The sequence below is a fragment of the Helianthus annuus genome, chromosome 6, assembly GCF_002127325.2.
Source record: "Helianthus annuus cultivar XRQ/B chromosome 6, HanXRQr2.0-SUNRISE, whole genome shotgun sequence".
Classification (NCBI taxonomy): domain Eukaryota; kingdom Viridiplantae; phylum Streptophyta; class Magnoliopsida; order Asterales; family Asteraceae; genus Helianthus; species Helianthus annuus.
In genome coordinates, this window is record NC_035438.2 from 65,708,349 (window position 1) to 65,852,527 (window position 144,179).

At 38.1% G+C, this 144,179-nt stretch overlaps 8 protein-coding genes and 1 long non-coding RNA gene across 13 annotated transcripts; 4 read left to right on the top strand and 5 right to left on the bottom strand.

The window, feature by feature from the left end:
• The first annotated feature begins 5,587 nt into the window (after window positions 1-5,587).
• LOC110884027 (mediator of RNA polymerase II transcription subunit 19a) lies at window positions 5,588-9,456 on the top strand. Of its 4 annotated transcripts, none has more exons than XR_002560843.2 (7): window positions 5,588-5,829; window positions 7,196-7,262; window positions 7,374-7,663; window positions 7,741-7,932; window positions 8,765-8,824; window positions 8,952-9,088; window positions 9,251-9,456. XR_002560843.2 is itself a non-coding variant. In XM_022131704.2 (7 exons), exons 2-7 carry the CDS (start codon window positions 7,232-7,234, stop codon window positions 9,269-9,271), a joined length of 633 nt encoding a protein of 210 aa, XP_021987396.1. In that variant the 5' UTR covers window positions 5,589-5,829; window positions 7,196-7,231; the 3' UTR covers window positions 9,272-9,456. The 4 variants fall into 4 exon arrangements, 2 of the variants coding, with proteins under 2 accessions (XP_021987396.1, XP_021987397.1); XR_002560844.2 differs by having other exon boundaries at window positions 5,589-5,829; window positions 8,765-8,819; XM_022131704.2 differs by having other exon boundaries at window positions 5,589-5,829; window positions 8,952-8,990.
• Window positions 9,457-18,040: 8,584 nt separating this feature from the next.
• LOC118479574 (L10-interacting MYB domain-containing protein-like) lies at window positions 18,041-18,823 on the bottom strand. The gene is made up of 2 exons (XM_035974165.1): window positions 18,509-18,823; window positions 18,041-18,431 (listed from the first exon to the last, which is right to left on the bottom strand). The coding sequence occupies exons 1-2, from the start codon at window positions 18,821-18,823 to the stop codon at window positions 18,225-18,227; spliced, it is 522 nt and encodes a 173-aa protein (XP_035830058.1). The 3' UTR covers window positions 18,041-18,224.
• Window positions 18,824-19,972: 1,149 nt separating this feature from the next.
• Window positions 19,973-24,816, top strand: LOC110884028 (FRIGIDA-like protein 3). 2 transcript variants are annotated; one of them, XM_022131706.2, is made up of 4 exons: window positions 19,973-20,151; window positions 22,176-23,141; window positions 23,980-24,152; window positions 24,230-24,816. In XM_022131706.2, exons 2-4 carry the CDS (start codon window positions 22,190-22,192, stop codon window positions 24,632-24,634), a joined length of 1,530 nt encoding a protein of 509 aa, XP_021987398.1. In that variant the 5' UTR covers window positions 19,973-20,151; window positions 22,176-22,189; the 3' UTR covers window positions 24,635-24,816. The 2 variants fall into 2 exon arrangements, with proteins under 2 accessions (XP_021987398.1, XP_021987399.1); XM_022131707.2 differs by having other exon boundaries at window positions 19,983-20,147.
• Window positions 24,817-25,687: 871 nt separating this feature from the next.
• LOC110880757 (glutamate receptor 1.4-like) lies at window positions 25,688-70,301 on the bottom strand. Its single transcript, XM_022129214.2, has 5 exons — window positions 69,988-70,301; window positions 27,470-28,671; window positions 27,079-27,379; window positions 26,293-26,681; window positions 25,688-26,208 (listed from the first exon to the last, which is right to left on the bottom strand). Exons 1-5 carry the CDS (start codon window positions 70,235-70,237, stop codon window positions 25,870-25,872), a joined length of 2,481 nt encoding a protein of 826 aa, XP_021984906.2. The 5' UTR covers window positions 70,238-70,301; the 3' UTR covers window positions 25,688-25,869.
• A 19,552-nt stretch (window positions 70,302-89,853) lies between these two features.
• LOC110880587 (WD repeat-containing protein 87-like) lies at window positions 89,854-95,104 on the bottom strand. Its single transcript, XM_022129084.1, has 2 exons — window positions 94,568-95,104; window positions 89,854-90,210 (listed from the first exon to the last, which is right to left on the bottom strand). The coding sequence occupies exons 1-2, from the start codon at window positions 95,102-95,104 to the stop codon at window positions 89,854-89,856; spliced, it is 894 nt and encodes a 297-aa protein (XP_021984776.1).
• A 10,696-nt stretch (window positions 95,105-105,800) lies between these two features.
• On the bottom strand, window positions 105,801-112,338 carry LOC118479910. Its single transcript, XR_004861485.1, has 2 exons — window positions 111,061-112,338; window positions 105,801-106,521 (listed from the first exon to the last, which is right to left on the bottom strand). It is a non-coding gene; the product is annotated as an uncharacterized LOC118479910 (long non-coding RNA).
• Window positions 112,339-131,197: 18,859 nt separating this feature from the next.
• On the top strand, window positions 131,198-131,719 carry LOC110880589. The gene has a single exon (XM_022129086.1). The coding sequence runs from the start codon at window positions 131,198-131,200 to the stop codon at window positions 131,717-131,719; it is 522 nt and encodes a 173-aa protein (XP_021984778.1).
• A 2,555-nt stretch (window positions 131,720-134,274) lies between these two features.
• On the top strand, window positions 134,275-135,285 carry LOC110880590 (uncharacterized mitochondrial protein AtMg00810-like). Its single transcript, XM_022129088.1, has one exon. It carries the CDS (start codon window positions 134,275-134,277, stop codon window positions 135,283-135,285), a length of 1,011 nt encoding a protein of 336 aa, XP_021984780.1.
• A 5,219-nt stretch (window positions 135,286-140,504) lies between these two features.
• On the bottom strand, window positions 140,505-141,611 carry LOC110932722. Its single transcript, XM_022175994.1, has one exon. The coding sequence runs from the start codon at window positions 141,609-141,611 to the stop codon at window positions 140,505-140,507; it is 1,107 nt and encodes a 368-aa protein (XP_022031686.1).
• Between the last annotated feature and the right edge of the window lie 2,568 nt (window positions 141,612-144,179).

Genomic DNA, 144,179 nt, shown 5'->3' on the forward strand with positions numbered 1-144,179 from the left:
GAATCTGACCGTTGGATCATCTTGATTTTTGTATACAATTCTTATAACATATGTATGATCACTTTGAACGGTGGAAATGTAAAATAGAGCTGTTAAACTCGAGATTTAAACTCGTTCTCATAGTAGCTCGTATTTGCATTTAAAAAAAAAGACAGCCCCTTAGAATCGATTTTCCCGGAGATCCGACCGTTGGATTGAGCTGAATGTTTGACTGTAGCTTTCTGGCATATGGGTCTTTAATACCTCCAAAGGAAATTCCGATTAGAGGTCGGGAACTATAGTTTTGAAACTGAACTGTTTATAATGAAATTCTTGTACGAAATAAGGAAGTTGAGGGTGTTGTATGGATGGTCTAATGGTATTGCATGTGCAATCCGTGAGTAGAGAAATGTTCATAGTTCTTAATGTTATGAACTAGGAAGGTAGGCAAAAGTTACTTGTACAATGTTCTTAGAGAATAGTATGCACATCAAGTGTTCGAGGAAATGTCTAAGTGAAGTTAGAAGGTGAATTTGTATGAAAGAACTTGGTGAATAGGTATAAAATGTGATAATGATATAATTGTTATTAAACTTATATAGGGAAGGTGTAATTGATTGAACTCATGTGGGTAATCTTGTTTATTTCATGATTGTGTAGAAACGTGCATTAGTAGTTGTACTATATGCTTTGAAGGTGTGATGCACACCATACATGGGATTATTTGCTTAATTATGATTAGTAAATGACCAAGTACTAATTATGAAATGTATGGACTAACTAGCAAGTAAAGATGGTAGAATTATGTTAAATTGGATAACTTTCAATGTAGACGTTGATTGTAGGATCATGAAGGTATTAGTATGTGTAGAATCGACTATGTGTTTATATGTGCATATAACTAGGCGATCGTGTAGTCGTATGTACTATACAGCATGATTATGAAATGTGCATGACGTTGTTATTATGGTCTACCATATCGATATGAGTGTGTGCTCATAAGTTGGAAGTCATATGCTAAGAAGGTTGACTTTCTAAAAGTCGACAATGTATACATAGCATGGTTAGGAATTTTGACACAAATGTATGATTTGGGGGATCATACGACATGTGTTAGTCAGATTATGTCTTATGTATGATGACGTATTGGCATTCATTGATGATGAATAATGTGATTATCGGTTCATGTCTTATGCATATTAATGATTGACTAATAAACGTCAATGTAACTAAGGATTCAATATGAAAGTATTATGATTGAATATGCATGCTAACTATGTTGTGCATATGATAGAATGAAAGGATAGGAATCACATTAGCATGGACTCAAGCGCGGAAGGCTACGGGTCAAGAAGATGCAAGGAAACAAACACGAATACAGACGCTTGAGGTAAGTGATTACCGAACTCACTTATTAATTTACTTAAATGAAGTTAGATATGCTTATTATTGGGAATCATAAAAGGATGAGAATGTAGTAGTCGTATGAAGGTAAGAATGACGGAATTTGATCACATGTAGTTAATTATGTTTGAAATCATATTGAATAAGCAAACGGGTCACAAATACGAAAGTGATTAACCAAGTTGTGAAAATTGGATGTTGGGAAATGAGAATTAGAATAGGAATGATTTGGGGACTTAGGAAAATGTCTATTCATGTTTTTCTCGTTTTTCTTTGTTTCCAAGGCCCCGTTAAACTTCCTAAAGGTACCCCAATCCTAAGATAGAGTTTTGCGGGGTAGAATTAAGGACGGAACCCGTACGGGAGCTTGCGCGAATATGTAGCATGTATGTTGGTGTGTGTAAATGTGGATTTCATTATGTGTGTGAGTGATTCTCGTAGGAATGATTATACTTGGATATAACACACGTGTGAATGGACGGAACTAGTACATAAGCATGTTTATATATGGAAAATGGTATGCCTAACAAGTATGGCGCTTGAAAGAAATTAAATGGATGTGATTGTATGTGTGTATATAAATAAGAATTCATAGTAAGTGTATGTAGTACGAACTTATAGGTGTATACGTGTGTATGGGAAACGTAAGTATGTGCTCGGATATATGTACGTGTACGTATGTGATATAATCCAATGAATATAGATTAATAGAATGTGTTTATGTGAAGTTGTGGGTTTGCAATATGTTTAAAGGTACACGTTGCTAATCATGTTATCGTTGAGAATGAAATGAAAAGTGCAGGTATGATAACGTTGGGTCCAAGTGAGTTGATGTCGGGAACTAGTGGATGAGTTTGGAAGGATGATCGAACAAGATATCTTGCGTCGTTAGAATGCAATATGGTCATTTAGCTATGTGTTTATTATATAAGTATAATGTCACCATTTACTAATGTGTCGGTTGTTTATGGTGACTGCAGGTTACACGGATCATTACCATTTATCACGAAGGACAAGGGGGCAAAGATCGAGTTATAGAACATGGATTGTACGAAAAGGTGGTCACTTAGTTTGTATTCGCATGTTATATTTGGTACATTAATTAAAGATGAATGATGTAATTCTTTTAAAGGAATCGTTTTAAATGGTTTTCAAGTATGTTAGAATATTTAAAAAGAAAGAAATTTTGAGGTCCGTATTTTCCGCTGCAACTTTTGGTTAAAACGTATTAGGGTCTAACACCTACTGCTAGAGGAAGTTATCAAGCTAGCTAAAGAGCATCACATGCTAGACCTTCTACAAAGAATCTAGTATAAGCTAAACCTATGAGGCCAAGGTCAACCAATGAAGCTTGCTCAATCACCAAAGCAACTTGCTAGAACATAATTGCACCTCGCCAAATCTTCAAAGTAAAGCACCTAACTCACATGTTAAAGGTCTTTAATCAAAACGCATTGCTAAAGGACCTCCATGGCAAGGAAGCTAATGACTTTCGAAAGGCAAGATTAAAAGATAAAAACCCCTAGACTTAGAGTCATAAGCACCGATATTTATAACATCGATACTCATGATTGGGGGGCTGATAACGTGGGTACTTGGAGTTCCCAGTCAGCAAAACCAAGGTTAATAACAATCGCAAGAAAACAACAAAGAATGACAAACATAAAGTAAATAGCTGGAAGCCGGAAGCTAAGGGCTCCCGACTAGAAACGGCTGGTGACAGGGAGCTAAGGTTATTGTACAACCTTGGAACTTGAACCTAACAAGTCAAACTGATTAGACTTCTCCGTAAAGCACATAAAGGTGTCCTTGAGACACACAAACCTGAAACTTACCTAAAGAAGCAAGGCTAACCCTACAAGCAACGTCAATGGAGGGTAAGCTTACCAATACTAGAAGGTACCAGCTGGCACAAGGCTCCCTTGGGCAGAGCAATCTACCTATAAAAAGCGATTCTTGTTCAGCCCAAAAATCCAACCAAGGAGCTACATTTTGGAGTTGATCCTGGACCTTCCCCCTGCCATACTCTTGTTGCTATTAACACCTACATTAATCAAGTGTATAATCTTGGGAAGACAATTAAAACCCACAAAGCTTATAAGGCATAAAAGCACAATAACAATCCACAAGAAACAATTTTTTTTTTTTGGGGGGGGGGAGAAACAAGTAGCTCACGAAAATAAACAAGGAAACTTCAAGCTATGGTTAGAATATCATGACAACCGACTAACTAAAGAAGCATACAAGCAAAATGCCAAGACACTAATACAACTTCGTAACACCAAAGACTATAACCAACTTCTTTGTAAGTACAATCCATAGATGCATGTAAGCACCCTACGGAGACGAGAAACAACCTGCCACAGTAGCTTGTGGATACATAGAAGCAGCTTCCTCAAATAGTTTCCTGAAGCATTGAAATTGCCTAAGGAATCAACGGAGCAGCCCGCCATGTCATTAAAACACGTTAATTAGGAGATTTTTTCGCAACATTGGAGTACGGGTATAGGAGTCCCAAAAACCTCAATGGTCGAAGTCTTAAAAAATCATCGTTCTAAGTGGTAAGTGGACTTCAACCCTTGAACTTTTACTTATTAACTCTCCTCAAATTAAACACCACGCTGATGAACTATGGCACTAACAAGTCATACCTCCATTTCATCTAATCTAAAGTGCCTAATGATAAAAAGGGCTTCCCCAATCTTAAGAAAGCTTCTTTTTATTAATATCCCCACAAGTTTGCCTTATATAATGATTGATGCAAAGTAATCGTATACTATATTAATGGGGATAAGACAACCTTATAGGAATATCAATGCTTGTCACCAAGCAGCAACAAATAAATCTTCACACCTAGCATTATTTAGCATTGTTACGAGGTACTTTTATCTTATCCAAGCGCCAAATGCAAAGCTTTTTGAACTTACAAGAAGCTATCGAAGCTTCTACTAGAAACAAAAAAGCTACCCAACACTGATAAAAACAAATATCGTCATACTGGAGAAGTTGACCGATACCAGCAGAGAAGGTAACCTTCTAACATGAAAAGTTGTTCTTACTAAGAAACTGACCATTCAGCATGAACAGTTGGCATTCTTGCACAAAAGGCCCTACTCAAATAGAGAAAAAGCTCCCTTTTTCTTCTTCCTAGTATCCTTGTTGTTTCAACATAATTTGAAGCTGATAATACGATGTGAAGCCTCTTAATGAGAAATCCCGATAATTGATTCGCACAATACCTGATTTCTTCGGCCATTAAAGACACTAATTGTGAATCATGGATCATTATGAATCTTTAATTTTCCAGGGGATTACACACCGACGATGAGTTCCGGCGTCTTAAATCCGATTGCTTTTCTGACGTCTTAATTTGACATGGTGAAATTCCTTTTTCCCACATGAAATATATTATAAAGTAGTATAGATAAACACACAGATCATTTTGTTCGTGATTGCTGATTTGAGGTCGCCGGAGATTGAGTTTGGAAAACACAGAGGGAGGAGAATGGCGGTTCAACTCATTTGTTCAAATCGTTTCATTTTTTACTTTACAGCACAGTCCCTGTAGTTTAAGAAATGTTGAAAATTAGATCCAACTCTTTAATAATTATAAGTCTTTTGTTAATGTCAAAAATACTCCTGGTTATAACCAGGTTTTTAGGTTTTTGGACTGAGTTAGACAATGTGATCAAAATGGCAAAAAATGGGAAAATTCAGGGACTCAGAGGAGAAAAAAAACTATTTGGACTAAAGTGATAATTTGAACCAAACCTCAGAGACTAAAATGTCAATTTACTCATTTATGAATAATAAATAACTATATCTACTAAAGTTTATATAAATGAAAGATTAAATTTAAATTAATATACTTCTCGGATATTATTCAGGTAAACAAGCCGGGTATCAGACGGGTATCACTAAATTTCATACCCATACCCGGATTTTTTTTTATTTTTAATCTCATACCCAGCCTATATGTTTCAAGTATACCCGTCGGACTCGTATTTTTTTCTATCCTAAATGTGTGAGTTAATAATAATCCCCGGTTTTTCAAACTATTACTTTAGTTGAATTTTGTATTATGTTGTACACATACAAAATTACCTAAAGGTCCCTCTCAAAGTCAAGTCCCTCTAAAAGAAATCCCCAAGAATCAAGGGCAATACCGTCCAACAAAAATAATAAGTCGCTGTAATAACACACACAGGTCCATTTTCGTTAGTAGATGCGTTAAGACAACAATAAGTTTTCAACACTCTCTCTTCAACATACGCTAGGGTTTATTTCCGTTAAAAGGGGGAAACGACGACGAACACAAATACGGATTCGAAGCTATAAATTCTGCTAATTCGCTAGTTAATCAATCGATTTTGCATAATTGTTAGGAGGATTTGTATGCGAATTGGTTGAATTTGAGCTGTACGGATCTCTTATGCATCAAGCAAGGTAACCTCTTTGCATTATTAGATTGTGTAACAATTTGAGAAGATATTGTTGCTGTGTGTGGATATGTTTGATGTTATTGTGGTTGTCGAAGAGATCAAGTTCAGTTATGTGGTGAATTAAGGAAAGGTTAGCTGGATAGTTAGTAATTTAGGGTTTGTTTAGTTGAAGTATTAGTTTAAGTGGACTTATAGGTTTTTGATGGCATTTGAAAGTTTAGTAAATTTGTGTGCTATAAGGTTTGATATGATTGGAGTTGGATTTATAGAGAGTTGATTCTAAGGAGGCTCAAATGCATTTAGGAAGTATTAAGATTTAAACATTTGAGCTATGGGGATTATGTGTTACTGACGCGGATGCGGAGGAGAGAGGAGGGGTGTCTGTGGCAGGCACCGGCTTTTTCGGTGGGAGGGGGAGGAGAGAGAATATGTGTGGTGCGTGGGAGAGGAGAGAGGGAGTGAAGTTTGTGGGCAAGGCCTGGCCAGTTCGACATGAGGTTAAAGGTTTATAGACGCCTCTTGACTGCAGATGGTTCTAAAGATCATACTCCTTAGCATACCATTTTTACTGGCTTAGATGTTTATTTATATTGTTTTACAATGCATAGAGGTTTACTAAAAATGATAAATTTATTGTTGTGATTTCAAGTTTTTAGTTTTTTAATCTTTTCTTTGTGCATACCTGGTGTCTATTTGGTCCATTCGCTCCTACTAATTCTACACTATGGAGTTTTGTGGTTATGATAATACATACATCAGTGTGTAGGGGGTTTCCATTTTTATCTTGAAACTTTTTGGCATACCCCAAAGTTGCTTTGGCTGATTTGTACTGAGTTGTGTGTCTTTGTACATGATCTTGGTTGAATTGGCGCATTTGAAATAAAGCTACTTGCGCAAAGGTGTGGCGCGCTTGGTCCTAGATAAGATATGGAAATGTTGCTCAGTACCATTTAATAAAAGTTGATCCATTTTGATGAGTTTACTATTGTAACTGTGCCTAATATCTGTAACTGGATGGACAACCAAACTTTTCCAATTTGCTTGTGTGAAACTGCTTACACCGATACCATGTGCAAAAGATTATGTTCAATAATTATTGTTCAGCATATCTTGTATGTACCTCTTACAGCTTATATAATTACAGAAGTAGGTACTTTATTGTCACCTGACTTTACCTGATCCATTAACCAACCAGTGACATTGTGATATTTTCAACATTAGTAAGGTATCGTAGTTACGGATCCAAGATTCCAAGCTAATAATGCTGAAAATAATACCAATAAGTCAATAACACAATCTTTGAGTCTTTACTTGTTTAGAATGTAAGTTCAGAGTCTCTGATTTAAGAAAAAAATGTTTCTCTCTTCTAGCTGATGACGGTGTATACTCATACAAGATACTAACGGATGGATCCTGAAAGCAAGACGTTTGGAAAAGGTGAGTTTTAAAGCAAGTCTTTCATAAGTCGTGACGTTTCTCAGATATTGTATCCTTTTGATCGTTCTGTTTCAGCAAGTAACTATCTGCTTTATGCGTTTTCTGATACAGGGCCAAGAGAACTTACGGGTGCTGTGGATCTTATAAGCTACTATAAATTATTGCCTCACCATGAATTCTTCTGCAAGAAATCACTTCCGTTGTCAATTTCAGATACACATTACCTGCATAACGTTGTTGGAGACTCAGAAATTAGAAAAGGCGAAGGGATGCAGTTGGATCAGCTTATCCAGAATACATCCTACTCAAGGGACACAAATACGCGCATACAACCATTTGACCTCGACATCCTCAGGGAAGCCTTTCAGTTAAGGGAATCTGCTCCTGTTGACCTTCCATCTGTAAGTAGTTGATCATTTGACCTATGGCATATGTGTACATACCTACATATGTATTTATGCATTGTGGACTTTTCTAGTCAGAGAAGGGAATTCCTACTGTAGCCGGAAAATCTAAAAGTGAATCGAAGGACAAAGAGAAAAAGCACAAAAAGCACAAGGACAAGGATAAGGATAGAGAGCATAAAAAACATAAGCATCGTCATAAAGATAAAGATCGAAGTAAAGATAAGGATAAGGAAAAGAAGAAGGATAAAAGCAGTCATGACAAGGTTAGCTTTACGCCTTTACTGCTTTGTTTTCAATTACCATTGGTCTCAAGAATGATACGTTCTTAGTAATTTGTTAGCCTCTACTGTGCATCTGTAATTCGTGCTGTTAAAAATGTTTATTCTTATGCATGTAGACTTGTAGGCTGTATCTTGATTATTTAGCTTTTTGAAAGGAGTAAAATGTCATTTTCGTCCCTGAGGTTTGGCCTGTTTTGTGATTTTGTCCAAAGGTTTTTTTTGCATCTGGATCCAAAAGGTTTGAAATCTTGCCATTTTCATCCGGCTTGTTAACTCCATCCATTTTCTTCGTTGGGTCAGGGGTATTTCCGTCTTTTTTGTGAACTTAAAGGGCAATTCGGCCTTTTTCAGGGGTATTCGGTCTTTTTACATAAAGTGAAAAAGACTGAATTGCCCTTAAAAGACGGAAATACCACCGACTTAACGGAGAAAAAATGGATGGAGTTAACGAGCCGGATGAAAATGGCAAGAGATTCAAACCTTTTGGATCCTGATGAGAAAAAACAAACCTTTGGATGGAAGTCGCAAAACTGGCCAAACCTCAGGGACGAAAATGGAATTTTACTCTTCCTGAAAGTATTCTGTTCAGTTAGTTGATGCTGATGTGAAAGGGAAAAAATGACAGTTATGGCGCACATATGATATTTTCTTAGTTAAATGGCAATTATGATATTTTTTTTTAATCAGCAATAAAAATAATATCTGGATCTCATCACTGTCTGTAATACACTGATACCTCAATTCTCACATCCCAAATCCCAATATAAAAATGGTGGTTGAGATAATTAATGGTGCCATTTTGAAACTGTTTCAGAAAAGGAAGCATGATGGAGACGAAGATCTCAATGACATTCACAGGCACAAGAAAAGTAAGGTAACTCTGCTGCGCTTCAATGTTTTGAATGGATCACAGTTGTGTGGTTATGTTTTTTTGTTCTCTTTTCGTGATCGTTTTTAGTTCTATCTTATTGCCCATCAAAGTTATGATGTTAATTTTTCAGCACAAGGGCTCAAAATTGGATGAAATGGGTGCAATAAAGGTAGCAGCATGAAAGTGGCATGTAGTCTGTATTATTGTTTGTCCTCGATGTTGCAAATTAAAACCCGAGAGGTCCTTAGTGTGGTTAAAACAATCGAGGTACCCTACAATTCAATTTTCATGATAAACAAAAGTTCAAAATAAATATACTTTTTTTGTTAAAATATTTTGTCATGGTCTTATAAACTGAAACATATAATGTTATCGCAATATTATTGGATTATAATAATTTAATAAAGTTATAACTTTTGTTTCGTGCAGAACGCTACCTGGACTAACTAAAGATTACCAAGATGGTGAATTCACCTGTTGAATTAGATTTATTTGAAGGTACAAATTGAGGGAAAACAGACTTTTTTGTATCATAGATGACCTTTAATCCAAAACTTCAATCTTTTATTTCAGTTTTAGTGGAGCCGCATAAACAAAATGTTGTGTATCAATATCAGTTTTGTCACGTTTTGGAAGTTTCTTTTAGTTTTTTTAATGAATAGGCAAGCTGGTAGGAAGCTCTGTAAATAACAAAATAGTAAATACTAGTGAAGTGAGAGGATAAATTAATATAGCAGTCGTTCCTGGTGCGAAAATGATGTCATTTTAGCCCGATGTATCATATATGATGTCCTTCCGGGTCATTGTATGTAACCTATTGCACTTATGGGCTTGTTTCCCAACCATTGTAAAGCCGATAAGCCGCCCATGTCTTTAGTGATTGTTTTTATAAACACAATATATTGATGTTGAATCGCGTTGGTGACTGATACTGCTTGGTCAGATACTCAGATTGATTATATTTGCCTGCGGTACCCTGGTCTTCCACGGGATTAACCTGACAAAACTGGACAATGCAAAAGTGTGACACTTTGACCCATTTATTCTGGCGACGTCATCTGTTCTTACGTGGTGTCTTAAATAACCTACGGGCTTTATTCCACACCACCCAACCTTATATTCTCCGGCTTTGATTTTTGTTTTCATGGGAGGCTTTGATGGTGTGCGGGGAGGACCTCCGCACAAGGCCCACAATTTCAAGGGGCATGCGATTTAAAAAAAATTCGATATGTATATGTTATTTTTTTAAAATAGTAAACACATACCACTTTCAATATAGGCCAATATACAAATCATTTTTTATGGTTTAGAATTTAGTCCGCTTGGAATTAGGTTTATTAAGCTCGATACTGATTTGATCTTTTTTAAATAATAACAAAACATACCAGAAGGGCACATTTTTTTAGTCTCGAACATGGTACATGAATTCTCAAAGACGCCTCTGTTTGTTTTAACCGATCCATCTTTGCATGATTTATATAAGGTTTAAAAATGTGTCAACCGTGTGCCTCTATAAAGTTTCTTTAATTGATTTGCTTAGCCTGATCAATCTTTTAGACCTTTTTGTTAATAATTTAAGAATACACAGTATGGATGTTTAATGTTTATGTCACATGTTTATATTTTTTATGTTATGAATATGATAGTTACATTTTACATTATATGAACATATATGGACCAAAATAGACCGAAATTTTTGCATTAATCAGGTAGTTTCAAGATATTATTTATGTTTAATGATACATATCTAGTTAAAATGGTATCATTCATACCAATCAATTTTGTTTGTTTGGCATACAAAAAACTCAACAAGGAATATGGTTCACGGCTTGATGATTATTGGTTGTTGGAGAATTTGGAAGGCTCGTAATGATCGTATTTTCAACGACAAAAAGACAAAGATTGACGAGGTTATTTCGGATGTTAAAACATATGGTTACTTGTGGTATAATAATAGGAATAGAAATACAAAATGTACTTGGGAAGAATGGTGTAGTTGTGACGTGATGTAATTTTTGTTCGTCTTGGGTTGCTAAGGTGGAGGCTTTACATGATGTAACCCATGTCTTTATTATGAGAAGGAGTAATTCTCGATGATCATTATTGAAATGTCAAAGCTGTTAATATAGTACATGGAGTGGAGAAATATTAGGAAAACCTAACCAACTATTAAATACAAAATAATACATACTATTTACAATATATGCATAATAATCAAACCAATAATATATTTGATATTATCGGTTTAACATCCCCCCTCAGTGTGAGCCGTAGTTGATTGAAGGCACAGACTGGATCGAAATCTTGTGAACAAGTGCTTCGGAAGGCCTTTAGTAAAAATATCCGCATATTGGTAGTCGGCGGGGATATGTAGTACTCGAACATCGCCAATTTTAACTTTATCTCGCACAAAATGGATGTCTAATTCAACATGCTTGGTCCTTTGGTGTTGGACAGGGTTCTCAGTTAAGTATACGGCCGATATGTTATCACAATAAACGACAGTGGCACTTGTGACAGGAGCATGGAGTTCGAGTAAGAGATTTCTAACCCAACTTGTTTCGGCTACGGTGTTGGCTACTCCTCTATATTCCGCCTCGGCGCTCGACCGAGATATGGTAGGTTGACGCTTTGAAGACCAAGAGATTAAGTTGTTGCCTAGAAACACACAGTAGCCCGAAGTCGACCGACGCGAGTCGGGACAACCACCCCAGTCCGCATCAGAGAGGCGGTAAGTTTCATGGACTTGGATGGCGAGATGTAAAGGCCAAGATGTAACGTACCTTTGATGTACCGGAGAATACGTTTCAGTAACTGAAGGTGTGGCTCTCTCGGATCATGCATAAAAAGACAAATTTGCTGAACCGCATAGGATATATCGGGTCTAGTAAAAGTCAAATATTGTAAAGCTCCGGCAAGACTCCGATACATAGACCCGTCAGCAACCGGCGGACCCGTAGTGGCACTTAGTTATGAACCAATTTCAACTGGAGTACTAACAGGATTGCATTTTGTCATGTTGGCTCTTTCTAGGATGTCCATGGCATATGAGGATTGAGACAAGAATAAACCATTATTTTTCCTTTCAACTGTAATGCCAAGGAAATGATGTAGTGCACCAAGATCGGTCATTTTGAACTCTGTTGATAAAGACTTGATGATCCGGTTTAATAAAATATCATTTGACGCGGTTAAAATAATGTCATCTACGTAAAGTAAGAGATACGCCATTTGATTGCCTTGCTTGTAGATGAACAAAGATGTGTCGCAAATGCTACTCTTGAAGCCACATTTAGTAATGAAACCTGTAAAACGGTGGTACCAAGCGCGAGGGGCTTGTTTCAAGCCATATAAAGATTTGTTTAGTTTGCAAACATAACTTGGATTAGTGGCATTTACGAAACCCGGTGGCTGGAACATATAAACCGTTTCCTTTAAATTTCCATGGAGAAACGCGTTTTTCACATCTAGTTGATGAATAGGCCACGAACGGGAGACGGCTAAACTAAGTACCGTCCGAATAGTTGTGGGTTTTACAACCGGACTAAATGTATCTTCACAATCGATACCCACTGTTTGGCTTTTACCATTCACGACAAGACGTGCTTTATATCGCTCCAATGTGCCATCAGATTTGTATTTATGTTTAAAAAGCCACATACATCGGATAATCGGGGCGTTCATTGGTCTCGGAACTAGTTCCCAAGTATTGTTTTCCAATAACGCATCATATTCATTGGTCATGGCACTTTTCCAGTTCGGATCGGTTAACGCGGTTAAATGAGAATTTTTTTGAAAATTCTTTAGCCACAGATCTGATTCACCAGCCATGGGTGACAAATCTGAACCTAAACTTCAAGCCCTACACCCTGTTTACACCGTCACTAACATCCAAAACAAAGTCCGCATTCTTGACGGAGTGAAGGTATCTTACTCGTCTTGGGTAAAACTCTTCCAACTCCATGCCAGAGGGTACGATGTCCTTGATCACATCGATGGTTCGCCAGCCCCTGAGAAGACTCATGCCGACTATCCCACTTGGATGAAGATTGATGCGGTGGTCCTTCAATGGATCTACGGTACTCTGTCCGATGATCTCCTTGTTCGCGTCCTTGACAATGAATCCACTGCCTACGCGGCCTGGGAACGTGTTAAAGGTCTTTTCCTTAACAATAAGGGGTCACGGGCAGCCGCTTTAGAGCACGAGTTCACGAACTTGACTCTCAAAGCAATGCCCTCGCTTGAAGCTTATTGTCAACGTATCAAAGAATTAGCCGACCAGCTTGCTGATGTCGACTCCCCGGTCAGTGAACAACGACGGGTCCTCCAATTGGTTCGAGGTCTTCCACCGGAGTATGACAGTGTGGCGTCGTATCTCAATCAAACTCTCCCGTCTTGGGAGAATGCTTGTAGCATGGTTCAGTTGGAAATGCAACGTCAACACGCTCGTGAAACTCAGGCTCCAACCCCACTAGTCGCCGCTGCTGTCACAGATCCACCTACTCCTGCTCAGTTTCCACGTGATGCTAATTCTCGTGGATCCCAGCCTTCTCATCGTCGGCCCAACAACAAACGAGACCAGTCCCGTAACACCAGGCCATCTCCGAACCGTGGAACTGGATCTGGATCTGGGCCTTACGGATCTGGAAATGGACCTTACGGATCCTACACTCACCCACCGGCCCATCCGCCACCAAATCAAGCCCATCACCAGCCTCCTTATCCCTACTGGCCCGCACCTCAGTACTGGGCTCCGCCACCCTGCCCCTACCCGACCCAGGGATGGGCCCAACCCTGGCCATCCAGACCACCACAATCACGTAGCAATGGGCCACCCCGAAACGGACAGACTTCGGCCCATGCAAACTTGGCTGATGTAGATCCGATGGAACCTACACAACTGGCAGATGCTTTTCAGGCGCTTTCAATGGAGCAAGGCGATGACCCGTGGTATTTTGACTCTGGTGCTTCCTCTCACATAACCAATGACCAAGGTAAACTCGATAACTTTTCCAATCGTTCTCCAATATCGCAAATTTTTGTAGGTAATGGTAACAAAATTTCAGTGCTTGGATCGGGTAACGCAAACCTTCAAGGACCCTCGAAACCATACAAACTGAATTCTGTACTGTTTAATCCAAATGTTATTAAGAATCTAATTTCTGTCCGCAAATTCAATATTGATAATTATACTTCTATTGAATTTGACCCGTTTGGATTTTCTGTGAAGGATTTCAAGGATGGTACGATCCTGAGCCGCCACAATAGCTCAAGTCATCTTTACCCGTTCACCAATAATGATCTCACCACTACCGCATGTTTTGCTTCCGCTCAAGAATCTCACCATTACCTACACCTACCAGCACTCTACCTAGCCCGACACACCCAGATACACCACCCCCACCTCCACAACCAACGGTTGTTGGCATGATACCATATGAGAAGGAGTAATTCTCGATGATCATTATTGAAATGTCAAAGCTGTTAATATAGTACATGGAGTGGAGAAATATTAGGAAAACCTAACCAACTATTAAATACAAAATAATACATACTATTTACAATATATGCATAATAATCAAACCAATAATATATTTGATATTATCGGTTTAACATTTATTACCCCAATCTGAGCACACATAATTGTGGAGCTCTCTCACCCACAATCAATACGTCCAAAATACATTGGTAATTCTTGAGGGGAAACATTCCTTGTGCTATATCTCATTGGTTAGAACATAAGTTCAACATGATGTGAGACTCGTCTAAGGTGTTACAAACACGTTCATTGCTATTTATCATTCTTAGTGAGGTTTATCCTACCATCTTAAATAGAATAGAAAGTAAGTGGCTCTAATACTATTTGCAACACCCGACTTCATAGCAATCAATTTCTTTTGCTTAATCATGGAGTTCTCCTCTCATCCACGACCATCAAAATGTGTTAGTGTTATTTTAAGAAGGGGCATTCCTCGGTATCTCTCATGTGGACTAAACAGAATAATATAAAATTTGCCTAAAGTGTCACAAAATATATAGGTCAACATACAGAATAACTTCACAGTTTCACAAATGTTCAAATATGATACATGTACACATATTAAAAAGAACGATGATACATAAAAGTTTTTATTATTAACATAGACATTTGTTACGTAATAACTTTTACATGTGATTCGGTGGTCTCCACGTGACGCCTATATGGTTTTACTTTGTTAACGTAACACTTTCAAAGATTAAAATCATAACGTGTTATCGTTGCTTGAGAACCATTGTAACACCACCACAACCCTCCCTACAACCCCCCAACTCCGATCTCTACCTCACCACCAACTAATCGTCGTCTCTCTTCAAATCGAACAATATAACATCCATTGGATATTAAAATTCAAATCGCGACCTGCATTGGGAATGGGGGCGTTTGTCGACTAAAGGTGGCCACGATGGTAATGATGGAGTGAGAAAGGTCAATTTTTTGTGAGGTTCAATTTATTGTGGTGGACTGTCCATAGAAATTATGGAAAAAAAGGTAGACAAGTAAACAAAAGCTAAGTAATTTATTTTTAAGTAAATACATTATAATCACTTTTATCGGCTCTTGGCTAGTCATCTTATCTATTATGATGAAATAAAATCCTTAAATTATATATCATGCTCAAATTGTACTATATACACATGTACTGTGTATTTAAAAAAGTTGTACAACTATAACCAATTTTATGAACATCAATTATTTCTTATTGGCAAATGGCAATAGTAGAAGATGAGGGCATAAGCAAAAACAACACCTACTTAAAAGAAGGATGAAAGAGAGTAGTATTTTTAGTTAGTCTACTGTTTTAAAAGAGCCGAGTCGGCTTGGCTTGCTTTGGTTTGTAAACAAGCTGAGTCGAAGTTTGATCTGGTTCGGATTGTGAGTTAGTTCAAATTATTTTAGGCTCAAACTATCCACGCACCCTATTTGCCTATTTGCACACCCTCTACCTCGTATAGGCCTATACGGGACGTATATGGTTACATTAAACTCAGTGCCTGACTCATGTCAGTTCTGGTTTGGCTGCTCCTATACGTCGCGTACAGGCCTACACGTGGCGTCTAGGACCCCTCGTATAGGTCTCATATATGACTTATGCCCCATATATGTCACGTATAGGCCAATATGGGGCGTATATAAGGTTTTTTTTTTACAAACATTTTATACAATATTAATCGTATTGTATCGTATAGTGTAGTATAAGTCTCGTATAGACATCGTATAATTAATATTAGTGTTATTATAATTAATTTGAGTTTTTTTTATAATTAATATTAGTGTTATTGATATTAATATGAGTTTTTTTATAATTAATATTAGTGTTATCGATATTAAAAAGAGAAAACAAAAAAAATATACGCCGGATACAGGGCTAGACTGGACGTCTAGTGTGGTCCAAAAGACCATTATAGCCCTGTTTTGCCCCCAGTCTAGCCCTAACTCAAGGGTAAAATGGTCTTTTTTTTGTCTATACTCCTCGTATAGGCCTATACTGGGCGTCTAGTGTGGTCCAATAGACCATGATAGCCTATTTTGCCCCCAGTTTAGCCCTACCTCAGGGGTCAAATGGTCTTTTTTGTCTATACGCCCCGTATAGGCCTATATGAGGCATATACAAGAGATTCTCTTGGAAATTGAAAAATGTTATACGCGACGTATAGATCTACACGAGGCGTATATGACGGTGTATGACGGTGTATGAATAGACACTTGGATGTGTGAATATGTAGACCCATATTTTATTTTATATACTAACTTTATTTTATATGCATTTGCTCTCAAATCTCTTGTATCCATAACATAGTTTCGACAGTTACAAACTATACAAACATCAAGAAAAATAACTTTCCATCCACCCTTTATAGTATTCTAACACATGTTTATTCGATATTAGTTTCATGAATATCTTCGTAATGGTTTGTGTATTGTATAACTGTTTCCGTCATTTTTTATTACAATAAAACCTAACTAATAAAATATAATTCCAAATTTATAAACATAATTCTAAACGTAAATTCGTATAACAACTGCATCGACTTATCCACGTATATAGTTTATTCAAATAAGTTAGTTAAGCAATTGAATTAATTAAAAATAAGCATACTGTTTTTTAATAAAAGAAAATCGTTGTAAACTTTTGTTTTTGTTTTTTTTAATAAAAGAAAATCGTTGTAAACTTTAAATTCTTTCCAATAGTTTTCACTTTAAGTACAATCATCAAACCATTTTCAAAACCCAAATATCCTCTAGTTGATTCTAATTATTTATCCAACGATATGTAATATACCATAAGTGGTGTTCGATCCTTACCTGAATGGGTTGTGTTTTGTGTTATAAAATAACCCATTAGCATAGTTAATTAAAGGGTTCCCACCAATAAGTTATATTACAATATGTTCATTGTTAACTGGATGAGTTGTAGCTTGTGACACCTGCTGATTGTATAAAGAATAAGTTTTGAAGATGGTGGTTTTGAAGAAAGAAATGAGATATGTTGGTTGACTATAATTTAATAACCCCATGAATTTAGCCTTATTAGTTGGTCTTTTGGTCTAAAAGACGTATTTAAATTAAAGGTGTTGGCCAAAGTTAAAATTTCAATTATTGTTTCAAAATCGAATCCATCCAATGTTCATAACTGATTAATCAAAACCCAAATAATTGAAACCTATCGGTTTTTGAAATATCAAAAAAATTAATTTTTGTTATAGTTATGGCTCCAACCCAACCGAATTGCTACATGCACATTTCTAAAATCTCCGACCTAAATGTTAGTCCGTCCGTAATGGGCGGTATATGCCGCCTTTCTTGGTCATCACGCCTCATAGCGTCGGCCACACCGCAACGGCCGACACTATGGGTTGGTTTTTTGCTGCTCGCGCTATACACATAACGACGTGAAGGTTGTTGAAAGTTTTTGGTTTATACATATTTGGTCCCTGCAAATCGAAGAAGAAGACAGAGGAGGCGGTATTGGTTTGTTTTTTGCCGGAAAGTCGGCCGGAAAATCGGAGAATAAGACAGGAGGCGGTATTTGATTTTGAAAGTTTTTGGCTTATACACATTTGGTCCCTGCATTTTCTCAAATATCTAAGGGGCTGTTTGGCAAGTGTTAAACCAGTAAGTGCTGAACCAGTAAGAAGTCTGAATGGGTAAGAGGCTCTGAACTAGTAAGTGTTGAACCATTAAGAGCTGTTTGGTTGTATCTCTGAATGACTGTGTAGAATGACTATTTTACCCCTCTGAACTATTATGTGCTGAATGAAATGTATCTGTTTGGCAAGAGCTCTGAATAGTGTACAGATTGATGAAAAATTGTAAAAGAAAAATACAAAACGCCATAGAAAATCCAAATTACACATCAATCCTTTAAATTCCATGGAAACATATGAAAATCCAAATACAAAATAACACAACATACGAAATCCAAATACAAATATCCCCAGAAGGATGAGGAAGCGTAGAACTTGGCCCCCAACTATCAAACCCATTTGAAGTAGACCGCTCATACAATTGACAACAAAGCTCGGGGAAAGCAAGTGGCGCACTTCTCAAAGCTTCTACATACTTGTTAGACTGTGTGAAGAAATATTTTAAAATACTATAAAATTAATGAAATATACCACTACTAATTGTTAGTATAAAACAGATACCTTCATCTCAATTTGCCACTCTTCTTCTGACAAGTTAAAACTGTTTGTAACTGGATCATAGACATTCCCGGTTTTGTTTTTAAGCTTTAACCAAGCTGCAAATTTTCCTTTTAGAAAATCATAGTGATTCTTCATTTGACGTTGTTCCACTATGAAATTATGTTGTGTTTTCAAATTTTCAGCTACAGTTTTCCATGACGCTTGTTTAAAACTGCTTCCTTCACGTCCATTAACGGTTATTTCATGAACACATGCTTCAAGAAAGGTTTTTTCAACTCCTTCTTGCTTCCAATTAATCCTAATCCTTTTTGTCATTTCTTTGGATATTGGTTCCTAAAGATTAGGGATTTAAACCACCTCAATCATACCAATTAACATACAACATAAAGAAAACATGTATCTTTTTTCAACATACAACATAACCAACCACATCAATCATACCAATTAGCCAATATTTCTAATGTAACAACTAATAATAATCAACATACAACATAGCGAAAACATCTATGAATTTTCAACATACAACATAGCAAAAACATCTATGAATTTTCAACATACAACATAACCATTCTACATATAACATCAATCAACATAATAATGAGTAAATATTGGAAAAAAAATCTGAAAAAACTAATAGAGGGAAAGGGAAAGGGTGGAAGAGAGGTAGGAGGAGGGCGGCAACCTGCGGTCGGTGGTGAGGAGAGGGAGGAGGAGGGCGGCGACCGGCGGAAGGTGGTGAGGAGAGGGGTGGGGGCGGAGGTAATGGTGATGAGAGGTGAAAGGGGGAAAGTGGTGGACCCTAGGTTTTGATACAGAGAAGAGAAGGGAAAGGGTAGCAAGGGTCTTTTTTTTCATTCAGCATCTTCTTATTTCTGTATGGTACAGCACTGAATGGTACCATTAAGAGGCTGCTATTTTGCCAACCAAACAACTAACCTCTGTCCGAATAAAAGGGGAACCTCTTAATGATTCATTAAGAGGGTTACCAAACAGCCCCTAAAATTGTTTTTTAAAACTTGTTTTTCTCTTATTTATAAGTTTAAAAACATGACAGTTTTAGTACTTGTAAAATAACTTTAAAAGACTTAATGTTTTTTTATTTAATGTAATGGTTTTTAATTTAAAAAAGTTAGAAATTAATTAAAAAATTGAAAATTAATTAATTGAGTAATGATGAGGTAGGGGCTTTATGACTACGGGCTCTACGGATATAACGTCCCATAAAACCCATGTATAACGTGACACGACACATATCTTATAACACCCCTAAATTGGCTTTATTATGTATCTGGCGGATCCCAGACACTCTCCAGTCTCCACTACTATATTATGATGAAATAAAATCCTTAATTTAATATCATCCTCAATATTGTATTATTATACACACCACATGCACTATATTTATTTTTAGTTATACAAGTATAACCAGTTTTATGAATATGAATAATAATTTGTTATTGGGAATAGCAGAAGATGAGTCTGGCAGAAGCAAAAAGAACACCTACTTAAAAAGGGAAGAAAGACACTGTTTCTCCTGCTCCATTTCACTTTCCCCTTTCTCCATTACTCTCTGTAACCCTAACCCTCCCTCTCAATCAAACACCCAAAATGCCTTGATTCCACTCTCCGATTCGCCGCCGTAAGTAAGTATCACTCATTGTTTTTCTTTTACACAACACCACTCATACTTCAATTGAGTGACAGATCAACTACTTTTTTCCACCAACTCTCTTCCAGTTGATTATGAAATTAGGGCTCAAATTTATGAAATTTGGTTCGAATTTAGCTTGGTTCTGTTCCACTTGATTATGATTTGTTTATATGTTTTGTTGTACGTGATTGTAAGCTTGGTGTGTCGGCTGATCTAGCTGTCACGTTGTTCATGAACTTAATAACTCGTTTATCTGTTTCAGGATGTTTAATAACATTTTTAATCGCGTCATTGTCTCGTTGATGACGTGGTTGAGTAAGTTACATGATTGATTAGCCTCATTATGATTTAGTGTTGGTGTTAGGGTTAGGGTTTTAATATCATACATACATTGTAGATTTATGGCCAGAAGACTGATTGTGTTTGGTAATATTATTAGAATATTCGTAGAAAGTTCCTTGGTGTTGATTTCTGATGCCTAAGTTAGGGCTTATTTTGGAGGGGATCAAGCATTAGGGATGTTCGAATGCATGTGTTATTTTTCTTGATATGTAGTGTACATGTTGGTTGATCTCTTACTGTTTTAAACAATTTAGGGAATATTGTATATATGGTATCGGTAACTCCTTGCTAGACTATGCTTCCAGCTTTCATGCTCATTTTGTTGAAAGAGGTGCGGTCGATGAGATTTTAGATTCTCTTATGGATGGCTTTCTTTTCTTTTTTGTTAATAGATTTCACTTGTTTATAAGAATCTATGAAGAGATGTGTTCCATAGGTTATTCGTTGATTAGGACCTGTTCATTTTGTTTTTTTGATTGTCGGCTTCCCATGATAAGTTTTAAAAGAAGGAAAATTGGATTTCAATAACCCAACTTTGACATATTGGCCGGCAACAGTCCCAACTAAGGAATTGTTTTGTGACCGTCCCAACTTTTAAACTATTTTCCCTTAGCGATCCCATACTAACTAAAAGTTAACCAAGTTAGTTTTTGCTGATGTGGACCGCTTATGTGGCAAATAAGTCAACGTTTTGATGACGTGGACTGCTTACATGGCAAACTTTTGATGACATGGACTGCTTTCATGGCAAACTTTTGGTGACATGGACTGTTTATGTGGCAATCCATGTCAGCAAAAACTAACTGGATTAACTTTTAGTTTGTATGAGATTGCTAAGGGAAAATAAGTTAAAACTTGGGGTTGTTGTCACAAAACATTTCCGTAGTTGAGACTACTGCGGATTGCCGGGCAATATTTCAAAGTTGGGATTATTAAAATCCAATTTTCCTTAAACGAATTACATATATATTCAGGCCTTGTTATTGACCCTGAAGCCTCTTCTCTTGGTTATTAGACATCATCTTTTACCATTGATAACTAGTAACGGTTTAATGTTACAATGGCCTTTATTTTTTTCTCCTCGTGATGAGACATGGTTTCTTTGTTATACACAAACTGATCATTGCTTTTCATAACTGGGGTTGATCCATCGGACTATCATGGTGCTCTTTTCTATCGGTTGTCAAGATCAACCAATGTTACAACTGGTAAAAGATGCTTGGTAAACTTAGTTACCTGTGGATATGACCAAAATCACCAAATACAATTTTTAATGTCCCAACCGCTTGTGTTGTATCCATTATACCTGTTGTCTGATTGGGATCTGTTGTCTCCATGAGTGGGTTAAATAGTGTTCTCGCTGAACTAGAATCCTCAAATTGGCCGTAAACTGTCATCCATACTTCAGGGCTGTCAAAATATATATCTTATTCACATAAAAGTTTTACAATTGAAAATCAGTAAGAAAGAAACTAGTAATATAATCAAATTAAGTTGCACTGTCTATTTCTATTTGAAAATGCAATTACCTTAGTTTCTTTTCATGTATTTGCTTGAAACATGAATGCAGTTAGTTGAGAATTAGAAGATCCATCTGCTAATATATTTGATATCCACTAAATATTTATTATATTTATTGTCGTATCATTAATCAGATTTTTGGTATATTTGAAGGTTCCTAGTCCGTCATGGAAGATGTCAAATCTGTTGCTACACTCTTAGAGTCGACAACCTCTAAGATGCAACAACTTCAGAGAGCATTTGCTGAGCTGGAAAGTCATCGAGCAGTGACCCTTGGCCTGAAATGGAAACAAATTGAGGATCATTTTCATGGTCTTGAGAAGTCATTGAAGAGGCGTTTTACCGTACTGGAAGACCAAGAAAAAGAGTTTGAAACAAAAACAACACAATCCCAACAAATTCTAGAGAGACGTCAAGCAGCCGTGATGGCCAAAGAAGCAGCCTCATTGGAGAGACTTCAAGAGAAGCGAGATGCCGCTGTTGTCACAATCGCCGATGCCCTCGCAAAACGCACAAATGGGATCACACAACCCGATGATGTGAAAAAGTTATCTGATAGTGATGTGAAAGCACTAACAAATCCCCAGCTTGCCAAACTATGCGAGGAGAACGACGCACAGGGACTCCACAAATTCATATCGGATAACCGAAAGAATCTTGCTTCTATTAAGGAGGAGATTCCGATTGCATTGAAGGCTGCAGCGGATCCCGGTGGTCTGGTTTTGGATTCACTAAACGGTTTCTACGTATCATCAGAGGATGGAAAAAAAGATTCAAATCTTTTAGGTCAACGGCGAACATGTATCATGTTGATGGAGTGTCTTAGCATCTTGTTAACAAATCTAGGTGACGAGTCTGTTTCAAAGGTTATCTCTAAAGCTGTGAAGGACCGCGCGAAGGTTATTGCTGAAGAGTGGAAACCAAAGTTAGATGGTCTTGATGTGGATGCCAGTAATGGGAACTCTTTGGAAGCTCATGCTTTCTTGCAACTTGTTGCCACTTTTGGTATTGATTCTGGTTTTGTTCGAGAAGATTTATCCAAGTTGATACCAATGGTTTCTCGCCGCCGCCAGACTGCTGATCTCTGCCGCTTTCTTGGGTTGTCAGAGAAGATTCCAAGTTGGTTTTCCTTTTCCGATTTCTTATTTTCCGCATGGAAAATTTGGGTGGGTTGGGTGACGGCAAAACATGTAGTTTTTAAGTCCCGGTCTATAGGCCTGTAAATGAACCGAACGAACGTGAACGCGAACAGAGGCATGTTCGTGTTCGTTCATTTAACGTTAACCGAATGTTTACTAGGAAAAAGGGCATGTTCGTGTTCGTTTATGTTCGTTCGTTTAAAACCTAAATGAACAGATCACGAACGTAAACGGCATAAATGAACATAATTGACTAAATATAAACGAACATAAACTATTTTTTATATAAAATAGTGATTAGTTACAATAAATTCCATTGGAAAACCCAATTACCAATTAGTTATATTTATATAAGTAGTTAGAAAGTTCCTCCTATGTTTAATATTTATATAAATATAACTGCTTATGTATTTAAATTGAAATGAACAAACATAGGCGAACGGACATAAACAAATGTAAATAAACGAACATAAATGGACGTTCATGAACATAAATGAACGAATAGAAGGTCTGCTCATGTTTGCTCGTTTAATTAAATGAACAAAAAATTGTGTTCATGTTCGTTCGTTTATCAAATAAACGAACTTCTCGCCGAACAAGTTCACGGGCAGTATATGAACGTTTGGTTCGTTTACTGGCCTAACGGTCTAATTGGTTTGAGCCAGGTTAGGCCGACCTGCAAGCAAATTTTTTGTTCATTTTTTTTGATCTTCATTAATAAGAACTATATTATCCAGGGTGTCACTACCACTTATAGTGTGAGATGGAGAAAAGAAGATGGTTCACGCTATTTATACTCTTTTTGCTTTTTTTGTCAGGTGTAATTGACGTGTTACTGAATAATGGAAGGCATATCGATGCTGTTAACTTAGCATTTTCGTTTGAGCTTACACAACGGTTTTCTCCAGTTTTATTACTGAAATCATACTTGACCGAGTCAAGGAGAGTCCCGTCAGTCATCAAATCACCAAATTTGTCTCCTAATGCACAGGTTCGTTGCTCAGTCTCATTCTGTGCATCACATGATAGTGTTTTAAAGGTTTATATGTTGAATTTTTCAATTTGTAGAATGATGTCAGTGAGAGAGAGCTCTTTGCACTAAAAGCAGTTATCAAGTGTATTGAAGATCACAAGCTTGAAGACGAATACCCACCGGGCCCGCTTCAAAAACGAATTCTTCATCTAGAGAAAGCAAAGGCTGACAAAAAGCAAGCCACAGAAGTTTCAAAGCCTCAACCCAAAAGACCCCGAGCCAACGGCATTAGCATAGCACCCCGACACACTAACATTGCTGCTGCTGACAAGAGCTTCTATGGTAGGATGACAGATAACCGGTATGCGCCGCCAACTCAGTACATGTATGAAAACAGACCGTATGCTTATAACATGGCCACTGCACCTTATAACATGCCTCCTAACCGCGCCCACTATTTCCCGACTGCGTACCAGTACCAGGCTCCTTATCTTCACTAAGGTTCTAGGCAATGGTAAGAAAGTTATTTTAACTTGTAGGAGTTAACCCTGTTGGATTAACCAGATGTTTACTGTATTAGTATGAAAAAAAATGTTAAGGGTCTGTTTAGCTCTAAACTTGGTTGTATTAGCTGACACTAGAAATGTAATCCTCTAATATATGCACTTATGTTATTTGTGTCTGTGTTTGCTGTAAATGTACTCCTCTCTTCTCTAAGAGATGCAAAGGTTTGACCTTTTGAGGTCAAATGTCACTGTCAAATCAATTTATCAAGATATTTTGTTCAAACAAGAGTTATAAGGGCGAACGTGTGCTTGCCTTACCTCCTGCATTCGCACAGGGTCCTGGGAGGGGCAGGATCGGTTGTTCGCAGCTTTAACCTACACTTTGCGTAGGCTGTTTCCCACAGCTAGAACTTATGACCTCAAGGTCACAACGTATGTTTCAAAATAAGCAAAGTATTTTACCACGCATGATTTAGATCCTAGCGTATACTTACACAATGAGACTGAATTGATATTTTTTATCGGCCAACGAATCCTCCAAACGGGCTACTGGCGAAATTCATCACATCGGGATATACTCGTCTCCGAACCAGGGAAAACCCTCACCTAGAGCCAAAGCCCGTGAACATTCACCCAAAGGACAAGGCGGCGGCACACAGCACTGTCTATGGTTAAACCATGAGTCTTTTATCAGTTTTCAGCGTTTTCAAATACATGATTTATGCTTCCAAAAATGTTCAGTTCACTTTTATATGTGCAAGTAGATAGCTTTAGCCTTTAAGCCTGTAGAATGTAGACACATAATTTACATACTTCCAATAATCACTTTATATTCATAATATTCTAAGGGCATGTTTGGCTAAGCTTTTTGAAACAATTTATTGACTTATTGGCTTTTTGAAAAGTCATAAGCTTCAAAAAGTCTGTTTGGATTGAGGGTGTATGTGAGAGGAAAAGTGACTTTTCCAAAAAGTCACTCCATCCTGACTTTTCAAAAAGTCATAAGTCACTCCTGAAAAGCTAAGCCAAACATGGCCAAGACTCTTGTTTAGCGCTTAACCACTTTTCATTTTTTTTCGCAAATTAACATATCATCAAGATGATACCACATTACATAACGCCGAGTCTCTCACTACATGAATCTTAGCAGCTGATACTCTAAGCTAATGAAGTGTTATTTACAACAAATGTGTTGGGTTGGTAGTATCAATATTACACCCCTAGCTATCTTAAATCACCTTTCTATGCAAGAGATGCTTTACGGTATCCATTATACCTCGTCCCGCTAAAAGTGAAATAATACTATGGATCTCCAGTTTAGCACGGATTATATAAATTACAGAGATTATAAGGGCTAAACACGAAGAGACACCACTAATAATAAACAAACCACCGAATCTTTCGAGGCTCAAATTTTTAGCTGGCTTTGTAGAAGAATCTTCTTGGGGTAGTACAGAAAATTCATTATCAAACCACTTCTTCTCCAAAAGTTTTAGAGTTCCATTTTCTCTTATTTTAGCTATTTCCCTTGATATATCTTTTACCAGTGGAGAACCTTTTGTAAATATCTGAATGATAAAGATCTTAGTGATAAGTGTATACGCAAAAAAAATAAAATATAAATGTAAATGAGTAAATTATATGATACTTACAAAGGCAAATCCAGAAGTAACTGGTTCAGAAGAGACCATGGCATAATCGCCATTCGAGTACTTGCCAAGAAACATCTTGATATATGGAACCTCATCAACAATGGCATCTGCACCACCATGTTTTCCACCTTTCGTCAACGCATCAGCATACGTCTCATATGAGTAATATGGCCTTTGCTTAGAATCTGTAAAATTCGTATTGCTGACCGTCACTCCACCAAAGAAAGAGCCACCATGAAAACCCACAGTCCCCCCTTTCGAAGCAATTTCAAATTGTTCAACTGTCAGCAGTGAAGTCAATGTTGCTGTGTAACTTGAAATTAGGACAAGCACCACAATTAACCAAACAAACATCACACATCTTGACAGGTTGCTTGCCAACTTCTCTTCTACAATGTGAAACACAACACAAATAATGAGATCCTGGAATAATTTATGTGTTTCAAGATATATATTTTTATTTTCATTATTAGGTGTTTTAGAAAAATCAAAAGGGTTTGTAGCAGTTTTTTTTTTTCTAAGAAGTGCGCTAGTCAAAGGAGCGGACTGATCCTCTTTTTTTTTTCTTCATTTTAGTGTATTCGAGGAGTTTGCTTATCACTTGAATATCTAGTGTTTTATTTTTTAGAATCCAATAGCAAGCTCCCTAGAAAGCAAAACACTTACAAAAACCTCTCAGAAAAACTTATCATTTTGCTAAAACACCCAGAAATAAATAAAATTTCATTTTAAGATGGTAATATTATACATTTATACTACATATATTTAAGAAAAAAGGAAAACAACTTTGTGCAGAAAATATGGTCAATATGATGAGCCAAGAGATCGTTGCAATTCTTTCAGATGACGAGCTTTTCGATTCTTGGTCCATAGCTTCAATAGCCCAAATAACCAAGCCATTGAAGATAAGGAAAGCAGTAAAAGTTAGCCATAGATTTGCATTCAGTGGCTTCAAGAAGATCCACATATCTTTTCTATTGGTTTTAGCTAGTGTTCCTAGACCAAGGTCAGTGTAAGTGGAGGTGAAATCTACAAATTCATATCTTTTAGCCAAGATTGTTGAATCTCCCAGGATCCCATCAATTTCCTGTTTGGCATTGGCATATACAAAAACTAGTTATGTTTTTGAGTTACTGATGCATATTACATATGAATTGGAATGTTATTCTGTGAGTACCTTATTAACGACCTTTTCTATAAGTTTGTCGTAACTTCCATTCGCATATGGAACAAACTCGTATGTCACTTCATACGGTAACGCTTCAAGGCAAGCATTGAAAACATCAACACAAAACCCAGTGGCGTTTGTGACATCATTCTTATCATCATAAACCGCATGTACGAAGTGGGTAAATCTTAGTCCAGTCCGGACCCCAATTCTTAACTTTTTACCATGACTCGTTGGAACGGCAGTAGACCCTCCAGGCCAGATAACATCTTCCATACCAATACCAGAACGTAGAGCATCATCGTTAAATGTACGGAGTGTTCTTGTAATGCCTTTCGACAATGTCCAATATCCCACTTTCCTTTCTTCAAGATCGACCGCATTCACAATCTCATATCCATTAGAGATCAGATTTCTTTCAGTAAGCCTAAACTCACCACCCATGCCTTTAAACTTGGATTTCAAAATCTCATTTAGAAGCAACGTGCCATTTTGTGGGACTCCAACTCTCTCAATGGACTCTGCAAGTGCCCAAATTATGTCATACGCCCATATTGCAAGCACATGCACCTTTCTAGTAAACTTCTTGTTCCATCTATTTGTGAAGTAATGCAGTCTCCTTGATGCTGGTATATAAGATCTAAAACCGAGTGCTCCTTGAAATGATTCAATAACTTCAAATTTTGTTGATCGAAAGATGTCAGTGGTCTTTTGACTTAAAATCCATGCATATTCTTTGCTCATCATTCCTAGCCTCTTCGCGTTTGGAAACAATCTAGATGCTAGTGAAGGTGACATATCGACAATGATTACTGATGTATGTATACTCATTAGCTTACGCAACTCCTCGACGATTAGATCATCTTTTGCCGAGGCGGAAATGGCAACTCTGTAAGTAATTCGTATGTTATTTTCTTGGAACAATTCAAACAGATTTTGTAATAACTCTGACCCATAATCAGTGTCCTCATACACATAGATAACATCCCTCCATTTATAAGATTCGACAAGAGCACATATGCTTTTGGCCATACAAAAATCGTCTTCTTTAACATGGAGCAGGTAAGGATATTCCATTAGGGATTTACCACCAGCAAAAGAAATTATAGGTAACTTGGCCCTATCAGCAATTGATCCCAGTAGTTCTGATCCAATGTATGTTTCTGGTCCTATGATTGTATTCACCTTGATGGTATTAAGAAGATCAAATACTGTTCAAGCAAGTGAAAGAAATACACAGTTTGAGACAAAAACCGAGCATGTGAATATTTAAGGGTGATATTACACAACACCAAATTTGCACACCAGTTTGCATGTCACATCATTTTATTAGAATATAAGCTATATATATATATATATATATATATATATATATATATATATATATATATATATATATATATATATATATATATATATATTGGGTAAAGTTCTTGTACAAATAATCTTAACATACTAAACATACAAATTGAAGGAAAACTCAAAAAGACAAGGTGACATTTTTGTAATTATCAATAACTATCAAAGTTACTCTACAAATATACCTAAAAAAACCTAACCACTCCCCCCACCCCCAAAAAAAACCTAAACCCCCCCCCCACCCCCCAAAAACCTAAAAAAAACCTAACCCACCCCCACCCCCAAAAACCTAAAAAAACCTAAACACCCCCCCTGTCACACCCCAACCGATGGCGGAATCATCGGGGCGCGGCACTAGGCGAATCAGATTGCTCAAGAGAATCCATAACAACTATATTGCGATAATATTTATTACATTTGTCATCCCATACTAACAAACAATACAATCACGTAAGTTATTACGGATTTCTTGTCCTCTCGAACAATTCAAATCCGACAACCTAGATTTTAGATGCGTTTCTAGACTTCCTAGCTTGATTTGATGTAAACTTCGGCTAAACCTGCAACATACGTTAAAACTTTGTCAATACAAAAGTATTGGCGAGTATACAGGTTTGATATGTGTAGTATGATAGATTAAAAGTGCTGCGAATTTCCACATGCATAAACGTAATACACAACATATATACTCACAAAACTGATACTACCAGCTAAGTCCTCGATGCTCGACTCTTGATGGCATAACTAGACCCCGTCGGGCGAAATAGTACTATACTAGTCTTGGTGGGACGTCACGAGTATAAGTCCTAGCATACATGTACTAGCATCACGTGTATCTATGCAAACAGTTATTCGCAAGTGATAAATAGTCCAATTAAATCATTCGTTTGATAAGTTTGGTTTTTATGGAACGTATGTTACACCCAAAATTCGATAAAAGGGGTCAAGTATACTCACAGCGCGTTTTCGGTTAGGTTTGCGGAACCGGTGCCGGAGAATATCCTGATTTCAGATAATTTATGTGAGTGATAGGTTACTATGCGTTAAACGGTATCGATTTGCGTGAAATCGGCAAAAATTGGGTTGAAATCGGACAAAATGGTGAAATTGGGCTGAAAATTGTAATTGGGCTGGCCCAGTCGAACAGGCCACTCGATCGAGTGGGCCTGGTCGATCGGACAGACTGGGTCCTGATCGATCGGACAGCCTGATCGATCGAATGGCTGTTCGATCGACTAGCTGTTCGATCGACCAGCTGTTCGATCGACCAGCTGTTCGATCGACTAGCTGTTCGATCGACCAGCTGTTCGATCGACCAGCTGTTCGATCGACCAGCTGTTCGATCGACCAGCTGTTCGATCGACCAGCTGTTCGATCGACCAGCTGTTCGATCGACCAGCTGTTCGATCGACTAGCTGTTCGATCGACTAGCTGTTCGATCGACTAGCTGTTCGATCGACTAGCTGTTCGATTGGCCATCCTGTTCGGCTGTTTTCGATGATTTTTCGAGCGTTTTTCGGAGTTTTGGGTCGAGACGTTACTATGAGGTGTTAAGCAACTGAAATCCCGTCAATTCCGACCTGTTTTAACGGCCGGGAATCACCCCGTTCGTCAGAACTGGTCGTTTTTGTCGGTTTTTCCGTGTTTAACTCGAAATCGATCATTTTATCACTAGATCTGATGTAAAAACCTTGATTGTACTTAGGAAATGCCCTGGATCTGAGTTGTTCTTGATGATATGAGGTCAACACTTGAAGTTCATAAGAACTTTGTGATGAAATCTATCCGAACATCCCAAATCCGTGGCCTTTTGATTAGAAAAACATTGATTTGGGTGAGATTCATGAAGAATCGTATGGAAATCATTCGGATCTAAGTTGTTCTTCATGGGATGACATCACCTTTGAAGAACTTTATGGTGACATCACCTTAGAACACCCAAAATCCGTTGATTTCACGGTTAAAAACTGAGATTTGAAAGGTAGAAAGATGAAGGATTGCATTTTGATCAAGGAAGTACAAGATTCGGGTTGAAAACTTACAAGAATCGGAAGAAATCGAGAGATTTGAGGGCTGGAACGTCTTGGTCGGTTAGGAGCAGCAACACAAGTGTTTGGGAGTGAATGGAGGGGTATTTATAGGCAAGGAAGGAGAAAGGAAGGCAAAACTGCAGTCGATCGGCTGGCCCAGTCGATCGGCTGGCCCAGTCGATCGGTTGGCCCAGTCGATCGGCTGGCCCAGTCGATCGGCTGGTCCATCCGATCGGCTGGTCCATCCGATCGGACTGACCCATCCGATCGGACTGGCCTATCTGATTGGGCCGGTCTGACCAATTGGACTAGTCTGATCGAATTGATCCGTTCGGAAGCCTTTTGATCCCGTTTTTGGTGCGATTTCGACGGTTTAAGCCATATTTTTATATATTTATATAATTATTAATTTATTTATTATAATTAATCACAAAAGGGCCGTATATACGTATTTATGTATCCAATTCTCAGTGCGGTGATCGAGTTACGCGTGCCTTCGAGTGCGTTCTTCGATGTGATGTGCCACAATGATTATCGAGGCACCACTTACTCATATTGCCATCATCGTCATGACGGTTAGAGTCATAGTACTCACCCGATAACCCTCGTTAGCGTTGATTACTCACATTTTGACACCTCACGCTCATCGAGAAGGGTAGTTTAGGCCCTTATTCGACATCATCGTGAGTGTTATGCAAAATAGGTTTGTAATAGCGATAGAATATGCGTAATTATTCGATTATACTTCGATTTAGCGATAAAATTGGTATAGTTACATTATGATCCGAATCTCCGGTGCTAGGCGTAACGAGTGTATCAAGTAGTAACAACGCACGAAGGTGCGGGTTGTTACAGTATCCCCTCCTTTAGGAAATTTCGTCCCGAAATTAATCCAATAGTAGGGTCGTAAGAGTTGATGCGATTGAGAGTAGAGATTATTAGCGTCTAGCTAACGAGCGATCGATTACGATTTGGCGAGTGAAAATAGAGAGAGCATACGATTCGATTACTTAGAAGTGATAACACATACAAAAAGCAATTTTATAGCGTTTTAAACTTACCAATACTCGATTAATTTCCGAAGTTAATTAAGAAAAATCTCCTCATGGCGCGGTGTCGACCGTTTTGATGTCCACACCAGCGCTATGTGGAGGGTTTTGTTATTTGATAACAGGTTTTGAGTTTTACATTTTAAAAGAATCAGGTGGCAAAATAAGTTTTAAGAAAACTTTCCTACAACGTGGGTTCGAGCAGAACTCGACGGCCGAACCCTTGTTCTCGGGAAGATTCCTGTCGGTCATTGCAAAGGTTTTTAAGAAAGGAATTGGACTTATGAAATTTTCATTGGGCACGGAGCCAAACTGATTCAATGTTTTCTCCATGTTGTAAGGAATTTCATTTGTCCAACGATTTTAGTAAAAATTTTATAAAAATAGGTTTTCCTTAATACTATGGAAAAATAACTTACATCGGGCCCCACGTGGCACCTTCCCACAAAAGTTCGTTAATATGGTTAAAACACTTATATATAGGAAGTACCAGCGGCGTATCCACCATGCTTTACCCATATTAACTCTGTTTCATGAGGCAGTGTCATGCGTGCCGATAAGACACAGATAGAATTTCGATTCCCTTGATCCTAGCGATGAGGTGCTAGACTGAGTTTTAAATAGAAATAAGTTGGATGCAAACCAAGCGTAGACAGCGGGTGCGAGTAGTCCGGTCGCACAACGCTGATATGGTATGCTTGGTTGGGCAACGTATGACACGATTTTGATTCGGGTAAATGAGATTTCGATTTGATTCCACACGAAGTTCGCATGGCACGTTTCCACAAGACTTGCTAATATGACAAACACCATGTTTCCATATTAGTTTTATCTTGTGAAGCAATGTCATGCACCCTAACATTACACCACCTGCGATGACTTCCAAGTAACATTCGAACATCGATAGACAATAGATTCCAACAGATTGAATAGAGACGATTGTTGCGTTGCGAGTGATAGACGATTGATTGAACTGATTACACCACGAATAGTACTAAGGCTAGCCCACACGGCCTTTTTCCACAAAGTCAACTAATATGGTCAAAACATCACCATGTTTCAACCTTGTTAGTTTCGTCTCGTGAAGCGAGGTCTTGTGCGCTAACATGACACGTAGAATGCGTGCATTGATAAGTAATAGCGAACCATGATAAGAGTATCGAGTTGGTGGATTAGGTGCGAGGCGCGTTAAGAGTGGAAGGCGGCGAGTGATTCTCGATACTCGTCTAGCGAATCCACAATAGACGATCCACACCAGCTGATAGAAGTTCACACAATTGACAACAACTAGCGTTAGAGATTTCTAGACAAACACATGATGCGATTGCGATTTCGAGCCACTTATCGAATGATTTGATTGCGAGATTGATCCGGCAAAACTGCGATTAAGTTGCGTTCTAGACTTTACGACCAGTCTCGCGTTGCTCCAATTGCTCTTCGGGGTGAACTTACCTAAGTTCATCGATGTGGCAATTTGTGTACGCGGACTTACGAGAAGCCTCGCAGTGATGCGGTTTAGTTTTGTTACGCCTTGTAATTGATGGTAGAGTGTCAAATTAACCATAATAGTATAATAGGTCTAATAACGTCCAACTCCACATGGCACTTTCTTCACGAAGTTTCGGTAGTATGGTAAAGCGTACCCCCGCGTCACCCCTACTACTTATGCCCCGTGCTTTGGTGTCACACTTTGTTGACACGGCCTTGACCGTGCTTTTAAACGTTATGGCACCATTAGAACTTCGCTACGATCTCCGTGCACTGACCAAAATAATCCCGTGTGCACCCGTGATTAGTTGTCCCTTGCACGTATACCGTACCTCGTTCTAAGAGTGTTATAGGGATAAAATACATAATATAGTACATAGTGCTAGCGTCTAGATAGTGCTCGATTGTAAGAGGAATAGAATCCACACACGATGATATATGAAATAAGTTCCAGAAATGATAGCGTTAAGTCGCATTATTACAACAACATTAGGATCAAAATAACGTTGTTGTGGATACTTGCGGAGACGGCGGTTGCTGATGACTTCCTTCCAGGTTACGGTTTTGTACGGCACTGCGACGTATAATGCCCATACCAGTTGCAATTTGCGCAATAGCGACATTTTGCTTCTAGTGGGTGATGATACGTGCATGTGAAACACAGAGGATGTGATCCATTGTAAGCGCGTTGTGACTGAACTGGGACTGATCGGAGAGGTTCGGGTTGCGGCAGTCCAGTTGTTGAAGAGTCTGGGCTCACGGTCTTTCGTTTGCGGCTCGGTTGGGCTTCCTGAGTTGATGCGGCGTCGTCTTCGGATTCGCCTGACGATTTAGCGGAGGCATTGTCGGAGTAATTCTTAGAAGAATCCTCCGAGGAGCTGTCAGATGATCCATCGACCGATTCTCCAGAGGAATCGTCGGACGAGTTGATGATGATTGCTTGATGAGCTCGTTTGACAGGCTTCTTGGAGAAGAATCCGTTTACGACTCGTTTGCTGTTGAGCTCTGCGGCTAGACGGTAGGCTTCTTCGATGGTAGTAGGTTTTGCAGCTTCGACAAAATCACCCACACACCCTGGTAAGCCACGAATATACTTCGCGATAGCTTTCTTCGGAGTGTCGACTTGACTTGGGCAGATTATGCTGAGCTGTTTGAACCTTGCTGTATAGCTCGCATTGTCACCTTCGGTTTGCTTGATTTCCCAGAATTCGTTCTCTAGCTTCTGGACTTCGTGAGGGGGACAATATTCTTCCTTCATGAGTTCCTTCAGCTCACCCCATGAGAGGGCGTAAGCTGCGGAGATCCCACGTTTGTTGCGTTCGGCGGTCCACCAATCGAGTGCTCGTGATTGAAATACTCCGGTGGCGCAAGTAGTTTGAAGGTCCTCGGGGCACCCACTCTGACGAAGGGTAACCTCGATGGCATCGAACCACTGGAGTAATTGAGAAACATCTCCTTCACCCGTGAAAGGCATCGGATCACAGGCTTTGAAGTGTTTGTAGAGGAATGCAGATTCCGTCTTGACGTCTTCCGGGGCTCGAGAGTGGCTCTGAGAGTGCACTTGCGCGACAATTTGAGGAATGAGCTTGACCACTTCCTTGGTCACAATTGAGGCAATCCTCTTATCGGCGCGTCGTTGGGCTCTTCTCCTAGCTACTCGTCTCGAGATCGAGTTGTTGAAAGGCATCTAGACAGAAGGATTCGGAATGAGATTCGATCATAATGATTTCTGAACTTTTGATGCGATTTGATTCGATCAAAACTTGGTATAGAATTTAATTAAACACATAGGAGCCACATAGGAAAATTCTAGGTTCCTAAACTCTCACATAATTGATTCGTTTTGTATTTAATACATATAGATATAGTTGTAGGTTACACATAGATATTGATTCAGAATTTGCGAGGACGTGACAAGAGAAATAGCGTAAGCGAATTCGAGTACTTAGACGTTGGTTTTGTTGCGATCATTCGGTCTTTGTTTTAGATTGCGATGGCTGTGCAAGTTGTGCGCTTTGTAAATCGAGGTTCGTAAATTCGATAAATCGAGAAATCGGTAAATCGTAAAGCTTAAATTTGAAAACTCATAGACGTAAACCATACACGTAAAATTTAGATGGAATGCCTTGGGTGTTTAGGCGTTGACTACCCAAGTAACCCGACTATACCCAACAAGTTCGGGCATACGCGTTGACCTAGGGGACTCATGCTTCCACTGGGATGCAGCTCCTGACATTCGTCTCTCTAGTCTTCGCGTAGCCTGAGTAGTTGTTATGGTCGTGTCCTTGGTGAGAGCTTTTGTAAACCATTTTATGGAGTGGAACAGTTGATTAAGGTATGGGTTTCACCCCTGGCTTAACAACTTCGTTCCCATTTGTGGTTGTGCTCATCGAATAAATCCGAGAGTTCCACCAGAATTTCGAAATGGAGACCTTTTGTCGAGATGTGGATGTCACTCCTAGCTCAACAAAGAGTTCTCGTGCTAGAAAAATACGCTGAGTGAGTGATCCTATCGAGAGTTATTGGTTTTCACACCTGGTCTCGACTAGATCACTCGGTTTTGTTGTACGAGTAGTTTTGAAAACATGTGTATTGTATCGGCCTTAGGGAAGGCTAAGTAATATTCTAGCCTTAGGAAAGGTTCTTTGTGTGAAGCTATAGTATGCGGTGTTCACACAATAGTTGTAACTTTCAATAAATTCGATCGAGAGTAGCAAGTTGGCCCAGACAAACCCTAACGAGTTCGTAAGAGTCGGCCTATGGGTACTTAGACTATAGACTAGGTCAATTTTCTAAGACATCGACCCGGACTAGGTCGAGCCTCAAACTTTGCCTAATTCCCTATAGTTATGGCTCTGATACCAATCTGTCACACCCCAACCGATGGCGGAATCATCGGGGCGCGGCACTAGGCGAATCAGATTGCTCAAGAGAATCCATAACAACTATATTGCGATAATATTTATTACATTTGTCATCCCATACTAACAAACAATACAATCACGTAAGTTATTACGGATTTCTTGTCCTCTCGAACAATTCAAATCCGACAACCTAGATTTTAGATGCGTTTCTAGACTTCCTAGCTTGATTTGATGTAAACTTCGGCTAAACCTGCAACATACGTTAAAACTTTGTCAATACAAAAGTATTGGCGAGTATACAGGTTTGATATGTGTAGTATGATAGATTAAAAGTGCTGCGAATTTCCACATGCATAAACGTAATACACAACATATATACTCACAAAACTGATACTACCAGCTAAGTCCTCGATGCTCGACTCTTGATGGCATAACTAGACCCCGTCGGGCGAAATAGTACTATACTAGTCTTGGTGGGACGTCACGAGTATAAGTCCTAGCATACATGTACTAGCATCACGTGTATCTATGCAAACAGTTATTCGCAAGTGATAAATAGTCCAATTAAATCATTCGTTTGATAAGTTTGGTTTTTATGGAACGTATGTTACACCCAAAATTCGATAAAAGGGGTCAAGTATACTCACAGCGCGTTTTCGGTTAGGTTTGCGGAACCGGTGCCGGAGAATATCCTGATTTCAGATAATTTATGTGAGTGATAGGTTACTATGCGTTAAACGGTATCGATTTGCGTGAAATCGGCAAAAATTGGGTTGAAATCGGACAAAATGGTGAAATTGGGCTGAAAATTGTAATTGGGCTGGCCCAGTCGAACAGGCCACTCGATCGAGTGGGCCTGGTCGATCGGACAGACTGGGTCCTGATCGATCGGACAGCCTGATCGATCGAATGGCTGTTCGATCGACTAGCTGTTCGATCGACCAGCTGTTCGATCGACCAGCTGTTCGATCGACCAGCTGTTCGATCGACCAGCTGTTCGATCGACCAGCTGTTCGATCGACCAGCTGTTCGATCGACCAGCTGTTCGATCGACCAGCTGTTCGATCGACCAGCTGTTCGATCGACCAGCTGTTCGATCGACTAGCTGTTCGATCGACTAGCTGTTCGATTGGCCATCCTGTTCGGCTGTTTTCGATGATTTTTCGAGCGTTTTTCGGAGTTTTGGGTCGAGACGTTACTATGAGGTGTTAAGCAACTGAAATCCCGTCAATTCCGACCTGTTTTAACGGCCGGGAATCACCCCGTTCGTCAGAACTGGTCGTTTTTATCGGTTTTTCCGTGTTTAACTCGAAATCGATCATTTTATCACTAGATCTGATGTAAAAACCTTGATTGTACTTAGGAAATGCCCTGGATCTGAGTTGTTCTTGATGATATGAGGTCAACACTTGAAGTTCATAAGAACTTTGTGATGAAATCTATCCGAACATCCCAAATCCGTGGCCTTTTGATTAGAAAAACATTGATTTGGGTGAGATTCATGAAGAATCGTATGGAAATCATTCGGATCTAAGTTGTTCTTCATGGGATGACATCACCTTTGAAGAACTTTATGGTGACATCACCTTAGAACACCCAAAATCCGTTGATTTCACGGTTAAAAACTGAGATTTGAAAGGTAGAAAGATGAAGGATTGCATTTTGATCAAGGAAGTACAAGATTCGGGTTGAAAACTTACAAGAATCGGAAGAAATCGAGAGATTTGAGGGCTGGAACGTCTTGGTCGGTTAGGAGCAGCAACACAAGTGTTTGGGAGTGAATGGAGGGGTATTTATAGGCAAGGAAGGAGAAAGGAAGGCAAAACTGCAGTCGATCGGCTGGCCCAGTCGATCGGTTGGCCCAGTCGATCGGCTGGCCCAGTCGATCGGCTGGTCCATCCGATCGGCTGGTCCATCCGATCGGACTGACCCATCCGATCGGACTGGCCTATCTGATTGGGCCGGTCTGACCAATTGGACTAGTCTGATCGAATTGATCCGTTCGGAAGCCTTTTGATCCCGTTTTTGGTGCGATTTCGACGGTTTAAGCCATATTTTTATATATTTATATAATTATTAATTTATTTATTATAATTAATCACAAAAGGGCCGTATATACGTATTTATGTATCCAATTCTCAGTGCGGTGATCGAGTTACGCGTGCCTTCGAGTGCGTTCTTCGATGTGATGTGCCACAATGATTATCGGGGCACCACTTACTCATATTGCCATCATCGTCATGACGGTTAGAGTCATAGTACTCACCCGATAACCCTCGTTAGCGTTGATTACTCACATTTTGACACCTCACGCTCATCGAGAAGGGTAGTTTAGGCCCTTATTCGACATCATCGTGAGTGTTATGCAAAATAGGTTTGTAATAGCGATAGAATATGCGTAATTATTCGATTATACTTCGATTTAGCGATAAAATTGGTATAGTTACATTATGATCCGAATCTCCGGTGCTAGGCGTAACGAGTGTATCAAGTAGTAACAACGCACGAAGGTGCGGGTTGTTACACCCCCCCCCCCCCAAGCTAAAATGCTAAAAACTAAACCCCATTTTTTTAACATTTTTTATTAAAAAATCGCTACTTTTAATAGCAGCCAAAAAAAAAATAATATTTTTTTTTTTTTTTTGCTAACGAAATGTAGCGATTTTTTAATAAAAAATGTTAAAAAAAAATTGTGTTTTTTTAGGTATTTTTGGTTGTAACTTTGATAGTTGGTGGTAATTACAAAAATGCCACCTTGTCTTTTTGGGTTTTCCTTCAATTTGTATGTTTAGTATGTTAAGATTATTTGTATTTGATCTTTTGCCTATATATATTACATAGTATAGATTTATTATTTCGGTATCATTATTATGTTATTATTATTATTATTCCTAAGTTTCGGCGGTTATTCTTCCAACCTGCCGTGTATATATGTGATCTATGTATCAACATTGTAGTTTACCAATTTCGAATAAGAACACATTTATCTCTAAACTTTCGAATGAAATTCCAAAATTGCTCGGGCAAAACTATTATCACTGGCACATACAAATGAAAGTTTTACTGGAATCACAGGATCTTGTTAGAAATAGGTAAACTTAGTTATGTTTATTATCTATTATTATTTATCTCAAACTTATAAGTAGTTAACGTATGATAAGTGAATGATTATTAGATGATATGTATTGTAATAAGCGGTTGATAAGCGGGAAAACATTTTCAAATAACTGTCTGGACAGTTACCCGCCAAAAGTAACCGCCAAACTCATATGTATTTAATCTTGTTGCCGGCAATATGATCGGACATCAAGACAGTTTCTGTTATTCCGAAATTGTCCACTTTCATTCTCTTGTTCTCTCTTGTATATTCTGCATCATATTGATCTGAATATATATATATACAAACATGTCTGCAAGTTTCGTAAATACTTCCGCTGCATCTGCATGTTCTTATGCACGAGACAAGAATGATCTGGATGTTCAACATAGTGGTATCAGAGCCACTCCAAGGTTAAATGAAGGAATTAAGCCCACTGCAACATGTATGCCTTGTCAACACTGTACTGATGAAAAAAATGAGAAAAAACGTCGAGTTCCGCGTTATGTTACTACTATCACATGCCTGGACATCAGATTTATATGTGTAAGGCCAAAGAAAACGATGAAGAGATGCAACTGATTAAACAAGCAATTAACGCTGGAATCAGATCGCAGAATGATGATGTACATTGCCGAGAAGAGATGATTGTCACCGGAACTGACGGTGGACAATGGAATGAAATCTGGTATGTTAATCCAACTTTCAATCATCATTTTGTGGGGAATATTGATGTTTTCAAAAGGGTAAAACACATTATGGGTGTCGAGACAAGATCAGGGATGAGTAATTTTCTTTTTATTCGTGGAGTGGGTCAAGTGGAGATGAAAACAGGGAATGAAAAACTGCAAATTCCCAGTGTATTTTATTCACCGGATATTGATCGAAACATTTTAAGTCTTGAACAATTAACACTTCAAGGTTTTACGGTTCGTCGATCCGGTGATTCATGCAAAATCTTCCCTATGTTCTCATCTCCAGTGGTGAATTCAATAAGTGATATAACCGGGCTAACGAAAGAGGAGGAACTAGGAATGAAAGAGAAAGAAAGGCTGCAAAACATGTGTGGCATAGATGATGAATTCAAAAACGATTACTTGAATTCGTATTTCGAAACACTAAATGTTTCGGATGAAACAGAAGTTGATTGGAATCTAATGATCTTAAAAGCATTAGAATTTCACGAGTTTGGTGATTGTAAAGCGCTGATCAATATGCTTGATGATCGTGAATACGTGTTCAAGTATAGAATTGATATAAAAAAGAAATTCGAAGAGATGGTTCAATGGTTTCTAAATGAATATTTAGGGATCACTCATAGACCAATTCCACCCTACTCTATGGATCAACGAAAGATAGATCTACTGAGTCTATATATGTTGGTTGAAAAGGATGGGGGATATCGAAATGTTACTACAGAAAACATATGGCCGATCATTGCAAAGGATTTGGGGCTTGAATATAAAGATGGTGACTACATAAGGATCGTATATGCAATGTACCTAGACGTTCTAGAATACTACTACAAATACAAAACGGTCCAAGAGAAGGTGCAAGTTAAGGAAGTAATAAATGATGGTGCTGACTCCTCTCAACGAAGCCATAGGAAGACAAGGAGTGAAGATATAGGTTGCAACGGTACTGCAGGAGGGGAGCACCAGGAAGTTGAGCCAACACAAGCTGCGTTCTTTGTAGGAATAAGAGACAATGACTGGCATCAAATGAAAAGACGGAAAAGATTCAACTTCAACCAAGCAAGATGGGCCGTTGAGGAAGCCAACCGAAGCGTCATGAATCAGGCTCATAAACATAACCAAGTTTAGAGGGGTTATGTTAGAAATAGTTAAACTTAGTTATGTTTATTATCTATTATTATTTATCTCAAACTTATAAGTAGTTAACGTATGATAAGTGAATGATTATTAGATGATATGTATTGTAATAAGCGGTTGATAAGCGGGAAAACGTTTTCAAATAACTGTCTGGACAGTTACCCGCCAAAAGTAACCGCCAAACTCATATGTATTTAATCTTGTTGCCGGCAATATGATCGGACATCAAGACAGTTTCTGTTATTCCGAAATTGTCCACTTTCATTCTCTTGTTCTCTCTTGTATATTCTGCATCATATTGATCTGAATATATATATATACAAACATGTCTGCAAGTTTCGTAAATACTTCCGCTGCATCTGCATGTTCTTATGCACGAGACAAGAATGATCTGGATGTTCAACATAGTGGTATCAGAGCCACTCCAAGGTTAAATGAAGGAATTAAACCCACTGCAACATGTATGCCTTGTCAACACTGTGCTGATGAAAAAAATGAGAAAAAACGTCGAGTTCCGCGTTATGTTACTACTGTCACATGCCTGGACATCAGATTTATATGTGTAAGGCCAAAGAAAACGATGAAGAGATGCAACTGATTAAACAAGCAATTAACGCTGGAATCAGATCGCAGAATGATGATGTACATTGCTGAGAAGAGATGATTGTCACCGGAACTGACGGTGGACAATGGAATGAAATCTGGTATGTTAATCCAACTTTCAATCATCATTTGGAGATGAAAACAGGGAATGAAAAACTGCAAATTCCCAGTGCATTTTATTCACCGGGTATTGATCGAAACGTTTTAAGTCTTGAACAATTAACACTTCAAGGTTTTACGGTTCGTCGATCCGGTGATTCATGCAAAATCTTCCCTATGTTCTCATCTCCAGTGGTGAATTCAATAAGTGATATAACCGGGCTAACGAAAGAGGAGGAACTGGGAATGAAAGAGAAAGAAAGGCTGCAAAACATGTGTGGCATAGATGATGAATTCAAAAACGATTACTTGAATTCGTATTTCGAAACACTAAATGTTTCGGATGAAACAGAAGTTGATTGGAATCTAATGATCTTAAAAGCATTAGAATTTCACGAGTTTGGTGATTGTAAAGCGCTGATCAATATGCTTGATGATCGTGAATACGTGTTCAAGTATAGAATTGATATACAAAAGAAATTCGAAGAGATGGTTCAATGGTTTTTAAATGAATATTTAGGGATCACTCATAGACCAATTCCACCCTACTCTATGGATCAACGAAAGATAGATCTACTGAGTCTATATATGTTGGTTGAAAAGGATGGGGGATATCGAAATGTTACTACAGAAAACATATGGCCGATCATTGCAAAGGATTTGGGGCTTGAATATAAAGATGGTGACTACATAAGGATCGTATATGCAATGTACCTAGACGTTCTAGAATACTACTACAAATACAAAACGGTCCAAGAGAAGGTGCAAGTTAAGGAAGTAATAAATGATGGTGCTGACTCCTCTCAACGAAGCCATAGGAAGACAAGGAGTGAAGATATAGGTTGCAACGGTACTGCAGGAGGGGAGCACCAGGAAGTTGAGCCAACACAAGCTGCGTTCTTTGCAGGAATAAGAGACAATGACTGGCATCAAATGAAAAGACGGAAAAGATTCAACTTCAACCAAGCAAGATGGGCCGTTGAGGAAGCCAACCGAAGCGTCATGAATCAGGCTCATAAACATAACCAAGTTTAGAGGGGTTATGTTAGAAATAGTTAAACTTAGTTATGTTTATTATCTATTATTATTTATCTCAAACTTATAAGTAGTTAACGTAAGATAAGTGAATGATTATTAGATGATATGTATTGTAATAAGCGGTTGATAAGCGGGAAAACGTTTTCAAATAACTGTCTGGACAGTTACCCGCCAAAAGTAACCGCCAAACTCATATGTATTTAATCTTGTTGCCGGCAATATGATCGGACATCAAGACAGTTTCTGTTATTCCGAAATTGTCCACTTTCATTCTCTTGTTCTCTCTTGTATATTCTGCATCATATTGATCTGAATATATATATATACAAACATGTCTGCAAGTTTCGTAAATACTTCCGCTGCATCTGCATGTTCTTATGCACGAGGCAAGAATGATCTGGATGTTCAACATAGTGGTATCAGAGCCACTCCAAGGTTAAATGAAGGAATTAAGCCCACTGCAACATGTATGCCTTGTCAACACTGTGCTGATGAAAAAATGTGAAAAAACGTCGAGTTCCGCGTTATGTTACTACTGTCACATGCCTGGACATCAGATTTATATGTGTAAGGCCAAAGAAAATGATGAAGAGATGCAACTGATTAAACAAGCAATTAACGTTGGAATCAGATCGCAGAATGATGATGTACATTGCCGAGAAGAGATGATTGTCACCGGAACTGACGGTGGACAATGGAATGAAATCTGGTATGTTAATCCAACTTTCAATCATCATTTTGTGGGGAATATTGATGTTTTCAAAAGGGTAAAACACATTATGGGTGTCGAGACAAGATCAGGGATGAATAATTTTCTTTTTATTCGTGGAGTGGGTCAAGTGGAGATGAAAACAGGGAATGAAAAACTGCAAATTCCCAGTGTATTTTATTCACCGGATATTGATCGAAACGTTTTAAGTCTTGAACAATTAACACTTCAAGGTTTTACGGTTCGTCGATCCGGTGATTCATGCAAAATCTTCCCTATGTTCTCATCTCCAGTGGTGAATTCAATAAGTGATATAACCGGGCTAACGAAAGAGGAGGAACTGGGAATGAAAGAGAAAGAAAGGCTGCAAAACATGTGTGGCATAGATGATGAATTCAAAAACGATTACTTGAATTCGTATTTCGAAACACTAAATGTTTCGGATGAAACAGAAGTTGATTGGAATCTAATGATCTTAAAAGCATTAGAATTTCACGAGTTTGGTGATTGTAAAGCGCTGATCAATATGCTTGATGATCGTGAATACGTGTTCAAGTATAGAATTGATATACAAAAGAAATTCGAAGAGATGGTTCAATGGTTTTTAAATGAATATTTAGGGATCACTCATAGACCAATTCCACCCTACTCTATGGATCAACGAAAGATAGATCTACTGAGTCTATATATGTTGGTTGAAAAGGATGGGGGATATCGAAATGTTACTACAGAAAACATACGGCCGATCATTGCAAAGGATTTGGGGCTTGAATATAAAGATGGTGACTACGTAAGGATCGTATATGCAATGTACCTAGACGTTCTAGAATACTACTACAAATACAAAACGGTCCAAGAGAAGGTGCAAGTTAAGGAAGTAATAAATGATGGTGCTGACTCCTCTCAACGAAGCCATAGGAAGACAAGGAGTGAAGATATAGGTTGCAACGGTACTGCAGGAGGGGAGCACCAGGAAGTTGAGCCAACACAAGCTGCGTTCTTTGCAGGAATAAGAGACAATGACTGGCATCAAATGAAAAGACGGAAAAGATTCAACTTCAACCAAGCAAGATGGGCCGTTGAGGAAGCCAACCGAAGCGTCATGAATCAGGCTCATAAACATAACCAAGTTTAGAGGGGTTATGTTAGAAATAGTTAAACTTAGTTATGTTTATTATCTATTATTATTTATCTCAAACTTATAAGTAGTTAACGTATGATAAGTGAATGATTATTAGATGATATGTATTGTAATAAGCGGTTGATAAGTGGGAAAACGTTTTCAAATAACTGTCTGGACAGTTACCCGCCAAAAGTAACCGCCAAACTCATATGTATTTAATCTTGTTGCCGGCAATATGATCGGACATCAAGACAGTTTCTGTTATTCCGAAATTGTCCACTTTCATTCTCTTATTCTCTCTTGTATATTCTGCATCATATTGATCTGAATATATATATATATACAAACATGTCTGCAAGTTTCGTAAATACTTCCGCTGCATCTGCATGTTCTTATGCACGAGACAAGAATGATCTGGATGTTCAACATAGTGGTATCAGAGCCACACCAAGGTTAAATGAAGGAATTAAGCCCACTGCAACATGTATGCCTTGTCAACACTGTGCTGATGAAAAAAATGAGAAAAAACGTCGAGTTCCGCGTTATGTTACTACTGTCACATGCCTGGACATCAGATTTATATGTGTAAGGCCAAAGAAAACGATGAAGAGATGCAACTGATTAAACAAGCAATTAACGCAGGAATCAGATCGCAGAATGATGATGTACATTGCCGAGAAGAGATGATTGTCACCGGAACTGACAGTGGACAATGGAATGAAATCTGGTATGTTAATCCAACTTTCAATCATCATTTTGTGGGGAATATTGATGTTTTCAAAAGGGTAAAACACATTATGGGTGTCGAGACAAGATCAGGGATGAATAATTTTCTTTTTATTCGTGGAGTGGGTCAAGTGGAGATGAAAGCAGGGAACGAAAAACTGCAAATTCCCAGTGTATTTTATTCACCGGATATTGATCGAAACGTTTTAAGTCTTGAACAATTAACACTTCAAGTTTTTACGGTTCGTCAATCCGGTGATTCATGCAAAATCTTCCCTATGTTCTCATCTCTAGTGGTGAATTCAATAAGTGATATAATCGGGCTAACGAAAGAGGAGGAACTGGGAATGAAAGAGAAAGAAAGGCTGCAAAACATGTGTGGCATAGATGATGAATTCAAAAACGATTACTTGAATTCGTATTTCGAAACACTAAATGTTTCGGATGAAACAGAAGTTGATTGGAATCTAATGATCTTAAAAGCATTAGAATTTCACGAGTTTGGTGATTGTAAAGCGCTGATCAATATGCTTGATGATCGTGAATACGTGTTCAAGTATAGAATTGATCTACAAAAGAAATTCGAAGAGATGGTTCAATGGTTTCTAAATGAATATTTAGGGATCACTCATAGACCAATTCCACCCTACTCTATGGATCAACGAAAGATAGATCTACTGAGTCTATATATGTTGGTTGAAAAGGATGGGGGATATGGAAATGTTACTACAGAAAACATATGGCCGATCATTGCAAAGGATTTGGGGCTTGAATATAAAGATGGTGACTACATAAGGATCGTATATGCAATGTACCTAGACGTTCTAGAATACTACTACAAATACAAAACGGTCCAAGAGAAGGTGCAAGTTAAGGAAGTAATAAATGATGGTGCTGACTCCTCTCAACGAAGCCATAGGAAGACAAGGAGTGAAGATATAGGTTGCAACGGTACTGCAGGAGGGGAGCACCAGGAAGTTGAGCCAACACAAGCTGCGTTCTTTGCAGGAATAAGAGACAATGACTGGCATCAAATGAAAAGACGGAAAAGATTCAACTTCAACCAAGCAAGATGGGCCGTTGAGGAAGCCAACCGAAGCGTCATGAATCAGGCTCATAAACATAACCAAGTTTAGAGGGGTTATGTTAGAAATAGTTAAACTTAGTTATGTTTATTATCTATTATTATTTATCTCAAACTTATAAGTAGTTAACGTATGATAAGTGAATGATTATTAGATGATATGTATTGTAATAAGCGGTTGATAAGCGGGAAAACGTTTTCAAATAATTGTCTGGACAGTTACCCGCCAAAAGTAACCGCCAAACTCATATGTATTTAATCTTGTTGCCGGCAATATGATCGGACATCAAGACAGTTTCTGTTATTCCGAAATTGTCCACTTTCATTCTCTTGTTCTCTCTTGTATATTCTGCATCATATTGATCTGAATATATATATATACAAACATGTCTGCAAGTTTTGTAAATACTTCCGCTGCATCTGCATGTTCTTATGCACGAGACAAGAATGATCTGGATGTTCAACAGATCTGTGGTCAATTATAGAAGAAGGGTATAATGAAATCGCTGCCAGAAAATGATCAGAATGTTTACAAAGAAAAAGTTAGGAAGGATAAGAAGGCATTACATATAATCTTCCAGGCAGTGAATGAAACGGTTTTTGAACGAGTGGCAACCAGTAAAACATCCAAAGAAGCATGGAACATTCTTCATAAGGTATATAGAGGAGAACGCAGGGTTAAAACGGTAAAACTTCAAACTTTACGATGTGAATTTGATGCTTTACGAATGAAAGATAGCGAGTCAATAGAAGAATACATTAATCGGACCACTATTATAGTAAATCAATTACGGTTAAATGAAGAAGATGTCCCAGAACAACAAATTATAGAAAAAATTCTTCGAAGTCTTACACGGAAATATGAGTCAGTGGTTGTGGCTATCGAAGAATCTAAGGACTTAAATGCAATCACAACAGAGGAACCATTAGGAATTTTGCAGTCACATGAGTTACGATTAAAGCAATATGATGACTCACCAATGGAATAAGCGTTTCAAGTTCAAAGTCACAGTCAGGATCATTCAAGACAATTCAGATCCGATTATACAGGAAGAGGAAGGGGTAGAGGAAGAAGAAGATACAATGGACAAATCCGGTGTTATAATTGTCAAAGATTAGGACACATAGCGAGATTTTGTCAACGGAAAGAAGAGAACGAGAAAAATAATAATGCTCTCATGCATGAAGATGAGAATGAAGGAGATGATGAAACCATGTTCATGATATTTAATGTAGAAGAAATAACCAAGGATGATTGCTGGTATTTAGATAGTGGGTGTAGCAATCATATGACCGGGAACAAAAGCTTGTTCATCACACTGGATGAGTCAGAAAGAAGGGAAGTAAGAACCAGAGATAACAAGAAACTAGAAGTCTTAGGATGTGGAGATGTGTCAATCAAAGTCAAAGGAATAGAAAAGAAAGTACCAAATGTATTTTATGTTGAAGGTTTAAAACATAACCTTCTAAGTGTAGGTCAGCTAGTACAAAAGGGATATGAAGTAAAATTCCTTAATCACGAGTGCACAATTAAAGACCAAAAGGGAGCATGCATAGGAACGGTTTGGATGACTGGAAACAAAATGTTTCCTTTAAATTTAAAACATGATGTTACACCAAGAGCTTATAGTATGATGATGCAAGATGTTTCGGTTCTATGGCATCGAAGATATGGCCATATCAACTTTGAGACTCTACACAACATGGGAAAGCATAACACTGTTAAGGGAGTACCAAAGATATCAAACTCCTCACCTAATATGTGTGAAGGCTGTTTGTTTGGAAAGCACACAAGGAAACCTTTTCCTAAATTAGCAAGATGGCATGCATCTAAACCTTTACAATTAGTTCATTCTGATATATGTGGTCCCATGAGAACACATTCGATAGGCGGCTGTAGATATTTCATCACCTTTATAGATGACTACTCTAGGAAGACCTGGGTTTACTTCCTGAAGTTAAAATCGGATGCACTTATGCAGTTCAAAGTATTTAACAGATTTGTAGAGAATCAAGTAGATCACAAAATAAAGGGATTTCGCACTGATAGGGGTGGAGAATATTGCAGCCATGACTTTCAGAATTATCTCAAAGAAAATGGCATACATCACCAATTAACAGCAAGCTATACACCCCAGCAATGGAGTAGCTGAACGATAAAACAGAACATTGATGGAACTTAGATGAAAATGAAAAGACTCTCACATTCCTTCTGGGCAGAAGCGGTAGCATGTGCAACATACTTATTAAATCGAGCCACCACAAAATGTATTCAAGATTTAACTCCCCAAGAAGCATGGAGTGGAAGAAAGCCAAATGTAGATCATCTTAGAATTTTCGGTAGTATAGCATATGCTCATATACCAAAGCAACATCGAGGAAAGCTGGATGACAAAGTAGAAAAGACTATCTTCATCGGATATAGTGAGAACAGTAAAGCTTATAAACTTTACAATCCGATTACGAATAAAACTATCATTAGTAGGGATGTTACATTTGATGAAAGTCAAGACTGGGAAACTGCCAAGACAGATGGAAACTTTGCAAGTATACAACTGAACCATGAAAGTGAAGGGGATCAAGAGGTGGAAACTGCGGATCAAGGAGTAGATGTTGAAAACCAATCACAAGATGTCTACCCTCAAGAAAATAATCAAAACGATACCCACTCAAACAATGAAGAAGGTGATGTGCAGAATGATGCTTTAGAAGATGAAGAATCCTCAACTACGTCGGAAAATGAAGAACTCAGGACTCGAGATATCACGGATATATATCAAGATTCTCAGCCACTAACTAAAGCACAAGTTGATCAATTATATGAAAACAATCAGATTACGTCAAATAATGTTGCCAACTTTGTGCTTTATGCAGATGCTGATCCTACTTCTTACTGTGAGGCCGTGAAAGATGTCAAATGGAAGGAAGCGATGGATAGAGAAATGGATTCAATACATAGAAATGGAACGTGGGAACTAGTGGAACCTCCAAAGAATCAAAAACTAATCGGTGTTATTCAAAACTAAATACGATGAACATGGAAATGTGGATAAATATAAGGCACGGTTGGTGGTAAAGGGTTATAATCAGAAGTATGGAGTAGACTACCAGGAAGTATTTGCCCCCATAATCAGGTTCGATACAATCAGACTTGTTCTAGCATTAGCTGCACGTCATGGTTGGCACCTACATCAAATGGATGTTAAAACAACCTTCTTGAATGGTAAGTTAAATGAGCAAGTCTACACAGAACAACCAGAGGGTTACATTAAGAAAGGAGAAGAACGAAAGGTGTGTCACCTTAAGAAGGCATTGTACGGATTGAAACAGGACCCAAGGGCATGGTACAGCAGAATAGACGAGTATTTCAGATCCAATGGTTTTAAAAGGAGTGTATATGAGCACACCTTGTTTATCAAAACCTCTAAGAATTCAAGAATGGTGATATGTCTGTATGTTGATGATCTAATTATAGCAAGTGACTCGATGGTAATGATAGAACAGTTGAAGCACTCGATGAAGAGGGAATTCGAAATGACTGAACTCGGAAATCTGCATTACTTTTTGGGAATGGAAGTAAAACAAGAGAATGGAAACATCACTTTGTCACAACAAAAATATGCAAACAGTTTGTTAGACAAGTTTAATATGAAACATTGTAATGCAATCTCGACCCCAATAGAGTATGGACAAAGGTTATCTAAAGAAGATCCAGATGATGAGGTAAACGAAAACTTGTATAGAAGTTTGGTTGGGAGTCTAATGTACCTAACAAATACGCGACCAGATATTATGTTTGCTGTTAGCAAAATAAGCCGTTTTATGGAAAGACCAAAAAGAAGTCATTGGGAAGCCGGAAAACGAATACTAAGATATATAAAGGGAACACTAAACGAAGGCATAGTGTATTCAAAGGGTAGCAAAGGGAAATTGGTTGGTTTTAGTGATAGTGACTATGCAGGTAATGTGGATGATAGCAAGAGCACTTCGGGTTATGTTCTTCACTTGGGATCTGGTGCAGTCGCCTGGCAATCGAAGAAACAGAAAGTCGTAGCATTATCTTCTACTGAAGCTGAGAATATCGCTCTACCAATGGACGGATGTCAAGCTCTTTGGATAAAAGGAATCCTGAATGATCTTCTTTTTAATATGGATTGTCCTCCTACCATCTATTGTGACAACAAATTCACTATATGTTTTGCTAAGGATCCCGTCTACCATGGCAAGAGCAAGAACATAAGAGTCAAATATTATTTCATTCGAGATCTTATCAAGAATGATGAGATAGAGATTAGTTTCTGCTCAACCAAAGATCAAGTAGCCGATATCCTCACAAAAGCTTTGCAACCTAAGGACTTCTATCATTTCAAAGAACTTCTTCATGTTGCGTCTATCTAGCTTACGGGAGGGTATTAGAATATAAGCTAGATATATATATATATATATATATATATATATATATATATATTACATAGTATAGTTTTATTATTTCGGTATCATTATTATGTTATTATTATTATTATTCCTAAGTTTCGGCGGTTATTCTTCCAACCTGCCGTGATATATGTGATGTATGTATCAACATTGTAATTTACCAATTTCGAATAAGAACACATTTATCTCTAAACTTTCGAAACCCTAATCTGTATATTCTACACATTTGGGCTGTATGAGTTTATAAAGCGCGTATAGTCAGATTCTTTTGTATATATGCCCGTATAACTTCGTATCAGTCAATTTTTGTTGTTATAGGAGCCATATAATAACTTGTATGAAACCTTAATATAATTTTATACAGGCATGTTCCATGTATCATACATGTACGTCCTCTAGAACCTATAGGCTTGGAATACTAATGCACACGATGTGCGGAATTCATCATACAAGCTTAGACATTGACACACAGTGTAAATAACTCTTTTCTATTGATTGTGAACATAAAAACAGTGCAGTACACAGTATACACACACTGCTCACAACTCTCAGAAAAAAACTGCTCAAAATAACTTGCCTACATCAACATATAGGCAGTTGACTAAGTGCGCGAACCACCTTAACATCGCTAACAGGCTAGTGATTTTAAGGCCCCATAACTACGCTAATTAATCATGTTAACGTTAGCACATATAACCTTCTAAGTGCGCTAACACTTAGGAGAATTATAAAACGTGTAAAACATAAAACCAACTACCAAAACTCTAAACGTGATCATCCAAACTTTCGTCACCAAAGGTTCATCTACAATACAGGCCCTATACGTGTCCGTATGATGTGGAAAATGTTATACGGACCATAAAACATGTCAATGGTGTGTGGATAATATCTATGTGAGTAGTGTGCCTATAGTCTAACCTAAGGGCGTAGCTTAGTGGAAGGTGGGGGTTTATTTCCCGATTTTTCATAATAACCATATGAAAAGCCATGGTATTTTAGCTCATATGTAACCAAGATATGAAAATATAGGGTGAGGATAAGGAAGTTGGTTTTCCACATGAAGGCTAAGCCACTAGATTGTAAAATAGATCGCTAAGATTAAATATGTGAAATTCAACAAAAACAAAAAAGCATGTGAGTTTTGAAGAGATATTAGATGATATTTTCTCTATCTTCCACTTCCTCAATTTTTTTAAAACGTTAATATCTTTCATATGCCGTTATTTTTTAGAAACATGAACCATAAAAACAAGTGTTTTCTATTTTTAAAAGAGTATGTTGATGCAGATTTTGTGTCTGATGCTTGTCGAATAGATTAGTTATTATTGTACGCTGAATTTGTAATAGTTAGTGAAACGGTCAAACAAACGTGTATAGACCCGCTCGTTTGAAGTGGTCAAACGAGAGGGTTATTTGGTTGACCGTGTGGGTTTTGCTAGACAAATTATGGTTGTATAATGTTTGGTGTCGAAGGATAAGGCATCGAAGGATTGTGTATATCCTTCGATGAGCTCGAAAGATATCCATCGATAGATGAAGATGGACCTCGAAGGATATGCCATCCTTCGAGGTATATGTGTATCTTTCGATAGCTTGATGATCGACAGATGATCTATCGATCAGTCAGTTAGATCCTTCGACCATACAACCTGTGTTGGGTATAAATACCAACACTTTGTCATTTGCAAGACCAAGAGAGTTAGAGGAGGTTTGAGACCTCACCGGGAGAAATCACCACTTGGTTTCTCCCCGGATGTATACTTCTTTGGTATTAGTTCGGTTATCATGTAATCGGGCCGACTTGTAATGTTTTACTACCGGATTAATACAAAGTTTGTTTGTTTATCATCTCTAATTTCTTCCATCTATGAACATAATCATGAAAATCACGGTTTCGGTCCTGAAACCCGGACCTACAATTGGTATCAGAGCCATGGTGCCCGATTTAGTAAATCTAACCGTTTACTAAGTCACATGTGCTCTAGATCTGTGATTTTTGTGCGTTTAGTTCAAGATGTAAAAATGGTGAAAATCAAGAAAAACTCAGATCTGGACCCGAATATTCAGATCTGTGCTGAAACGAGTGTTGGGTTTTATGTTTTTCACCTAAATATTCAAGTAATCATCATCAAAAATTATCTACAAAGTGTTTTCATCAATCATCAGATTTACACAGTCTCCTGTGTTCTTGATGTTCTTATCATCTTCATATTTCGAAAGATCAGGCAAACTCCGAAAGATCATCAGTGTATCGAAAGGTCATCTTGAGATTTTCGAAGGGTCAACAATTTTGAAAGCTCATCATTTTCTTCATACTTCGAAAGACCAACTGACTTCGAAGGGTCACTCACAACTTCGAAAGATCAAGCAGTACTTCGAAGGGTCATCTCAACAACTTCGAAAGATCAGATGATTTCGAAGGATATTAGGCTGCTCGAAAGACAAAACTGATTTCGAAGGATATTAGGCTGCTCGAAAGACAAAACAGATTTCGAAGGATCTAGATGTGAATGGCGGCTGATAATCGAGCATGACAGATCAGATGAAATTTGCGAGCTGAGTGGGTATCGAAGAGAAAAAGGATGTCGGATTGAATGATGTCGGCTGCTGGAGTTGTGTGTATCGAAGAAGAAGAAGAGTTGAAGACCTGATTGTATGGTTGTGAGTATCGAAGAAAAGGGAATCTCTGGTTATGAGTTTTGTTCATCGCAGAAAGTGAAGAGACAATGTGAAATTAGCGGCTGGGAATTTTTTGTTAGGGTTTGTTTGTGTTAACATGATGTCTTATCCACTAAAGTTTGGCAGATCATGTCACATGGGTCTCTTACATATGTCTAGGGCTTGTTGATTAGGCCCACAATTCTGCATTGCATATCTACTGGGCCCTGAATGCATGTTGACATTTTTTTTGGGGCCAGGTTGGTAATACTTTGGAGCATGCATCTCTTAGGCCAAAATGATCATAAAAGAATTTAGTGACAATTGTTTTCAACGGCTGAAATTTATGATGCCATGTGGTCTCAATGTATTTAATTGTTTGGGCTGTATTATGTGCACTCTACTTAAATGGGCCCAATGTTTCACTGAATTCTCAATATGTCTTACCATATGGGCTTGGTAATTCATGATTAAATCATTGGACCGTTTGTAGTCGGCCCATTCTAAAGCAATTAAAGAGGGAAGTGAAGATGGGATGGATCTTAAAAGTTTATTTGTGGGGTCTAAAGTGTGGTTCAGTTTTGGGTCTCATTATTATATTTGGGCCATGTGAGGGATGGTGATATCTATTTATTGATTTTGAATTCAACTTTATTAAAATTCAAAAGTTGAATTTAAAATCATGTTTTGGCATTGGGATTATGGACCAAATTTTTAGATGAGACATGAAGTGGGATCGGGTGTTTGTGAAGATTATTTGAAACGGGCTTCCAAATTTCAACGCCAAATTCGTACGAATTTGGGAGCGCGCGGGATGATGCGGGATGATGAAAACAAGAGATGATAAAAACTTGATTTTTGAAAAATGTGGGGTAGTCACGGTTACCGATGCAAATGGCAAAAATGGTGACGCGACTATAATGGGCCAAAAACAACACGGTATGTTCACTTCCGCACGTCAAGATTTATGATTGTTACCGGTTATTCGTAAATGTTCGAAAGCATTTTGTTTATTGTCATATTCTCGCATTTGAAAACGAACGTATGAACCTAGAACGTCAATACCGGTCCTAACGAGTTCACAAAGTCTTTGGAGGGATACAAGTCGGATCCTACGGGGTACTAGGCGAAATTTCTTTATCAACTAGAATATGCAACGAAGAAATATTTTTGTTTATTGTCATATTCTCGCATTTGGTAACGAATGAATGAACCTAGAATGTCAATACCGGTCCTAACGAGTTCACAAAGTCTTTGGAGGGATACAAGTCGGATCATACGGGGTACTAGGGGACGTTCTTATTCAACTAGAATATGCAAAGAAGAAAGTCGTTTTCGTGAATTTTCGGAACCGAGAACATTCAATGAAGATTGATGACAGTTCCGCTCAGTGGAGGGAATTGGTGAACATTTGAAGATAAATTCTACTCAGTGGAGAGAATTTGTTATGTGAAATTGACGACAGTTTTCTTTGAAGTGGAAAGAATCTGTTAAGGTTTAGAGATTTTACCAAAGAAATGGGGGGATAAAAATTTCCATATGTTGAATTTCTTCGGTAAATTTCTAAACGCAATCATAGGTGGTAGAGTTTGTGATTTTCTGGTGATACAAACGGTTCTGCGTGGAATGTTTTGCACAGACACATATTTGAGGATTTTAATTAATTCTCCAGCCAGCGTGAAGAGTTTTGCACGGAAACATACAGGTATCTAAAGTGGACAGTAGTGTCAAAGCGCTGTTTACTGAAGACCTGGGGAATCTTTATGGAAGTTGATAGTTCAAGGCTGAAGACCTGCAGGATTCGGTTTTGGGTTTGATGTTTCTTTGGGATTTTACAGGGATCTGGGGGTAACTCAATTCGTTGAGTTTGCAAACGATGTACTTGGTCAAGCTGACTTCCTGAGTACTGATGCTGAAGATCCGTAGTGCATTACGTGGTCAACTTCACAAAGGCGAGACAATGAGATCTGGATGTAGTTCAACTAAGCGTGCCGTTTGGTTGAGCTTGCAAGGGATACACTTGGTCTAGCTGACTTTCCTGAGTGTTGATGCTGAAGATTAAAGTGCATTACTTGGTCGATTCCACAAAGACGGTTTTTAGAAGACAGTTCACCAGAAATCTCTATCAATGTAGTATGCTTGAAGATCAAGACTTGATGCAGTTTTTTTTTAAAGAATGGAACCCTTATCAAATGCCGGTTGGAGGTATTGGAAGATCAGCGGAAGATCGGTCAATTGAGCCTTTTGAGGAAATTGCACAACACCCAACACGGATACGCGTACTTTGAGGGGGAAATATTATACAAGGAGCATCAAGATACTACTTACCTGGATCATCGGTCAAGGGGGAATTTGTTAACACAGAGAAGATGAATACTTGACTGAAGATCGATTGCAGTTGCATTTTCAGCATTCGACAGCAACGGACAAGGGGGAATTTGTTGATGCAGATTTTGTGTCTGATGCTTGTCGAATAGATTAGTTATTATTGTACGCTGAATTTGTAATAGTTAGTGAAACGGTCAAACAAACGTGTATAGACCCGCTCGTTTGAAGTGGTTAAACGAGAGGGTTATTTGGTTGACCGTGTGGGTTTTGCTAGACAAATTATGGTTGTATAATGTTTGGTGTCGAAGGATAAGGCATCGAAGGATTGTGTATATCCTTCGATGAGCTCGAAAGATATCCATCGATAGATGAAGATGGACCTCGAAGGATATGCCATCCTTCGAGGTATATGTGTATCTTTCGATAGCTTGATGATCGACAGATGATCTATCGATCAGTCAGCTAGATCCTTCGACCATACAACCTGTGTTGGGTATAAATACCAACACTTTGTCATTTGCAAGACCAAGAGAGTTAGAGGAGGTTTGAGACCTCACCGGGAGAAATCACCACTTGGTTTCTCCCCGGATGTATACTTCTTTGGTATTAGTTCGGTTATCATGTAATCGGGCCGACTTGTAATGTTTTACTACCGGATTAATACAAAGTTTGTTTGTTTATCATCTCTAATTTCTTCCATCTATGAACATAATCATGAAAATCACGGTTTCGGTCCTGAAACCCGGACCTACAGAGTATACTATTGCTATAATTTTGGAAAAAAAAGAGTTCGAAAACCCATATGCGTAAAACACAATGGATAGGGCAAACAAACTATAACACAATGAACATCAAATTAAAACATGCACAATAAAATGTGCTTTTATCAGTTTGTTATAAAACACAATAACTGTTTTTTATCATTGTGTTATAAAACAGACTAAAACACAATAAAATATGTTTTTATCATTTGTTGTAAAATATAATTAAAAAAGGTAATGGATTTAAACACAATAAATTGTGTGGGGGTGGGATGAACCATAAGGATGTGCTAGTTGTTTTTACATCTAAGGTTACATAAGACTAATATGTGATTGACTAAAATGTCCATCCCTATGTTTTTTTTCCTTATCATGTTTCACTCTATTATGGCTTTTTAGCCTTCTTATCCAAATCATACTTCTTATTTGATCAACATAATATGTAAATGTGTCAATATGAAAAGTCATGGTAGTACAACTCAAATGGAACCATCTACCAACATATCAACATATGACATATGAATGTAAGATTAAATATATTTAATGCATTATATTTAATCATCTAGTCATTATAATCATTTATATCAGAGTAAATTGTCAAAATCGGCTTGAGGTTTAGGTCTGTTTGCTAGTTTCATCAAAAATGATTTTTTTGTGTGCCAAACAGCCCTTCGCCTTTGGCATTTTTTGTCATTTTCATCCAAACCACTAACTTAGTTTACTTTTTATGTTAAGTTGAAGGATATTTGGACGAAACTGTCAAATATAAAACCTCAGGGACGATTTTGGCAATTTACTCGTACCCTTTTTAATTTCTTTTATTTAATTAGGTTTGTCACATATATATAAAACAGACTATACATGCAGTTTTTATAAAAAAAATTAATAGTTTTGTCAAATAATTATTATAAATTTTCATCCAAACCACTAACTCCGTTTATTTTTTCTGTTAAGGTGAAGGATGTTTTAAATTTTATAAAGTAAGACAAAATTTAATATCCAGTTTTTTATATAGATCAGTTTTATAAAGAGAAAACGATATATAAAATAAATACCAATGGTGTGCAACACATAACAATCAATTACAACTTTTATTTAATCAAGTGTAGAGATAGAAAAATATTGTAAAACGTTACATATTTTTTAATGTGTTGAGCACCTAAGAAATATGTTGGTATAAATAAAATATTTATCTATAAGATCATGAAGGTAACTAACTAATATTTATTCCAAGTCGTTTGATGTGACAACTGTGCTCTTTAATCGATGAACAATGCAAAACAATGTTAGTTATCAATAATACAATGTGCTTTGGTGTTATTATATGTGTTTTATGTGTTTGATGATTTTACAATTCGATCCGATTCGATTTCAAGCTTTAAATCGCTTTCTGGAAAGTTATACGCAAACTGGTGCGTGAACGCAATCAGTTAAACGCGACAAACACTCCGGAATAGTGAAATAGGCTTAACATACCTTAAATAACCTTCACATAACTTAGAAATAAGTTTTGGATGGTTTGGTGTGTCGAAAACAAGTTTGTTCGCTCTCAGGGACTATTTGCGTCAACTTGCAAAAGTCTATCGATTCGTATGATGTCGAATAGTCCAGAACTTGATCATAAGCTAAACATACCATAAATAACCTAAACATAGCTTAGAAATAAGCTTTGAGGGGTTCGGTGTGCGAAAACATGCTTATTTGATCTTACAGGGACTAAAAGTGTCAAAAACGACGTAAGTTTGCATTTTCGCGCATATCTTACGTTCTGACCACATCTGGACATCCAAAATTTTTGTACACACTAAAATATTTTCATTTTAGTGATCGGCATGCAAAAATTCCATTCGTCGCGCATTTTGGATCGTACACGCGTCCGTTTGAGTTCCGTCGTAATTAACCGAACAACGCGATCGTACGACCAAACGAACCGACATCCGAGATGTTTTCGAGCATGTTTTGAGTCCCCTATACTTTAACTTCATTTTAGAGCCTTGAAATGAGGTTAACGGAGGTTAAAAACGTCAAAAACAAGCTTAAACACGTGCAGGGACCATTTCTGTCATTTTTGAAACTTTGCTGAATCAGACACATGGTAGCGTAGCGCGACCATCCCCTGCCTATTCCGTCGCGCTACGCGACGATCACATCTGGGCAGAAAGTTTGTTTTCAGCATCAGTTTGTAAATTCAGGGGCCAATCTTGCAATTTCTTTGTGTGGTAGCCAAGTTACCACCTCTCCAAGGCTTTGCACCTGCTCCTAACACTTGTATGGTTGTGATTCATTGCTTAATGGCTAAACAAACCACTTGTCATGATCTTGTTGATCACCAACAAGTATAAATAGGCCACTCCATTCACTTGTTCATTGCTCATTCCTCATTCTTCACATCTCTTATCTGATTTGGGAGCTTTCTAATCTGCTTGGAACTTTATTCTTTGTAGAAAAGATAGCTAGGACCCTTTGTAAGTCTTCTTTCATGCTTGTTCTTTATGTTTAAGCAGAAAGTCAAACAGTTTGGCCAACAGTTTGACTTTCGGTTTTGACCATCAATTGGTCAAGTCAAAGTTCAATTGAACTTTGAAACGTGATTGTAATCACGATAGTTATAATCCTTCGCGGTTATAGCTGCTGATTTCCACGTTAGCTAGTTGTAGTGTCGAGTCAAAGTTTCGGTCAACATGCGTTTTAGCACGCATTTTGCAACGAAACTACTTTAGGGTATCAAAACACTTTGTTTTGATACCAAATCAGTAGGTTAGACATGTTTTGACATGTCTAACTCGACACTATTAGTTTGTGCTTGTTTAGGGTCGTAAGTTAAGCGGTCTAAACAACCGCTTTTATACTTCCGAACCCGACCCATTTGGTCGATCTTTAGGATCCGACTAAGCTTAGTTAGTGATCATAGTTGCATAGGGAATGACCTCTGAGGTTATAACCTTATGATCACCTAGGATTGGTTAGTCATTTGCTAGTTAGCTTGTGTGCCCATAGAAAATGACCAAAATGCCCTTTTGAAGCTAAAATCCGTATTTTGATTATGTGAACATATTTTTGACATGTAATCTGATTTAGTAACATGTTTAGGGTTTATTGGGCATGTAAGACTTGACATAGCACATAGTTAACCATCCGAACATAGTTTTACGCTAACGACACATTATAGTGACTTATGTTACCGTAATGGGTCGAAACGGGTCAAAAGCACTTAGGTAGGCTTTCCAATCAGAATGTAGGGTCTATTAAATCATACCATATGAGTTCAATTACTCATTTGATTTATAGAACCTCATTCTATCCTATCTCCCGATTTAGGAGCCGATTATTAACATAGTTACCTATACTAGGTGCCGGTTGATTCCGTGACCCTTGGAGCTTAAATTGGTCTTATTCTCAAGACTAATTAGCAATCCCAAGTGAGTACATAGTTCCCCTATTTTACTGTTTTCAATTGTTTTGGGTGATTCATATGTACAAAACGAATTTCAAGGTTTAAACGATAATTTCAAAAACGATGGTTTATACTAAACTAATAACGATTTCAATAAGGTGAACAAGACTTGTTGGTTGTGATTACATAACGAATGACATTCATTAGCTTTGGCCGAGCCGACTTGTATTAGGTTATGGTACCATAGGATCTGACAAATCCCGTTATCAGACTACACCCATGGTTATGTGTGGGGGTTATGTAGGTAACGACCGAACCTGATGATTGTTAACTTACCCTTTGGTGGTTTGTTAATACGAAACGAGAAACGAGTTGACGAGTCACGAAGGTTTGAATGTTGTTAACGAGACGACCAAAAGTAGTTTCATTATTAAAACGAATACGATTTTGGGACGAGTTAAACGATTTGAAACGAGATACACGATTTGAAACGAGTTAAACGAATTAAACGATTGGTTTTGGGTAGTGATTAGATAATGGGACGGGTGTAGTATGATAGAATCATGGTAGATACGCCGCTGGTACATCTTATATATAATTGCTTCTATCATGTTACATTGCGTGTCATTATTTAGATCACTGGGGAAACGATTTTGAAACGATGTCACACAACGAGGTTTTCGAAACGATATAAACCATACGAGTTTTATTAACGAGTTTTTACGAGATGTTTACAAGTTGTTATACTAAAACAAATATTTTTGAGTTAAGAGTCATGGCTACGAGATTTTATAAACTATAACCAATTAGATTTGTGTTGGTTATTTATGTTGCAATACACTTTTCAAAATAAGGTTTGTATTTTGACTCTTGTAGTCTAACGAGATACTGCAACATATAAACGAGCCATGAATCCGATACTCCCATAAAACCTATGTACTCGCCAGCATTTCTTTGCTGACTTTATTTTTACATATGTTTCAGGTGGTATTGCTTGATGTTGATTGCTAGGAAGCGAGTTCACTTAGGATCTGGACAAGGCCTTAGTGACTTAAAAACAATTATAAACAATATGTAGTTTGTTTGTTTGGTTTAATGACAATGAACATTTCCTAATATTTCAATAAAACAAAACTTTTAACTACCATGGTTGTGGAACAATAATTCTGTCGCCTCACTCCCCGGCGTTTCCGCCGCGGTTTGTTGTTTTAACGCGGCCGGGGTGTGACAGAAGAGTTGGTATCAGAGCCAATGGTTATAGGGAATTAGGTTATTAGCAATGCTTTGACCTAGACTATAACTTTCTAGGACCCCAACACAAGTTTACTTGTGTTTAGATTTTAAAACAATACCGTCACCTATCCTTAGGTGATAACCACAACGAGAACACAATAACGAATCCGCTTCGAAAATTAATCATCTATCCTTGGATGATTGATTACTAGGTTTTGAACCTTCTGTTATGAGGTTTTGAACCCTTTGTTATATGGTTTTGAACCCTTCTGGTTTGATCCATCTTTGGCTTAGTGCCTTTTGAGTTTTCCAAATCCCGTCAAAGTTTGGGTCTAAATAATGTGAACATGTGCAAACTGGAAGAGTGAATGCCTGTACCCTGAGTTTTCTGTCTAAGGCTAGAGTGTTCGTACAAATCCGCATTATCGGACCAGTCACTCTTACCTGGGAACTCTTGGGGTGAGTGTTCACTTATAGGCGAGCATGTCTTCGGTGATACATTATTATGACCTATTTACTTTGATTTGTCACTGCGTGTCATTTGTTTGTTCGAGGTAACGAACGAATGATCGCCTTCCTTGTGTTTTGTCGGTGTTTTCAATACCTCTTTTGTTTCCCCAATTGTCGACCTCACTCGTTTCCCATGTTTCCTTTTTAGACAATGCCTCCTCGACGTGATGCTCAAACTTTTACTGCTGAGGAAGTCGCGGCCCTTGTCTCTCAGCAAATGGTTGCTGTACTTCCAGGCATTGTGACCCAAATCCACGAGTTATACAACAATAACAATAATAACAACAACAATGCACCGTGTAATTTCAAGAATTTCAATTCTGCGAAGCCGCTTAAGTTTTCTGGGTCACAAGGAGCAACCGCGCTCCTGCAATGGTTTGAGAGTATCGAGAGCACATTCAGACATGTTCAATGTCCGAATGCACGCAAAGTTGAGTTTGCTTCAAGTGTGTTCGAGAAGCGAGCTCTTACATGGTGGAACGGAGTGATGCGTGATAGGGGTGCCGAAGTGGCACTAGCACAAACTTGGGAAGAGCTCCGAGCTCTCATGATGAGAGAGTTCTGTCCCCGTCACGAGATTCGAGTGTTGGAACGAGAATTTGACGATTTGAAACAAGTCGGGGGAGAACACCGTGCTTATACGGATCGATTTGAGGAGCTTAGTTTGTTGTGTCCCACGATGGTTACCCCGCTGGATAAGGCAATCGAGAGGTATATCGATGGTTTACCCGACTCCATTCAGGACATCCTGACTGGCGTTAATCCTACTACAGTTCGTCAAGCAATCGAGTTGTCTGCTACCCTGACTGAGTCCTAAGTCAGGAAGGGTAAACTTACCCGCAAGGGTGATAAAAAGGAGTCAACTGATTCTGATAAGGAAAAAGGGTAAGGGTAAGCAGCAGGGTGAGTCTTCGAAAAAGTCAAGGAAGCGCAAGGCTTCCCAAAACTTTGCTGTCACCAATCAAACTGCTCAGAACCCACCAACTCAACCTCCTGCGAAGAAAGCATATGCTGGTACTGCACCTCACTGCACACGATGTAATGGTCACCATGTTGCCCAACAGGCCTGTAAACAGTGTGCTACGTGTGGTAGGCTTGGGCATTTGGCCAATACTTGCCGTTTTGGTCAAAATCAGGCTGCCCAGGTTCCAGCTCAAGCTCAAGGGAATGTTGCGAGATTCCCACCTGGTTCGTGTTTCAATTGCGGAGAAATGGGTCATTTCCGCAACAATTGCCCGAGATTGGTAAATGCGAATGCGAATGTTAACCCAAATCCGAACGCGAACGTGAATCCCGCTCGTGGACGAGTGTTTAACATCAACGAGGCGATCGATGATGCAGCAATAAACAATTAGTATTTTGTATTTCTTTTGGTTGTTATCTTTTAACATTTAAAGACAATGCGGTTGTTATATAAATAAAATTTGTGATTTTATTTTAAACTACTGCAATTGTATGAATGTTTGATGCAACCTTGTAATGTCAACACAAAGACAAACTGCTCGTGTGGTTCTGTCATTTCCATGATCACTTGTGATCTTCCCTAAAAACCTTAAACGATATTTTCGAATGTGTATCGATTTTCGTGAGCTTGATAAGCTTACCATCAAGAATCGATAGTCCCTACCTCGAATCGATGATCTCTTTGATCAGCTGCAAGGTGCTACCTATTTTTCCAAGATCGACCTGCGTTCTGGGTATCATCAACTTCGTGTATACGAAGAAGATATTCCCAAAACTGCATTCTGCACGAGATATGGACACTATGAGTTTACTGTCATGCCTTTGGTTTGACAAATGCTCCAGCTATCTTTATGGACTTAATGAATAGGGTCTGTAAACCTTATTTAGACAAGTTCATCATTGTGTTCATCGATGATATTCTTATTTATTCGAAGTCTCAAGCCGACCACGAGCAACACCTTCGTTTGACTCTCGAACTCCTAAAGAAGTAACAACTTTTTGCTAAATTCTCCGAGTGTGAATTCTGGCTTAAAGAAGTTTAGTTCTTGGGACATATAGTCAACGAGCAGGGTATTCATCCAAAATTGCAACAATTAAGGATTGGAATACACCTACGACACCCACAGAAGTTCGTTCTTTTCTTGGTCTCGCTGGTTATTATCGTCCTTTCATTACGAACTTCTCTAGGATTGCGATTCATGAGGATCTATTTGCTGATAAACTTGCAAAGATTTATGTTGATGAGATTGTATCACGACATGGTGTTCCTTTGGATATCATTTCCGATCGTGATGCTCGATTTTCATCTCTTTTTTTTTGAACCATACAATCTGCTATGGGAACCCAACTAAATCTAAGCACTGCTTATCATCCCCAAACAGATGGACAATCCGAGAGGACGATTCAAACTTTGGAGGATACGCTTAGAGCATGTGTGATCGACTTTGGTGGTAATAGAGATTCTCATCTGCCATTGATCGAGTTCTCTTACAACAATAGTTATCATGCTAGCATTATTATGGCACCATTCGAAGCTCTTTACGGTCGAAAATGTCGTTCACCTGTTTGTTGGAATGAGATCGGTGAGGTTCAGCTTACTGGACCTGAACTCATTCTGGAAACGACAGACAAAATCAAGAAAAATTCGCGATAATCTTGTGACAGCTAGAAGCCGTCAAAAGAGTTATGCGGATTTACGACGCAAGCCCTTAGAATTTCAAGTCGGAGACCATGTCCTACTCAAGGTGTCACCTTGGAAAGGAGTGGTGAGATTTGGAAGGAAAGGAAAACTTGCACCACGATACGTTGGACCATTTAAGGTTGTTGAAAGAGTTGGAAAGGTTGCCTATCGACTAGAGCTACCTCAAGAGCTTGGAAATATTCATCCGACTTTTCACGTGTCCAATTTGCGAAAGTGTTTAGCTGACGCTGATCTTCACATTCCTCTCGACGAGATCCAAATCGATGAAACGATACACTTTGTCGAGAAACCTGTGGAGATAATGGACTGTACATTCAAACAGTTGATGAACAAACGGATTAAATTAGTCAAAGTTCGTTGGGTATCCAAACGTGGCCCAAAGTTTACTTGGGAACGTGAGGACCAAATGAAGACGAAATATCCGCAATTGTTCTCACAAGTTTCCTCTAGTTAAAATTTCGGGACGAAATTTCCTAAAGTAGGGGAGACTGTGACAACTGTGCTCTTTAATCAATGAACAATGCAAAACAATGTTAGTTATCAATAATACAATGTGCTTTGGTGTTATTATATGTGTTTTATGTGTTTGATGATTTTACAATTCGATCCGATTCAATTTCAAGCTTTAAATCGCTTTCTGGAAAGTTATACGCAAACTGGTGCGTGAACGCAATCAGTTAAACGCGACAAACACTCCGGAATAGTGAAATAGGCTTAACATACCTTAAATAACCTTCACATAACTTAGAAATAAGTTTTGGATGGTTTGGTGTGTCGAAAACAAGTTTGTTCGCTCTCAGGGACTATTTGCGTCAACTTGCAAAAGTCTATCGATTCGTATGATGTCGAATAGTCCAGAACTTGATCATAAGCTAAACATACCATAAATAACCTAAACATAGCTTAGAAATAAGCTTTGAGGGGTTCGGTGTGCGAAAACATGCTTATTTGATCTTACAGGGACTAAAAGTGTCAAAAACGACGTAAGTTTGCATTTTCGCGCATATCTTACGTTCTGACCACATCTGGACATCCAAAATTTTTGTACACACTAAAATATTTTTATTTTAGTGATCGGCATGCAAAAATTCCATTCGTCGCGCATTTTGGATCGTACACGCGTCCGTTTGAGTTCCGTCGTAATTAACCGAACAACGCGATCGTACGACCAAACGAACCGACATCCGAGATGTTTTCGAGCATGTTTTGAGTCCCCTATACTTTAACTTCATTTTAGAGCCTTGAAATGAGGTTAACGGAGGTTAAAAACGTCAAAAACAAGCTTAAACACGTGCAGGGACCATTTCTGTCATTTTTGAAACTTTGCTGAATCAGACACATGGTAGCGTAGCGCGACCATCCCCTGCCTATTCCGTCGCGCTACGCGATGATCACATCTGGGCAGAAAGTTTGTTTTCAGCATCAGTTTGTAAATTCAGGGGCCAATCTTGCAATTTCTTTGTGTGGTAGCCAAGTTACCACCTCTCCAAGGCTTTGCACCTGCTCCTAACACTTGTATGGTTGTGACTCATTGCTTAATGGCTAAACAAACCACTTGTCATGATCTTGTTGATCACCAACAAGTATAAATAGGCCACTCCATTCACTTGTTCATTGCTCATTCCTCATTCTTCACATCTCTTATCTGATTTGGGAGCTTTCTAATCTGCTTGGAGCTTTATTCTTTGTAGAAAAGATAGCTAGGACCCTTTGTAAGTCTTCTTTCATGCTTGTTCTTTATGTTTAAGCAGAAAGTCAAACAGTTTGGCCAACAGTTTGACTTTCGGTTTTGACCATCAATTGGTCAAGTCAAAGTTCAATTGAACTTTGAAACGTGATTGTAATCACGATAGTTATAATCCTTCGCGGTTATAGCTGCTGATTTCCACGTTAGCTAGTTGTAGTGTCGAGTCAAAGTTTCGGTCAACATGCGTTTTAGCACGCATTTTGCAGCGAAACTACTTTAGGGTATCAAAACACTTTGTTTTGATACCAAATCAGTAGGTTAGACATGTTTTGACATGTCTAACTCGACACTATTAGTTTGTGCTTGTTTAGGGTCGTAAGTTAAGCGGTCTAAACAACCGCTTTTATACTTCCGAACCCGACCCATTTGGTCGATCTTTAGGATCCGACCAAGCTTAGTTAGTGATCATAGTTGCATAGGGAATGACCTCTGAGGTTATAACCTTATGATCACCTAGGATTGGTTAGTCATTTGCTAGTTAGCTTGTGTGCCCATAGAAAATGACCAAAATGCCCTTTTGAAGCTAAAATCCGTATTTTGATTATGTGAATATATTTTTGACATGTAATCAATTTAGTAACATGTTTAGGGTTTATTGGGCATGTAAGACTTGACATAGCACATAGTTAACCATCCGAACATAGTTTTACGCTAACGACACATTATAGTGACTTATGTTACCGTAATGGGTCGAAACGGGTCAAAAGCACTTAGGTAGGCTTTCCAATCAGAATGTAGGGTCTATTAAATCATACCATATGAGTTCAATTACTCATTTGATTTATAGAACCTCATTCTATCCTATCTCCCGATTTAGGAGCCGATTATTAACATAGTTACCTATACTAGGTGCCGGTTGATTCCGTGACCCTTGGAGCTTAAATTGGTCTTATTCTCAAGACTAATTAGCAATCCCAAGTGAGTACATAGTTCCCCTATTTTACTGTTTTCAATTGTTTTGGGGTGATTCATATGTACAAAACGAATTTCAAGGTTTAAACGATAATTTCAAAAACGATGGTTTATACTAAACTAATAACGATTTCAATAAGGTGAACAAGACTTGTTGGTTGTGATTACATAACGAATGACATTCATTAGCTTTGGCCGAGCCGACCAGTATTAGGTTATGGTAACATAGGATCTGACAAATCCCGTTATCAGACTACACCCATGGTTATGTGTGGGGGTTATGTAGGTAACGACCGAACCTGATGATTGTTAACTTACCCTTTGGTGGTTTGTTAATACGAAACGAGAAACGAGTTGACGAGTCACGAAGGTTTGAATGTTGTTAACGAGACGACCAAAAGTAGTTTCATTATTAAAACGAATACGATTTTGGGACGAGTTAAACGATTTGAAACGAGATACACGATTTGAAACGAGTTAAACGAATTAAACGATTGGTTTTGGGTAGTGATTAGATAATGGGACGGGTGTAGTATGATAGAATCATGGTAGATACGCCGCTGGTACATCTTATATATAATTGCTTCTATCATGTTACATTGCGTGTCATTATTTAGATCACTGGGGAAACGATTTTGAAACGATGTCACACAACGAGGTTTTCGAAACGATATAAATCATACGAGTTTTATTAACGAGTTTTTACGAGATGTTTACAAGTTGTTATACTAAAACAAATATTTTTGAGTTAAGAGTCATGGCTACGAGATTTTATAAACTATAACCAATTAGATTTGTGTTGGTTATTTATGTTGCAATACACTTTTCAAAATAAGGTTTGTATTTTGACTCTTGTAGTCTAACGAGATACTGCAACATATAAACGAGCCATGAATCCGATACTCCCATAAAACCTATGTACTCGCCAGCATTTCTTTGCTGACTTTATTTTTACATATGTTTCAGGTGGTATTGCTTGATGTTGATTGCTAGGAAGCGAGTTCACTTGGGATCTGGACAAGGCCTTAGTGACTTAAAAACAATTATAAACAATATGTAGTTTGTTTGTTTGGTTTAATGACAATGAACATTTCCTAATATTTCAATAAAACAAAACTTTTAACTACCATGGTTGTGGAACAATAATTCTGTCGCCTCACTCCCCGGCGTTTCCGCCGCGGTTTGTTGTTTTAACGCGGCCGGGGTGTGACATTTGAGTAAAGAAACTTTTGGTTCATGACATTCTATTTTGTGGGTAATTTTAAGGTTTGGTAATGATACGTTGTTTGATGGGGGGGGGGGCAGTGGCTTCTGTTTTTTATTAGGACCGAATTTAAAAGAGTAGAAGATAAATTATAAACTTGGTACATATGATAAGATTTGTTTATTTGACATTTTTCTATAAGGTCCTTAGCATTTTAGTTTTATAAAACTTAGAGGTTGAAGTAGATTTTATTTTTATAAAACTGATGTATATATAAATTGGAAATTTATTTTTGTCTTACTTTATTAAATTTAAAAGATCGTTCACCTTAATAGAAAAAAAAATAACTGAGTTAGTGGTTGGATGAAAATTTATAAAATTTATGTGACAAAACTATTATTTTTGTTATAAGAACGGCATGTATATTATGTTTTATATATATATATATATGTGACAAAATTAATTAAATAAAAGAAATTAAAAAGAATTTAAGTAAATTGCCAAAATCGTCCTAAAGGTTTTATATTTGTTAGTTTCATCCAAATATCCTTCAATTTAACAGAAAAAAGTAAATTAAGTTAATGGTTTGGATGAAAATGGCAAAAAATGCCAAAGGTGAAGGGCTATTTGGCACAAAAAGTCATTTTGGATGAAACTGACAAACCGACCTAAACCTCAGGGACGATTGTGGCAATTTACTCTTTATATTATATAGATCAAAATATATTATACCTATAATATAATTAGTTGGTAATTGTTGATGAAACATATTACCCTTATTAACTAATTAGGTTTCCACTTAGATATATATAAGGAGATTACTAGAGAGGAATTAAGGTTAGACTCTCATAATATCAACACATAATTCGTCTCCCCTCTCTCTCCACATTCACGAAATCCTAACCCTAGATTTCGGTACTACAATCAAGAACATACATCTTAAACGGGAACCGGATCAAGCTGACAATCAAACTTATATGCTTATACGAGGTCAATATGGGACCTATACTACACTATACAATATCACACTTATAGGCTTATACAAGGTCAATACGGGACCTATACTACACCTACACGATACAATATTTATGGTATAAAAATGATTAATGTTAAGTTTGTAAGAAAAACTTACTTTTTTATTTATTTAAAATACAAAACTTATTTTTTATAAAACTTCCCTAAAACGATTAATATTGTATAAATGTTTCTAAAAAAAACACTTATATACGCCGCATATAATAGGCCTATGCGCGGCGTATAGGAGAACCCAGAATTGACATTAGTCAGACACTAATTTTTATGCAACCCTATACGCTGCGTATAGACATATACACAGTGTATATAAACGTTAAAGTGTGCAAATAGGCACCTTAGGTGTGCCAGTAGTTTGAGCCAAGTTTAAACAGAACTAATCAAGAATGAAAATATATAGCTGTGGCATTACGGTAAGCAAGTTCAACTATATGAATATGGAATCCTCAACAACATGCGCGGGGCAAGGAGGCATACCTATGTTTCTTGTTGATTAATATCATATTGAAAATCCGAAACCAAATACTAGCTAGAGAGGATGATCTTACCGGATGACATAGCTTGTAATCTGTCTCCCTTTGAGTCCTTCGTATGGACAACAATCCTTGTTTTGTAACTATGATTTCGAGTATAAAAGTCTGATACCGCCATCATAATGCTATTATGAATGGATTTACCAATCCATGACTCCATGTCAAGAACAATCCCGACGTCTACATCTTCAAAGTTTGCACATAATCCGAGGTTTAAAGAGCATAAGAATAATAGCATACAGAGGTTGGTGTTCATGGTGGGCATGGGTGCTTGTTATTAACTTGTGATGCGCATCATTACCCAAAGACCAAGGCAAGCATATTAATTAAGGCGCTGGTGGAATTATGAACACACAAAATAAAAGACAATATCTATAGACGGTGACTTTGAATAATCATAATCAGTTTTTGATTTAGTAAACAAGGACGTGGAAAATTCAATGCAAAGAAATGTTGCATGTTTTGAGATAAATACGTGCCGTTTAAAATAAGTCAATGTAAATTGCTAAGATCAAATTTTTATTCTTGAAATATGAATATACAAATTGTTTTCTGTTTTTTGTTTTTCAAATAATCACATAAGTTTTAGCAGGTGTATATGCAATTAGAGAATGGTTATTATACAAGAGAAAGAGAGTGTACGAAGTGTATGAGAACCTTTCATTTACAAAATTAATGGTTGAGATTAATTGGTCCGAAATTTAGAATTTACATAACTAAAAACAAAATCAAGTGTAAAAAAAAGGCAAAACAGGAAAATCTAATATTGCTGACTTATAAACCCACCCCCTGATTTTCAAACGACTATAAATTTTTCATACGTATATATTTTTTTTATAAAAATTACACGGTATTAACAAACATTTCATTCTCTTTAATTCGAGCAACTTATTACTATAGTTTTCTTTAAAAAAAATTACATGATTTTGAATACTCATTACGTGCTTTTGAATACCCAACCCACATGACTACGTGATTACGTGATTTTGAATGTAAGATTTTGAATACTCATTACGTGGTTACGTGATTTCATTATAGTATTTTATGTGAAACCCCACTAAGTGATTACGTAATTACGTAACAATAGTTGACTATGTATTATTGAAATGTTTAATTACGTAATAAACATAATTGTAATAACATTAGTTATAACAAATCATATTGAATGTGTAATCACATAATAGATTTATATTGAATGTGTAATCACGTAATGAATTTCATTATAGTATTTTTAGTATTGAAATGTGTAATCACGTAATAAGCATAATTGTAATAACATTAGTTATAACAAATCATATAGAATGTGTAATCACGTAATAGATTTATATTGAATGTGTAATCACGTCATGGTTTATGTTGAATGTGTAATCACGTAATGGATATTCAAAATCACGTACTCATGTGCTGGGTATTCATAAATCATGTAATCACGTAGTGGACTAATGTGTATTCAAATTCTTGTAATTTTTTATAAGTAAACTATAGCAATAAGCTGCTCGAATTAATAAAATGAAATGCTCGTTAATACATACGGTGTAATTTTTTGAAAAAAAATATTAACGTAAGAAAAAGTTATAGTCGTTTGAAAATCAAGGGGGAAAGTGTTCAAGTCAGAAATGACTATATTACCCTTCATGCCAATAACACTAGTCCTCCTCTCCTAATTGCATACACTTCATACATAAATTTACTCTTGTATGTGATCCAACCACTTTAGGCTATAGGGTGTGGTCATGACCCTCATGACCAGCATGATCCTCAACGTCAGTGCCATGTCACCCACCTCTAATCCACCATCCAAAACCAATACCCTAAGGGTGTGGTCATGACCCAAACCATTATCCCCTTATTTATTTTAATTTATCTTTGTCTAAAGAAAAATGAAATTATTTCTTGGAAAATGGAAAGGAAGCCCGTGATTGCCATGGTTTAATCCATGCAAACCATAGTGGATCATGCAAGAGGGTGGTGTAGCCTTCCATTCATGTTCATGTCCAAACCATTACCCCCACACCCTTTTAAGCATATTTCTTTCAATTGCTATAATGAACCAAAATAGATATCGACCGTAACCACACAACATAGCGCGAGTAATCTTACTAGTAATCTATACATACAAAATCCAACTACATGTACACTATTGTACAAGTTGGAAAAGCAAGGTACAGGTTGAGTTGCATTTTAGAAAGACACATGTACATTGCTGATAGAATTATTAATAAGGCTAGGAGTTGGTTAAAAAGATCAAATTTTTAGGGGTGTGAAAAAAATGGAGGCACAACTTGCACGGGAAGGTCGAGTTCTCTAAGTTCTCACAACTCGGGTAAGTTTTCTCTTGATCTTGATCCTATATATATATATAGTGTGTGTGTGTGTGTGATTCAATGAGAAACACTAAAAAGGTGGGGAACACGGAACACTATATTTAACATGTTAAGTATATCTTAAAAATCTAATTCAAAATGCTAAAAAAAAAATTTTAATAAAAAAATTATTTTTATAAAAAAAAAAGATTTCCTTTTTTTTACTGTTTTTAAGATTTTTTTAGTTTCTGGTTTTTTATTAAAAAGGCTTATACATGTAGTTATATGCAAAAGCTCTCTGAAAAAAAAAAATGATTTTTAACATGTTGAGTTGAATTTTTAACATGTTAAATGAATGGTTACCCGATTCCCTACTTTTTTAGTGTTCCCCATTAAACTCTCCCTATGTATCATAGATGGGTATGTTTGGCTACAAAGTCTAAATCTCCTAAAAAGTATACAAAGTCGCAAAACATTGTAATTTCAGCCCTAAAACACACTCAAAAGTCAAATAACATATTGAAGATTACTAAGACACAATATCCAAACGCTAGCAACCCATAAAAAAACTCCAAACACACTATTGTAGAACTATGAATATAAAACACAACATGATAATCAACATAAAACACATAATGTTAGTCATTGAATAATCAGAGACTTATCATCCGAAACACAAAACAGAACCCACATATATGGTGTTTTAGTAATCTTTATGATGTTATTTGTAGGTTTTAGATATGTTTTATAGTTGACATTATGGTATTTTGGTATTTTATGATTTTTTACAATTTTTTGGGATTTTTGGACTTTATAACCAATTTCTAGCCATATATACAATTTGATTATACATATGTAAACTACTCTTAATATGTATGTAATCATAAAAATACATATGGTAAATGATAAAAGTACCCTAAATACAGAAATTTATTTAAAAATAATTGTTATTAGTTCTGAAATTATTTAGAGTTCCGAAATCATCCTCAGCCTATTATATATAATAGTTAAAAAATTAAGCATCTTTCGTATATGATTTTTCCATAAAGAAAATCTACACGTTTGAAGAGAATAACTGGTAGTAGAAAAGTCTACCCCATTTAGAAAATCTATTCCCTTTAATAGTACTCAATCAATTGGTCTACCTCAGTTATTAGCTTGAGACGAGGTAGTTCCCGCTACCTTAAATCTTGAAAAAAATTGACGTTTTTCTGATTTCGTTGCCTCTGTAAAAATAAAATTTTTAAAACGTTGCCCCAGGGCCGTCTCCGAAAATCACAAAAAATTTTTTGGCCCTGTTCGAGATAAAAAATTTGGGCCCTATTCGCAAATCTTCGTAACATAAATAAATCAGTCTGAAATCTAAATAAACAACAGTAAGATACCTCGACTCGATCACTCGACGTTTGATTTCCTGCAGTCTATATCAGTCTAAACTATAAAATCTAAAAAAAAAAAAAAAAACAATTCACAAATCACATCATTCATTCAATCATTCATAACACTATAACAGTCTAAATCGTTAAACTCGAAATACGACTCGAAATCAGGATATAACAACAATTCAACAAACAAAATACTTCGAGTCTCGACGATTGATTTCCTGCACCTGCAGGCTGCAGCGGTGATGATGATGACTATTATCTTATCTGTGAGATTGCGAGAATGATTATGATGCTGACTATTATCAGATGCTGACTTTAATCTGCGATTCTGCGTCTCTGCGATCTGGATTCTGGGCCTCTGGTTGGCTGGTTGTTCGATCAGAAATCTGAAATCCCTAGTGCAGAACTAAAGATAAAGAACCGCGACGTTTGATTTCTCCAGCGGCAATTAGATTTTTGACAAAGGTTTGGGCCTGAAATCAGTTAAGGGATTGGGCCTGTAATCGGTAAGAAACTTGGGCTATGTATATATAAAGAAAACTTAAAAATTTTTGGGCCCCTTAATCATTTGGGCCCTGTTCTCAAGACCCTCCAGCACTTGGCTATAACCGGCCCTGCGTTGCCCCTTAACGTTTTTCTAGATCCGCCGTTGTCAGTTATGTACACCCTTACTAATTATAATGATTTTATTCTTGTAACTCATAAACATGCATATCCATGGCTCGTGTTAGTTAGTTTGTTAAATAAACTATTTGATTATTCATTTGATCCGGCTTTGTAAATCTAAAACGTCAACCCTAAGTCAATCATGAGCGAATAATTTACTTTCAGTAGACATTATGGAATAAATTTGCGAAAATCAAACGAGTCTAACAAGTTAGAAAGATAAGGGACACATGTTTAATCTCTCGTAAAAGCTGCTAAAGAGTAAAACAATTTAAAAATCATATTTCATGAATAAAAAAAGTAATAATCAAACTAAGCAATTTCAATTGAATTATTTTAAATTTGTTTAACTAGTTTTGAAACTTGCTATAAGGCTACCCGGGGCGCCCCGTGGTGAGCATTTGTTCACACGTGGAATGGAGTGAAACACTGCCGCCGGTGGGAATCTTCACGCGTTGAATACATAACGCGTCCTCACCATCACGCTTTGAAATTCAGTTGTTTTGTGAACGATTTTGATAATGGAGATGAGTGTGTGGTGAGTGATAGACATTTCCACTAAAATCTTAGTGATGCCAATGACATGACGGAACTTGATTGGATGTTGTGAGTGATGGAAAGCGCCCTACCCCCTAATATCTGCACATTAAATTTTGGGTCATTGGTTATAAATATTATCTTTTTTATGTCCATAATCCTCATCAATTGAAAACAAGCGACCCATGATCGCCATGAGCACCTGCAGCCTTTGTATGCTATTGTTCTTATGCACTTTAAACTGCGGAATATGCACAAACCTTGTAGATGTAGACGTAGGGATCGTTCTTGATATGGAGTCATGGATTGGTAAATCCATTCATAGTAGCATTATGATGGCAATATCAGACTTTTATCGTCGTAATCATAGTTACAAAACAAGGATTGTTGTCCATGCAAGGGACTCAAAGGGAGACAGATTGCAAGCTATGTTCACCGGTAAGATATTGTTCCCTCTTGCTAGTATTTGGTTTCAAGTTTCAACATGATTTAAATAAGCGCTAAACATAGCTACGTCTCCTTGCCCCATGTATTCCTAAACATATATGCACATTAGACAAAGTACATATGTACAGAGTTAATCTATGCTCACACAAAAGCATTCATCTACCACTTCTTGCCTTTACAATTTGTAAGGCCCCAACCCTCACTTCTCCCTGCTGTTATAGTCTTATGATGGTCCCTAATAGTCGATATGTTTATTTGTATTTTAGGTATTTATATTTCCTTGAAATTAGCATTCTTGTTGTATCTCATCTCCAAATTGAGATACAGTTTTGTATTATATATTTAACCTAACCCCGTGTATTACACGAGTTGAATAAATGTAATTTTATATATTAAATAATAAAAAGTTATATATTTATGAACCCCGTATATTATACGGGTTAAATAAATGTAATTTTATATATCAAATAATAAAAAAAGGTATATCTTTGAAAACCATATATATTACACAGATTAAATAAATGTAATTTTGTATACTAAATTCTAAAAACGTTATCTTTAAAAAATCCGTGTATATTCGGGTTGAATAAATCTACCAAATAATAAAAAATTACATCCATGAAAACCCCATATAACAAATAATAAAAAAATTATATCTTTAAAAACTTCGTGTATTACACGGGTTATATAAATGTAACTTTGTATAGTAAATAATAAAAAAATTATATTTATAGTAAATAATAAAAAAATATATTTTTTAAAACCCCACGTTTTACACGAGTTGAATAAATATAGTTTTGTATACCAAATAATAATACAATTATTTTTTTAATAAATTAGGATAACATTTAATATTAATTTATTATTTATATATTTAATATAGAGTAAACTTCCGTTTTGCTACCTGTGGTTTGGTCACTTTAACGGTTTTGTCCCAAACCTTTCAAAATAGCCATTTTACTCCCTGATCTATGAAGACCTTCATGATTTTGCTCCCCGCCCCTAAACGTCATCCATTTTAACAATTAGGGTTTTAAGCTGGAATTGTAAAGGGAGGGTTGGGAAAAGACATAATAAGCTGGAATTGTAAAGGGAGGGTTGGGAAAAGACATAATTGCCCCTCAGGTGTTTTGCACGTGACAGACTTTAACTGTTAAAGTGGATGACATTTAGGGGCGAGGAGCAAAATCATGAAGGTCTTGATAGATCAGGGAGTAAAATGGCTATTTTGAAAGGTTTGGGGCAAAACCGTTAAAGTGACCAAACCACAGGGAGCAAAACGGAAGTTTACCCTTTAATATAAGATAAGTAGGAAAAAAGGGTATTTGTTTTAAAAATATATTAAATTAACAATTTAGATTTAAGGATAATATTTTATTAAAGTACGATAAGATTTAATATTAATTTATTATTTATTTAGTTTAATTAATATAAGATAAGTATAGATTTGAGGATACCTTCAATGAATGACACGTGTTCAAAACTTGGTTTCTTTTATTATAGTAGATAGATAATCATCAATGAAGAGATCAACTTTCGAGAAGTCCATTTATCATAGCCTGATTTTTTTTCTCTAACTGGTGCTAGCGCGGATTACATCTTCATCGACCTTCTAGCCTTTCTCATTGATCTCCTCTTCTATTCTTTTTCACAAACCTTGTCACATATGGATTCCAAAATTCACCCTGATGTTACAGTATCAAACATCAAAAACTTCATACATGTTTCACTCGAGAAGGAAACCAGCCACTATACCACTTGGTCGGAGCTCTTCAAATACATTGCAAGGCCGAGTGTATGATCACCTCCAACCCAAACCCCTACCCTTTGTTGTTTCCTCATCTCCTCATCTTCTTTCGAGAAAGAGTCTTCCAAACCCGTTCACTCTAATGACATATGGGAGAGGATTGATGCCATTGCCCTTAACATCCCAACACCGAACACCACGGCCTATTACACTTGGATGGCCCTAGAAAACATCTTCCAAGATAACAAAGCTTCTCATGCATTTCATCTAAATCAATAGACTTCAACCACTCTGTCTTGAGGGTTTTGCAAACATCTCAGCCTACTGTCAAGCCTTAAAGGACTCTGGCCAATTGGCTAATGTCGGTTCCCCTATACCCAATGACAAGTTAGTGCTTCAACTGATCACCGATCTTAACGAGCAATACGAGAGGAATGCTATGCTACTACAACATTAATCCTCACCACTACTGGATTTCTATGAGGTCTGGTCCTTGCTACAACATCAATCCTCTGCCTAGTTACTCGGAATCAATCAAACGCAGTCAACCTCTGGCAAAATCGGATCTAGTAGGTCAACTCTGGCCGACTATGACTTTAAAAAAATAAAATATAATTTCTATGTCTATCATATTAAAGAATAAATATCATTTTCATGGATTTTGTTATAAATATTAGTAAATTTATGTTATTTGACATATATTTAATTTTCGAAACCTAATTTCTTTATAATTTAACATGTCTGAGTACTCCCCGAGTACTCTCCGCCTAGGCTCGGTACTCTCAACTCCCCAGTCGACCGCCTAGCGACTTTTGCAACCATCCTCACAACTCAACTAACCTTGGTCATGGCCATGGCTTGGGCAGAAGTCGGGGTTGTGGTCGCAGTTCCGAAGGTAGTGGATATTACCCAACAGTCCAGTATGGCTATTCCCATCACCCTTGGGCCCCTCTTTCACCAAATTGGACCGACCCAAATTTTGGTTATCAACAACAGTACAAGCCCACTTTGTCTGTACCCTACAACTTCGAGGCCCAACCTAAATTCTGCAGCCCAATCCTCCTCGGGCCACGCCCGATTCAAGCATACATGAGAGAGTACACCCCAACAGATGTTCAACAAGCACTCTACACCACACCATGCCTCTAAACCCACCTCACCTGATCAAAACTTGTATTTGGTTACCAGGGCAACCACACATATAACAAACCAGCCAGGTAACATCTCTATTATTTTAGTAATTGCATATCGAGAAACATCATTTTTGGAAATGGAACAACCATTCTCGTAACTGGATATGGAAATCAACACCTACCACCCTTTTACCCACTTCAAAAATTGAATCATATTATTTATACCCCTCATTTAATCAAAAACCTTCTTTTTATTCGTTGTCTTACAATCGCTAACCTAATTTCTATTGAAATTTACCCTTTTGGTTTTCTTGTGAAGGATCTCAAGAAGCGGACCCCTATCATACAGTAATAATAAACCCTAACCAAATTACTTTACCTTCAGCTTCCCATGTATGACCAATTGTGGTCTTTCGGCTGTCTATGCTACCCACTTATCCCATCTACTACATTCCACAAACTCAAATACCGGTCCAATACATGTGTTTTCTTTGGATACCCATCGAACCATCGGAAGTACAACTGCCTAGACCTAAAAACAAACAAAATAACCATTTCCCGCCATGTTCATTTCGAGGAAATGAACTTTCCTTGTGCCCACCAATCACCTACCCCTACACCCTCCTATGACTTCTTAACAAATCAACTATACCCACTTTTATGGCCCCACATCCAATCTACCACAGTCCCATCCCCTCCAAATACCTTGCTCTTCACAGCTCACTCTACACAAACTTCAGCTCACACCCAACAACATCGACCTAATTCAGTCTACCATCTTCAGCCCACTTCGTGTAAACCAATTTTGATGGCCCTAATCCCACTTCAACAACTCCTAAATGTATCTATCCGCGGCTCATTATGCGGTCATCGCAGTTTTCATGGTAGAACGTGGGGGAGTGTAAACGCCAATCTACTATGTCAGTAGAGTTCTGACAGATCCAGAAACTCGGTATCCCATATTGGAAAAATTGTTTTTAGCACTGGTCCACACTTCCCGGGCCCTAGGATGTACTTTCAAGGGCATAAAGTTCAAGTCTTGACAAATTACTCGCTACACCAGATTTTGAACAAGCCGGAGATCTCAGGACGACTTGCAAAATGGGCCATTGAGCTGGGGGTTGGATATCGAGTATCGAAGGAGAACATCAATCAAGGGTCAAGTATTGACAGACTTCATAGCTGAAATCCTAGAGGGGGAACATATTCAGGGAGTAACCCCAGAAGCCCCGGAATCTAGTACCGCCAATGAAACTTGGAAGCTGTACACAGATGGGTCGTCCAGTGGCAAAGGAGCAGGAGCATGTCTCATGTTAATCATCCCGGAAGGGATTAAGTTGATGTATGCCCTAAAGTTCGAGTGTTCAAATATGAATCAGAATACGAAGCGTTATTGGCAGGGCTACGTATGGCACATGCTATGGGGGCCACAAGAGTCGACACATATATGGATTCATTGTTGGTAAATAACCAAATAAATGAAACATACGAAGCTCGTGATGAATCTATGGCAAAATATTTAGCTAAAGCAAAAAGCCTGCTCGCCCTGTTTAATAGCGTAAGCTTAACACACGTTCATAGGGGTAAAAATCAGATAGCCGATGCGCTCAGCAAATTGGCCACATCAGGAATGGAACATGAAGTGAGAGTAGAGACGCTGCATACGCGCCTGGAGAAGTATCCGCTATGGGCGCTGTGGAGGAATGCTAGATGACACCTCTGGTTAAATACTTAACAAACGGAGAATTACTGGCGTCCAAGGGTGAATCAAGGAAGGTACAGGCAAAGGCCTTACAATATGAACCGAAGGGGGGAGCATTGTATCGGAAGTCATACTTGGGCCCGCTATTGCGCTGTGTTTCCCCCACAGAGGCAGAATACCTGGTTAAAGAAATGTGGTATTCACTCTGGTCCCCGTTCGGTAGTGGCAAAGATAACCAATGTCGGTACTATTGGCCCGGAATGCATGAGGATGCAGTCTACGCAAATGCATGTGTTGTCAATGCTATGCATCGCAAACCTTGCTCCCCAAGAACAACATGATACCAGTAACCGCTGCATGGCCTTTCCTGAAATGGGTGGTCGATATCGTAGGCCCTTTTTCCAATGGCTCCTGGAAAGGTCAAGGCTAAACCTATGGCAATAATTACGGCAGACAATGTCAAGAAGTTCTTATGGGAACACATAGTTTGATGTTTCGGTTTACCATTATACCTAGTCAGCGACAATGGAACGCAGTTTGCTGGCAAGACAATCCAGGATTGGTGTAAAGAGCTTGACATACACCAAATTTTCACCTCAGTGGCCCACCCTCAGGACAACGACCAAGTGGAAAGAGCCAATAGGAGTTTGTTAGATAGAATCAAGAAACGCCTCGATCGAGAAGGCAGATGTTGGGTGGATAAATTGCCAACAGTCCTCTGGGCCATCGAACTATGCCAAAGTCTAAGTCTGGTAACAGTGAAACGTTGTTCAGTCTAACGTACGACATATAAGCAATGATTCCAGTGGAGGTTTGGCTTCCGTCCTTAAGGCGTTTGACCACACCGGATGATAATGACCAGCGCCTTTGAGAAAACCTAGACCTTAGAAACAACTAAGTCACTTCTACAGGAGTATGGAGTATGCCGGAGTATGGAGTATGCCGGTGTTCAAAATAACTAAGTCTTGAAACAAAGCCAGACCATTTTCCAGCACAACTGGGTGCACCGCATCAACCCCCTCGTGTTCGGAAAGAAGGGATGCTCCGGTCACTATTGGGCAACCCCTTCGATGACGGACATAGGAGAGGCCAAAGCAACGTATCTCGGCATCTCCAACAGGTGAACAGTCTACTCGCATATCCGTAATCCCACTTTTTTCAGTAACAGATGCCCCCTTTGGGCACGATAAAGAAATTTTCTATTTTTGGACTAGAAATAAATATGAGAAACGAAGGAGATTTCATATATTTATTTGCGGGTTTGTGTTTGTGATTCTAGGATCCGGAGAGTATGATGGAGCCTCGGTCCCGAAACGACGTGTTCGGTGTGATTATTACGACTAAGAAAGGAGTAGAAACAGAATACAACACCGAGCAGTCAATTTCAATCTGGTCTCTATTGATTATTCAAACGTTTACAGCACCGCGAGACCAGTTGGACAGCATTTCCCCTCTGGGACCTAAAAGCTTATCCAAATGGGAGCCCCAACCCCCTATTTATAGACATCACCTACCATGCGTCCATCCGATCGGATTGCCATCCGATCCGGATGGACCTTTACAATATCAAAACCTATCCAACTTTCTATATTCTATAGAATATTCAACACACACTCTATCTAACTATTCGCACAGTGGCAAACGTACGAAATATGCACCAACAGTGTTCTATGTTGGAAGAGCTTCGCAACGAACTAAATCCAGAAGTTACCGGTTCAGATGAGACCATGGCGTAGTTGCCATTAGAGTACTTGCCAAGAAACATCTTGATATATGGAACCTCATCAACAATGGCATCTGCACCTTCGTGTTTTCCACCTTTTGTTAACGCCTCAGCATAGTCATCATATGAGGTATATGACATTTTCATAGAACCTGTAAAATCCGTATTGTTGACAATCAATCATCCAAAGAAAGTGCCATCCACAATCCCCGCTTTTGATGCTATTTCAAATTGTTCAACTGTTAACAGTAATGTCAATGTTGTCATGTAACTTGAAATCAGAACAAGCACAATGATTAACCAAACAATTGGGTAAGTTGGAAGAAAATAACAACACCAATCGATGCGGGTGGGTTGGGTCTTACCCCGCTTAGAGACGCAAACATTGGTCTTCTCACAAAGTGATGGTGGAGATTTAAAAATGAGTCAAATGCATTATAGAGGAGAGTGGTGGTATCTATACATAGCATAAATCGTTCTTGGTCAGTTCTTCCATACTCTAAAAGCATTACAGGTACTTGGAGTACGATTGCAAACTAGAGAATTTCTTGCCAAGTTCTAATGAAAGTTTGGGGAATTTTTAAAAAGCGAAGTGGGAAGGGGTAGTAAAATAAGGTTTTGGCTTGACCCGTGGTTACCCGCACACCCTATGCGAAAGACTTTTCCAGCCCTTTTCTCTCTTGAAAAAGATAAATCACAGATGGTCACAGACTGTTTTGAGGTCACAAATGGGGCTACTAATTGGAAGTTGAAATGGAAAAGGGATAATATATTGAATGAGTCGGAAAGCATTGAGCTAGAACCTGTTGTATTTTATTTTGTTTCATACTTGTTGTAATTCTATTTCGAACATTGTACTTGATGTTAGCAATGAAATGAAATTTGTTTATTAAATGCTTGTCACAATTAGTGTTAGTGTTATGAAGTCTTTTTGCAATCTCGTTTTCGTCTCACTCTGATGTTTCCGCCATCGGTCGAGGTGTGACAAAAGGTAAGAAACGAACGGGTCTTTTCTTCCGTAGTTCTGAATGTGGAAAGGTCGGTAGAAGAAATCAAGTCGTGCAATTTTTTTCAGATTAAAATAGGTCCCCATATAAGGATTTGATTTGGTCGGAGTTGGTCAAGCGCCTATTGTAATGTTTGTTGGTTTTCTTGTTGTTGGCTCCTAGCGCCTTGTTAGGTTTTTCTTAATGAAAGTAGCCGTTAAAAAAGTGTATGTACGTTGAAATTATTCTTTGATGTTACCGCATAAATTTTAATAAAAAATTCCTAAATTCTAAGAATTTGGGAATTACATGAGAGCCAAGACTACCCATACAGCTAGCGGTTGGTGGTTTCAAACCCGAAATGGAGCGAACTAGTTTGTTAGAGCTATTTTCCATTTTAAACAGTGGCGGGCAGGATTTACTTTATGAGGATTTAACCATTATTTTAAGACGACAATCGAGATTTTGGTTTGAATAACACACTAATAAAAATTTTAGAATAAAGTAAAATTTACAACCCTGGGTTTTACACCCACTTAGACATTCAGTCCCTATTTTTCAAAATTCAACACTTCGGTCCCTGTGGTTATCGATTTGTTGCAATCAAGTCCCTCCCACTAATGACCGTTTGTTGACTGTTCATTTAGTTAACGACGCGGAGGGTAAAAGTGCCATTCCCCCAAATCTGAAAAAGGTGCCTACATATTTAATCTTTTAACTTATGATGTAAGCCACAATCCTATCCCCTCATCCCCCAAAACCCTCTCGAAGTGAAAACCCCACCGGCGATTACACATTTTTGTCCACTATGAGCTCCGAGCATCATCAATCAGGTCAACGATGAGACAATACAATGTTTTTTTATCACATTCCACGTTATAGGTACCACATTGTCTTAATTATGTATTGAAAGTGTCATTTGGTCATTCGATTCGTGTCTTGTTCGTGATCAATACCTAAAATGTGCTTTCTTTTTCTTGCAATTCTAGTGGGATTCAAGGTCCAGGTGACAAGCCGGCACATTAGGATCGAGTACATGGTCTTGATGAGGACCGGGAGGGGGTTTCGAGTGGAGCTCTATTTCGCTCATCGCCTGTGAAGGCTTTCGGCTGCTTTTCCTGTACATATACAATGCATATCTAATAGCCTAACTATAACTATTGATGTTGCTAAGTTTGGACCTAGTCATTTTTGGGTTTTTTTTTTTTTTTTTTGTCGTTGATGATCAGTTTGGCCTATAATAGTTAAAGCGGGTTACTTTGGTTGATCAACTTTTGGGAATGTTGGATTAATGATCGGGGGTAACCCATGTTTTGGTACAAGAGAATGTAGTATGCAACAATGTAGTAGGGCTAATGATCTTTAACGATGATCCTTATTTAACTTTGCTTATTGTTGAATGTCTATTGAATTGTGTGCTTGTTTTGAATGCCTATTTTTTTACCAGTGATTTGTTTGGAGATTGGAATGAAATGTATAGGAAAATAGATAAACATGTTCATTTACCCGTAAGGGATTATACAATTTGGTTATAACACCTTAACATGATCAGAAATTTATAGTATTTAGGAGAGTTATGCATAATGTGAGTTTGGTTACAAAACTTATAAAAAGGGTTGTGTGGCTTATAACTTCAACATGGATTTGACCAGGGAATAAGTCAAGGCTGTGATTATCAAGACCTTTTCTTGATCAAGGATTTGTAGGATTTAGGTGAATTTTAATCAAGGATGATACACTTTGGTTATAAGACTTATACTAAGGGTTGTATGGTACGCATTGGTTATAACTTGACGATGCATTTGACCAGGGAATAAGTCAAGGCTGTTATAATTAAGGCCTTAGTTTGTTCAGGGATTTGTAGGATTTAGGAGAGTAATAAATAGGGATGATACAATGCTCAAACCTGTTTGTAATTGAAGGCAGTTCAAGTTGGCAGCCATGGCTTATAACTTAAGTTTGGTAGCGATGACCTGTTTGACCAGAATAGATGGTCAAACTTGTGAGTAATTGAAGGCACTTTGAGTTCTGCAACTACTTCTCTAACTACAAGTCAGTTGCAATTGCAAATGTCAATCCCAATTCAACTTGTAAAATTAAAACCCAAATTACATTCTAATAGCACAACCCATTTCAAATTATGTACGTCAAACCTTCCGAGTTCTAAAGGTAAAACATAGTGCAATTCTACTTAGATGTTTTAATACAGGCTTTACTAACTACTATTTACTTCTTATTTGCTCATTAATTAATGATAAACAATGGTCAGTTACTAGATTAGGAAACATTTTTGAACATGGAAGGAATATATAACTTATACGTCAGGGACGTAAATTGTAACTAAAGATATGGGGATATTTTGGTCTTTTCACTGATTTACAAATGGTTAGTTAGTGAGAGGGACCTGATTGCGACCGGACGTGTAAGTAGATGTAAACCCCAGAAAAGAAAATTGTACTTTACTCAAAATTTTAAGGGGGTGGCGCCCCCCAAGGGTGGCTTTATTAATTAATCCGAGTAGACGTCCCATGGACCAGACCACAAAGCCCTTAAAATAATTCCAATAATCCAAGTAAACGTCCCTTGATTACTAAATCTACAAAATGAAAGCAACAAATCAAAATGAAATTAGTAACACTTTAAAATGTACATAAAGAAACAATATTAATATATATGACTTACTCCCCATCTTTAATATAAATCCACTCGCGGTTGATTGGTTCCGGTACTTGGACTTGGGAAGTGCATCCTCGTCTTGCAGGACCAACATGAAATGTAGACTCGACATCATCACCACCCTCAATGGGAGAATGAACAATAGACACATCATCACCAGCTAGACGACTAGATTGACTACTACCTCCACCAACACCTCGATCACCAACGAGACGACTAGATTGACTACTACCTCCACCAACACCTCGATCACCAGTTGTTAGGATCTGAGTTTACTTGTTTGTGTTATTTTTATAAGATGAACAATGAAAGAAGATAAACAGAGGAATAATTTGTAGCGGAATGAATGAAAAACTTTATAAAACAAAAAAGGAAATAAAAGCTTTCATCATATATACTTTGTGTCGAATGATTTCATTACAAAATATATATTCAACGTATGCATGAACACTTTCTCCCCTCAGCCTGAGCTCAGAATGTTAGTTTGTACAAAATGTAAGTGTGTGCAAAGAGCTAGGGATGAGCATGTGGTACCAGATACCGATACCATACCGGTTGTATTTAGTATCGGTATTACGTTTTACCATTTTTTCGGGATCGGGATTTTCGGGATTGGTACCAGTATTTTTCGGTAATACTGAATTAGTACCGATTTCCCACTACCTATTTCCCACCCATAATTCAAGTAGGGTGGTGAACTGTAATTCGTATGGTAAAAGCTTGTTTTGAAATTCGTATGGCACTTAACGGATGCGTTGATTAAGGATGTTGATTCAGTGATTCAACTTCCATTCCTATACAATGATTCTCAAACTAATAAGAACCAAGGATCTATAAGCAAATAAGCACCATCGGTCTTGCTATTTTGGATTCATTTTGAAACTGATTAGAAAAACTTAAGGCAATCATCAGTCCCATTGTTGATACAATGTTGTAAAGATCAATGAAATCTATAGCTACTATATAACTATTGATACAATTGTGTCACTACCCATGAAATCTATAGCTACCCATGTATTATAAGGGATGAGCACAACAAGACTAGTAATATTTAATCACATTCTAGTATATACACACTTACACAGTATGATTACATGTTTATTTCCCTAACCATGTTCTTCAAATTTCTAGTATTCTATAATGTATATGACTAACTTTTTTGCAAATCTTGGTATCCAAAGTGGGAGATAGAGCTGGTTGATGATTTTGGTGCCAATATATCAATTTAAGATTTCGGTATCAACCAGTATTATACCGAAAAACCGGTACCGTACCGGTATTTTTGGTACGGTATTCGGAACCAACTTTTCATGAATATTGGGATTGGGATTTTCGGGATTTTCGGGATCGGTATCGGTTCGGTACCGTGCTCATCCCTACAAAGAGCTAATAGAACAGTACATGCACTGTCTATTTATAGTACAATCCTAAACACTGTGGCATCTTTGCTGACATCACTTAGACTGTGACAGCTAACAATCTTAATAACCTCTAAACACTGATGATTACAGACACTGACTAAACAACTGTTGATGAAGTTATCCACTGATGGGCTCAACCACTGATGAAGATTGAGTAGTGCTTTTTATAAAGGTTGATCAGGCCTTTGACAGAAGTTCATTGACTTCAACAGTTGATTGGTCTTCAACAGACTTTGTATAGCAGCAGACCTTTGTGTGTAACAGACTTTAGTGAACAAAGGTCTTTAGGAATCATCAGATGTTGTATGCCACTGCCATTGGAGGGAAAAGGAGTTCAAAGCACTGTTATTAGGATCAGTTGTTGCAGAACCAGTTTTGGCTTTGTATCATTTGTTCTTTAGGATGGATCACATGAGCCAACAATCTCTCCTTAGAACAGATGATGTCAAAACTCTTCATTATTCTGATCTTTTATTCCCTCATCAACAGGTCCCGGATTTGACCTTTGAATTGGAGTTCAAAATCCAGAGAATCTATGTCTTCTTCATCCCTGTGCAGTTGAAAGTTCATTAAATCTTGAAGGTCACCTGCATTCAGATCATATGCAGCCTTCCTTGACAACTTTTCAACACTACCATCAGACCTGATCAGAGTCAATACATGGGTATCTTTTCCAGACTTCCACTTTAGTATTTTTGGATCTGATGGCTTTTTAGGGAGAAGTTTTATTTGAGATGAGTTTGGGGACTGAGGTCTGCTTGCCAGTTTTTTTTATAGTTTCAGTTATCTGTGCAGCAAGTTGGTTAGCAGGATCCTCTGGTCCATATAAAAGTTGATTTCTGATAGCCTCTTTTCTATGTTCAGCATACCTCACTTCATCTTCCTCATCCATCTGCTTTTGCCTTTTTAAATGAATCAAGGCACTAATGGGTAAAGTAGAGGATGAGAACAGCTTTTGTATGGCATGGGTCTATTGAGGCTTATCAATAGTGGTTTCAGAATACACTAGCTTCTGAGGAATAGTTGGATCTGTCTTTCTGAGCTCTTCTAACCTTCTATAGGTTTCATCAACATTCTACTTAGACCATCTTGCAATTGATCTAGCAGTCCCATATCCAGCTGCTACAAGCTCTACTCTCCTTCTTTTGTACCTCAATGCCTCATCTACATCAACCTTCTTATATTTATTCCAGTTGGGTGCAAATTTCTTCATTAGAGGATCTTTATTCATCATTTCAATTCTGTTTACTTCTTCTTTGAGAGCTTCCTGAGACCAGTCTTTGAATTGATACTTGTAGGCTTTCTAGGGCTTGTCTTTCATGATGATATCCAAGTAATCAATCCTCAGTTCCTTTTGAAGATCAGCAGTTGGTGGTAGCTCAGACATAGATTTACTCAAGTCTCTAGAAAAATCTTCTAGTTTCCTGACTTTACTTAGCTCATGTTGATAGAGACTTTGGTATCTCCTGTCTCCTTGCCCTTTACTCTCTTCTTTTGCAATACTTAGAGCTTGGTTGGCTTTCAACTGTAGATAGTCATCTATATTTCGAGGTGTTTTCAAGCCAATCAAAGATGGGAAGGTTCTTTTGGATGGATCCTCTATTTTGTAGAACTGTTCCATTTCAGATTGAACAATGATCAGTTCTAGAGGATATTGAGTTTCCAAAGGGATGATTTGTGGGATGTGACCAGTGGGTGGTTGTTTGATTGGGTTGGTTTTTGGTGATGAGGATGGAATGAATGATGATAAAGGAATTGGTGCAGGTATTTCTTTTTCTTCTTCAAGCACCACAAACTTCCTTTTTCTAGCATAAGCAAACTTTGGAGGAGGAGGAGTTTTAGATGGAGATGGTGGTTTGGGTGAAAGGTTGATTGTGAGGGAAATCTTGGGGGTGTTTGTGGTAGTTGTGAAGGTATGTCAAAATGAATGGAGGTGGCAGTGGTTTAGCTAACAACTGTTGAAACCACTGGTGTCTCAATAGCTGTTGCCTTAACATCTGCTAATGCTTTTGATACATCAACATTTGTTGCTTTGGAGGATGGTGGTGGTGATGAAGCTGTTTTCTATTTCTTTTGAGGTGGTTTTTGTGGTGATGGTTTTTGAGGTGAAGGTTTAGGTTTGGTTGCAACAGTGGTTTGCTTTTTAGAAGTTGTTCTTTTAGGGCAAGTGGCAAGTGGTGGTCTATTGTTTCTGAAGGATTTTCTCCTGTCAGAAGTACCAATGTTTTGTGTTTTGTTTTCCCATTTCATCTTTTTCTCTTGTTCCTGCTTCCAAACATCTCATTGCTTTCTGTAGTGTCTTTTCTCTTCTGCTTTTCTGAAATCTCTTCAACTGTCTGTTTATTAAGGGTTTCATCAACTCCCTTTTTCTTTCCAGCATCAGACTTTACAGTAGATTTTGCAGAAGTGTTTTTTGCAGATTTTGGCTTCTGTTTTGGCTGACCCTTTGGTTTAGCTTTGGGGTCAACATCAAGTTTCCTCAGAGAATCTTTCTCCCCCTTTTTGGCATCATCTTGATCCTCTTTTTCAAACACAGGAGCAAGGGAGGTGCTAGTTAACTTTGCAAGGGCTTCTTTGATACCCCTGATATCTGCCCGAGTGTCTTTGTATCTTGCTTCAACCATAACTCTGATCAATTCCATGTGTAAGTTATGTTGAAGTTCAGCTAATTCCTTTTGAGTTTCTAAGGTTGGTTCCACAGAATTCCAAAGCTCCTGGGATAATTGCTGATGAGTAGGCTGACTTTCGGAAGCATCCACCAACTGCTCCATCAGATCTTTCATTTCACCGACAGTTGTTTCAATAGTGGAAATCCTCTCCATCAAATCCTTGTATTTTAATTCATCACCTAACTTAACAGGATTATCTGAATTCCTACCAGAGGTGGTTGTATCTGCTTTTGTGATAGGAGTATACTCCATATCATTAGCAGCATGTGCCTCTTTTTCTTGGTTCTAGGGACTTCCCTCTGCATCAGTGGTTACCTTGGTACTCACAGCAGTGGTTACCTTGGTAGACACAGCAGTGGTTGCCTTCAAGGGAGACTTAGATATGAAACTAATGTCCAAATGTAACTCGGTGGATTTGACACTTGTAGTAGCTGCTCCACTTGAACTACCAACGAGAATTTCGGGAAATTCAAGTGGTGTAACCTCCTAAACTATTTGTGGGCTAGCTAATTGAACAGGTTCAGACACAGCAATTGTTGAAGTTATACTCTCAGTAATGTGTTTGTGAGAAGGGTTGTTTTGAGTCTGAATGTCAATAGCCTCAAACATTGTTATAATGGTATGTGGAATAGGGGATGAATGGAGTGGTGTAGAAAGAGACATTGCCCCGGGGGAAGGGCTTTTGAGCATACTCTCAAATGAGGGTATAGCATCGTATTGTGGTGTCCCTGTGCTTACAACATGTGTAGGATCGGTTTTCGACTCCGAACGATTGCGTATCGACACGTGTGACGTGCGGAATCCATACACGCGCGTGGACCGAACACGAGAACCGTATATAATCTGTGATTCGATTGAATATGTGAAAAATGTACCAAGAACCTTGAATCACCTTGCCACTTTCTCACTCTACTTTCTCTCTCTAGCTCCAAGCTCTCCAAGTCTCAGATGTGGCAAAAGTTCTAATCTCTAACCCTAAGGGTTCTATTTATAGGCCAAGGTTATAAGGAAAGACTCCTTATTTACAATAATGCCACCTTGCCTTTTCTATCTAAATATTACAATATAAGCACTTGGTTTCTTCAGTTTCTTGCTACGGACTGGATTGACGGAGGCGATAGACATTACCGCACTAACAGACTCCCCTTTGGATATTGCCGCAGTCAATCTCGTAGCGTCTTGTCTTTCTCTCTCTCTGAGTCTTCTTGAAGCTTTATTATCTTTAGCAACACAGACTCCCTCTTGCTCGAACAGAATCCCCGTGGATCTATCTTCAGCTTCAACTCCCCCTTTCGTTAAAGTCTTTCTTCAGGCTCCCCCTTTCGTTAAGCTTCCGTTCTTTTGGGATCGACACCTGGCTTTCCGGATACAAGCTCCCCCTTGCGTCGAGCTCGTCTTCAGACTCCCCCTTAGACTCGGCTATCGGGATCGTAGTCTGGTACAACATCTGCATTTTCTCAAACATTTATAAGTAAAAATGTTTTGAACATCCAGGAATGAAAACCTGGCTCACTTAGCATAAACTGGAATATTTCGAATATTCAACAGTGAAAGCTTTTTCGATTGTCCAGGAATCGTGACCTAGCTCTTCAAACACTTTTAATCAAGATCCTGGCTTTAAAAATATGATAATATGAATATATCCAGAATTAACTTGATTCTCTTCCCCTATCAACAATCTTCATAGATTTTGCAGTTTTAAGTATCCAAAATCGAAACCTATCTCTTTACAACAGATTTTAGCAATTTAAGTATCCAAATCCTTCACAGTTAAACATCCAAGTCCAACTTAATGACCTTGGAGATTTCACAAACTGTTTTTGATTTTGGATTTTAAAACTACAAGTTTCAAATTAATGAACTTGTTTATTTTCAGAAACACGATCAGCATACTTAGATTTTGAAACTCAGCTTCCCAGACATCGATTGTCGAAAATAAAGTAGAGATCAAAATCTTTTTGTAATTTTTTGAAATGTAATGCCGTAAAGAAATATTTACAAACAAATTTACAGACAATATTTTTGTTTAAGTTCGTGTCAGAGGATCATATTAGTTTATGACAAATCACCAGTACCGTTGAGCTTTAAACACTTTAAGTTCTAAACGATTCACTTAGATTGTCAGTATACTGATCCACTTAAATTTTCACACAAAGTTCAATCCAATCGAGATACGGATTAGTGTTTTAAGGACTTAAACTTATTCGCGTGTCCCACCTCAGAATTTACTCCCGTATCAAAATTCCCTAGATTCAGTTTACAGGTGAGTATACCAATTTGATATCTGTAATCAGGGTTAGTGCGAGACCTTGAGAGCTCAGGTATGAACTTCCATTCAGTCAAAGAGATGAAGGCTCGGCTTTAGGTGTGTTCCCTTTAGGGAATCTTTTCTTCAACTACAATTGATTCATATCTTTCGATATTTTTCAATTTTTGTGCAGATGGTAAGCTTTAAAAGCGCGTAAAGTATTATACGAAGTCTAGGCCATTGCTTCCGCAATATCAGAAGACCAGTTATAATACCCCAGATATCAAACAGTATAAAGACCTAGTATCTCAGAATCAGGCAATCTCTTAACCAAGATTTCGGGGGTTACCCATATATCCGAGAGATGTTCCCCACGAGATAAGTAAGTATTTGATATTTAGGTTTATATCTCGAAAACAATTTACTAAGTGTGTAAAAACCTACTGGCATATCATCAGTGAGACCGTTTATAACATTTGAACATTCCATTTCTTTAGCGTACTGTGATTGTCTACTGATGTACTATCATTTCCTCTTTTTACACAAAAACTCATTTTTGAATTTTATCATGTTTTTGGCTTTTTCAAATTTTCAAATGTTTTTGGATTTTCTGAAATTCTTACTCCCCCTAAAATTCAAAACATTTAAAGAAAATTTGACAACCCGATGTAGATAGCCATGTCTCGCCATCCATTTTCTGCTTCTCATGCTCTCTTTTTCAGAAAATATACCATGTAAAGCAGTAATTACCCCCATGATTTACAACACATTGATATTCGACAGTTTGAAAACCGTTTTTTCAATCTTGTGAAAATAATCATGTTTGTTCCGCCGTGAGGATTTCGGCATATTCAAGTAACATATTTTTGTAAAATTTTTGAATTTTTGATAAAATTTAAAAACAAACATATTTTTTATTTTTCAAATTTTTGAGAAAATAAAAACATATTTTTGGTTTTTAAATTTTCAATTTTTAGGGTTTTTGAAATATGGTTTATTTATGTACATAAATCAAACAAACTCCCTGTTCAACAGTTGCAGGGTTTAGCAGCCTTCTCCTCTCGTGTCAGGCTGCTCCGATACTCCTCTAGATGACATTCAATTGTCTTTGGGAGCACCTGCACATTCAAACTATTCAATTACCTGAACAAGTTAGCCCAGGTCTGTTTAACTTTAGGCATTTCAACACAATAAGCTTCATTCAATCTTGGAAATTGTCGTTGTTTTGAACAAACAACTTTTCATTTTTTACTTCATCCTTTTTGATTGAATCATTTTTCTGCTCAGAACTAGATTGTGTTTTAACCACCCTGCCTTGTCCTTTTGAAGCACTTCTCTTGTAAAAATGTGATTCATTTTGAGTGTTTTGATTTTGAACAACAACTATTGGTTTCCAAAACTGTTTGGTTTTGTTGCATCGACTGTTGTTTTCCAACTTTGTGTTGTTCTAAATCTGGGTGTCACTGGTTTCCATGTTTGTTGTGAGTCAGCCTTTGACATTTTCGGCTTCCAAGTTTGCTTTGAATCAAACTTGGTTGACTTCTGATTCACAACATCGGACTTCTTTTTCGTTTCAACACCAACAGGTTTTAGATTTAGACACTTGCGAGCAAGATGTCCTGTTTGTTCACATTTGAAACATGTTCTCTTTGAAACATCTTTCACCTGTTGTTGTTGCTTTTTGTTTTGAGCATAGAACTCTTCATTAGACTGTCGTCTAAATTGGAGTTCTTTCTCTTCTTCGGAACTTGTTTCGTGAACAAAATTCATTTTTGTCTGATAATTTGGAGTTTCATTTCTTTTCCAATTTTGTTTCTTTTTATAACCCAACCCAGCCTTCATGTTTCTCTTTTCGTAACCAGGTTTGTTATAAAAAGTTTTGTGACTCTTTCCAGAAAACTTTGGAATCTCAGATTTTTCAATTTCAATCATCTTGAAAACTTTATCAATCTTTTCTGAAATCACATTCTGAATCGGGACTTCAAAATCTGAGAATAATTTGTCCGGTCCAATCATGGTATAAACCAATCCTTTTGAATCATCATTCGCATTTTTCTCGGTTTTTGAGTTTTTTAGATAACCTTCATGAAAACTACCTTCATTTTCATCCTGTGATTCAGATTTACCTGTTTCAATCGACTCTTCTTTCAAGACACTATCAACGACCTTACCTACCACCTCTGAATCACTAGAATCATCAGATTTGGAATAGGTTATGTCAATGTTATCTGGCAATTGATCAACCATGTTGAAAGCTTTTTCGACCTTCTCATCATCATAAAATGCGAACTTTTCCGGTGGTGGAACTTGATGAAACTCTGAGCCAATACCTTTCTTGTTTTTCTCAGAATCATCATCACCCAGTTTTATGTTGAAAATACGTTCAAGCACATATGATGAAGCGTGATAGCTATGTAACTTGTTGTTATCTTGTTCTAAATCAGCTATTTGACGCTTTAGCTTAGCAACATCCTCAATATAAGAGTTTACAACTTGTTGCTTAATTGAATAATGTCGCTTAAGCGTGTCAGTTGTTTCAGAACAATATTTCAATCTGGATTGAACAAGTTTCATTTGACTTTTCACATCTTCATATGACTCTTTTGTAATGTGATAGGCCAATTTTATTCAATCATACTCTTTCTTCATTTCTTGAAACGAATTTTCTTTTTGCAAACATTCTTCTGTCATTTTTGAAACCTTTTCTTTCAAAATTTCATTTTCTTTTTCTAAATTCTTGCATTTTTGTGTGAGATTTTCATCATTATCTTTCAAAATCTTTTCGTTTTCTAACATTTCTTTGCATTTTTCTTTGAAAACTTTTTCGATTTTAGTGAATTCTAAATCTCTTATTCTAAATTTTTCATCCTTTTCAGTACAAGCACTGCACGTTTCCATGCATTTCTTGCACTGTTCAACAATTTTATTTAAGACTTCAGATTCAGTTTTTACCTCAGTGATTGGCACTTCGGCTTTCTCTTCCATCTGTGTCTGATCAGCTTCACTCTTCTTCTGATCCTTACCAACACCAGCACTATCCTTTTCAATCGAACTTTCAACCTTCTTCTTAGCTTCTTCTTTCTTCTTCAAATCATCTTCATTCTGTTGTTTTTCAGTAACAGCTTCTTCTGCTGGTTTCTGTTCTTCTTTTTCACCTTCTTCTTCTTTCTCATCTTCCACCTTCTCCTTTTCAGCAACCTTTTTCAAATCATCCACCAAATTTTGAACATTCTTCTTCATCCTCTCTTCATCTCTCTGTCTTAGACTCGCTGTCATGACATCTCTGATGATTTTATCCAGCTTTTTCTCATAATGTTTATCTTTCGCAACATTTGAATAGTACTCGCCGGATAGAGGGATCACTGCAAGAACGTCGTCAAACACCACTTCCTTTCGATGGACAACTGGTTCTCCTATTCTGTTGACATAACATTCTCTTTTCTTGTCATATCTTCTATAATTCTTTGCTTCTTCATATTCTTTCTCCATTTCTTCAATCCGATATCCTGCAATACACCTCTCTCTGTATGTTTTCTCCTACAGAATTTCTTCTCGACTTGTCTCCTTTATCTCGGCAACAAATGCACGATGTATGTTTGATGATATAATTCTGCCATGAGATGTGAACCGAACATCAATAAGATCATCTTCTGGAAGGAATTCGCTCCAGTCAAACCCTTCATCATCTTGAATCACAACACAAGCTCTTGATTTTTCCTTTTCAGGATTATCTTCAATTTGTTTCAACCTTGGTGATTCCTCTCTGTTCTTGTGATAGATCGCCTTTTGATAGTAATCTTCATTAAACGGATTAGCGGTTTCTTCAACAACAGCGTTTCTGCATTCACTTTTGAAATGACCCTTTTGCTTGCATTTGAAGCAGGTCACTTTTGATTTGTCGAATCCCAGCTTTGTTGATGGTCCACAGATTGATTGTCTCCTAGTAATATCCATGAACCGCTGAGCTCTTCAAATGCAGCTTGCCAAACACCATCTCAGATCAATGAGTTCCATCTCTTCTGGATCGATCTGGTCGTAATCTTCCTTTGTCAGTTCGGAATTTCCAATTTTTCCAGCTACCAGATATTCATATGATTCCAGAATTGATCCTAGAAGACTTATTTGCTGTTTAGCAGCGTTGATGTTCATTGTTGAAGACTTCTTCAGCTTTAAAGCGATGTTGCAGAGAATTTCTTCAGGTTCTTCAGAGTTTGATGTTGTTGACGATGAATGATATCCCGGATCGTAGCTTGATGAGCTTTTCTGTGATTCTTTTGTCTTTTCAACACTGTATGCAGTTTTTATCGGTTCACTAACTGTCACCAAAGGTACACTGCCCTTGTAGTAAAGACGGACATTTTGCTGATGTGAAGAACTGCTCATCTTGCTTTGCTTTTGCAGCTCAAGCTCATGACTTTCTATCTTTTCTATCAAAACATCAAGAGTAATTGTATCAAACAACATATCGTTTTTCAAAATAAACACAAACGTTTGCCACGGATCAGCTCGTGGTAACGCTTCAATGATTTTATCAATGATTTCCTCACGTGTTTTGACAATTCCAAACCTATCAAGTTCAATTTTAAGGTGACAAAATCTTTCTATCATTTGTCTCACAGTTTCACCTTTTAAACCATCAAACAAATCAAATTCTTTTTTAAGTAAAGCTATTTTGTTCTTTTTGATTTGTTTACCACCCTCAACTTTAACCCGTAAAGCTTCCCACACATATTTAGATGAACCGTCATAATTAAGTAATGCAAAAATGTCATCTCTAATCGATTGCTGGATTAAGGCAATCATTCGTTGTTCGTATGAAAACTTCTTTTTGTCGTCAACGGATAAGCTTTTGAGTGGAATCTCTTTGTTTTTGTCATTTACAGGTCTATCGTAACCAAACTCCATGCAAAACCAACTTTCGTGCGCATAAGCTTTGGTCCAGTTGATGAATCGTTCTTTCCACCATGTGTAATCTTCAATACTTTCGAGCTTTGGTGGTTTTAAATGGGTTCGGTAGAAGTTATCATGTTTAATGTTATCATTGATTGCTTTTGTTATTGTTTTTGGTGTAACGGTTGAAGTTTCTGAAGATTCTGACGTGAACGCTTTGTAAAAAGTGTTGTAAAACTCTTCAGCCATGATGCTTCTTGTTTATCAACTCGAATCACTTGCAAACGATCAAATAAAACGATCAGTTTAAAAAAAAACTATCAAACAGTTGGATCGGATGTGTATCCGATCGAGTGGGGTCAACAAAGTCAACAGAATAACAATGATCGAATGGCAAAGTATCGGATGTCAGTACGACCGATTGGTCATCTGACGATTGGCTCACAAATCAATTGACTGCAAGGTGTCGGATGGCAATCCGTTCGGATTGTCGTTCGATGATTGACCTTTAAAACACACCACACAATCAACAATGGATCGGATAGGATTTTGGATCGGATGGTTGGTGATCTGACACTTGAACTAAGATGCTTTGGATCGGATGGTGATCCGATCGGTTAGTGATACCATTTGTAGGATCGGTTTTCGACTCTGAACGATTGCGTATCGACACGTGTGACGTGCGGAATCCGTACTCGTGCGTGGACCGAACACAAGAACCGTATATAATCTGTGATTCGGTTGAATATGTGAAAAACGTGCAAAGAACCTTGAATCACCTTGCCACTTTCTCTCTCTACTTTCTCTCTCTAGCTCCAAGCTCTCCAAGTCTCAAATGTGGCAAAAGTTCTAATCTCTAACCCTAAGGGTTCTATTTATAGGCCAAGGTTATAAGAAAAGACTCCTTATTTACAATAATGCCACCTTGCCTTTTCTATCTAAATATTACAATATAAGCACTTGGTTTCTTCAGTTTCTTGCTACGGACTGGATTGACGGAGGCGATAGACATTACTGCACTAACAACATGTTCCTTTTGTGAGGAATCATGAAGGGTTAGGTTTTCAGGTTGAGATCTTTCAACTAGTTGTGACGAAGTAGCAACAATGATTTCTAGTGACATTGGTGTTGTCACAGGGTTAACCTCTGGGATCTTATCTTCCAGAGGACCCTTATTTGTGGGTTTAGTGGGCTTTTTGGATTTGGATTTGGTCTTTTGGTTTTTGATGGTGAGGGTTTCACAGCAGTGGTTGTGGTGCTGTGATTACCATGAGCAGTGGGCTCAGCAACAGAAGTTTGAGGAGAAGATGTGGACTCATCTAAAATTTGCTAAGACTTCTTTGCTTTTGTTTTAGAAACATTTGACTCTTTGGCCGTTAGGCGAGTAAAAGTTTATGATGAAAAACTGTTCATTTTGAAAGGTGTTCCTTGCTCAAAAGCTTTTTGTGGAACATGTTTTTGCAAATAATAGCTCAAAAATCTTGGGAACAGCAGAAAAGCAACATTCCTTCCATTTTTAATGTTTTTCAAATTATTAACCAAATCTGTAAACAGTGCTTGGGAGTAGTTAAAATCAGTTTTATTCAAAATTGCATACCCCAAGTACTGAATTTTTAATGGTATTTCATTAAAAGCAGTGGTTTTATTTGACAGACATGTTAACTTGGTATGGAACAGAAATTTCGTGGGTGGTGGAAAATTTGGTTTGAACATTGTGGCTTTATTCCACTGTCCATCATAACCCCTTTTTATCAAGTCTGTTTGAAACTCACTTTTAGGGAAATAAGTTTTAGCAGCTAAGTTATTCATCTGGAATGTTTCGAAAATGGTAGTGTGGGTTATGGCAACCAAGACACCTCCTACTTTTGAAGTGATACTAAATGGCTCATTGCCTTGTTCTTGAATTTCGGCATTTGCCCACAAATCATGTAGTGTGTCTTGGTATATTGGAGCATCAACGGTGAGAAGTGTTCTGTATTTGGAGGTTGACAAAATGTCAATTATTGAGTGGAAGTCGGTATTTTTGTTAGTTTTCTCGAATGTGCAAAGGTAGTTATGTGGGTGTTTGATGATTAGAGCCATGGTCGGAAGTAGAAATTGCGAAGGAGTGAAGGAGAAGATGGAAACTGTTTTGGAGAATTTTGAATTCGATATGGTGAGTAAAGCTCTGTTTTTGGGATTTAATTAGGGTTTTATAAAAGGGAAAAAGCGAATGCTGACGTGGCAGTGGTTTCAAAGATCGGACGGTTAACATTTGCCCACGTGGCAACCTCTGATGAAAAAGTGGATGACAGTTGTTTGGAAACCACTATTGGGCAACAACAGTGGATGGAGACAGTGTATATGAAACAGTGGCTGATTTTAAGTCTATCAGTGGATAGACATTAGAGGTTGAAACAACAGTTGTTTAGTCAACAGAGGTCAACAGAGGATATGAGAACAGAGGTTGTCTTTTAGTAGTGGGTGAACTTTCAACCAATCAGAGGTTTAAAAGATCGGTGATTATGGACAGACTTTAAAGGATTTATGAAAAAAATTTCATTTTAACTATTTTTTAAAGATGGATTTTTGATTTTCTGAAAACATTTTAATGCTTTTTATTCAAGGAAAAGAAGTTTTTGCCTTCTAATCCAAGTTAAGCATGCCAATTCTTGAGATCAAACTTTCAAAGGTAGATGTGTCTAATGCTTTCGTTAGCACATTTGCTAGTTGATCTTTTGTTGGAATATGATGTAGAGAAATCAAACCTTTTTCATAGCAATCCCTCACAAAGTGATGTCTGATGTCAATGTCTTTGGTGGTTGAATGGGATACTGGATTTTTGATGATATTTTCAGTTGCTTGACTGTCCAACATGAGAGGAGTCTTTAGAGAAGTTATACCAAAATCCAGTAATTGGTTTTGAAGCCACAACAGTTGGGTTGTATAGCTTGCAGCAGCAATATACTCTGCTTCAGCAGTGGATGTGGAAACAGTTGCTTGCTTTTTGCTTTGCCAAGACACTAACCAATTGCCTAGGAATTGACACCCTCCTGATGTAGACTTCCTGGTGGTGTTGCATCCAGCAAAATCACTGTCTGAATAACCTGAAAGCTTGACATTCCCATTAGCAGGATACCAGATACCAAGTGTGGGAGCACCTTTTATGTATCTGAATATTCTTTCCACAGCAATGAGATTAGACTTCCTAGGTGCTGGCCTTGAGGCAATTAGGTACAATAAAGACCCAATCATGCTTCTATACAATATTTGATCAACCAAGTCATCTTTTTCATCAGACATGACAAGCTTTGTGGTTGCCATAGGTGTCCTACATGGTTTGCAATCATTCATGTCAAATTTGTTTAAAAGATCTTTTACATATTTGCTTTGATGAATGAAAGTCCCATTTTGCAATTGCTTAACTTGTAGACCAAGAAAGCATTAAAGTTCACCCATGGCACTCATTTCAAACTCTACTGTCATGAGTTGTCTGAACTCTTCACACATGGAATTACATGTGCTTCCAAAAATGATGTCATCAACATAAATTTGGACAATCATCAAATCTTTTCCTCTCCATTTTAAAAATAGTGTTTTGCCAATTATACCTCTTGTAAAGCCTTTGGAGATAAGAAAAGTGGAAAGAGTTTCATATCAGACCCTTGGTGCTTGTTTCAAGCCATACAAAGCTTTGTTGAGCTTGTAGACTTGATCTGGATAAAAAGGATCTTCAAATCCAGGAGGTTGATAGACATATACCTCTTCCTGTATTTTGCCATAAAGGAAAGCACACTTGATATCCATTTGATACACCTTGATGTTGTGGTTGACAGTAAAGGCTAAGAACAATCTGATGGCTTCAAGTTTTGCTACAGGAGCAAATGTCTCATCATAATCAATCCCTTCTTCTTGTCTATAACCTTGAACCACAAGCCTGGCTTTGTTTTTGACAACAATGCCCCTTTCATCAGTTTTGTTCTTGAAGACCCACTTTATGACAATTGGACTTACATCCTCTAGCAGTGGTACAAGTTCCCATACTTGTTGTCTTTTGAACTGTTGGAGCTCTTCTTGCATGGCTTCTACCCAACTATTGTCTTTCAGTGCCTCTTGGTACTTGACTGGTTGATGGAGTGATAGAAAGCCAGCAAAAAGACAATTGTTTTGGGGTTGACTTCTTGTGAGAACCCCTTCATTGATGTTGCCAATAACTTGATCTGGTGGATAAGATTTAAAGAAGATTAGATCCCCCTTGTATGGAACAATGGCATTGAGAGGTGAAGGTTGCAGATGTGAATCATCAGAGCTAACATCTGGTGGTAATTTTGAAGAACCAACATCTGTTTGGAATGGAGGTGGATGAATAGGAGGAATGGGTGTGGCACAATGTTGATTTTTATCCATTTTTATGGACTTTTATCAACAGAGGTTGGAGATGATGAGGTGGCAGAGTTTTGATCAATAACTGTTGATACAACAGTGGCAGAGTTTTGACAGTTGTTTTGAACATCTGCTTCTTTGATGGTGGTAGTGACTTTGTATTGTGGGATCACAATATCACATCCATAGTCTTGTGAGGAAGATTGTGGGGTACCTGCAGGGTTAGTCTTGACAGACACATCTTCAAATGTAAATGTATCAAGGTCAAACAGTTCAGCAGGATTTGTTAGGATGTTCAATGATGAAAGTTTATTGAATTTTACATTCAAAGTCTCTTCCACACACCTAGTCCTTGTGTTAAACACTTTGTAGGCCTTGGCAGTGGTTGAGTATCCCAGATGGTAACCACAATCTACGTTGGTTGCAAATTTTGAAATTGAATCTTTTAAGTTTAGGATAAAACATGGGCAGCCAAATATTTTGAAATATCAGTGGTTTGATTTTGAACAGAGTTTCATAGGCAGTCTTTTGATGCCTGGGGTTGATTAAAACTCTGTTTTGCACATAACAAGCAGTGTTTACAGCCTCTTCCCAAAAAGTTAGGGTAACCCTAAGTCTGCAAGCATTGTTCTGGCAGCTTCAATCAAAGTTCTGTTTTTCCTTTCAACCACCCCATTTTGTTCTGGTGTTCTTCGAATGCTGTACTGCCTTACAATCCCTTTTGCCACACAGAACTCATCCAACTCCTTGTTTCTAAACTCTGTTCCATTGTCACTTCTAAAGACTTTCATTGGCAAGTCAAATTACTTTTCAACCTGTTTAACACAGTCTTACAAGATACCTGCAGTCTCATCCTTAGAGTGTAAAAAGTAAGTCCATGTAAACCTAGAAAAATCATCAACAATGACCAAACAATATCTTTTCTTTTTCAAACTCATGATTTTTACTGGACCAAACAAATCCATGTGTAGCCTTTGCAAACACTTGGTTGTTTTGGACTCTTCAATGGACTTGTAAGAGCTTTTATATTGTTTACCTTTTAGACAAGAAACACAATGCTCAGAACAAGTGAAAAGTTTTTGTGGAAGACCTCTTACAAGGCCTTGTTTTGAGAGTGTGGTGATAGTCTTAAGATTTGTGCGCCCAAGTCTCCTGTCTCATAACTCTATCTCTTTGTTAGAGGCAGTTGAGAACAGATAAGCATCAGCCATTGAGTTATCTTTTGAGATATCAACCACATACACATTGCCACTCCTTTGAGCAACAAGCTGTGTTTTACCCCCAACTATGATTTCTTCAATCTTTTTCACCATTTCTGGCCCAACAATCTTACAGCTATCCTTAGTGAAGAATGACCCATAGCCCTTGTCACTCATCTGTGAAACACTAAGGAGGTTAAAATCAAGATTGTCAATAAGATTGGCATTCTCAAACTTGACATTCCCAGCCTGCACTGTCCCTGACCCCAACACCTTCCCTTTTGAATTGTTACAAAAGGATATATCATCCCTTCCATGTTTTTTGAAATCTTTGAGTAGGGCTCTACATCATGTTATGTTCCTGGAGCCTCCACTATCTACATACCATAAACTATTTAAGCATGCAGAAGCTCCCTGCACATCAAGTAACAAATTAGTTCAGGTGGGTCTCCAAAGCCAATATGGCTTTGGATGTGGTCATAGATAGGTCAGCCTCAAGTCCATGAGCATGAACAGTGGTTAGGTCAGGGTTTTAAATATATTTTTGAGCATTTTTCTGTAACCACTATTGTAGACCATCTCCTGTCAGATGATGATAACCATAAGGATTCCTATTCACTTTGGACTTAGAGGGCCTTTTGTAGGCTTCATAAGCATGAGGGACCTTTTGGTATGGTGGTTGACCATGTCCTCTTGGGAACTGGTTTAATGGTGGTACATCTGTCACTTGTACCTCTCTGGGAGCAGAGGTTTTGTTCAATTGTTTTGTAACAGCTGTTTGGACAGGCACAAAGGTCTGTTTGTTTTTGGGGGTAGGTTTTTGTGAACTCTCCAGTGTCTTTAATGTCTACTCTTTTCTTTTAACATCAAAAGTTTTGAGATACACACACTCTTGAGTGAGATGATTGGTTTTTCCATAAATTTTGCACTTAGGTGCAGGCTCAATGACACTTGTTTTGTTTATATCATATGCTTTTAAATGAAAAAAGTCTTTTGTAGCATGGTTTCTTTTCTCACAAAAGTCACAAAACAAGTTTTTAACCTTTTCTCTTCTCTTCCTCTTTTCAGTTTCCTTTTCAACAGAGTTTTTAACGTCTGCTGGGATGTGTTTCAAAGGAATGACTTTAGCCTTGGGTGCTTTAACACCCTCAATTGTGGAAAAATCCATTGGCTTGAAGTTTTCAAGGATGTCATATTCATCAGACCAGGTGGGTTTGAATTGATATTTTTCTATCTCTTCAAAGGTTGATGACCCTTCTAGTTTTTCTAAAATGATTTTGTTTCCATTTTTATCAGTGATTTTTATCTCTTGACCAGCCATGTTTGTGGGGATTACTTCAACTAAGCCAGGTTCAATTTCAGTAGCGTTTTCAGAAGTTTGGTCATGTTTTCTAAAACCAATGCTAAACTTCACATTGCTCTTGATCTGCTTTTCCAACATCAGCTCATAACCTTTACAAGACTCCACCCATTTTTCACAAGTCATTTGGGTGGATTCAAGTTCATTTTTGCAAACTTGGTATTTTTCTACCATAGTTTGGAGTTGGTCTTTGGTTATGCTATGTTCATGTTTCAGACTGCTGATTTCATTTTCTTTTTCAATCAATTTGTTTTTCAACTCTTTAAAAGTTTTCTCAAATTGCACTTCATCTTTTAAGATTTTGTCTATAAGGTTTTTCATTCACCTCTTTTATGTTAGCAAAAGCAATAAGGCATTCATCTGAACACAAATATTTTAAGATCTGAGGTGATACCTTAGTAGCAGCTATCATGGCACAGTCACATTTATTCTCACAGACACTAGCATCCCATGGATCAGCAAGAGGTTCCAACAAAGGTTCAGTTTCCTTCTCTTCTAACATTTGTTCACCAGCAACAGCAGTAACCACTGCTTCAGCAATTTCTTCCATTTCTTTAGATATGGACTCCACTTCCTCAGATTATTGCTCTTCTGGTATTGACTCTAATGCCATGAAACAAAATCAGGAGAAACATCAGGATTAGCAATTAGAGCAAAGTTTTCATCATTTAAATCCTTAGGCAAGCTACTCCAATCAACAAAGCCCTGTGTGAAGAAACTTTGTTGACTGGCCTCTGCTGGAGCAGATGTTTGTGCAGCTTGTTGTGGTGCAGGTCGCACTTGAACCTGAGGTACAGGGGCTTGAACATACTGAATCTGTGGAACAGTGGTTTGGACATACTGCACAGGAACGGTGTTTACAGGATGTGCAAAATGGGCAGTGTTTTACATATGAGGAGCAGGGGTATATTGGGAATGGTGCACAGTGCTTTGAGTATTTTGAGTGTTTTGAGGTCTTGGACTAGGGTGAGTGATAATTGGTCCATTGTTTTGACTTCTACATTCCCTAGCAAAGTGACCAAGCCTATTACACTTATAGAACTTGATTTTTGACTTATCCAACCCCACCTTCAAATTCCCATGCAATCCTGGAAATTTCCTACTAGTTCTTTTATAAAACTTGTTGGTTCTTACACTCAACAAGGCCAACTGATGCAAAATGTCCATTTCTTCTAGATCAGTGGGATCAAAGTGTTGGAGGTCATTCAGTTCAAAGGATAAGTTATCAGATATTTGGTTTTCCCCATTAGCTGTGAAAGCATAATTGGATGAGTAAGGCTCAGAGCTGAAGGCTCCACCTGCAGTTATGTCAATATAATGATCATAACTCTGGTCCTTACTACCACCAGAAGACTCTTCTTGACCCAAAAGTGATGTGTTACCAAAAGTGTAATCATCAGCAACTTTTTTCAGATTCCTACAACTTCTTTTTCTGGCTCAGCTCTCTTTCATATGTGAGAAGCCTACCATGAAGTTGGGTCAGACTTAAATCCTTGAACCCCACAGAATTTCTAGTCACAAAGGCTATAGTGTCCCACTTTCTGGTAATGATCTAAGAAACCTACTATTTAAAGTGGATTTAGCATATTCAACATTAACCAGTTTTAGCTCACTAATCAGAGAACTAAACCTTTCAAACTGCTAGGTCAATGACTCTCCTTTAACATGGCAGAATGTTTCGTATTGTTGGTTTAAGACCTCTCTGTTGTTTTCAATAACCTCTTCCGTCCCACCAAATTGCTCTTTGAGTGCATCCCATAGCTCTTTTGCACTGTTACAATGTAACAGGCCAGTATATATTTCATTGGGTAGCGCTGTGGCCACTATACTGAATGCCTTAGCATCTAACTCAATCTTTTGAAAATCATGCTCAAAGTAATTTTCAAGGCTTTTAGGTACTTGGACCTTGGGATCTTCTACACTTGGCACCATTGAAACATGAGGTCCAAAGATGACAGACTTCCAGTAACCGGTGTTTTGTTGTGCTAACACATGGCCCATCCTACGTTGCCAGATATTGTATTCAGATCTGACAAGCATAGGTGGCTTGTAGAGAGTGTCGGTGTTGTGAGGATCTTGTGATTGTGAAGACGTTTTGGTTGTTTTACAGAAGTTTTTGAATAATCAACTTTGAACGTGATTACACTTGTACTCTGTTTTTCAACAAATACGAACAACAAAGTATCAATGAAATTGAGTTGATCTTTTATGTCAAATTGATTGTTAAATCAAATTTGACTGGCCTATGCTCTGATACCAATTGTTAGGATCCGAGTTTACTTGTTTGTGTTGTTTTTTATAAGATGAACAATGAACGAAGATAAACAGAGGAATAATTTGCAGCGGAATGAATGAAAAACTTTATAACACAAACTAGGAAAGAAAAGCTTTCATCATATATACTTTGTGTCGAATGATTTCATTACAAAATATTCAACGTATGCATGAACACTTTCTCCCCCTCAGCCTGAGCTCACAATGTTAGTTCGTACAAAATGTAAGTGTGTGCAAAGAGCTAATAAAACAGTACAGGCACTGTCTATTTATAGTACAATCCTAAACACTGTGGCATCTTTGCTGACATCACCTAGACAGTGACAGCTAACAATCTTAACAACCTCTAAACACTGATGATTACAGACACTGTTACATTAAGACACTGATTAAACAACTGCTGATGAAGTTATCCACTGATGGGCTCAACCACTAATGAAGACTGAGCAGTGCTTTCCATAAAAGTTGATCAGGCCTTTGACTTCCAGCAGTTCATTGACTTCAACAGTTGATTGGTCTTCAACAGACTTTGTATAGAAGCAGACCTTTTTGTGTAACAGACTTAAGTGAACAATAGTCTTTAGGAATCATCAGATGTTGTATGCCACTGCCATTGGAGGGAAAAGGAGTTCAAAGCAATGTTATTAGGATCAGTTGTTGCAGAACCAGTTTTGGCTTTGTATCATCTGTTCTTCAGGAAGGATCACGTGAGCCAACACCAGTTTGACCACCACCTCGCCCAACACCTCGACCACCAACTTGAGCACTACCTCGACCACTAGCTTGAGAACTACCTTGACCCATAGTACGTGCCATTATATCTACAACAAAATCAATAATAGATATTTAGAAAACCATTAAATAAAAAAACTAGTTAGAATTACTTTGAATGTTACTACGCCAACTAATGAGAAACAAAAGCATTATCGGAACGAACAAATAAATTATACATTATTCAAAAAAGTAAACTAGCCATTATATATATATATATATATATATATATACATACATATTAAACAACTTATTACTCTAATTATTCGCCTTCAAAATCTTCATCGTCAAAATCAACTTCTCCATCATTATCGTCAACTAAATGTGTGGCGAATTCAACTTCTTCATCATTATCATCGCCAATATCTTCTACTTCTTCTAACATCCCATTCACATGTACATGAGAAATGGGAAGAAGATCCCCCGTAACTGTACATTTTATCCTTTCATTCTCTTGATAGAAATGCTTCGTGTCCGCATTATCATCACCCTCCATTTCACTAGTATCTTGGGCGAGTTCATAAAATCCCCTTGGGGTTGTCTTTACAACAGCTAACCAACCTTTTAATTCCTTTGCCTTTGAAGGATATGGAGTATAATACACTTGTTGCGCTTTTGATGCTAAAATAAAAGGGTCATCAACGCATCCTATTGTCATGGGATTAACATCAACAATATGAGTTTTCGGGTCTACCCTTACCCCCCTCGCAGGATCAAACCAAGTACATCTGAATAGAACAACCACACAACGCCCAACGTTGCTATGATATTCCAGCTCTAAAATCTCATCTAATAACCCATAGTAGTCATTTTCATTTTCGTTGTGCGTAGCCCCTTTGACACACACACCACTATTTTGTGTGACTCGACCATCATAAGTCGTTTGTGTGTGAAACTTGTAACCATTGAAAAATAACCCGTGTATGACTTTACATAAGTAAAAGGCCCTTGGGCTAGGCCTCTCAAATGTTCCTTATCTGGAACATTCATAACCTACATTCATAAAAATTGTGTTATTATGTGTGTAATGCTATAATATTAAGACAATAAAAAGTGTGTTAAAATACTTACATGCATTTGCAACCACTTGGCAAATTCTCTCTTTCATTTTATCAAGGGTTGCTCGTTATGGTTTGGAAATGAATTTCTCAACTCTTAATCAAATAACCAAACTGACTCAAGAAGCTCTTTACAGTTAAGTAATATATAAGTATGGGCCTTGTCTTTGTCTTTATCTCAAAGAACTTTGTCATGTCCACCCTTTTCAAATAATCTCCGGGATGGATGTTTGAATATACTTAACCGAAGATCGGTACTTGAAGAACATGGAATGCTAGAAGCAAAATTGCGTGGTTCACGAAATGTGGGCTCAAGATACAAAGAGCAATAATTAGAAAGTTCATCCATGAAATTAGATTGAACAATAGAACCTTCAATCCTCCCTTTGTTTTTGAACATTCTTTTTAACCGACCCAACTTCCTGACAAAACAGGTAGAAAGTGTTAGCAGTTATCTAACATTTGATATGTGAAAATAATAGTTTTAAGTTATTATGTTATTATGATTACCTCTCATATGGATACATCCACCTAAACTGCACTGGACCACCGTTAATAGCTTCATTGGTCAAATGTATGACAAGGTGTTCCATTGAGTCAAAGAACCCGGCTGGAAAGATTTTTTCTAACTTGCAAATAGTTACAATGATACTACTCTTCAATTTGCGGAAACGAAAGAATGTGCAAAGCTCTAGTATAGATTCCCATATTTGCTTTGGTAGCATCCCACGTAAGACGATAGGCAACAACCGTTGCATGAAGACATGACAATCATGGCTTTTAAAGTTGTAGAAGACGCCATTCGTAATGTTCACACATCCACCTATATTTGAAGCATAGCCATCAGGAAACTTTACTCGTTTCAACCATTTACACACTTCATTTACCTCCGGTTTGGTTACGGTTTGGTTAAATTGTATGATGCTTTTGGTTTACAAAATTTATTATTATTTCCCCTCGAAAGATGTAATGATGGATTGATGGCCGATTGCAATACTCTTCCACATCCTTCCTAGCGTTGATATTATCTTTTGTTTTCTCAGTATCCATGATCGTTTGAAATAGATTCTCAAAAATGTTCTTCTCAATATGCATTACATCAAGGTTGTGTCGAATTAACATGGGCCAATATTCAAGCTCCCAAAAAATGCTTTTCTTTACCCAATTATGGGTTTTACCAAATTCCGGATCTTTACACTTTGGGTTAAACGTTACACCTTCATAAACAATTGGTATGTGTAGACTTGTTCATATATCTCCCAACCAGTTAACTCAGCTGGTGGTCCCCATAATGACCTTTTTGATCTTCGATATCCATTTCTATCATTACGAAAAGAATGTGACATTGGTAGAAATCTTGGATGACAGACGAACCAACATGATTTGCTTCCAGCATGTAATCGAAAAGCCTCCGTGTCTCCCATACAATATGAGCAAGCTAAACGACCATGTGTGCTCCAGTCTAATAACATTGCATAGGCTGGGAAATCACTAACTGTCCATAGAAGAATAGCTCGCATGATAAAATTTTCTTTACGCTAAGCATCATAAACTTCAATGCCTTCCTTATATAACTCTTTCAACTCCTCAATTAACGGTCTTAGAAACACATCGATGTTTTGACCTGGACTCTTTCCTCCGGGAATAATCAAACATACTTCAACAAACGAGTCTTTCATACACATCCAAGGGGGTAAGATATAGATTGTAAGAAAGACGGGCCATAATGATTATGGAATTGAGTTGGAGTTGTTTGGATTGAAACTGTTGGTGGATAACCCTAGACAGACGAATCTCTTTTGCAAAGCCAGGATTCCCCGCGTCAAAATGCTTCCAAGCCATGCCATCACTAGGATGTGCCATGCTACCCTCTGTTGTTTTGTGGTCATGGTGCCAAGTCATATCTTTGGCTGTTTTTAAAGACATATACAACCTCTTAAGTCTCAGACCAATTGGCATGTACCACATCACCAATTTTGGTACCTTATTCCGGTCACTCTTATAACGAGATTCCTTACAATATTTACATTGTGTTAATGCGTTGTCTTGCTTATAGAATAGCATGCAATGGTTTCTGCAAACATCAATTCTTTCATAAGGAAGACTTAACTTTTCTAAACTCTTCTTTGTTTCATAAAAGTTTTTCGGGAGCTTATTCTCTTTAGTCAATAATGCATTAACCATGGAAATGTTATAGTTGTAAGCTGTTGTAGACATATTGAAAAGTGATTTCCATGTCAAGAAATTCGTGATAGCTTGTAACTTTGAACAATTTGTAGACTTCTCCCCATCCCACAAAGGTTCATCAGCAGCTTTTAGCATGTCATAGAATCGTTTTGCTTTAGGATTCGGTACATGTCCTTCCAAAGTACTAGAAGTATTACCGCATGCATACATGTTATCTAACACCATGCGTCTGCAACCATCGTCATTATCATCAACTTCCATTGTAGAAGAAAATTCTCCAACCTCACGAACGAAATTTCCACCATGCTCACTCCATGTTTCATAACGAAGCATGAAACCATCCTTATATAAGTGTTTTTGAATAGTCGCTTTGTCTCTGTAACTTATATTTTTGCATTTATAACAAAGACATTTTATCTCACGTATCATATCACCATGCATATTGACCCTCTTATCAACAACAGCATCATTAGAAAAAGCAAAGTAAAAAAAATCCACATTGTCGCAGTATTCAGAATTAAGAAATCCTTCACTATCGGTCTTTTCATACATCCACTGTCGATCCATACACCATTCCATTACTAATCAACTCAGTGCCCCTAAAATTCAAAGTCGTCACGTATACACACATAAAGCATCCATTCAATTCACCTTAAATTATAATCACTGAAATCAACAATCATAACCTAGCCCTAATTTACTCCATATCTATGAACATGCATAAACTAATCAACTATAAAATTGATAAGCTTCATTAAAATCGACCTCACCAAAACTCATAACCACCAAATCTCAAATCAGTAAACATAAAACTCATAACCACTGAAATCTTAGTAAATATAAGAGAGTCCTAATTTACTTCAAAAGCATGTTTACCATATGAAACACAACATCAGATTATACTAAAAACGAGATTAAAATCCACAAATAGTGATACACTTTGTGGTTTGTGCATTTTAACTATTTGAATCCAAAAACTAAACATGTCTTGATTTGAGTCCCTGTGTTTTGTATTTTTAACCATTTGAATCCAAAACGCAAACCTCATCCAAATCACGGACTAAAAGGGTTGGATTCAAAGGGTTAAACATACAAACCACAGGGACTCAAAGGGGTGGATGAGGTTTCATTTTGGATTCAAATGGTTAAAAATACAAACCACAGGGACTCAAATCAAGACAAGTTTGATTTTTGGATTCAAATAGTTAAAATGCACAAACCACAAGGACTCAAAAAGGACTTTACTCCTTTCGTAAATCAGTTGATTATAGTCGAATAATAACTAAATTTCACGAGATAATACAGAGAATCAAAAGCAAAATCGCTTTAGGTCATAAAACACACCTGATTTGAGAGTGTTGGCGGTGATTTTAGGTTTTGACGGATGAATCGATTCGAACGACGGTCAAGCGGCGGAATTGAATGAAGATGTCCGATTCGATCTCACAACTCGTTGATTTCCGATTTGATCTGTGGTTTGATTTGTGGTCATGTGGTTTGAACGACTGATTTGTTGTTATGAAATTTAGGTTTTGACGGATGAATCGATTCGAACGACGGTCGAGCGGCGGATTCGAACGACGATCGAGTTGTGGTTTGAGCGACTGATTTGTGGTTCGTGTTGTGGTTTGAGAGTATGGTTTGAGCGTTTGACTGTGTAAACCAACAGTTGGCCTTTTATTCCCTTTTTCGTAAGAAAATTAAAAAAATCAATTTGTTACTTTGACACTATTTTGCTACCAAATTGTGCTAAATTTGCTTTCGGTAGCAAATTTTGGTAGCTATTGTTTATTATTCTAGTAGTGTTAGGTCTGCTACTTTCGGTAGTTATGTTTTAAATCAAGCTATTTTCGTTCCATGCAATGTTAACAACATGGGTCATGATGGGTGTTGTAGTTTTAATAAAACCAAAGTGAAATTATTTATCTTTTTGTTTAACACTTACATTCAGAGTAACAAGTCCACTTGCAACATAGGTCATGGGTCAAGGTTGAATTCAGCCTTTCAGGTAGTGTTTCAGTATCTTATTTTCAATTGATTTTAGATGGTGAACGTTTATTTCATGATATACCGTTGTCATAACTAATAACCATGATGAAATCAAAAAATACTTTGATTTACCGAATCTATTCTTTAAAACTATATTATGTATCAACCATTCATAAAACATGGTTAAAAATATATGATCCAGCAATGTAAATTGTATGATCATAACACATCATACAAAAAGTTAAAAAGCTGGAAGCACTAATTAAATATCGCAAACGAAGAAATTGCCTCAAAATATTTCCAATAGGAATTTTGGGACAGAGTGCGTTTGCTCCTTATCAAAATCCTTCATACAAATTATCTACGAATAATAAGGAATATATCAGTAATAAAAGGGCCTGAAACATCAGTAATCAGAACCAGGCGAGTGATACTGATTGAGATTTAATATCGCAAGTTTGAGTAAATTTAAATGACTGGATCGTCGAAAGTTCAAGATCCAATCAAGAAGCTGCCTTGCTTTCGATTCAATTGTATAATAAGACTTTAAAATCAAATGAATTTCTTTAACAACAAGAGATGTCGAATTTTGCATACCAGATCGAGAGGATGAAAACAGATGATGAAGACAAGTGAAGAGAGTAGTAGTGTGGTGCTATTTGAAGGAGAATTTTAGGGTTTTTACCATAGTCCATGGGCCGGGTTTGTGAGGCCCATTACAGGTTGCTGGTTTTTTTAGCTTTTATTGGTTTGTACTTTTTTTAATAGAAATCTTGATGAAGCAAAATCATTGGTAAATTATACATTATACAATATTATTGGTAAAATGAATCAGGCATAGAGTTCAAAAATTTTCTTATCACGACCTCTTTTTTGAGTGTTTCTCTCAAGCTATTAGTAATTGTACTTGTAGGTCCCTTTTCGCGGAGGATTACGAACCTAAACCTTGTTATACAAACCTACTAGCAAGTGCGGAATCCAAGCTAGCAAGCAAACCGAGTTAGTAGCAAGTAGAGAAACAAACACACAAGTTCACCGATTAACACAACTTGTATTAATGCAATGAGGGTTCGGTTACAAGCTCAATGTTTACAGAAATGTTCTATAAACTCTCTAAGTGTGTGAGTGTTTCGGACAGGATGCTCTCAACTCTCTATCTCTCGGTGTGACTATCTGTGTGCATCCCACTTCTGTCCTCAACACTGCATGGGTATATATACCCATATACAGCAGGTCTGCTCGAAGGATTCGATAGATGGTCCGAAGGATCATCTATCGATCACAACATGTTCGAAAGATGAGCATTGACCTCGAAGGATGATCCTTCGAGGTCTAATATTCGAATCATATCTTTCGATGAGGTCGAAGGATCCACATTATCCTTCGACACAGAACATCTTTCAACTGTTGACTAAGTCAAACCAGGAGGACGGTTGACTTTGTCAACTTACAGGACTGACCAGGACATCGTTTACATACAGACCGAATACAGACAAAGTACAGACACAAGTGCACCAACAAACTCCCCCTTGGCTGTAGCTTTGTCTTTATCTTCTATGGTTGTAAACTCGTCTTGAACTTCGACGGTCTTTGGTCTTCGAGTTATCAAAACTCTGATGTCCTTTCAAGTCTTCAATGTCGGAGGATCTTCAAAGTCTTCACGTCTTGAACGCAGAGAGTGTATCAACAAACTACCCGTATCATGTAGGAAGTGTGTTGACAAACTCCCCCTTAACATAAGCTCCCCCTTGAGTTATGCTCGTGAAATACTCTAACTTTATGAAGTGAGATCCTTGTGGTGTTGATGATGGCCAACGGCAACTCGATCATTTTCATCACTTGAGTGCCTTCTCGTCGTGTCTTCATTCCAGAGCTTGTCATCGACTATGTTCTCCCAGCCTTTAGAATCTGTACATGCAAGAAATCTAAACGCGTAATGAGAACAACTGCTTGGAATATAGTTAACATACACACATGACACACGAATGACCATGTCATAATCAAACACCGTCCGACAGTTTGAAAGTTTAAATTTGTCAATTTTAGTGTTTAACTTTCAAACATGCAAATTTTTGACCGTTTATGAAGATTTAGTCACTTCGGTTTTCAGTCAGGTTTCAGGTAACGAAGACTTGAGCTCCAACATCGTACGATCGAAAATAAAGCAAAAATAAAATCTTTTTGGCTTTTATAAAGTTTATATTAAAACACACCTAAAATCTTTTTGGTATTTTTGAGATTAAAAGACAACAAGTTAAAATCCTTTGAGTGTTATCAAACGACATCACCGCTAATGTCGTGCTGATATGCACCAAACGACGAAACTGTTTAAAAGAAATAATAAAAGTTAAGCAGTACATAAATATATACAGACATTCTTTTTGTGAGTTTCGAGGGTAAGAGAATCATATCAGTGTACGGTCATGCCAAAACACTCTTGTTGTTCAGTTAGTTAACATTAAGATAAGCATCCTATAACAATTATCGGTATTGTTGTCCACTTAAGCTCAACTTATCAGATGTAATCATGACGAGGGGATACGTTAAGGTATGATTTATACTTACCGACCGGTGTTCATCCACATCACGACACATTCCCGTATCAAGGTATGCACGAGGGTTCATCTTACCGGTGAGTATACCGATTATCATCTGTTTGACCGTATAAGCTGTGAGATACTCACTTATTTTGAATTGAAAACAAGCCCTATGTGATATAATCACTTATTGATGAGGAACTTGATTTTCGTATGCATGAGGGCACAGGTGCAAGTCCGTGAACAGGTCAGTACTTCCGTACAGCAGAGAGACGAACTTGACACCCGGATAAATGTGATATTTTTATCACTTATTTGTTTTGGACATGTGATTGTTTATCACTTATTGAGGTCGAATGCAGTATGCAATATGTACACGTATGTATAGTATCATGGAAGATCTAGACTTGCGTCCCCGTTATTTTTCGGTAAAAGATACAACCATGATACCCAGATGATAAGCAGCATAAAGACCGAATATCTCAGAACCTCGGCAATCTATCAAACGAAATTTCGGTACTAAGACCATATGCCAATGAATGGTTCCCACCTGGTCTTCAGTCGATTAAGATTTATATCACCCTGCACACTTTAAAATGATTATGAGCCTACCGATACATCTTATATAGAGCTGCTTATCGTTTTTCATTTAAAGTTTAAAGAGGTTTGGATAGACCACTGATGTACTATCATTTTCTCTTTTTCTCGCCAGGAAACTCATTTTTGTTTTTCTATGTTTTTGTGTTTTTGAAATTTTTCGATGTTTTTGTATTTTCCGATTTTTGGATTTACTCCCCCTAAAATCAACAAACTAAGATAAATTTAAAACACAAAGGTATTTACAAAAATGATTTTCCGATGTTGGTTTTACTCTTGCTTGACCTTAATGCCGTTTACCAATAATAAAAAGTCAAATCTTGATTTGTCAAAAGCTTTGGTAAATAAGTCGGCACGTTGGTCATCGGTGTGGACCTTAACAACATCGATTAGCCTTTTCTCAAAGCAATCACGTATGAAGTGATATTTGATTTCGATGTGTTTGGTCTTTGAATGCTGCACCGGATTTCTAGTGATATCTAAAGCAGCATAATTATCAACGTAAATAGGAGTAGTTAGGAATTCAAAACCGTAGTCCCGCATTTGTTGTTGGATCCAAAGAACTTGGGAGCAACAACTTGAGGCAGCAATGTATTCAGCTTCGCATGTTGATGTAGCGACACACGTCTGCTTCTTGCACTGCCATGTAACTAGGCGATTTCCTAAGAACTGACATCCAGCCGTTGTGGATTTACCGTCGATTTTGCATCCGCCAAAATCAGAATCACTGAAAGCTACCAATTCAAAGTTATTATCCCTAGGGTACCACAGACCGGTGTCAGGGTACGCCTTCAAATAACGAAAAATCCTTTTAACAGCAGCAAGATGTGAGGCCTTCGGGTTAACTTGATATCTAGCAAGCAGGCACGTTGGGTACATTATGTCTGGCCTTGATGCTGTGAGGTACATAAGAGATCCGATCATGGCGCGATAAATAGAAGGGCTAACAGCTTCTCCCTTCAAGTCTGGAGTAATTCCGTGATTAGTTGGCAATGGGGTACCAATGGGCGTTGCATCAGACATCTGGAACCGGCTCAAGATGTCACCAACATATTTAGTCTGATGGATGAATATCCCAGACTCCGTTTGTTGTACTTGTAGGCCCAAGAAGAAGGTCATCTCCCCCATAGCACTCATCTCGAATTTATCCTGCATGATGCGCTCGAATTCCCTACACAAAACATCATTAGTAGAACCAAAAATAATGTCATCAACGTATACCTGTACCAGAAGAAGATCTCCATCTTGTTCCTTGATGAAAAGAGTACAGTCGATAAGACCTCTACGAAAACCGTTCTCCAGCAGATAGTGTGATAAGGTTGCATACCAAGCTCGTGGTGCTTGATGAAGACCATAAAGAGCTTTGTTGAGCAACCAAACCCGATCGGGATGGATAGGATCTTCAAAACCTGGAGGCTGTTCGACGTACACCTCTTCTTCAACCACACCGTGTAAAAATGCACTTTTCACGTCCATCTGATAGACCTTGAATCCTTTGAAGGACGCATAGGCCAGAAAGATTCGAATTGCTTCGAGACGTGCAACAGGTGCATAGACTTCGTTGTAGTCGATCCCTTCAATCTGACGAAAACCCTGAACGACTAAACGTGCTTTGTTTCGGATAACAACTCCGCGGTCATCCTTTTTGCATTTGAAAACCCAACGGGTACCAATCTTCTTGTATCCAGCAGGTTTCTCTACGAGTTTCCAGACACCCAGCTTCTGGAATTGTTGCAGTTCTTCCTGCATTGCTTCAACCCAAGCGCTATCTTTCAAGGCTTCTTTCCACGTTCTTGGTTCTTCTTGTGAAACATAACACGCGAAGGACCAGTCGTTTTGTTGCCCGGATTCTCGAATGGCTGCATACAAGCCTGCATTGTTGTTGTTTCGCAACATGTTTCTTGTTTGTACGCCACTTTGCACATTTCCAATGATGTTTTGTTGAGGATGGGTATTATGAATCCTTGTTTCTGTATTATCTGGAACTGGAACATTTATACCCAGGTTGTTAAGATTAAGATCAACAACCAATTCAAGACCCGGAATTGACGAAGAGGATGATGCAGTAGTCTCAGCTGTTCTATGTGTATCCACTGGAGGAGTACCCTCTGAAGTACCATGAACTGCTGTTGTAGGAGCTTCTTGATCTGCATCTAGAAATTCATCATCCTCTGAAGATTCGTTCAATTCGTTTGCATCATGAAAATCCTCATTGTTGAGAGTATTATTGTTCACCGAAGAAGATGGTTCTTGATTAACAAGAATTGGACGAACCACCGGTGAAACTGTTGCATTGTCACTCTCGAAAAACATCCTAGCCGCAGCATTTTCTTCAACGGCTTCAACATTGATCGAATTGAAAAAGTCATCGTACTCAAACATCCAAGGTTGACCCGGATTTTTGACTGGCAAGGTGTGCCTTTGTACTCTGACCTCAGACCATTCCTCGACCCTTTTAGTCTCTAGATTCCAGACTCGTAAGTTAGGGGTGGCATACCCAAGAAAGTATCCATCAATTGCTCTTGCCCCAAACTTTCCATTAGGATCGATGATTGTGCATGGAGCTCCAAACGGTTCTAGATAAGACAAATCTGGTTTCCGTTTTTGAAGAAGCTCGAAGCAGGTCTTGTTGTGCCTTTTGACTGTAAGGACTCTGTTCAATGTGTAACATGCAGAGGCCACAGCTTCAGTCCAGAATGGAATGGGCAACTGTGACTCTACCAACATTGTCCTAGCAGTCTCGATCAATGTGCGGTTCTTACGTTCAGCGACACCATTCTGTTGAGGAGTATAAGCTGCACTAAACTCATGAAGAATACCCTTTGAAGTGCAGAAATCCGCCATGGAATGATTCTTAAATTCAGTACCATTGTCGCTACGTATCCGCCTAACCTTCAACTTATACAAATTCTCAATCTGAATGATTAAGTTTTTGATAATACCAAAGGTTTCACTCTTGTGTGCCATGAACGCAACCCAAGAAAATCTTGAATAATCATCAGTAACCACAAGGCAGTATTGGTCACCCCGAATACTCTTGTGCTTGACAGGACCGAACAAATCCATGTGCAAACGTTCAAGAGGAACTGCCACTGTGTTGATCTTCTTTGTAGGGTGCTTCTTCTTTGTTTGCTTTCCTTTCTGGCACGAAACACAGATGTCTTGAAGATGGAAATTTTTGAGGGGAACACCATTCACCAATTCATTTGAAACCAAATGATTCATTTTCCGTAAGTGAATGTGACCCATTCTTCTGTGCCAAGAGATAGTGTCTTTTTCTGTGGCTTTAGAAACGAAACAAGTTGCTTGTGCAGACGTAGTAATAGCCTGGCTCATGTCAAGGACGTACAAATCATTTATCCTTGGAGCCGACAAGAGAATCCATTCTTTTGGAATTTTGAAGCCGGGTTTCAGCACATAACATCCATCAGCATCAAAGTGTACTGAAAATTTCTTGTCACAGATTTGAGAAACACTAAGAAGATTGTGATCAAGTTGTTGCACAAAATTGATCTTGTCAAAGCTGACAATCCCGTTAGATATCATTCCTTCACCTGTAATGTATCCACCTTTATCTCCAGCAAAAGCAACATAACCTCCTCTAATAGATTTAACGTCGTAGAGAAGCTTCATGTCGCCTGTCATGTGCCTGGATGCCCCACTATCAACAATCCAGTGACTACTGATAGTTCCTCCTGAAGCACCCTGCACATGAACTCAAATGAATTAGTTGGAGATGGGGACCCAAGCCATTGTGGTCTTGGGTCTTCCATTTTCATCAATGACAATAACTTCTTGTCTTTGATGGTTGGTGAATTGTGATGGCCCCCCTGATTCAGTAACCGATTTAGGTTTCCATGTCTGTTTTGTTTTACCAGTATCTTTCTTTAAAATTTTAACTTCTTGATTGTTTGAAATTGTAGAAGTTTCTGGTTTTACAGCAACAGATTGTTTTTGAACCGCATCGGTTTTAATCGCTTTTTCTATCTTTTTGACCTGTTGGCGTTTCTGTTTCTTTTCCCTTTCTTTTACAAGGCGGGGATCTTGTTTTGTGGAAACAGTTGGCTTACGGTCAGCTTTGCCACGGGGATCATCAACCTTTCCTTTCTGCTTATGAAGATATGGGCAGTTTCTAATAATGTGCCCAATGGTTCCACACTCAAAACATGATCTTCGTTCTACAAACCCCGAAGTATCATGTGATCGCTTAGCCGATGATGTTGAACTTTGTGAACCCGAGGTACTAGGTTTTGAACTACTTGGTTCATTTCTTTTCTCGACAATAGCTTTCTTGACAAAATCTAAGTTAGATTGATTTTCAAACTTTTCAATTTTGTCTGTTCCCGTCGATTTCACAAAGTTAACCTTTTTCTTCTTCTTTTGGTTCGGCTTCTTGTTAGCTTGAGCCGGTGTTTTACCTTTGGGTTTGGTGTGATTTTGCTGTGTTGGCACTGTTGGTAATTTCTTGTTACCAAATTGTTTTCGAATTTCAGCCTTTGGAATAGGAGGACACTGTGTAACTGTAACTTTAGGTCCTGCCTTTCCAAAGAACTTACTCGTCGAATTCTCAAAGACTTTGCAGATTAAGGATTGATTAACATTCTTAATGGGAAAATCTTTGTCTGAGTAAATTTTATCATCACCAACTAGAGTGTACAGCAAATTTACACTCTCCGGCTTTTCTGCAGATGAGGACTCAGTCGCAACAGTCTTAGCGGGTTGAACAGGGGGATCACATAGAATGTGATTCTCAAGAGGTATGTTCTCATTTTTGACTACCGCATCAGACTTTGCTGGGACAGTATCATCAGATTCATCATCAGACGAATCAGCATCCTCAATCACAACTGGAGGATCTTGATTCTGTTCAGCACTCACAAATGTATCTGCTGACACATCTGAATCTGAGGATACTTCCTTTTGGTATCCGAGTCCTGCAGCAAACTCCTTAACATCTAGAGGCACAGAAGGTTCAAAGAAAACTCTGTCCTCTTCATCAGGCATGGCGTCATAATTATGTCTCACTGGTGGTGGACACTTCTTGTAGCCTATGCATGTGACATCTCTCTTTTCCTTCTGAACATCAATGATGTGATCTAACACATAGCTAGAACTCAAATAACTGTCTAGCTTGAGTTGGATCGCATCACGTTCGGTTTTCACACAAGCCATCTCTTTTTGCATACTCTCAAGGCGAGATATATACAAATTAATATCAGTTTGTTTTCTTGAAACCATTTTAGTCAGTTCAGTTTTATCCTTCTTTAATGTTTCAATTACTGACTTAAATTCTTTTTCATGGTTTTCATAAAACATGTTGGCTTCTGTGCATTTTGAGAGATCCACAGTCAATTTCTGATTGTGGAGAAAGGTCACATCATATTTTTCTTGCAAAGCGTCATGCTTACTTTGCAAGTCACTCAAATTCTCATTCACAGTAGTATGTTTGTCTTGCAAGTCAAACAAACTAGCTTGTAAAGCATCATGTTTGCCTTGCAACTCAGACATACTTTTCTCCATTTCAGCACATCTAGCATGCAACCTAGCACATTCATCACAATTAACAGCAGTGGGTTCATCGACACATACCTGACTTGATGAACCGTCGACATTAGCCATAAAGGCTGAATGGAGAGAAGACGAAGAGTAAGCAGCCTGATCCACCAGAATAGATCTTCTTTGAGTTTCTGCTGCAGCTTCCTCCAAGAGTTCATCAATATCTGCATCGATTGCTGCATTTGATGTCTCACCCATATAATCATCACCAGAATTGGATGATTCTTCATCAGCACTCCTGCTATAACCAGAAGAGTCTTCATCTTCAGACGATTCACCACCACTGGCAGAAGATTCTCTACCACTGGTGTGAACCAACTCTTTCACAATTTGAGCAAAACATGCTGTTTCATCAGGAGCATCACCACCCAACTGGATTGACCAGTCACAACGTTCATCCACCTGAACTGCAAGTGCTCGGTTGGTTTGGTTATTTGCAGGCACCAATGAACGCTCAGTGTTTCTGTTCTGATTCTGCTGGTTGCCTCGGTTTCTGAAGGGATTTTGATTCCCGTGCTGTGCTGGCTTTGTACATTCCCTTTTAAAGTGGCCCCGTTCACCACAGTTGAAGCACTTAACAGCCTGCTTATCGAACCCATACTTGGTGTCTCGCTTGCTTTCCAAGCTGGTTCTGCCAGTACTTTCCATCCAATCCTTTTCTCTTCTCACAGCACTCGCAAAGGCCCACTTGATATCCATCAAGTCCATCTCTTCCTTATCAATCTGCCTGTAATCTTCTTGTGTCAGATTAATGTTTCCAATCTGACCTTCTATCAACCCACAGTACGCGCTCACTACAGTGTTAAGCAGCTCCATGTGTTCCTTAGCTACTTCTACACTGATTTTAGAGAAGCTTGACGTGTCGAGCTGTACTGTACTTGACTTTGATTGTTGACCTGCAGCAGATGATGTTCCTCCATAACACGCATATTGTGGTTGTTGAGCAGGAGGAGGAGGAGGTGGTTGTATTGGATTTCCATACAGATCTGTGGTTGGAGGCGGCTTTACAGGAACTTGCACTGGATTGCCATACATATCCGTGCTTGTGACAAACGCCGTTTGAAGTGGAGCATGTGAACCAGCTTTTGCAGATGAAGTAGTGGAGGTGCCATAATACATCTCTGGATTCTGTGGCACTGCAACTCTCTTTGCCTTCAACGTTTCTTCCTGATCCTTGTTCTCCAGAAGCTGCACGAAATCGTTGATATTTGTAGTTTTCAACGTTCCGTTGTACTTCAAGATTTCCAGGAAGTTATTCCATTGAGGAGGCAATGCATCGGCAAACTTCTTTACCACCTCTGTTGGAGTCGTTGTGACTTCAAAGTTGGTCAGCTCAGTAAGTAGATGATAGAAGCGGCTTGTCATATCTCCCAAGGACTCCTTATCCATACATGTGAAGCCATCGAATTCTTTCTTCAGTAGATCTCGTCGTAGTTGACGTGTGGCTTCATTACCTACTCCTCTTGTTTTCAATGCATCCCACAGCTTCTTCGTAGTCTTGAAACTGACGAACTGATGATAAATATCCTTGCTCAGTGCTTGAGTGAGAATAGCGTATGCTTTCTTTTCTAAGTCATACGTCTTCTTTTGATCATCAGGAAGATCGGCAAATGTAGCTGTCGAAGAAGCAGCAATCTCGATAGTTTGATCGAATTCCGTAGTGAACCGCAACCATAACTCTGTATTTTGACCAAGAATGTATGTATGGAAACGATCAACCCATCCCGGATATTCATTAAGATGCATCAACTTTGGAGGCCTGTTCAAACTTCCGGTTTCACTTTCGCTTAGTAGAAGACTTTGAATACTCGGAGTTTGATTTGAAACAAACGCCCATTGACCAGCTGGAGTGGCATTTGTTTGTGAGGATGTAGATACCGGAGATTCGGCCCATGATGGAGATTGACTGGTATTCATGTATTTTCCACTGTCTGGAGCCGGATTTCCCCACCAACTCGGATTCATGATTGATAAGCAAAATAAATGCTAAGTAAGAATGATCCGAAAGATAACACAACCGAAGTATCCTGGTCGAAAGATCTGAAATCACAGAAACTTGTTAACTATAAACAGACCACAATCGAAAGATATAACCTTGTTCGAAGGATCAACAGTACTCGAAAGATTACTGTTGACTCTCGAACAATGATTTCGAAAGATTCAAGAACTCGAAAGATTCCCTTTTGAAAGATCCTTATCTTTCGTGTTAAATCCTTATCTTTCGAACACTTATCTTTCGAATAGCTAACTTCCGAAGGATCACACTTGTTCGAATGATCAACAGTGTTCGAAGGATCACTGTTGACTTTCGAGCACTGGCTTCGAAAGACTCAAAATCTCGAAAGATTCACACTTGAAAGATCCTTATCTTTCGAGATAAAACAACTATCTTTCGAAAAGATTCCCTGATCGAAAGATATGTTTCGAACTTCGTAGGACTACTCGAAAGATGTTTATCTATCGAGCTGTCACTGATCGAAGGATGGTCTTTCGATGTCGAAGGATATCTTTCGAATGTGCACTGACACACTGACACCGATGTGATAGGTTGGTGAAAAGGTGATTGGTTGGTAAGTCAACTTTCGGCAAAAGGGTATGGCAGGCTGACAACTATCTTACCAACCAAGATTTGAAATAAACTATGCCAAAAATGGATAACCTTATCCACACAGTCCGGTGACCGGAATAGTTACCGGAGTATGCCGGAAATCACCAAAACACTCAAAAACAAGTTTCTAAGTTACCCAACCCCACTTTAAACACTCCCGGTTAGTTTAGACACGTTTTTACTCAAAGAAAATGCAAGAAAACAAGTAAAAACAGGTGCAAAACCAAGTGTTTCAACACACCAAAACTTGTAAAAACCCGGTTTTAAACAAGGTAAAGAGCGAGGCTCTGATACCACTTGTAGGTCCCTTTTCGCGGAGGATTACGAACCTAAACCTTGTTATACAAACCTACTAGCAAGTGCGGAATCCAAGCTAGCAAGCAAACCGAGTTAGTAGCAAGTAGAGAAACAAACACACAAGTTCACCGATTAACACAACTTGTATTAATGCAATGAGGGTTCGGTTACAAGCTCAATGTTTACAGAAATGTTCTATAAACTCTCTAAGTGTGTGAGTGTTTCGGACAGGATGCTCTCAACTCTCTATCTCTCGGTGTGACTATCTGTGTGCATCCCACTTCTGTCCTCAACACTGCATGGGTATATATACCCATATACAGCAGGTCTGCTCGAAGGATTCGATAGATGGTCCGAAGGATCATCTATCGATCACAACATGTTCGAAAGATGAGCATTGACCTCGAAGGATGATCCTTCGAGGTCTAATATTCGAATCATATCTTTCGATGAGGTCGAAGGATCCACATTATCCTTCGACCTCTTATCCTTCGACACAGAACATCTTTCAACTGTTGACTAAGTCAAACCAGGAGGACGGTTGACTTTGTCAACTTACAGGACTGACCAGGACATCGTTTACATACAGACCGAATACAGACAAAGTACAGACACAAGTGCACCAACAGTACTCCACCTAACTTTGCTGTATATTCATTAGTAATTTCTGTCTCATTCATCTTCAATCCATCTAACTCGCTTCTTAGGATTTGGAGACGAGCTTTCTGAGTTCTTTCTGCACCAAGATAACGAACTCTTAGTGCTTCCCAAACATCTTTCGGTTCTAAATACTTAGCCATCTGAAGCATCACATTTTCCGGTAGGGTTTGAGAGATGACACCTAAGGCCATAAACTTCTTTCTTAATTCAATTCCCGGTCCCTTTTCTTTACCAATCACATTTTGCAAAACGTTCGCTACCAAGACAACTTTCATCATAACTGACCATGCTACATAGTTGGTCGAAGTTAACTTCGGTGCTTGCAAAACAAAACCACCCACAGATTCTTTCATTGTTCCTAAGTTCTCTGAATTCCCATCTTTAAGTCGTCCCTCAAATTTATTTCCTACGTAAAAACCAACATTTGCAATCAAAACAACCAACGAAAACTTTGCTCTATCTTGACAGCAACTTTGAATTAATTTTCACTTGCTTCTATTATTTTCTTCCTATACTTAATTCAATTTCTTGGCATACACAAAATTAAAGGGGGCAATCTTGACCTAAAGTCTTTCAAGTGGGTCAGTTTGAATTGCTTTTAAAATTATATTGGTTAGTTTGGGTAAGATATTTTCACTAAATGGGTCAGAATGGGTCAGTTAAAATTCCATCTTGTTATTTTCGCGTCAAAGCGGGTCGACAACTTTAAAGAAATGGATTGATGTGGGTTGGTGTCTTAAAGAAACGGCACAGGTTTCGAAATGGAATGGGTTCGGTTCGGATTGAGTTTCGGGTCGTGACGGCTTTCAGGTCAGGACGGGTTTCGGATTGGAACGGAGTCGGTTCGGATCGGATTTCAGGTCAACGCGGGTTTCCGCACTGGATGAGTTTCACGTCAGGACGGGTTTTAGCACGGGACGAGTTTTGTTTCGTTTTGATAAGTTTTTTCGGTTTCGTTTCGGATCGGTTTTGTTTTTTTTGGGTTTTTTTTTTGTTTCGTTTTGGTCGGTTCGGTTTTTTGTTTCGTTTTCATCAGTTTTTTCGGTTTCGTTTTTTTTTGTTTCGCATAGGTCAGTTTTTTCAGTTTCGTTTCGGATCGGTTTTGTTTTTTTCGGGTTTTTTTTTTCATTTTGGTCAGTTCCGTTTTTTTGTTTCGTTTTCATCAGTTTTTTCGGTTTCGTTTTTTTTTTTGTTTCGTCTTGGTTAGTTTTTTCGATTTCAGTTTCGATTTTTTGTTTCGTTTTGATCGGTTTTTTAGTTTTGTTTCAGATCGGTTGCGATCTTTTCAGTTTTTTTTGTTTTGTTTGGTTTTGGTTTCAGGTGTTTTTGTTTCGTTTTTCTCCCTCTTTCGGTTCGGTTTTGATTTTTTCAGTTTTGTGTTTCGTTTGGTGGGTTTCGGTTCGGTTTCAATTTTTTGTTTCATTTTGGTCGCTTTCGTTTCTGTTCGGTTTAGGTTTTTTGTTTCGTTTTGGTCGCCTTTTTTGTTTCGACTTTTTGTTCCATTTTGATCGGGTTCTTTTCGGTTTCGTTGCGGATTGGTTTCAATCTTTTGAGTTTTTTTTTTGTTTCGTTTGTTCGGTTTCGGGTTTTTTGTTTCGTTTTGGTCGCTTTTTTTGGTTTGCTTTCGATTTTTTTTTTTTTTTTGTTTCGTGTTGGTCGGTTTCGGTTTCAATTTTTTTGTTTCGTTTTGGTTGCTTTCATTTCTGTTTGGTTTCGGTATTTTTTGTTTCGATTTGGTTGCTTTCATTTCTGTTCGGTTTGGGTATTTTTTTTGTTTCGTTTTGGTTGGTTTTTCCGGTTTCGTTTTGGTTCGGTGTTTTGACCTTTTCATCTTTTTGTATCGTTTTGGTTTGGTCGGTTTCGATTTTTTTGTTTCGTTCTGGTCGGTTTCGGTTTCTATACCGACACAAACAAAAGGTATAATAACAATGAAATCATGTTTTTAAAAATGGCAAACAAATAAATCCAACCCGTTTCGTCCTGAATCCCATTCTGAACGGTACCCGATCTGATCCGAACCTGAATATGTTTCAACCCAGACCCGTTCTGACCCGACCCAAAACAACCCATTTTTAGTTTGACTCATTTCAACCCTAACCTGTTCCGACCCTAACCCATTCTAACCCAGCCTAACCGTTTGCCAGTCCTACACAAAACTCAAGAATCCAAGTCGGTTGGCTTAATTTCTTTTTCTTTCACAAGCCACCACAGAAACAAATTGGAAATTCTTTTACGTGAATTACAACCAAATAAACAAAGTCTCGTGAATTACAACCAAATAAACAAAGTCTCTTATCTATGTTATATTGGGAGTCGCTCCCTAAATAAAAAAAAAAAAACAAAGAACTTCTCTTTACTTGAGCAGTGATCGAACGAAGGCAAATGGTAAAAGACACGGCTTCTTGGGTTAGCGATGACAATTCTTCGAATGGGAAAACCAAACCTTCTTGTGAAACGTTTTCTGTGCAATCCGGCTCTGATACCAATTGTTGGCCCAGACAGTTCAAAAGGTTGTATCAAACACGAATACGAGATATTTGGAGGACAAACCCGTGACTCTTTCTATTCAATCAAACAAACTTACGAACTTACAAAAAAATGGACAAATAAAAACATTAACTTAGATTCTTATTTATAGCTCTACTAAACTTTCTCTCCAAAGTCCAAAACATTAAACATTTCTTAAACTTATTAAAATACCAATTACCTAAAATATATCAAACTTTTAATAAAACATATTAAAATAAACCTCTAACTTTATTAATTATTCAAGATTAACCTTCAGTTCTTGTAATGCCTTTCGACAATGTCCAATAGCCGACTTTCCTTTCTTCAGGGACGACCCTCGAAATTCATGTACCCTGTTCGAGCTCGAAAAAACGTGCTCTTAGGCCTTAACAAAATTGGGTATTGGGCTCATTAAAGGTTTAAACCTAATAGCAATGGGCTAGTAACTAATCTAAACCATAAAAATAGTTTAGTAAGAGGGCCAATGTTGATGTTTGTATGAGTATACCCTATTAATTTATTTATTTTTACATTCACATGTCGGATTTTTTTTAAATAACGTGCCCTTCGAAGTATCATGCCCTGACCGGTGGTCCTCCTCGCCGCATTTACTATTTCATATCCATTAGAGATTAGATTTCTTTCGGTAAGCCTAAACTCGTCACCATGCCTTTCAGCAATTGATCCCAACAGTTATGATCCGATGTATGTTTCCGGGACTATGAACCTTAACGATAATAAGAAGATCAAGTACTATTAAAGCAAGTGAAAGAAATGAAGAGTTTGGGATAAAAATTAAACATGTGAATAAGGGTGACGCTATGCATACACCTCCGAAGCATTCACATCCCTTTCTCTATATTCATTTTTATAATTACGTTAAAAACTATTATATTTTTTCTCTTTTTATTAATTAAATAATATTATTTTATATCTTTATCTTTTACCATTTCTTTCTCCTTCACTTACAATCATTTAAAAAAAAAATATTAAAAAATTAATAGAGGTGAACAATGTTTCTCAAATATATAGATGAATAAAAATGCGTATAATTGCATATTTTTTTTGAAAGGTATGTATCATTCACAACCGACCTCAAACCGAGGCCGGCAAACACATAACCGAAACAATTACAAAACCTTGAACTCACACCATTCTTTCCATGAGATTCCTCTATTTTTAGATCTATTTCTATACCAAAGGAAACCACACGATTTAACATCTTGAATAATTTCGAAAACCGTTTTACTTCTATTCTCGAACCTCTTCTCGTTCCTCGCTTTCCAAATGCACCAACATCCTACCATAATGAGCCCATGAAAGACTTCATTGGCTGCTTGGTTCAGACTCGAGTGCTCGTGTAAGCTGAGCAGGTCCCGAACAGAGAACGCGTAGATGGGGCTAGTTCGACATCATATGCTAATAAAACTCCAAACCGCCGAGGCCACATAACAGGAGCAGAAAAGGTGCTCAGCAGATTCAGCACCGTCTTCACACAGAGAGCAGGCATCGTCTCCATTAAAACAACCTCTCTTCCTCAGAGCGTCAAACGTAGCAATCCACCCCATTTCGGCGCGCCACATAAAAATGTTACATTTCTTTGGCACCCAATTCGACCATTTGACGACAAAGTTGCTGCTAAAATCATCTCCGCTTCTTAAAAACTTTTTTACCGCCCCTACTGAGAACCCATCGTTCCCCCCTATCCAATCCCACCGATCTTTCGAGCCCAAGAGACTAACTTTATCCAGCAAAGAAATCAAAAGATTCCATTCACCCATCTCAGGTCCTTCACTTGGCTGCCTATTCCAACCCCAGTTGCCCATGAACGCCCCAACTTGCCGATTATACCTCTCAAAAACCAAGCATTTCTTGTTCGATTCAAGTCTAAACAACAAAGGGAAACTTTCATTCAGCGGACGATTGTACACCCAGTTATCGAGCCAGAACCTAATAGTTCTGCAATCCCCAACAGCCCCTTTTAAACAATGATAAAAATTGACACCACTGACTGTCGCTTTTTCCGCCTCTTTAACGATAGAACCCCACACTTCAGTCACGGCCTTATTGTGCGGAACCTGGCTCCACCCTCTCCTTGTGTTATGAATTGCGTTAATCACCTCCTTCCAAAGGCTGTTGCAATCTATCTTGTATCTCCAGATCCATTTGCACAGCAAAGCTTTATTCACATCTTTCAGCCTAGATAAACCTAGGCCACCACCTTTGACTAGAGCCGTGACACGGTCCCAGGCAACCCAACCCAATGAAGCTCATTTACCGACCCGTTTCCTCCCCACAGGAACCTTTTAATAATAATTTCGAGCCCATTAATGACTTCCATCGGAGCTTTGAATAAAGAGAAGTAGTAGTTAGGAATGCTCTCCAATACCGATTTGATCAATGTGACGCGCCCTCCCAAAGAAAGCATAGACGCCTTCCAAAGAGCTAACCAGGAGTCGAAGATCTAAAAAACGGACTTCCAGTTCACCGTTCTAGTCATCCTCGCTACGACTAACACCCCAACGTGCACAAAGGGGACAACACCCTTGTTACAGTTCAAAACCGTCGCCATCTCGTCCACCTCCTGCGAATCAACTCCAATCCCAAACAGACTCGATTTTTTCAAATTAATTTTAAGCCCCGAACAAAGATAAAAACATCTAAGCAGGAGAGCCACATTTTTAATATTCCGTTCAGCCCACTCACCAATGATAATACAGTCGTCAGCATAGAGGAGGTGATTAAGGGTAGGACCTTCGTTTGGAAGAATAATCCCCCTAATAGCTCCAACCCTACTCGCCCTCCTTAACATACTTGAGAACGCTTACATAACGAACAAAAAGAGAAACGGGGACAGTGGGTCCCCTTGTCTCATGCCTTTTTGACATGCGAACTCGAAGGTAGGAGACCCGTTGACTAGGACCGAGGACCTAGCCGATGAGAGAATCCCTCCGACCCACGAGCACCACCTCGAGGGGAATCCCAGTTGCCTCATAACCGAATCCACGAATTCCCAATTCACGTTATCATAGGCTTTGGCAAAGTCGATCTTTAGAAGAAACGCTTTATACCTAGCTTTCTTGGCCCAAGCTAACACCTCATTAAGAATTAACGGGCCGTCCAAAATGAGCCTGTCTTTAAGAAAGGCCGTTTGATTCGCCGATATGACAGACCCAGCCACTTTCTTTAATCTGTTAGCCAACACCTTGGATACCAGTTTACTAACAATCCCGACCAGGTTAATTGGCCAATAATCTCCCAGACCTTCTGGATCCTTTATTTTTGGGATAAGGGTAATAAAGGACGACGCGCTACCCCTGGTGAACCTGCCTGATTCGTAAAAATCGTTAAAGATCTTTTCAAAATCATCTTCGAAGCTGCTCCAGAACCTTTTTATGAACTTCATATTGAACCCATCCGGGCCCGGCGAACGATCACTCCCACAATCAAAAGTCGCTTGCTTGACCTCTTCCATCGTGAACTTACTAACTAAGAAGCTAGCATCCTCCTCCGACAATTTCCTATGAAAAGAGCAATCCAGCATAGGTCTGGATGGCATTTCTTCCTTGAAATTCTTCTGAAAGAAATCAAAAACCACTTTTTTAACCTTTTTCTGTTTAACCACCCACTCGTTGTTAATAAGAAGCCCATGAATAGCATTTGTGGCCTTTCTCTTATTCACAAACCCATGAAAGAAAGCGGTATTGTCATCCCCATCTGAAGTCCACTTAGCTCGAGCTCTTTGTTGTAAGTCTCTCGCTTTATAATTCTCAAGATCTTTTTGCATATGACCTCCTAAGATCATGTCATCATTTTGATAAAAACAGTGTTAATAATCCTATTATAATGGTATTGTTGATCTAAACAATAGACGTTGACTTATTTTAACTTCAATATTATTTAATCTATTAGAAACATGTTATAAGTTATTCACATTGAATCGTCTTCGTGGACTGAGTATTCAAAGTCATTGATATTATCATTTTATATGTATATAACCCAACTAGCGTCTAAACGCTTAAATTTAAATGTGTAGGCTTGACCTTTCGTTGATAATAAATAAGCACCCATGCCCACCATGAATACATGCAGCCTCTGTATGCTATTCTTCTTATTCTTCTGCATTTTAAACCGCGGATTATGTGCAAACTTTGTAAATGCAGACGTGGGGATCGTTCTTGACATGGAGTCATGGATTGGTAAATCCATTCATAGTAGCATTATGATGGCAATATCAGACTTATATGCTCGTAATCATAGTTACAAAACAAGGATTGTTGTCCATACAAGGGACTCAAAGGGAGACAGAATACGAGCTATGTCTGCTGGTAAGATCAATCGTCCCTCTAGCTAGTATTTGGTTTCAGTATGCTTTTAATAAACGCGAAACATAGCTGCAGTGTCTCCTTGCCCAGTGCATTCCTAGTTATATATATGCACATTATACATAAGGTATTTACTATATACACAATGCATCTATATATGCTCACACGAAAGTATTCATCTACAGTTACTGCCTAAAATTTGTAACTAATAGCATATAGTATATATGTAAATTATTATCTCCATAAATGTAGGAGATTTAGTTGAATCATAATCTTATATGGTATCATACCTAACCTAACCGATCCTCTTCTCTAAAACCCTAACCCTACCGCCGCCGCCGCTCTCCTTCCGGCCGCCGGCTTCTTACTCTTCGATCATCCTTCTTTCTTTCTCCTTGTCCCTCATGGAACCTAAACTACATCCCGCTCTCACCGTCTCTAACATCAAGACACATGTTCCTGTCATCTTGGAAAAAGATTCAACCCACTACACCACTTGGAAGACCCTCTTCAAAGTTCACTGTCAGATTTACGAGGTGCTCGATCACCTCGCAGCCAAGCCGGCCGCCGCCTCTTCTTCTTCTACCTCGGACTCTGATAAAGACAAAGTTGTTGCCGCCGCAGCCGAGACTTTATGGATACAACTGGATGCCGTCGTGCTCCAGTGGATTTATGCCACCATCTCCACGCCACTTCTGCACACTATTCTCCAACCGGGTCAGACCGCTCACGATGCATGGCTTGCCGTTGAAAGTGAGTTTAATGATAATAAAAACACGCGGGCTATTTTTCTTGGTCAAGAGTTTGCCAACTTATGTCTCGAGAATTTTTCGTCCACGGCGGAATACTGTCAACATGCCAAACATCTCACTGACCAACTTCAAAACTTCAAAGTGTTGGCTCTCCTTTTGACGACCGTATGTTAGTCCTCAAAATCCTCACCGGCTTAACTGAACAGTATGACAGCATCTCTACCGTCCTACAAAACCGGGATCCGCTACCCGACTTCAATGAGGTTCGTTCACGGCTCAACATGGTCACGGCTGTGGTCGCTCTTCCTCTGGCCGCGGCAACAACAATAACAGCCGCTACAATACCAACCAGCCCAACATGTCTCACCCGTACATCGTGTTTCCCAGCAATTGGACCGCTGCTCAATGGGCTGGCCTTCTCAATCAGAATAACTCGGCCCAACCCCCTTGCCCATACCCTTCAAAACCGGCTCCATCATCTTCCCAAGGCATACTGGGCCCGCGGCCCGATCAGGCCCATCAGACAACTTACTCGCCTACTGACATCGAGCAGGCGCTTTACTCACTGGCACTTAATCAATCGGACCCGGGGGTGATGGATACAGGAGCTACATCTCATTCTGCAAATGAGCAAGGTATATTCTCCTCGTCTAATTTTAATTCGTGCACTAATAAAAATATAATTGTTGGTAATGGCATGACTATCCCTGTTTTGGCTCAAGGCAACCAGGTCCTACCCCCACCCTATCCACCTCTTAAACTTAACAATGTCCTGTTTGCCCCGAACCTAATCAAAAACTTAATTTCTGTCCGATGCCTTACCACCGATAACTTAGTATCTGTTGAATTTGACCCATTTGGTTTTCTTGTGAAGGATCTCAAAACACAGGCTCCTATCCTACGATGCAATAGCAAGGGCAATTTTTATCCTTTGACTACACCACTTCCTCTCCAACCTACTCAACCTTCTACTTTTGTTGTTGTGTCTCAAGATCGCTGGCATCAACGTTTGGGTCATCCTGGCAAAAACTTGTTACAGTCTTTGAAACTATCTTCTTTTGTTGATTTTGGAAAGTTTAATAAAACAATTTGTCAATCTTGTGTTTTTGGTAAAAGTGTTAAATTGCCATTTTATGATTCTGTAAATTCTACTCGTTCAGCTTTTGACATTGTACACAGTGACTTATGGACGCCCCCGTACTTAGTACGGGTGGTCATAAATATTACATTCTATTTTTGGATGATTTCACAAACTTCTTGTGGACTTATCCCATCTCAACAAAATCTCAAGTCTTTCAAACATTTGCTACGTTCCACAATCTAATTCATACTCAATTTGAACGTAAAATCAAACAATTTCAATGTGATAATGGCAAAGAATATGCAAACCAAAATTTTTTACAATTTTTGTAACCACAACGGGATGCAATTTCGTTTTTCGTACCCATATACGTCCTCCCAAAATGGCAAGGCGGAACGCAAAATCCGCACTATCAATAACATGATCCGTACCCTTCTTGCTCAAGTCTCTTTACCCGCTAACATGTGGCATCATGCTCTTGAAACTGCCACCTACCTTCTCAATATTTTACCAAGCAAACTTCACCAATTTAAATCACCTACCACCTTACTTTACAATTGCATTCCCGAATACGACCATCTTCGTGTTTTTGGGTGTCTTTGTTACCCTCTTACACCATCCACCACCATCCATAAACTTAACTATCGATCACACCCGTGCGTTTTCCTTGGCTACCCATCTAACCATCGTGGCTATAAGTGTCTCGATCTTACTTCTCATCAATTAATCATCTCGAGACATGTACACTTTGAGGAATCAATTTTTCCTTACACTATACAGTCACCTACAAAACCCCCCTCCTATGACTTTCTAAACCCAACTATCAACCCTCTCGTCTGGGATTACTTACAACAAGCCCAACGAACACAACGCAATACCCAAACCCCTACTCTGTCCGTCTCTACTCCTCTCGGCACTCAACACACCCAAAGCTCCGGCCCAACAACTCTTGATCACTCCCACACTCCTTCACCATCCCTTGGCCCACAACCTTCACCGACCCACATCGCCCCCCCCCCCTCTTCGGCCCAACCTGTCGATACGCCCACCTCACCTCATCCTCAGCCCAATCTACTGCCCCACCTCCTTCAGCCCAATCTACCACCTCTCATCTTTCAGCTCAACCCGATATGCCAGCCCCACCTCTCTCACCTCAGCCGACCAACCACCTTCCCTCTAACCGCACCGTACACACTCGCTCCATGAGTGGTATCGTAAAGCCCAAACAAATCTTTAATCTTACCGCGTCCGCTGTCGTTCCACTTCCAAAAACCCCACAGGTTGCCTTGTCCTCTCCAGAATGGTACGATGCCATGTCCAATGAATTTAGTGCACTTATTAAAAATAAGACCTGGGAGCTTGTACCTAGGACACCTGACATGAATATTATACGTAGCTTGTGGTTGTTTAAAAATAAATACAGGTCTGACGGTAGTTTGGAACGTTACAAGGCCAGATTAGTTTGTGATGGTCGTAAGCAGCAGACGGGTATAAACTATGGTGAGACGTTTAGTCTGGTTGTCAAACCGTCCACGATTCGGCTGGTTCTTTCTCTTGCATTGTCCAAGTCATGGCCCATTCACCAGTTGGACATCACTAATGCGTTCTTACATGGGAACTTAGAGAAACGGTTTATATGCATCAACCCATGGGATTTCGACACAGAGACTTTCCTGATCATGTTTGTCTACTCAGAAAGTCGTTATATGGTCTCAAACAGGCTCCACGCGCCTGGTATCAGTGGTTCACTGATTTTGTTACTATCCAGGGTTTTCGTCAGAGCAAGTCAGATAACTCTCTATTTATCTATCACCATGGTGCTGACATTGCTTATCTTCTTATTTATGTGGATGATATTATTCTTACCACTTCCTCTGAGGCTCTTCGTACACGACTGTTACACACCTTGTCTGGTGAATTTGCGATGAAAGATTTGGGACCACTTTCGTATTTCTTGGGCATACAGGTGACAAGGACAAGTGATCATATGGTTTTATCTCAGCATGCGTATGTTAATGACATCATTCATCGGGCGTCTATGGACTCCTGCAAATCGGTTGCCACACCTGTTGACACACAGTCAAAGTTATATGCTGCCTCCGGGCCTTTATACGACGACCCAACTACCTACCGTAGTCTTGCAGGTGCTCTTCGGTATCTCACTTTTACCAGACCAGACATTTCTTTTGCGGTTCAGCAGATTTGCATGCATATGCATGCTCCTACGATTGATCACTGGAATGCCTTGAAGCGCATTATCCGCTATCTTCAAGGCACAACTGCTTTTGGTCTTCATTTAGGGCCCGTACCTGATCTACGTCTGGTGTCTTATACTGACGCTGATTGGGCTGGATGCCCCGACACTCGTCGGTCCACATCGGGTTATTGTGTTTATTTGGGTGAAAATCTCATTTCCTGGTCTTCTAAGCGTCAGCCGACTATTTCCCGCTCCAGTGCCGAGGCCGAATATAGAGGGGTTGCCAATGTGGTTGCGGATATTTGTTGGTTGCGTAATCTTCTACTCGAGCTTCACCATCCTCTTGCTACTGCCACCTTGGTCTACTGTGACAATGTCAGTGCTGTTTACCTCTCCGGCAACCCAGTTCAACATCAGAGGACTAAACATATTGAGCTTGACATCCACTTCGTTCGTGAGTAAGTGCGACATGGCAGTATTCGAGTATTACATGTTCCGTCACGTCATCAGATTGCTGATATCTTCACAAAGAGTCTTCCGCGGGTTCTGTTTGACGATTTCCGTACCAGTCTCAACATCGGACCTCCTGACGTTTCAACTACGGGGGTGTAATAGCATATAGTATATATGTAAATTATATGTAAATTATTATCTCCATAAATGTAGGAGATTTAGTTGGATTGCCTTGTATTATATAGACCCTTTGTGTTTAATGAGATGATCAAGTTGAATCATAATCTTATAGTAATGTCCTATGCTTCCCTTTTATTCATAGTCTTATGTTGGTCAGCAAGTTAATTAACACATGTTGAGGTACTCATTAACTTCTTTATATATGTATTATTTGGGCATGGGGAAGAAGGTGCCTCCGGGAAGAAGGTTCCTTAAAAGGAGAAGACACCCTCGAGGAAGAAGGTGCCTTTTATTGGAATGAATCACACTATCAGATTTAGATTTCATATACGAGAGTTTGAATAATGTTCTTGATTGAATTGGTGAATTGAAATCGTTATATATGAATGTATATATACGAGGGGTTTAAATAAAGATAACCGCCTCAACCTAAGATAACAGATAATAATAATAATACTAATAACATCATATAATACATTCTAATAATAATAAACTTATATAATATAATCTAGCTTATAAGCCTTGCTCGTCTAATACCCTCCCGTAAGCTAGATATCACTGAAATGCAGGAACTCCTTTAACCGCTGGAAGTCTTTGGATTGCAATGCTTTAGTGAGGACATCAGCAACTTGTTGTTTGGTTGAGCAATAACGCACTTCAATATGATCTTTCTTGATCAGATCCCGAATAAAATGGTATTTGATTCTTATGTGTTTGTTCTTGCCGTGATATACTGGGTCTTTGGCTAAGCATATTGTCGATTTATTGTCACAGTAGATCACCAGAGGTTGATTGATCTTTTCTTCTAACTCATCCAAAATTCCTTTGAGCCAAAGTGCTTGACACCCAGCCATGGAGATTGCGATATATTCCGCTTCCATTGACGATAGAGCTACTACCTTTTGTTTCTTTGATTGCCAAGCTACAACTCCAGATCCGAAGTGGAAGACATATCCTGATGTGCTCTTACTATCGTTGATGTTTCCTGCATAATCACTGTTACTGAACCCGAGTAACAAACCTTTACTTCCTTTAGAGTAAACTAATCCCTGATTTATCGTTCCTTTTATATATCTTAGGATTCTTTTTCCAGCTTCCCAATGACTTCTCTTTGGTTGCTCCATGAATTGACTGATTTTATTGACTGCAAACATAATGTCCGGTCTCGTGTTGGTCAAATACATAAGGCTACCGACTAATCTCCTGTAGATGTTTGGTTCTATTTCGTCATCAAGATCCTGCTTGGACAGCCGCAGCCCATACTCCATTGGAGTAGAAATAGTCGTGCAGTTCATCATGTTGAACTTCTCCAACAAGCCTCTTACATATTGTTGTTGTGAAAGCATAATATCTCCATTTTTAAACAAGACTTCCATTCCGAGGAAATAATGCAGAACACCCATATCCGTCATCTCGAATTCGTCTTTCATTAACTCTTTAAATTGGTTTAACTTTAGTAATGAATCACTTGCTATAATTAAGTCATCAACATACAAACAGATTATGATCCTTGGCCCCCGGATATTTTGATAAATAAAGTATGTTCATGAATGCATTTCTTGAAGCCACTTGATGTGAAATATCCTTCTATTCTACTATACCAAGCCCTCGGGGCTTGCTTTAACCCGTAGAGTGCTTTTTTTAGTTTACATACCTTTCCTTCTTCTCCTTTCATAATGTACCCTTCGGGTTGTTCGATGAACACTTGTTCTTTTAAATTCCCGTTTAGAAAGGTTTTCTTTACATCCATTTGATGTAAATGCCATCCATGATGTGCAGCTAACGCAAACACGAGTCTAACTGTGTCAAACCTTATTACTGGAGCAAAGACATCCTGATAGTCAATGCCGTATTTTTGTTTGTAACCTTTTACCACCAATCGTGCTTTGTGCTTGCTCACTTTCCCATGCTCGTCATATTTCGTTTTGTATATCCACTTCACACCTATTGGAGCTTGATTCTTTGGAGGTTCAACCAATTCCCATGTTTCGTTTTTAATTATAGAATCCATCTCTTTGTCCATAACATCCTTCCATTTGACTTGTTTACATGCTTCTTCATATGTCGTTGGATCCGCATCAGCAAAGAGAACAAAGTTCACAACGTTATTTGAATTACCGCAGTCTTTATCATATAATGCATCGACTTGGGCCTTTGTAAGGGCTTTGATTTGCGGTACACATCAGTCACTCTTCGAGTTCTTATAACTTCATTTTCTGAGGAGGAAGATGAATCTGCATCTTCAACTCCATTGTTCGAGTTTTCGGCTATACTCATCTCTTCGTTATGACTGTTGACTGGATCTTCGTTCTGAACACTAGAGTTTGAGTGTTCCTGTGCATGAATGTTCCCCTGCAGCGCTGTAGATTGTTCTTGATCTTCCACTATTTCTCTTAGAGTATCTTCACCAGAATTATTAATCTCTATGCATGACGTCTCTTGACTCCCTTTGTCGGTGATCCAATGTTGGCTTTCATTGAACACAACATCTCTGCTTATTATAATCTTCTTTGTCACTGGATTGTAAAGTTTATAGGCCTTGCTATTTTCGTTGTATCCAACAAAAATGGTTCGTTCAGTCTTGTCATCTAACTTACCTCGTTGCTATTTAGAAACATGTGCATAAGCAACACATCCGAAAACTCTAAGGTGCTCAACATTGGGCTTTCTTCCACTCCAGGCTTCTTGTGGTGTCTTATTGGGCACACTTTTTGTTGTTGCTCGGTTTAGTAAGTAGGTTGCACATGAAACTGCCTCGGCCCAGTACATATTCGGTAAATCCTTCATCTTTAACATGCTTCTACTCAACCTTTTAATTCCTTTGCCTTCATCTTTAACATGCTTCTACTCAACCTTTTATTCGGTAAATCCCCTTGGGGTTGTCTTTACAACAGCTAACCAACCTTTTAATTCCTTTGCCTTTGAAGGATATGGAGTATAATACACTTGTTGCGCTTTTGATGCTAAAATAAAAGGGTCATCAACGCATCCTATTGTCATGGGATTAACATCAACAATATGAGTTTTCGGGTCTACCCTTACCCCCCTCGCAGGATCAAACCAAGTACATCTGAATAGAACAACCACACAACGCCCAACGTTGCTATGATATTCCAGCTCTAAAATCTCATCTAATAACCCATAGTAGTCATTTTCATTTTCGTTGTGCGTAGCCCCTTTGACACACACACCACTATTTTGTGTGACTCGACCATCATAAGTCGTTTGTGTGTGAAACTTGTAACCATTGAAAAATAACCCGTGTATGACTTTACATAAGTAAAAGGCCCTTGGGCTAGGCCTCTCAAATGTTCCTTATCTGGAACATTCATAACCTACATTCATAAAAAGTGTGTTATTATGTGTGTAATGCTATAATATTAAGACAATAAAAAGTGTGTTAAAATACTTACATGCATTTGCAACCACTTGGCAAATTCTCTCTTTCATTTTATCAAGGGTTGCTCGTTATGGTTTGGAAATGAATTTCTCAACTCTTAATCAAATAACCAAACTGACTCAAGAAGCTCTTTACAGTTAAGTAATATATAAGTATGGGCCTTGTCTTTGTCTTTATCTCAAAGAACTTTGTCATGTCCACCCTTTTCAAATAATCTCCGGGATGGATGTTTGAATATACTTAACCGAAGATCGGTACTTGAAGAACATGGAATGCTAGAAGCAAAATTGCGTGGTTCACGAAATGTGGGCTCAAGATACAAAGAGCAATAATTAGAAAGATCATCCATGAAATTAGATTGAACAATAGAACCTTCAATCCTCCCTTTGTTTTTGAACATTCTTTTTAACCGACCCAACTTCCTGACAAAACAGGTAGAAAGTGTTAGCAGTTATCTAACATTTGATATGTGAAAATAATAGTTTTAAGTTATTATGTTATTATGATTACCTCTCATATGGATACATCCACCTAAACTGCACTGGACCACCGTTAATAGCTTCATTGGTCAAATGTATGACAAGGTGTTCCATTGAGTCAAAGAACCCGGCTGGAAAGATTTTTTCTAACTTGCAAATAGTTACAATGATACTACTCTTCAATTTGCGGAAACGAAAGAATGTGCAAAGCTCTAGTATAGATTCCCATATTTGCTTTGGTAGCATCCCACGTAAGACGATAGGCAACAACCGTTGCATGAAGACATGACAATCATGGCTTTTAAAGTTGTAGAAGATGCCATTCGTAATGTTCACACATCCACCTATATTTGAAGCATAGCCATCAGGAAACTTTACTCATTTCAACCATTTACACACTTCATTTACCTCCGGTTTGGTTAAATTGTATGATGCTTTTGGTTTACAAAATTTATTATTATTTCCCCTCGAAAGATGTAATGATGGATTGATGGCCGATTGCAATACTCTTCCACATCCTTCCTAGCGTTGATATTATCTTTTGTTTTCTCAGTATCCATGATCGTTTGAAATAGATTCTCAAAAATGTTCTTCTCAATATGCATTACATCAAGGTTGTGTCGAATTAACATGGGCCAATATTCAAGCTCCCAAAAAATGCTTTTCTTTACCCAATTATGGGTTTTACCAAATTCCGGATCTTTACACTTTGGGTTAAACGTTACACCTTCATAAACAATTGGTATGTGTAGACTTGTTCATATATCTCCCAACCAGTTAACTCAGCTGGTGGTCCCCATAATGACCTTTTTGATCTTCGGTATCCGTTTCTATCATTACGAAAAGAATGTGACATTGGTAGAAATCTTGGATGACAGACGAACCAACATGATTTGCTTCCAGCATGTAATCGAAAAGCCTCTGTGTCTCCCATACAATATGAGCAAGCTAAACGACCATGTGTGCTCCAGTCTAATAACATTGCATAGGCTGGGAAATCACTAACTGTCCATAGAAGAATAGCTCGCATGATAAAATTTTCTTTACGCTAAGCATCATAAACTTCAATGCCTTCCTTATATAACTCTTTCAACTCCTCAATTAACGGTCTTAGAAACACATCGATGTTTTGACCTGGACTCTTTCCTCCGGGAATAATCAAACATACTTCAACAAACGAGTCTTTCATACACATCCAAGGGGGTAAGATATAGATTGTAAGAAAGACGGGCCATAATGATTATGGAATTGAGTTGGAGTTGTTTGGATTGAAACTGTTGGTGGATAACCCTAGACAGACGAATCTCTTTTGCAAAGCCAGGATTCCCCGCGTCAAAATGCTTCCAAGCCATGCCATCACTAGGATGTGCCATGCTACCCTCTGTTGTTTTGTGGTCATGGTGCCAAGTCATATCTTTGGCTGTTTTTAAAGACATATACAACCTCTTAAGTCTCAGACCAATTGGCATGTACCACATCACCAATTTTGGTACCTTATTCCGGTCACTCTTATAACGAGATTCCTTACAATATTTACATTGTGTTAATGCGTTGTCTTGCTTATAGAATAGCATGCAATGGTTTCTGCAAACATCAATTCTTTCATAAGGAAGACTTAACTTTTCTAAACTCTTCTTTGTTTCATAAAAGTTTTTCGGGAGCTTATTCTCTTTAGGCAATAATGCATTAACCATGGAAATGTTATAGTTGTAAGCTGTTGTAGACACATTGAAAAGTGATTTCCATGTCAAGAAATTCGTGATAGCTTGTAACTTTGAACAATTTGTAGACTTCTCCCCATCCCACAAAGGTTCATCAGCAGCTTTTAGCATGTCATAGAATCGTTTTGCTTTAGGATTCGGTACATGTCCTTCCAAAGTACTAGAAGTATTACCGCATGCATACATGTTATCTAACACCATGCGTCTGCAACCATCGTCATTATCATCAACTTCCATTGTAGAAGAAAATTCTCCAACCTCACGAACGAAATTTCCACCATGCTCACTCCATGTTTCATAACGAAGCATGAAACCATCCTTATATAAGTGTTTTTGAATAGTCGCTTTGTCTCTGTAACTTATATTTTTGCATTTATAACAAAGACATTTTATCTCACGTATCATATCACCATGCATATTGACCCTCTTATCAACAACTGCATCATTAGAAAAAGCAAAGTAAAAAAAATCCACATTGTCGCAGTATTCAGAATTAAGAAATCCTTCACTATCGGTCTTTTCATACATCCACTGTCGATCCATACACCATTCCATTACTAATCAACTCAGTGCCCCTAAAATTCAAAGTCGTCACGTATACACACATAAAGCATCCATTCAATTCACCTTAAATTATAATCACTGAAATCAACAATCATAACCTAGCCCTAATTTACTCCATATCTATGAACATGCATAAACTAATCAACTATAAAATTGATAAGCTTCATTAAAATCGACCTCACCAAAACTCATAACCACCAAATCTCAAATCAGTAAACATAAAACTCATAACCACTGAAATCTTAGTAAATATAAGAGAGTCCTAATTTACTTCAAAAGCATGTTTACCATATGAAACACAACATCAGATTATACTAAAAACGAGATTAAAATCCACAAATAGTGATACACTTTGTGGTTTGTGCATTTTAACTATTTGAATCCAAAAACTAAACATGTCTTGATTTGAGTCCCTGTGTTTTGTATTTTTAACCATTTGAATCCAAAACGCAAACCTCATCCAAATCACGGACTAAAAGGGTTGGATTCAAAGGGTTAAACATACAAACCACAGGGACTCAAAGGGGTGGATGAGGTTTCATTTTGGATTCAAATGGTTAAAAATACAAACCACAGGGACTCAAATCAAGACAAGTTTGATTTTTGGATTCAAATAGTTAAAATGCACAAACCACAAGGACTCAAAAAGGACTTTACTCCTTTCGTAAATCAGTTGATTATAGTCGAATAATAACTAAATTTCACGAGATAATACAGAGAATCTAAAGCAAAATCGCTTTAGGTCATAAAACACACCTGATTTGAGAGTGTTGGCGGTGATTTTAGGTTTTGACGGATGAATCGATTCGAACGACGGTCAAGCGGCGGAATTGAATGAAGATGTCCGATTCGATCTCACAACTCGTTGATTTCCGATTTGATCTGTGGTTTGATTTGTGGTCATGTGGTTTGAACGACTGATTTGTTGTTATGAAATTTAGGTTTTGACGGATGAATCGATTCGAACGACGGTCGAGCGGCGGATTCGAACGACGATCGAGTTGTGGTTTGAGCGACTGATTTGTGGTTCGTGTTGTGGTTTGAGAGTATGGTTTGAGCGTTTGACTGTGTAAACCAACAGTTGGCCTTTTATTCCCTTTTTCGTAAGAAAATTAAAAAAATCAATTTGTTACTTTGACACTATTTTGCTACCAAATTGTGCTAAATTTGCTTTCGGTAGCAAATTTTGGTAGCTATTGTTTATTATTCTAGTAGTGTTAGGTCTGCTACTTTCGGTAGTTATGTTTTAAATCAAGCTATTTTCGTTCCATGCAATGTTAACAACATGGGTCATGATGGGTGTTGTAGTTTTAATAAAACCAAAGTGAAATTATTTATCTTTTTGTTTAACACTTACATTCAGAGTAACAAGTCCACTTGCAACATAGGTCATGGGTCAAGGTTGAATTCAGCCTTTCAGGTAGTGTTTCAGTATCTTATTTTCAATTGATTTTAGATGGTGAACGTTTATTTCATGATATACCGTTGTCATAACTAATAACCATGATGAAATCAAAAAATACTTTGATTTACCGAATCTATTCTTTAAAACTATATTATGTATCAACCATTCATAAAACATGGTTAAAAATATATGATCCAGCAATGTAAATTGTATGATCATAACACATCATACAAAAAGTTAAAAAGCTGGAAGCACTAATTAAATATCGCAAACGAAGAAATTGCCTCAAAATATTTCCAATAGGAATTTTGGGACAGAGTGCGTTTGCTCCTTATCAAAATCCTTCATACAAATTATCTACGAATAATAAGGAATATATCAGTAATAAAAGGGCCTGAAACATCAGTAATCAGAACCAGGCGAGTGATACTGATTGAGATTTAATATCGCAAGTTTGAGTAAATTTAAATGACTGGATCGTCGAAAGTTCAAGATCCAATCAAGAAGCTGCCTTGCTTTCGATTCAATTGTATAATAAGACTTTAAAATCAAATGAATTTCTTTAACAACAAGAGATGTCGAATTTTGCATACCAGATCGAGAGGATGAAAACAGATGATGAAGACAAGTGAAGAGAGTAGTAGTGTGGTGCTATTTGAAGGAGAATTTTAGGGTTTTTACCATAGTCCATGGGCCGGGTTTGTGAGGCCCATTACAGGTTGCTGGTTTTTTTAGCTTTTATTGGTTTGTACTTTTTTTAATAGAAATCTTGATGAAGCAAAATCATTGGTAAATTATACATTATACAATATTATTGGTAAAATGAATCAGGCATAGAGTTCAAAAATTTTCTTATCACGACCTCTTTTTTGAGTGTTTCTCTCAAGCTATTAGTAATTGTACTTGTAGGTCCCTTTTCGCGGAGGATTACGAACCTAAACCTTGTTATACAAACCTGCGATATTATCGTCGATGAAATCATGTTTTTAAAAATGGCAAACAAATAAATCCAACCCGTTTCGTCCCGAATCCCATTCTGAACGGTACCCGATCTGATCCGAACCTGAATATGTTTCAACCCAGACCCGTTCTGACCCGACCCAAAACAACCCATTTTTAATTTGACTCATTTCAACCCTAACCTGTTCCGACCC

Bases quoted from the DNA above. Each gene is read 5' to 3' on its own strand.
- LOC110884027 (XM_022131704.2), top strand. From the start codon at position 7,232: ATGGATCCTGAAAGCAAGACGTTTGGAAAAG. The intron at 7,933-8,764 runs GTTAGCTTTACG...AAACTGTTTCAG, and splicing joins ATAAAAGCAGTCATGACAAG to AAAAGGAAGCATGATGGAGA. The intron at 8,825-8,951 runs GTAACTCTGCTG...TTAATTTTTCAG, and splicing joins ACAGGCACAAGAAAAGTAAG to CACAAGGGCTCAAAATTGGA.
- LOC118479574 (XM_035974165.1), bottom strand. From the start codon at position 18,823: ATGACAAAAAGGATTAGGATTAATTGGAAGCAAGAAGGAGTTGAAAAA. The intron at 18,432-18,508 runs GTATCTGTTTTA...TTCTTCACACAG, and splicing joins AGTGGCAAATTGAGATGAAG to TCTAACAAGTATGTAGAAGC.
- LOC110884028 (XM_022131706.2), top strand. From the start codon at position 22,190: ATGGAAGATGTCAAATCTGTTGCTACACTCTTAGAGTCGACAACCTCT. The intron at 23,142-23,979 runs GTTGGTTTTCCT...TTTTTTTGTCAG, and splicing joins GTTGTCAGAGAAGATTCCAA to GTGTAATTGACGTGTTACTG. The intron at 24,153-24,229 runs GTTCGTTGCTCA...TTCAATTTGTAG, and splicing joins ATTTGTCTCCTAATGCACAG to AATGATGTCAGTGAGAGAGA.
- LOC110880757 (XM_022129214.2), bottom strand. From the start codon at position 70,237: ATGCCCACCATGAACACCAACCTCTGTATGCTATTATTCTTATGCTCT. The intron at 28,672-69,987 runs GTAAGATCATCC...TTGCTTGAACAG, and splicing joins ATTACAAGCTATGTCATCCG to TATTTGATCTTCTTAATACC. The intron at 26,682-27,078 runs GTTGTTTTCCTT...TTCACATTGTAG, and splicing joins GACCATATTTTCTGCACAAA to AAGAGAAGTTGGCAAGCAAC.
- LOC110880587 (XM_022129084.1), bottom strand. From the start codon at position 95,104: ATGGAGAAAGAATATGAAGAAGCAAAGAATTATAGAAGATATGACAAG. The intron at 90,211-94,567 runs GTAAAAACTGAA...ATCGAATCACAG, and splicing joins CCGAAGTGCCAATCACTGAG to ATTATATACGGTTCTCGTGT.
- LOC110880589 (XM_022129086.1), top strand. From the start codon at position 131,198: ATGGAACCTAAACTACATCCCGCTCTCACCGTCTCTAACATCAAGACA.
- LOC110880590 (XM_022129088.1), top strand. From the start codon at position 134,275: ATGGGATTTCGACACAGAGACTTTCCTGATCATGTTTGTCTACTCAGA.
- LOC110932722 (XM_022175994.1), bottom strand. From the start codon at position 141,611: ATGGAATGGTGTATGGATCGACAGTGGATGTATGAAAAGACCGATAGT.